General features: G+C 40.3%; 4 protein-coding genes and 2 long non-coding RNA genes across 7 annotated transcripts; 2 read left to right on the forward strand and 4 right to left on the reverse strand.

The window, feature by feature from the left end:
• Positions 1-7,982: 7,982 nt before the first annotated feature.
• Positions 7,983-30,697, reverse strand: LOC103092433 (zinc finger protein 345-like). Of its 2 annotated transcripts, none has more exons than XM_007492620.3 (5): positions 30,630-30,697; positions 29,582-29,648; positions 28,890-29,016; positions 28,517-28,597; positions 7,983-13,896 (listed from the first exon to the last, which is right to left on the reverse strand). In XM_007492620.3, exons 2-5 carry the CDS (start codon positions 29,612-29,614, stop codon positions 11,828-11,830), a joined length of 2,310 nt encoding a protein of 769 aa, XP_007492682.1. In that variant the 5' UTR covers positions 29,615-29,648; positions 30,630-30,697; the 3' UTR covers positions 7,983-11,827. The 2 variants fall into 2 exon arrangements, with proteins under 2 accessions (XP_007492682.1, XP_007492681.1); XM_007492619.3 differs by having other exon boundaries at positions 28,517-28,600; positions 30,630-30,696.
• On the forward strand, positions 29,326-32,321 carry LOC103092855 (uncharacterized). Its single transcript, XR_466721.3, has 2 exons — positions 29,326-29,545; positions 31,912-32,321. It is a non-coding gene; the product is annotated as an uncharacterized LOC103092855 (long non-coding RNA).
• A 2,982-nt stretch (positions 32,322-35,303) lies between these two features.
• Positions 35,304-51,655, reverse strand: LOC100029550 (zinc finger protein 260-like). The gene is made up of 5 exons (XM_007492622.3): positions 51,406-51,655; positions 49,326-49,413; positions 42,926-43,052; positions 42,040-42,135; positions 35,304-37,615 (listed from the first exon to the last, which is right to left on the reverse strand). The coding sequence occupies exons 2-5, from the start codon at positions 49,356-49,358 to the stop codon at positions 35,562-35,564; spliced, it is 2,310 nt and encodes a 769-aa protein (XP_007492684.2). The 5' UTR covers positions 49,359-49,413; positions 51,406-51,655; the 3' UTR covers positions 35,304-35,561.
• On the forward strand, positions 51,561-60,959 carry LOC130454039 (uncharacterized). The gene is made up of 2 exons (XR_008911710.1): positions 51,561-51,660; positions 53,326-60,959. It is a non-coding gene; the product is annotated as an uncharacterized LOC130454039 (long non-coding RNA).
• VN2R614 (vomeronasal 2 receptor 614) lies at positions 54,871-84,545 on the reverse strand. Its single transcript, NM_001099595.1, is given in 6 exon segments — positions 54,871-55,814; positions 58,487-58,610; positions 71,161-71,388; positions 73,615-74,418; positions 77,210-77,501; positions 84,328-84,545. Coding segments are annotated over 6 exon segments (2,610 nt in total).
• A 21,670-nt stretch (positions 84,546-106,215) lies between these two features.
• On the reverse strand, positions 106,216-135,218 carry VN2R613 (vomeronasal 2 receptor 613). Its single transcript, NM_001099594.1, is given in 6 exon segments — positions 106,216-107,159; positions 113,016-113,139; positions 124,798-125,025; positions 126,975-127,778; positions 129,745-130,036; positions 135,013-135,218. Coding segments are annotated over 6 exon segments (2,598 nt in total).
• Between the last annotated feature and the right edge of the window lie 8,961 nt (positions 135,219-144,179).

Below are 144,179 nucleotides of genomic sequence, written 5' to 3' on the forward strand. Positions count from 1 at the left end.
ATTTGAATTCATACTGCATATTTCCCTTGGGCTGGAAGTAATCAGTTTGAATAATGCAAATTCAAATATCAAGGGATTCATTATTTGCACTAATTGGGACCTGGCTGTATAATTCTCTTTCGTTTATACTTCTCTGACTTGGATGTAAGGATAAAGGAGAGAAAATAATGTAGCCAAGTCTCACAAAAGGAGTATGTGAGGGCATCTTCTTTCTCAAATTTGAGAATTTTCTCATTTTTCACCTGGCTGTACTACTTTGAAGCTTCTCTGGCTGATTTCTCTACCATGCCCTAAGGAAGATTGTTATTGGGATCACCTCTTCCTCCAAACATACATACATTTAGATCTTCCTTCATTAGACTATAAACTGGTTGAAGGCACGGACTTTCTTATTCTTATTTCTTTTTCTGCATCTGTATCTCCACCACAGTGTCTGGCAGGTAGTGGATGCTTAAATGAATGTTTATTGACTGTTGACTATTTTTGTAGCACTGGTATTCATTGTTCTTCAAAAGATTCCTAGTTGACTTGTAAATCCGACATCAACTAGACATTTGTTTCTGTAGTTCCCTCAAATTTCATTCTGAGGTAGAGCTGTTTAGGACCTCTTGGATTTTGATCACTTGGTTCTCTTCCATTTTATAGATATTCATCCATTTCCTTTACATGCTATTTCATGGCTATAGGCATCAGCAGTTGGCAAATCACTTTTTCCTTTGTTATAAATTTAGCATCTTCTTCATGCTTAGCAAATCCCAGGGTATTTACTACATGCATTTTCAAAAAACAAACAAAACCCCCTTACTTTCCATCTTAAAATCAATGTTGTGCATTGGTTCTAAGGCAGAAGGGCTGTAAGGGGTGGGCCATGTGGGGTCAAGTGACTTGCCCAGGGTCACCTAGCTACCCTGTATCTGAGGTTGGATTTGATCCCAGGACTTTCTGTCTCTAGGCCTGGCTCTCAATCCCTTGTGCTATCTAGGTGTCCTGAAAGGGAAATTTTTTTAAGGCAGGAGTTGTAACCTTTGTTGTATCAAGGACTCCTCAGAATCACATTTTCAACTGCTGGAGAGCCATAGAATTATGAAGGACACCGATGATGCTGAACTACAGTTTCCTAAAGTTTACAAGTAAGGTTAGACATCTCTGCTTTACTGAAAAGGAAAAAGAACCGGTCTCCTCCTCCTCATCTCTCCCAGTGCCAGAAATAATGACATCAACTTGTTGGTGGCCTCCAGTATTATGTCAAACATGAGATAGGAGAGGCACTGTCAGGACAGTAGTTAGGCGGACAAAAGCCGAGAGGCTGGATACTGGCTGAGAACGGATACGTGTTCCATCTTTCTTTCACTCCTTCTCCCATGGGGCAGAAGCCCCGGGGAAGCCCAATGTCTTATTACTTCCCCACAACTTGGGAGCCGGCCATGGACTGCCCTGAGCCACAGACCTTCTTTATTTGGGGGAATTCTCGTTCCCGGAGACAACAAACTGCGGGGGGTGGGGGGGTTGAGAGGGAGGAGGGGTCCAGAGACTCAAGCCACTCAGGGGAAGTGGCTGGGGTCGGGCTTCTGCCCGGCTCGTGCTTTTCCCTAAATGTCTCCCGGGGAGACGCTGGTTCTGGTCCCTCCTCAAGCTGGGGCTCAAGCTGGCCTGCCCATCGCAGCCCATCGCCTAACCTAGCTCAAAAAACGGAGTTCTGAGGAAAGCCCACATGGGCGGGGGCAGATCGGGGGCGCCGGGCGGGTGAGGGCTCTGGATTGAGGGGGTGGGTAGAGCCCGGGTAAAGCCCGAGTGGGAAGGGAGGGCACGGGAGGTGGGGTGGGCCTTACTGGGGGCGGGGATGCCCGAGGGGAGACATTGTGGAGGCCGGTCGCCTAGGTTCCTGAGGGGAACTGGGGTTGGAGGGTCACGGGACGCCAGAGTCCCTGGGTCTGGGACTCGGGGAGTGAAGGAGGAGGACCAATGGGAGGGTGGGGGAAGGGGGTGGGGCTCACGGCTGCGGCCAGAGAGACTAAAGAGAAAGAGGAAGGAAAGCCATTGCCAAGGCTGCTGGGAAATGTATTCCGAGAAGCAGGAGCGGCTTATGCGCATGCTCAGGAGCTCGTATCTATCGGGACTTTCCCCTTGTCTTTCCTGAACACCCCATAAACCCCTTGATTGATGATTTTCATCAAAGGTAGAGGAGTGAAAAGAACCGCGTCTTCCCCACCCCACCCTCGCTTCTCCCTAAAAGCAACAAACCGATCAGTGGGAACCACGGGAGTCACGCCTGTTCCATGCCGGGACAGAGCTGTGTGTGCTGTAATGTGCCAGAACTAGCAATCCCCGGCAGATTTCGTGGAGTTTGGAGGGTCAGCTTGGGAAAACAGAACCGCTGCAGGAGTCAAGGCTCCGGCCCTGGGGACGCGTCTGAGAGAATCGCCGCCGCCAAAGAATAATAGAACCTGGAGCCTTCCTTATCTGCCTTTTGGGCAATATAGTACTGACTTGGGAAGGAGGCTGTAGCTAGACGCTGGGCTATCCGGCAGTGGCCTCGCGTACAATGGATATAAAACAGATGCGTCCCGCCAAGGGTGGGTCTTCTTGGGAATGGATCTCTGATCCAATGGGGGAAGCTTCTAAGACAAAAAGGATGCTTGAGGATTGGAGGACCCTCACGGATGCTTGGGAAGCCACTGTTCAGTTCAAGACCAAGTCAGTTTAGCACTTTCCCTAAAGGCAAGTTTCCAAGGGCCAGGGGCAAATTTGGGGCTTCCAGAAATACAGTGGACCGAGTAAGAAGGGGTGGTGGTGTGGGAAGGCATTGAGGTGAAACCCCAGGTGTGGAACACGTTACCCTTTGCAAGAATGCAAGACTCCAAAACTTAGTTTGAAAATGAAAGGAAATGTATTAATTTGGAAGTAATGTTGAAAGGCCAGGGGACAATGGGGTTCGGCGATTTTAGGCCCCTTCCACAGCAGCAGGGGTTACAGGAGAAGGAAAAAGGGGTGGGGTGAAGCAGGAATGGGGTAATTTCATTGAAGATCTGTGCAGTTCAAAGGGTGATGCTAATCAGAGCAGAACCAGAAAGTGCATATCTATGATAACTGAAGATCTAGGGGTGTAAAAATGGAGATTTTGAACCCTAGACTTCAATCCCCAGAAGTCTTTGATATTTCCCAGAATTCCCTATAATCTCACCTGAGTCTCCACATAGGTGAGATTACAATTGGTATTTAACTGGCAGTAACACCTCCCACACTCTCTTCTCTTCCGTTGAATTGATGTAGCAATTATAGTGGTAAACTGATTAGCCCATTTAAAATCCCTGCGCTCAGTTTACCACTATGATTGCTAGATGCTTTGTAATTTCACTGAGATTTTCACCTGGGCCTAGAACAAATTATTATTTAAAGAGTCTCCGCCCACAGCTAGGTCTCTTGCTACTTCCATTTCCCAGCAGACCTCTCTCATGATGTAAGTGAAATTGAATAGGCCTCTTGGCCCACCTAGGCAGTGCTTTTCTTACTTGTATTTTCTTAAATTTTTAATCCTTAATAAACCTCATAAAGTATAATACTCCTTGACAGAGAAACCCATTTTTACCTGCCACAGTTTGGCCCAATTTTTAATCTTAACAATGGGCACATGGTTTTTATTTTGTATCCTTGATTTCTAACAATCCTTAATAAACTTCATAAAATATAATATTTTTATTATTAGAGATATAATTTCATTTTTACAGGGGAAAGATCAAAGGGGTGGAGTAGAGGTGGGGGATGCACTTTTCAGGAAGCAGAAAGGAGTTTCTTATGTGCTCCTTGACATAGAACACTTCTGGAATTTGGGGTGTCTAGAGGGAAACCTGTACCCCCAAATCAACAGAAGATAAAGGACCTTAAATTCTGCTGGAGTAGTCAGCCCATAATGGATGGGGAATGCTTAGAAATGAAAGATTCTGAAGACATAAATAGAAACAAAGTTGCCCCATGTTCAAAAAAGGGGAGACAAATCTGCAAGTGAGCTTGATTTCAATTACAGACAAAATCTAGAACTTGTTATTCATCTCACATAGGTTAGTGAGGTTTTCTCTCTGACTGGGTGGTGTGTAGCACAGTCCCATGATCTATTCCACCCCTTTCAGCCCCTGTTGGCCTTCACACAAATACTCTATGTACCAACCATGCTTCTGCCCCCTTGTTTCTGGATTTTCTCTTTTTTTTCACAACCACCTCCTCCCTTTATCTATTTTGTTATTTTAAAATATTTCTATCCAAAGTTATATTAGAATCATAATGTCCATTGTGCCAAGTGTCATGATATTAATCTTTTCCTCCCTTCTTCCTTTCTCTTTCCTTCCTTCCCCTGTGAATTATTGAACATATCCTTACTGCCATTCTTCCTTTTACATTATAGCTATTCTTTGTTATCATCTAGAATGCTGGATAGACATAGGAAGTTTTCTTCCACTGTCTTTCAGCTTAAGATTCTGTTCTACGCAAATGAATTTTTATCAACTTTTTCCCATCGTTAGAAAAGAGCCAATTCCTATATTTCCCTTATTTGTAATTCTTATATGTATAATATTCCTGCATCAAAAACCCTGCTCCTTACATCCAAAATCCATCCTGAATTTAAATCAGCTGCTCACATCTCAAATTTGCCTTATGAAATTCTTATCTTTTGAACAGTAGCAATGATGAAAACAGATGGATCCTTGCCACATTTCCTGGGGAAACAATTCCTGAGAAGAGGCCAGTCATCCCCAGCACTATCATTCACAAGAGAGGCAAAGCAGGATAGCTGAAACACTGAAGAACCAAGGGCTAGGTAAATCAGAACACTGCCACTGTCACTGTGACCATCTCCCCATAAACCCTGATGGAGAAAGCCCAGGATCCTGAGCCCTGGAACCTTCTCAGCCTAAAGCCTGAAGCCATTATCCTAGGAAGCAAGCCACAGAGGTGTAGCCTGGCAGCTTCTCCTATGGCCACTGGCCATAAAGAACCAGAGAAAGAGGTTTTTGCCACCAAAGTTCTTAGTACTGTCAAATGGTTCAATATCACAAACTGACAGAATTTTATCAGTGGAAATGAAAGAAGAGTGGAAAAACCAGAAGAGGCATTTGGGTCTCTTTCATCTGCACCAACTTTCCCTATGCAACCTTTCCCATTAGAATGTGAGCTCCTTAAGAGCAGGGGCTGGCCTACTTTTCTGCTTATAGCCCCAGAGTTTAGCACATAGTAAGTACTTAACAGCTCATTCATTCAAAGAGAAACATTTCTCTCTATGCAAATCAGCAAAAGTAGATCATCATGAAATTTAAAGAAGCCTGGGGGAAGTTCTCTTTCAATCTGGATCAATGTCCTGGGACTAAACCTGACCTTTCTATGGTTAACATCCAGTGGACAGAGCTGTCTCAGGAATTCTCATCAGGAAGTGTCCAAGCATCACACCTCAACCCTTCTTCCCATCATCCTTCCTGGGGTTCTCAGCATAGTCACCTTGGATGTTCTAATTTACATGGCTACATGGATACATACATGTGGCATATATGTATTTTAAAATAGGAATACTTATATATTTACAGTATACAACAAAAAACATGTACATTGCACGTATGTATATGTATATGTTCATTCATTCTCCTAATTCTGTTCTCTTCATGATGCAAGTTGCATTCTTCTCAAAGGGTCGTTTCCTAATCTACAAGAAAGGTCTGTGGATCTAACACTTTGTTCCAAAAGTTCAGAGGTCCTTTACTGTGCCATTCTTCAAACCTGACACAACAGGCATTCCCTCCTGTTACAATTACATCCTTTTCCCTTTGAAGTTCACTTATTTTGAAGAAAAAAAACAAACTACTTCTTTGTCTCCAATAACCTGGTCCAGGGCAGAAGCAGAAGCTCTCTGGCCTTCTCTTTTAGGAAGGAGGTAAGGACCCATTTTAGGTTTTGGAAGAAAGCAAACATCCTGTAGTCGATGCAAACCAATGCCAAATTCTTGTTCTCTACAAATGTTCTTGGGACATTTCTTGGCTCTGATGTTCCCTGACTCTGGGGTGGTTAAGAAGGTCTTTCGGGGGTGTGAGATTCAGATGAGGTACTTTCCCATAAGGTTAGAGTACCTGAATAATGGCCCTCTGGGTGCCCTGAGAACTGTGAATCTTAAAACTGCTCAGACTCTACTTCAGAAGATTTAATTAAGCTATTCCCCATTTTTAACAATGGAGGTACTTGGTCAGGGATGTATTGAGAACTTTTAAAATTACTCCACCCTACTCAGACAGTGCCTTAGAGGAAGATAAAGTTGCAAACTCCTGACTGAACAATGAAAAGTCCCTAACTCATACTTATAGAGAAGCTAAAACCTTAAGCTAGGTCTATTTTTAGATCTAATACAAAAAAGTGCTCAGTACCTATAAAGTTTAAATTAGTACCTAAAAGGTCAAGCAACTTACAAAAGGCAAGCTTAACAAAAGAGGTGTGAAGTACTCAGTAGATTTAATCTAACCAGAGAAGGTGAGAACAAAAGAAGATGAGAACTAAGAATGGGCAGTCCTAGAAAAAAGTGTCTACTGTGATTGGTAGATGTGAATATTTAGAGGAGGTGACAAGAGAAAATTTCTTTAAAAGGAAGGGACTTATTGAGTTGGAGTAAGTTTTTGGATTAGAAGTTAGTTGGAGTTGGAGTTTGGAGGTTTGGAGCTTGCTTGAAGACGATCTTGTGGTGAGTGATAAGGACTGACTCTCTCTCCCTTAGGCTCAGGCCTAGGCCATTTGGCCTAGGTCTTTTCTACTATTTTCTCTCTCTCTCTCTCTCTCTCTCTCTCTTTCTCTCTCTCTCTCTCTCTCTCTCTCTCTCTCTCTCTCTCTCTCTCTCTCTCTCTCTCTCTCTCTCTCTCTCTCTCTCTCTCTCTCTCTCCCCTTCCCTTAATTCCTTCATTTGTATTAATTAAAATCTCCATAAAACCCCAGCTGACTTGGGTATTTTCATATTTGGGAATTTTCCCATGGCGACCACTTAATTTTAGATTTTAAATCAAGACACTAAAAATTATCTTTACAGTTTGGCCGAAACCTTTACAGTTTTGGCAATTGACAGTCTTGGCAAACCACATTTTCATGGTTATAGAACCTATGCACTCTAATCTTGGGATCTCAGTTACATAGAGCAAGCACTCAATCCAGAGTTTTGCAATGGTAATCTCATAATAAATGCTTTTTCATTCATCCATTCATGGCATCACTGGAGCCTAGGGATTAGTTTTTCCAACTTAAACTGGGAAATCCTAGAAATTGTGAGTCTCTTGGTGTCTAAAGCCTAAAGTGACCCAGCATCAGAAAATGAGTAAGGGACTGGGGTGGACTAGAGTGGAAAGTAGGCCCCTTGGCCCTGACATGACTCACAACCTTTTTCTGTTTGCCTTGTGATGGCATTGGGGGAAGAAGGAAGGAATGTTTCTAGGTTTTTAAACTAGTGAAGTCCAAACTCTCTGAGATTCCACAAAGCTGGGAAAACTTTGGTTATACAAGTTCAATGGTATATCATTTGAGGTTCATGCTGGCTAATTCAACTAGCTGCGATAGAGAGGTGGGCCAGTGGATAAAGTCCTGGACCTGGAATCAGGAAGACCTGGTTCAGATTCAGCCTCAGACACTTACTAGCTGTGTAATCCCAGGCAAGACACTTTTGGCCTCACTTTCCTCAACTATGCAGCACTATCTAATTTCTAGAGGTGTCAAATGAGATATTTGGGAAGAACTTAGCACAGTGCCTGGCACGCAGCATACCTCTATAAATGCATATCCCTCCCTCTCCTCCAATGTTTATTAAATACCTACTCTATGCAGGGTATGGTAAAGTAAAGAGGCTCATTACAGAAATCTGGGCAGGAGGCAATTTTTTTTGGCCACAGCAATTCCAGAATTTAATGACGTCAGGGAAGGGGCTGTGATCTGTGAACTGGTGGCAACATGCAGCTTGCTACAACATAGATATATTTTTAAAAGTAGTTTATTTTAAACAACACTCAAGAAATACAAACAAGCAATCAGAATACAGAATTGATCTCAACATGTAATTGTAAAATCCAAACCATTTACATCTTGATTTTAAAAAGCAAAACAATCTATGAACTTTAATAAAATTATTAATGATTTGTTCTTTATGCTCCTGCAATTTCTTTTCAATCTCTGCACACATAGTTTTCTTGTAGTTATTGTTGATTTTTTAAAAATGCAGCCATACAATTTGGAACTATGTCCAAAGGGCTTTAAAAGAATGCATACACTTTGATCCAGACATACTGCTACTAGGTTTATACCCTAGAGATAATAATGAAAAATGTTTGTACAAAAATAATCATAGCTGCTGAGGGAAAGAAAACAAAATGTGTAAACATGGAAAAATATTTTAAAAATGAAAAACTAAATTAAAAAATGCAGCCATAGAACAATAGACCACAGAGTTCCCAAGAGAGAGCTGAGGGCTTCAACTAATATCTAAGACCCTAAAGAAGGCCTTCAGCACATTAGATATACTTCCCACCCCACATCGACACTTTTAGCTTCTGTGAATCCTATATTATTTTAAAAACTGCTGGGGATCCTCTATCATGTTTTATAACTTCTGATGATCTTGCTGATTTTTTTTTTTTTACCTCACGTGAATTCTCTCTTGGCTTTGGAAAATGGAAAGTATGACATGTTCTTTCAAAAAATGAAAAAAATTCACTTATGATGGGTGAGTTCTAGTATCTCTTTATGGGAGAGTTATTTAACAATCTCTTTTCTCCTTCTGTGGCTAACCTACCATTACTCACTTTCTGTGTGACATTGATGGGGTATTTTCCATTTATGTAGATGTTGACGCATCGAAGTTTTCATATTTATTAACAGGAAGATGTCATTCCTTAACTTCTCTTGTATTGTGATCTACTTTTTCTAATTTGTTAATTTGATTTTGATATATTTTAAAATAATTTTCTTGACATCTTTGTTTTTAGGATATCATTTGTTAATATGTGCTTCACACATATGCATGTACCCACATGCACTCTTCATAATAAAAAGAAAAATTCACCAAGTGAAAAAGGCCAATATGGAAACCTTATTTGTCGGTGTATGCCACATTTGGGATCCATGGTTCATTGCCTTGTCCACTAAGTGAAGAGAAGGTTTCATCATCTGAACTCTAGAATTAAAATGAATCCTTTCAGTTCAACAGCCTTTTTGTGTTTTCACTTAAAAGCATGGTAGTCATTACATGCATTTCTACTTGTTCTGCTTTTATTTTATTCATCTTTACAAGCTTCTCTGAATTGCTCATTTGCCATTTTGTATAGGGCAATAATATTTCATTAAATCCATGTCCCCAACTGTTGGATACCCGTTTTGTTTCCAGGTTTAATACCACAAAATGTTGCTTTTGATGTTTTGGTATTTGGGGGACCTTTCTTTACAGCAGTGGATTCTCTGCGATCAAAGGGAATGAGCAATTTAGCAACTTGTCTGGAATTGTTTCAGAACAGTGGGTTCAAGTCTTAGTACCGTTAATAGTGTACTTATTGTGCCTAATTTCCCACAAGGACAATTTTTGTATTGGACAGTTTGCTGGCATGAGGTCAAACTTAAGAGGTTAGCCAATTTGCATTCTTAATTAGTGATAACTTCAGAGAGTATCTTCCCTTTTGGTGATAGTTTTCTCCTTCATTTCAATTCCTTTGCCCACTTATCAACTGGAGAATGGTCCTGTGCTTTATATTTGAGTCAGTTCGCTATATATTTTGGAAATTAAATGATCGAATATTTGAGAAAGATGGGTTTCCATTCTATAGCTTCTCTCAATCTATTTTCATGAAAAAGCTTTAAATTGATCATTGAAATTGTACTTTTATCCCACACTAGGGGTAGGATCTTCTTTTGAGGTTCTGAGTGAAATAATTGGCTTCTTAAATGACATATTATCATTGGTTTGGGATTTCTGGTATTTACTGAACACATATCACAGAGGAGCAGCAGCCTTTCCCTACTCTCATTTGGGGATGAGCACTTTGGGATTCAGAGAATATAAAGATGAAACAAAGACTTGGAAAAGTGTGATTTGTGGCCAAGAATATGGAGAGTCTAGGTTGTACAACAGAGTACATATTGAGTTTGGGGCTTGGCAGTCTTGATCCTCATACACTGAGGGAACTGTTTGAATTTATCGGTTGTTCTAGGATTTGTTTTGTTGGTTGTTTTTTGTAACTAATTGATATGTTAATTTTCATTTCTGGTATATTAAGTTCTTGCAAACTTGTTATATAACAGAACAGGTGAGAAAGAGCGCCAAGAATTCTTCCCACATTGGACTTGGAGAGAATGAAAATCCAAATTTTGGAGGTGATCTGCACGTTGAAGAGGGACTATAATGACAATAATGTCTGGAGATTCTTAAAGATGCAGACACTGGAGATCAGATGACCAAATCAGATAGTTAAAGGATGATTTCAGAGTCGTGACTACAGTAATACACAATTTGGAACATAATGTTTGGGAGACTGCCAATAATGAAGGCTACAATACATAGAACATATAAGTAATGATTTCAACAATAGAACTGCCTGCCAAGTGTGAAATCTTTTTCCCTCTTATATTTCCTCAAGTGTGGGAACACAGTTCTGTGAGGCGGAGTCATGAAGAACATTAGGCAATTTTCTCATGGATGCTATTAATGTTGTTTATATCATGCTTTCCACTTAAAAAAAGACGTTTCCAGAACAGATCTCCCTACTACCTCACAACCATCTTGGGAGACATGGGTGCATCTGGATTTATCAAACCTGATTTGTGGATAAGGAAATTGAGGCCTTGGAAGATTAAGTGGTTTGCTAATGGTACCCCCATTTAGGAAGCATCAGGAGAAGGATATGAACTTAGGTCTTCCTGAATCTAGTCCAGTTCTATACCTACTATGGAGTATTGCCTCTCTCAATATGTCTTCCTATAATTGGATAGTCATGGTAAGAATATCCATAATTTTCTAATAAAGAATCCTTGATCTAGCACAGAGGGCTTCCCACAGTGCCTCCCACCTACCTTTCAAATTTTATGCTCCCCATCACACATTCTCCATCCTGGACAAATTGGTCTACAACATGTTCTCCATGCACTTCTCAGTTTTGATTACATGCTTTTGCATAAGTGGTGTCCTCCATCTAGAAAGCATTCTCTCCTCATTCCCCTCTCTTTTAGAAATCTTAGTTTTTTCTAAAGCATGATTCATGAACCACTTCCCATAAGAAGCCTTTCCAGACTCCCTTCACTATTAGCTTTCTTCCCCTTGAAATTAGTTTGTTTATCTTTGTCTCTTCTCTTATCTGTAAGTAGAGGCCCTACCTAAACAGAAGGTAAACTCCCTAGGAGCAGGAACTGCTAGTTTTCCTTATCATTTCAGCTTCTAGAAGTGTTTGGTGCATAAAAAGTATGCATTGAACAGATGTTCCTTTAATTGAAAATATAGTTTCAAAAGGGGAAAGGCTTTCAACACAAACAGCAAAACTGGGAAACTTCTCTCCTTCTTGGGATGAATTCTTGGATGGTAAACAAGGAAGGAGTACTAATTAATGGAGTTTCATACAGCACTGAACTCTCTTAAGGACAGCAAGATTTGTGCTTTGAGTAAAGCCCTTTCCAAATTCACAACCCTAGATTTTCTACCTCTGTGTCTGGAAGCTCTCCCTCCTCAGTGATCCCTCTGGGAAATCCTAGCTCTCTGGAAAGCTCAGCTCAAGGATCACATCCTGTAGGAAGCCTTTCCTGATCTCTTAGAAGTTTGCTTTTAGCCCCAGAAATCACACTCTATTTAGTTATTTGGGTACATACTGTTCCTCCCAATAGAATGTAAGTTCGCTGAGGTCAGGGATTGCATCATTTCTGTTTTTGGATCCCCATTGTCTAGCATAGTACTTTGCATAAAGTAGGCCAATAAATGTTCATTAAATGGAATTGGGTTGAATTCGTTACATTTATAAGGCTTCTCTCCAGTATGGATTTTCTGATGTCTAATCAGGTCTGTACTCCAGCTGAAAGCCTTCCCACACTGATTACATTTATAAGGCTTCTCTCCAGTGTGAATTTTCTGGTGTCTAATAAGTTCTGTGCTCCTGCTGAAGCCCTTCCCACATTGATTACATTCATAAGGTTTCTCTCCAGTGTGATTTCTCTGATGTACAGTAAGGGAGGAGCTCCGGGTAAAGGCTTTCCCACATTCATTACATTTAAAAGGCTTCTCTCCAGTATGTATATTCTGATGTCTAATAAGGTCTCTACTCCAACTGAAGGCCTGTCCACAGTGACTACATTCATAAGGCTTCTCTCCAGTATGAATTCTCTGATGTACAGAAAGGGAAGAACTCCGGATGAAGGCCTTCCCACATTCATTACATTTATAAGGCTTTTCTCCAGTATGAATCTTTTGATGTCGAATAAGGTCAGTGCTCCGTCGGAAGGCCTTTCCACAATCACTACATTCATAAGATTTCTCTCCAGTATGAATTCTCTGATGGTAAATAAGAGATGAATGTTGGATGAAGGTTTTACCACATTCGTTACATTCATGAGGTTTCTCTCCAGTATGAATTCTTTGATGTACAGTAAGGTTTGCACTCTGCCTGAAGGCCTTCCCACATTGATTGCATTCATAAGATTTCTCTCCAGTATGAATTCTCTGATGGCAAATAAGGGATGAGTGTTCACTGAAAGCCTTGCCACACTCATTACATTTATGAGGTTTTTCTCCAGTATGAATTCTCTGATGTACAGTAAGTGATGAGCTTTGAGTGAAGTCCTTCCCACATATGTTACATTTATAAGGTTTTTCTCCAGTATGAATTTTCTGATGTCTAATCAGGTCTGTGCTGCGCCTGAAGGCCTTCCCACATTGATTACATTCATAAGGTTTCTCTCCAGTGTGAACTCTCTGGTGATAAGTAAGAGATGAGTGATGGATGAAGGCTGTGCCACATTCATTACATTTATGGGGTTTCTCTCCAGTGTGAATCTTCTGATGATAAATAAGTTTTGTATTCTGGATAAAAGCCTTCCCACATTCATTACATTTATAAGGCTTCTCTCCAGTATGAATTCTCTGATGTCTAATAAGATCAGTGCTCCAGCTGAAGGCCTTCCCACACTGATTACATTCATAAGCTTTCTCTCCAGTATGAAATCTCTGATGGTAAGTAAGGGAGGAGTGATGCATGAAGGAGATACCACATTCATTACATTTATGGGGTTTCTCACCAGTATGAATTTTCTGATGGTAAATAAGTTTTGTGCTCTGGCTGAAAGCCTTTCCACATTCATTGCACTTATACGGCTTTTCTCCAATGTGAATCTTCTGGTGTCCAATAAGGTCTGTGTTCCAGGTAATAGCTTTCTCACACTGATTATTTTCATATATTCTCTTTGCAGTAGACTTCTGATGAAAATGAGTAAGGTCTGACTGATAACCAAAGCATTTCCTCCATTTATTATAATTAGAAAGTGCATTATCTGAGTTGATTTCTGTATGTTTAACTAGGTTTGAATATTGCCTAAAGTTTTTTTCATCTGTATGACATTCATGTTGGCTCTCTCTGACAGGACCTTTCTGTTGTAGAGAAATAAATGACTCCAGACTGAAGTTTCCCCCAAATTTATGACATTCATCACTTTGCCCTTCAGGAAGAGTTTTCTGGGAGGTAACTTTCAATGACCTTGAATGATAATCTTGGTTTTTCTGCTTCGTTTCTAACTTGGCATTATATTCCCAGCCTTCTTCCAACTTGAAGTCCCAGTGGCTGTCGCATGAATGACTTTCCTGCAGTGATTCATCCATAGAAATGGCCATCTTTGGAGGAGATTCAATGGTTTCAGGCCTAGCCTCCCAATCTGAAGGAAATAAAAAAATATAAATATATCCTTTTCCTTCTACTGGCAGAAAGAAAACTGCTTTACACTTTGTCTCATTCGTTTCCTTAATCAAGAATAATTTTCAAACTCAACATTAGCTCATATTTGTGGTTATTTACTTTCCACACTTGATCTTAGCCAAAAGGCCAAGAAGCGATAGTTATTTACTCTCCAAAGAACTTTCACATACATTATCATGCCAGACTTTAACAACAAGCCTGGGACCCAAGTAGGGCAGATATTATTACCTTTTAAATATTATAAAACTGAGGCTCAGTGTAGATGACTGTTAAAAATAAGGAAATACGGTTTTCAGACATCATATAAAGGGACCCAAATTAAGTCTGAGTCCATAAGCTCCAGAGTTTTATGTCCTACTAAACTAAAAAGATTGGTGATCAACACAGCAGTTAAGCTTAAAAAAAAAATTAAGTCAAAAACAAAGACATGAAGAATGGAGGACATGTCATAATTTGGAAAGAGAAAATTCTGAAAACCACCCAAAACAGGTTTCAATAGATGGGTGATACATTTCCTAAAATAAGTTAAAAAGCAGATGATTTGCAAAATGCTGAAAAGTAGGAAGGATGGTTAGTAGAGCAGAGAACACAAAATGGAGACCCATTGTCATCTTTAGATATGTGAATTGAGTCCTATGTCCTAAGAAATAGCTTGTATGTGTATTGTGTTGCCTCACACAAAGAGCTTTTATTAACAAACCACCTGCCATGTGCACTATTATGCATCATGACAAAAACAGTCATCTCTGCCCTCAGGGAGCTTCCATTGTTACCCAAAATGATGGCCAACTGGAGAGCACAGGATTTTTGCAATGGAACCATAGTAAGAATGGTGAAGCATCCTTTTTTCTATTGTTTTATATAAAGAGGATTATTTGTGAGACAAAAGTGATCTTGTAAATCCATCCAGATCAGGAGGTTGGTTGGTTGTTGGTTTGATTTCTTCCCCTCCCCCCTCGGGAATTTTGTTATGGCTTACTCAATTTTTATTTCTGAGATCCAATTATTTAGATCTCTATCTGTTTTTGTTATTCCAAGTAATTAATATATTAAATTTCATTTGCTTAACATGTTTTTCTGGAAAAAAATTCTTTGGTCCTCTTTCATCAGTCATGAGAAAACAAGGTGAATGCATTCTTTTTGGTTCAATTTTTGGTCACCCAAAGTGCTAAGACATCAAGTGACTTGCCCTAGGTCACAAAAACATTATGTGCCAGAGGTCTGATGACCTCCAAGGGAACCTAGGTTGCACAGTGGATATAGAACATCTGGCCTGGAGTTAGTAAGAATCATCTCCCTGAGTTCAAATTTGGCCTTAGATACCAGCTGTGTGATGCTGGGCAAGTTACTTAACCCTAGAAAATGGCAAATAGCTCCAGTATCTGTACCAAGATGCCCCAAAATGGAGTCACAAAGAGTCAAACATGACTGGAATGAATGAACAAGTTTCCAAGACCAGATTTAGTGCTATGTATTTCTGAAATATTAGTTGAATGGCTCTGATAATTTATTTCCATTTTAATCACTGTGAATTTTTCAGTTTCAATCTTGCTAATTTGGCTTTCTTCTTTAATTTTTGGACCAAATTATTTAATACTTTGTCAATGGAACTGGTCTTTTAAAAAAATACCTCTATCAACTAGACACTTTTATTTTTAAATTTTTCTTCTGATTTCAAAACTTCTACTTTTTATGCTTATTTGGGATTACTTTTCTTATTTCCCAGTTGAATATTCACCACATAGGTCTCCCCCTACCCCAATATGTTTTTGCATACATTAAGAATAAAATATTTTCTTCTAAGGACTATTTTAGTAGCAACACATACATTCACCTATGTTGTGCCACTGCTATAATTTCCATTAGTATAACTGTTTCCAAAGTCTCTTCTTTGACCCCATAATTTTTAACAAACAAATTTAAACTCCATTAAGTCTGACTCTTCATATATTCCTTTTTGATTATATGGTCTTTAATGGATATGTCTTATAGTTCTTCCATTCAGTGATTTATTTGTAAATCCTTCATGCTCAAACATGATCAATTTTTGCCATGATGCAATGCAATGCTGAAAAATAGGCATACTTCTTAAAATTCTCATTCAATAATAATGCACTGTTATTATATGTAGGTTTCTAGTATTTTATTTAAATATGTACTTTTAAATCTATCAGGCTTATTTTACAGTTAGACACATTTAATAATTTACAATTACTGCCTACTGAAGTCTTCTCAATTAAGTTCACTTTTTCTTTAGATACTTAGGTGTATACTGGTACACATAATAATTTCATTTTTTATGCTTCCTTTAAGTCTATTATAATTTGTTTCTTTTATGACATGATTATCTTGTTTCTTGTTCCCTTGTCTAATATCATAGTTACCATAACTGCTTTTCTTGGATACAATTGAAACATAACAAATTCTAATAGAACCCTCCATTTTACATCTTTATGAATATATTAAAGTTTCTTATATATTCCAAATTGTTGGGTTTTGCTTTCTAATCCATCCTACTGTTAAAGTTTTTATTAATTTCTAATTTTTTATATTTAAGAGGAAAAGGAGCAATAAGTTTTTTTAGTAAGAGACCCCCTGTTGTGCAGGCTGTCAGTTGGAAGGAGGGTGGTGGTGAGGGAGTTGCAGAAGTGGCAGAAGGGCTTTTTGACTCTGGCTCTCCTGGGGAGAGGGTGTGCTGCGGGCACTGTCTCTGGTTAGAGACAGAGAAACAGCCTTATTAATCACTGATACTGTGCATAGACAGGTAGTAGTTATATGATTGGATAGTGGAGGGTAGGAGAGAAGGTGAGGGCTTCGGCCTAGCTGAACAGATAGGATTGGGTTCTTGGGCAAGAGTTATAATCTATGGTAAGACTGCTTTCACTTTCCTCCTTCCTATTTCCTAAAAATAAACGAAGTGTTTTGTGATTGCTCTCTGACTGCTCAAACTCCTGCCCCCAAACTGAACCCTCCACACGAGCATCATTTTGAAATGCGGGAAAGTTCATCCTGTCAACATCAATTTTATGATTTTGAGGAGTCCTATGCTCCTTGCGTGTCCTTGTTGCAGCTGCTCACTTACTGCTTGAACATCCTTTACTTTGCCTTGTCCATTCTAGACAAGGCCGTGGTTCAGGTCACGCTCTTCTCCCAATGGCTAACAATTCACCTCCGACACACATTTTTTTCAGATATATTTTATTCATGCCTTTTTACTTACATCAGTTTCACGATATACTTTCCCAAAGGAACCCTCCCGTGACAACAATTAGGCAAAACCAACCTGCAGAGCCACTGACAGTCTATACAACACCACATTACGAAGCACTCTATTATTCTGCCAAGAGGAGGGAGGAAGTTATTACAATCACCCATGCTCAGCTCAAGCACTGTGACCCTCTAAATTGGTGAGTTTTGGTCTACCTCTTCTTGTAACAGGCTGTCTCTGTTCCAGACATGCCCTCCCCCTCTTCCCAACTTCACTTACTAGCATGCTCTTTCCTAACTGGAAGCTTTCTATCCTATCTCCCAAATTGGAGGAAACAGAAGGAGGAAACCCCTGGGAAACATCTACTGGAAACAGTCACTAACCTTAGCAAATGGCTACCTCTGGTCTATCCCAGAAAATAGTATGTGAGATAGAACCCTAGTGTGACTACCACAACCTGAGGAGGGACTAGAGCTAAGTATGTTCTCTGGATGCCCTGTTGCAGATTCATCATTTTCTTGAACAGTAGGACCTCTTCCTATGCAAACTCTACACACACAAATTCAGGAAAACATGATGGGACAGTTAAAAAAAAAAAAGGCAGGAAAGATATGTAAAATAAAACATTTTAATTACCTGCTAAATCTGCACCACTTTTCCAAGCAGTGTAAAGTCTTACAGAACTTCACACAATCACCCTCAATCTTGCTCTGAAAGTCATCACATTATTTTGTGTGTATGAGTCATCACATTATTTTGCAACTAACATGAGCTCCAACGTCAAGTCTTTTTCTGGAGTTCTCCCTTGTAACAAGTCATGTGCACACCAGAACAGTGCTTTTCTGTTTCATTAACACTATTTCGTTATTAATAATGGCCCCCAAGCACAAGAGTACTGATGCTAAGTTGTAAAATACCTAGATACGTTCATCTAAGAAAAACATTAAACAAAGGGGTTCACTATTATGCTTGATTTTTAACTTACATGAAGGGTCTTGGAGCACATTGGCTCATGTAAAACAAAGTCCTTTTTTCATGTATTTCATGTCATACCTTTTCAGGTTGGGTGTTTTTATATTTTTGGAGAGCACTCCAGTTGCTTCCTTATCTTTTTCTTGGTAACTACAATACTGATAAAACTTTGTCTTACCTTCTTGAGTTCAAATCTCAAATTAAGCTATACTCTCCCCTTGAATAAAGGCAAGGTGCACCAACAGAAAAGCATCTCTTAGTCTTCCTGTCTATTTGTAGGAAATTTTAAAATTTAAAAAACAAAACAAAACAAAACTAGCTTTGGCAGACTCATAACATCTCACCTTGAAGATACAGTCTTAGATACATTCCAAGAAAGATATGCTTTCCCTAAGGTACTTCTTCTTGAGTATCCAATCCCTGAGCTTGGTTCTCTTGGTTCCTTAGGAAAACACTTAAGGAATGTGGGGCCATCAAGACATACTAATCTACCCTCACTGGACACTAGCTGGCTCTTTCAAGCTCAGGAAATGTATTTACTGGCCTTATTTTTTTTCCCCTTAAAACACTTCATATGCATTGCAGAAGTATTCACCCAACTCTGAGTCACTCACTCACTCCCCTTTACTATCAACTTGAGGAAGGGAGGGAGGAAGGGAAGAAAGTTTCATCATTTATTTCTCTGGGAGGGAGATTGGTCATTACAATAACCCAAGTTTGGCTCTCCCTCCCTGCCCTCCAGCCCACATTCTGGCGTGTTCAAGCCTGGAGGATGCTACCTTGTGTTTTCAGTCAGCAGTATTTATTCTTTGGTAGATCGTGTCCCAAACTTATTTTTCTCTTATGACTGTTGTTAAATAATCCTGGGTGATTTCTCCTGGAGTACCTGAAAGCTTTCCTCATAGCTTTGAATCTCAGAAATTTTATTTCTCAGTAGGTGCAACTGGAGCTTCTTCTTTGCAAATATCCTGTGAAGGCCACTGTCCTCTGCCCTCTAGTTCAGATACTTTGGGGCAAGGCATATAGTTCCCTTACATAGGATCTTCAGGCCTTTTCCCAGTTGTGTTTCTTTGAAAGATGAACAATTTGTAGGTAATCTTGTCAAGTTCTTTCTTCGAGGTCAGCTGTCTTGAATTGTTCTCAGTTGTTCTTCCAATTTTGTTATAATTTCTCATCTATCACTAGAATTCTGAAATATTCTCTTTCCCTTTTCTTTTTTCCCCCAGAGCTATCTGAGGTTAGTAAAATTTGCATTTATAGCTTCAATTAAACTCCTTATACTTTCCTTCAATTCCACTAGAGACACTCCATTGTCTCTAGGGTGTTTCTACAGAATTAATTTCTTCTGAAGTTCTCCTCACACTATATTATTCACAATACTTCTAAATTTTATTAGGTACAAGGCTTTGCTTGTTTTGCTCACTTATTACATCTGTTTTGCTTTGGTTTTTTTGGTGAAGATTTTTTTCTTTCTCAACTTTTGAATTGTTCTTAAATTGCATATGGCAGATTTCTACTGTTTTCAGGTAATGAGGGAGACTTGGGCTGTAGACATGATCTCTTGCTCAGTCACATTGTGGAAATCTCAAGATTTGTCTGTTCTTTGCTCCACATTATTTTGATTCCTGTTTCTCCTATTTAAATTATTCCTCCTGGTCCTGAACAAATCTCTTGAGTATCCAGAATTCTACAGAATGAAACAATCGAAACCAAACAAAAAGCTGGCTATTCCCTCATATCACATCTCTTTATATGGATGATTTATTCTCCAATTCAAGGTCCCAAAGTGAAAAACAATGATACAAGGATTGATTTCATTTAGATTTCTGTTGACCTTTCAAGAAAACAATACTGAAATATTTTCCTGTTTTCTAAGAATGTATGTTAATAATAATATTATTTAGCCTGGATCCACTGGCATCTGAGTTCTGCTTTTCTGGCTAATTGCATGATTTTTTCCCTCCCTTAACCTTAAAGGTAATGCTGCTGCAATATTAAGTACTAATATTAAGAAGAATTAATATTACTTAAACTTCTTGACTTTTCATATGTCCAGAAAATCTAGTTTCAAGATGTACATGTCTGGACTGTGGCTTAAACTATAGTAATAATAGGCTCCTGGTCAGGGATGGCAACGAGAAGAAGAGAATATAGTTGCTTTGTGTCTTACAAATCTAATATGTGAAGACTGGATTTGGCTATCTCCTGATTGTAACAATGAAGATACTTAGCTCTTCCTTTATTGTGAAGATTGAACTGTAATCCTCTGTCTGTTTTTAGATTTTAATCCCCAAAATGTTAACTCAGTATTTTAAGTAGATCTACTCATTTTAACTACAAAAGGTGTTAACTAACCACAAAGGTGTTAACTAACCACAAAAAGGTGTTAACTAACTACAGAAGGTGTGACACCCATTTTATACATCGAGTGGGCTGTCCTGGAGGAGCATTTGCTGTGATTGGTAGATATAAAAATTTAGGGGAGGTGACACAAGAGAAAAAGGTCTTTAAATATAGGAAACAGAGGCACAAAAGGATGAATCAAGAGATCTTCAATCACTTGGAGTTGGACTGGATAGAACAGTCACTCGGAGTTGGACTGGAAGAGACACTTGAGGAAAGCCTGGAAGACAGACACTCAGACTTGGAGTGAAGACACTTGGCTGTGAAACTGGACCCCTGGAGGAGTTTGTACAGGAGACCTTAGACTGCTTTCCTTTTAGACGGTTACTATGGTGAGTGTAAAGGGTGATTTAGTTTCCTTGCCTTTCTGGAGGTGTGAATCTCCGAGAAAGGCCCATCGTCTTGAACATCCTTTCTCCTTACTGGTGCCTTAGAATTTCTAACTGGCTCAGAGGAAACCAGAGCTCACTCATTCTCTTTCTCTTTCCCCTTTTCTCTCTTCCTTAAATAAACTACCATAAATTACATTTTACTTTAGTAATTCATTTTGGGATTAAGAAATTAAATCCCTGGCAATCACCAATTAAACATTAAGTACAATAATAAATTGACAAATAAAAAGGAATCTAGACTGAAAAAGATAAAGAAAGTGATCATGGACATCTACCACTAGATAGTATCAACAATAGTTACAATATTTGCTCATAAATTTTTTTTAAGCATTTGTTTGGTTAAATATGTCTGTTGGTGGTGAAGGTTACTAAGTATTTAATAAAAAAGAAAGAAAATTTAACTTTCACAAGCCAATATTAACAGACTCCAGTGTACCCTTGATTGTAGAGTTCTAATGACAGCTTCCTGTCTAATGTAGAAGCATCTAATGTTTGATTCCATTCTATCGTAGGGCAAGAATAGCAGCCAGGTGCTAGGTTTCTAAAAATTAAAGGGAACTGAGTTGTTTAGAAGATCATAGAACTATGAAGGAAGGAAAAAGACTATGACAGTTTTTTCTTGCCTATTAGAGTAATGATCTTTTTACCATACCCCACCTTTCTAAGTCATTAGTGTTGGTTTTGACAGTGTCTTCTTTGCAATCTCCCTTACATTTTCTTTTTTCATTCTGCTGTAATCATTCTAATATCAGTTTTCATTATGCTTACCCCTAGATTACTACACTTGCTACTTAAAAGTATTTATCTCCTTGCCCCTTTAATATATGCTCCCTGCTATAGGGTCTTATTATTCTCTATTTACACCTGCATCTTGTCTAACCTGTCCTTGTTAGCTTGCAAGGCATTCAATCTTTTAGGCCCATTCTACTATAAAAGTTCCCACTTCTCCCCAACATGCACCTTCTGCTCAAATCAGACCATTCTTCTTAATGCCTTTCTAGTACTTGAAGCTCATTTTCTTCTCCCCAACATGATCGATTTTTTTTTTAACTTTGGGAAAAAAAGAGCAATAATGCGTAAAAAATAGTAATTGTGACATACATTCACAAGAGATAAAATCCAAGAAAGGAAGTTTAATAAAACCCAAGGCTAATGACTCCTATACATACATGTACAAAGTATAGGTAATAAATAGGCAAGAACTAGAGAGCCAAACCAAGGAAGCCAAAGTGACTTCTTTGGAATCACAGAAACATAATGAGATCTATGACCAGAAAATAGCCATGAAAGGGTATAATTTACTTAAAAAACAGATAAACAAACAAACAAAAACTAGCAAACTAAGACATTAGAAGGGGATGGGATGAAAACATTTATAATATATTCCAAATGGAAAATCCAAGGATTTATAAGAGAGAAGTATGATAAAGAGCTTTTAGATGAAGAATGATGAAATAAAGAATGAGCAATATTGTCATTAGTGTAGACTACAGAATGGACAGGAAGAGGAAATAAGGTAATTCAGAAAAGAGATACCCAAGACTTGTGTGAAGGCATCATCTGGAATGAACTGGGGTCTTCAGTTGCCTGATTATTTAGGAGAGTTCTCCATCACCTAACTATGTGAGTGACCTGATTTGATGATAAGCACATCCTTCCAAAGCTGGGAGGAAGGACCAAAGGGGAAATTCTCTTCTACGTTTGATTCATACCATTGTGGAAGAAGAGTTTGCTGGAGTGGAAAGAATGGGAACCTTGGGGTTTGTGAAATGACTATTCCATACCAACAGCTATGATAATAAAAGACAGAAAATCTGCCAGAAGTCTGATGTGTACCTTGGCTTTTGAGAATGATTTCCAAGTATTCTGAGAAAGGATACACACAGGACTGTATGCTTAAATTGAAATAGGGAAGTCGGTTCCAGAAAAATAGAAAGATTTCATGAACAAAATCTAAGACACAAAGAGAAACAATTCCATTGAGGACAAGGGAACAATTGTCTAAATAAACCTGATGGGGAGGCACAGAAGCTTAGAGTTCAAGAGGGGCATGCCCAGAGGATGGAAACAAAGTCAAGGAATGGAAGACAAACATCACAATGTGTCATAATCTTGACATATCAGGAGGGCTTCTACTAAGGGGCAGAGAGCTGGTTCAGTAGATAGAACACCAGGCCTGGAGTCAGGAAGATCTGAGTTCAAATTTGAACTCAGATACCAGCAGCGTCATGAGCGTGGGCAAGTTACTTAACCCCAATTTGCCTTAGTTCCTCATCTGAAAAACAGGGAAACCCTGGACAAGGAAATGGCAACTACTCCAGTATCTTTGTAAGAAAATCCCATGTATTTGACACATGGGGCACTGACTAAATGACTGAACAAAAACATCCTATTAGCTAAGGATGGGGTAAGAAGAACAGAGGAAAAAGGGGTCAATTGTATGGAGCAAGAAGAGGATATAGGGCATCACAGCTCAGAATGGATGGGACAGTCAGAACTGACCCCAGAAGGCATTGCTGCTAAATTCTTCAATGTCTTTTTTCCTTGCCACGGACCACCATCTTTGGATTGGAAAAAGAGGAACAAATACAGACTACAAGGAATTGATACCCATGATGATTAAGGAGACAACGAGAGAAACAAATGCCCTTGATGATTTGGCCAACACGAATTATGTATTTGGGTTTTAAAAACTGCAGATATAATTGTGATCTATGCTGTCAATAATTCTTTTTAAAGTTTTCTTTTAATGTTCACATTAGTTATTTTTTAATATGGGCTTCCCCCTCGGTAAGTCTCCCCTTTTTAAGTAAGAAAGCAAAGCTGTTAGTTAATGTTTGATGATCTTTGGAAAAGAATAAATTAATGGAAAAAATACTGGATGACTGGAAAACAAATATCTTAATTTTTTTTAAGAAAAGGAAGAAAATGAAGTCTGAAAATTATAGATTGTTCTTAAATTTGGCAAAATTCTAGAAGAGATCATTAAAAGGATAGTTAACAAAACATGTAGAAAGGAAGAATGCTACCAAGATGTTGGCTACCATGTACTCTCTGCCAAAAAGTCTTACCAAAGTATCTAAGTCTCCTTTTTTGGCAAAGTTTCTAGACTGGTACACCAAGAGAAAGCTTTAGTTTACTTAGATTTTAGCAAAGAATATGAGAAAGAACTTCATTCTATTGTTAGAGAGAAACTGGAGATATAGGCTGGACAGTTTTGATGGACGTTGAACTCAGTGAACAGCTCCACAGGGTACTTCTAAAATGGATCAAGGTCAACTTGTGAGTTCTCCAAGGAATGGTCCTTGTCTGGGTATCATGGAACATTTTTATCAGTGTTTCACAAAAAAAAATCACTGATGGGCTGCTTACCACATTTGCCCTTGATACAAAATGGAGAGAGGATTAGCACATGAAGGCAGATTCCAAAATCCAAGGATAAAATTGAGTAGGACTAAATGTAAAGAGCTGGCTAACATCTTCTCACATTGATTACATTTTGATGATTTCTCTGAAGTATGAACACTTGGGTGATAAAACAAGGAATAATACTGGTTGGAAGCTTATCCATAGTTATTTTACAAAGTTTATTTCAACTCTTCAATTCTCTGATGTACATTAAAGGTCTGTCCTCTGGCTGACCACATTCTCACATTCATCATGGGCCTTCGTCACTCGTGTGAATTTTCTGATGTCTAATAAGTTCTGTACTCCAGCTGAAGGCTTTTCCACACTGAAAACACACATAAGGCTTGTCACCCATATGAATTTTCTGATGTTTGATACGATCTATGCCACACCTGAAAGCTTTTCCACACTGGTTACATTCATACGGTCTCTCTCCAGTATGAATCCTTTGATGCACAGTAAGGGATGAGCTACGAGTGAAGGTCTTTCCACATTCTTCACACTTATAAGGCTTCTCTCCAGTATGAATTTTCTGATGTCTAATAAGGTCTCGATTCCAACCGAAGGCCTGACCACAATGATTACATTCATAGGGTTTTTCTCCAGTATGAATCCTCTTGTGTACAGTAAGGCATGAACTCTGGCTGAAGGCCTTCCCACATTCATTACATCTATAAGGTTTTTCTCCAGTATGAATTTTCTGATGCCTAATGAGGTCTGTGCTCCGGCCAAAAGCCTTCCCACATTGGTTACATTCGTAAGATTTCTCTCCAGTATGAATTCTCTGATGGTAAGTAAGGGATGAATAATGTATGAATGCTTTGCCACATTCATTACATTTATGGGGTTTTTCGCCAGTATGAATTTTCTGATGATAAATAAGCTTTGCATGCTGGCTAAAGGCCTTCCCACATTCGTTACATTCATAAGGCTTCTCTCCAGTGTGACTCCTCTCATGGTAATTGAGTTTTGTCTTCTGGCTAAAGGACCTGCCGCACTCATTACACTTAAAAGGCTTCTCTCCAGTGTGAAGTTTTTTGTGGTAAGTGAGCGATGAGTAATGCATGAAAGCTTTCCCACATTCGTGGCATTCATAAGGCTTTTCTCCAGTGTGACTTCTTTGATGGGCGATAAGTTTGGTGCTCTGGCTGAAGGCCTTCCCACATTCGTTGCACTTATAGGGTTTCTCTCCAGTGTGAATCTTCTGATGTCTGTTGAGATCTGTGTTCCAGTGAAAGGCCTTCCCACAGTTTCTGCATTCGTAGCACTTCTCTCCAGGATGGTTTTTAGGACACTGATCATTTAAGCACTTGTCCTCTTCTTGACACTCACAATACCCCTTCTCAGAGGTACTTTCCCTACCTCTAATGAGATCAGAAGATCTGCTTTCACTTGTATCACATTCATGGGGACTCTGCCCCAAAGGTTCTCTCTGCTGACTCAGGTCTTGTTCTGATCTCGGCTGTTCCCAGCCTCTCTCTTGACTGGGAGCCTTCTTGGAGGTAATCACTAATTGTGTGGAAGGTAGCTTTGGGTTCCCCTGCTTCGTCTCTAACGGGCCATCGACTGCCCAGGCTTCTCCCAATTTGAGGTCCCGGGGCCCGTCGTTCATGAGTTTCTCCCGGGATGGTTCATCCATAGAAATGTCCAGCTTTGGAGGAGACTCTTTGGCTTCAGGCCTAGTCTCCCAATCTGAAGGAAATAAAAAATATAAATATATCTTCTTCCCTCTGGTGGGACAAGAACACTGATTTACATTTAACTTCTGTCTCCTCAAGGAGAATCTTCCAACTTGATAGGGTGGACTTAGTCCTACTAAATACCATTCCCTCACAGTCACAGGGTGAAACACTTTACAAAGCGCTTTCACACCCATTACAACTTTGGATCCTTACCCTGTGCCCAGGGCCCAGCATGCCTGGAAGCACAAGGCCATTTTAGAGGAGGATACGGAGCTGGAGAACTGTGAGGCCAGGCTGCGAGTCACAGGGCACCACCCTGGGCCTAGAACCTGGATCTTGTGACTGCTGTTCTAGGCTCCTCCTCCAGAGTGCCACGGAGAAGGAAGTGAAGCCCGAGGAGCACCTTGTCTGAGGAGGCGTTTATCAACTGCTCAGGAATCAGGGCACGCCAGGGAGGGGTGCCAGGACCAGGCTGGGGATCAAACACTGGATGAGGAATGGACTAGCGGTGTTACTGGGCAACACGTCCTCCCCAAGCCTGACAGTGACATGTGTCCTGCAGAGCCCAAGTCAGAAGCCAGATTCTGCCGATGGCTGTCCCTAGGCTCAGGCTTGTGGCACCTGCCACCCTCGGGCACTGCGCAGAGTCCAGACACACCCCTGCCTCCATGCTGGTCCCTGCTTGGAACAACCCCCCAACTCTGCCTCTAGGAGCCCTGACCCCCCAGGTCGCCTTTCTGGCCATCCCACCCAGCGGAGAGTGCTGGCCCCCTTCCCAGTACTCTGCCCAGATCTGTTGGCAGATCTGGGCAGAAGGTGAGGGGCTCGCGGGGGCAGGGAGAAGCTAGCACAGTGCCCGGCCCTGGATGTGTGCCAGCCAAACGAGCCTCCCGTTTTCATTCCAGCCCTCCTGTGTCCATGTGGCACTCTGGCCAAAGGACCCTTTGGGAGGCTGAGACACAGGGCCCCCGTGAGAGGCCTGGTCACCCGTCACTGGCTCTGGCCAGGCCCAGACTGCAGCCATCGTTGCTCTCTCTAAAGGCTGACCTGCTTCTCCAGAGACAATACTATGTCTGGGCCTGAGGCACAGAGAAGGCCAGGGCTGGGAACTGGGGATAAGTGACCTGCCCAGGGTCCCCCAGCCAGGCCCGAGGCTGGATCTAAACTGGGGCCTTCCTGACTCCAGGCTCCACAGTCTCCCTAAGATCACCCACTCCATACTGCCCGAGGCCCACTCCTAGGCCTCAGCCAGGCCAGGACACTGAGGCTGGGGGCCGATAAGAGCCCAGCAGCTATAGCAGCCTTTGGGGAGACCCTGATCCTCGTGTACCCCAGCTTCGGCACTGCTCCTGGGGGGCTCTGTAGGACAAAGGTCCAGCTCCCTGGGCCCCAAAGCTAAGAAGACAAAAGTGTGTGTGGGGGCACCCAGTGCTTTCCTCTCCCCCCAGGCCTGCACCCAGCCTGCCCTCAGGGCACCCTGCCTGTGGAACCTTGCCCTAGGGTACCATGGAGGTGCCATCTTCCCCCTCAGAGCCTTTTTCCAGTGCTGCCCAGGACCTAGGGCTTCTCCAAATGGATCCTAGCTCTGTCCCCACCCCAAGGCTGGGCCTGCGCTTCCTGTTTCCCCAAAGAGCATGAGCTCGGACAACAGGGATGGAAAGGGGAAATCCCTGCCCGCCCTTCTGGAGGCTCAGGGCCCTGCTGACCAGAGGCACTGCCAGGCATGACTGTACCCAGGCTACAGACCAAGAAACAGAGGCTAAGAATGTATCTTGCTGTAGATGGTGGCCAGACTATTGAACCCTTCCCCTCTCTAAAAGAATGTCAGTGCGGTCACAGGCCCCACACTCCACTATCACGTCCCCACTCCCCCACCTTGGAGGGGCCCCACAGGGAGTCCGAGGCCTGCCTCCTGCTACCTGCTTTCATGTTCCGGCTCTCCAGCCCCCCCCCCCCCCCCCCCCCGTCATCGCCCCTGCTTTCTAATAGTAACAGTGACAATCGATGGCAAAGTGCTTCCCCCATTCTCTCCCCCAACTCTCCCTCACAATAACCCTGGGAGGGAGGCACCATGAGACCTATCCCATTTACACACAAGGAAACTGAGGCAGACGGAGGTGAAGAGACTGGCCTGAGGCCACACGGCAAGGGCCCAAGGCCAGACCCAAACCCGGGTTGTTGACGCCTCTCACCCTTTCCTGCCTGGATGGTGCCTTTCTCGGGGCGATTCTCTGTCACCGCTGCCATTTTATGTATGAAGAAACAGGCAGAGAAAGGCTGCTCTTAGACGCCCACTGGGAAGGCATGGGAACCCTGGAAGAGCCCAGCTAAGAGAGGCCAAAGAGTCTGAGGCCCCCCTTGAACGGGCCGGCACAAGATGAACCTTCCTGAGATGGCGCCAGCCCCGAATCTCCTGGGAGGTACATCCAGAGACCACCCTGTCTGGGGCACAAAGACCAGCAGGGCCTTGTGTGCACCCCCCAGCCTCCCTCCAGTCCCCCGGCCCCCACTCACCGGTGCCTCCTCCAGGCAGCTCCCCCGGGGTCTCCCCTCGCTCCACCTGTGAGATCACATCTGCTCCCGGGCCTGGCAGCCCTGCTGGGGGACAGACATGCTGGGGTCAGCCAGGGCAGGGCCTGCCCCCGGAGGGGAGTGGGGCACCTCGGGGCTAGGGTGCTGAGCAGGGCCAGCCGGTCCTGGGTTCAGATCTAGCCTCAGATGCTTCCTGTGTGACCCTAGGCAAGTCACCAACCCGGCCTCTGTCTCCTCATCCGGCACAGGAGGGGGAGTAAGAGGGCAAAGGCCTCGGGTCTGCTGAGAACCCCCAGATGGGGCCGGGGAGAGGGGGCAGGTTGTACACTCCCTCCATGCAAGGAGGCCCCCTTACCCAGGGACAGCAGGTTCCTGTAGTTGTCCAGTGTCACCTCCCGGTACAGCTGCTTCTGCCAGGGCTCCAGGCAGCCCCACTCCTCCTGGGTGAAGTCCACAGCCACATCCCTGAAGGTCACCACCTCCTAGAAGGCCGCCAGGCATCTCAGGGCACAAGCTGGGATGGGAGGGGCCCAGAGGCCCGCCCCATTTTTACAGACACGCCCTCCCTCTATCCCTTACCCCCAAATCCCCCCTCTGGGGAAACTGAGGCCGAGCCAGGAGGCCGGCTGGACTAGAAGGTATGATGGGTTAGAAGAGGATAAGGGGGGTGGGGTGGGGCTGGACATGACTTGGGGGCCAGGAGCTGGGCCTTGGGAGGAAGGTCGGGCAGCCTTACTGGCCACAAGGGAGAGGCCCAGCAGGAAACTAGGGAAAACAAGGGCCCAGACCAGGCCTGAGGCCGGGGAGCTGAAGAGGAAGCTTGGCCCAGCCCCACCCGCTAAGCCTGCTGGGAGGGGGTGAGCAGGAGGGCGTGGCCAGGCTCGGACAAGCCCGTCCCCAGCTCAGTCCAGCAGGAGGCGCCCCCTCCCAGGCCAGGGGGCTCACCCCAAAGCCCTGGTTCCACAGAGGGGGGCCCGGAAGTGCCCACCCAGTGTGGGAGGTCACTGCCCGGTAAGGGGGTGTGGGGGTGTGGAGGCTCCAACTCACCAGGGAGGCAGTTCCTGAGCCCCCTGCGGCCATTCCGGGTAGGGCCAGGCTAGGCTCAAAGGAAGAGCTGGGGAGAGAAGAGAGCGGTGAGCCCCACGGGACTGCCGAGGCCCATCCCAATGCTGGTCCCAGGCAGTGACTCTGAGCCAGTCGAGCCCCGGAGCCTCAGTTTCCTGCTCCTTAAATGGGGCCCCCGGGGCCCCCCTTGATTCCCAGAAGGCACCCGCCCCTATGTGGGGAGAGCCGGACCTCGACCTCCAAACTCCCCGGAGAGCAGAGGGTGCGGCCACTGTCAGCTAGGATGGAAAAACTAGAGCCGGAGGGGAGAAGCCCTGTGGTCCCCCTGATGCCCAGGCAGCTCCTCTGTCATGGGTGGTCTGGGGACCTGGGCCCAGAGGGGGTGAAGGGGGGGAGGCGGAGGTGCAGGGTCCCCGGGCTCTTCTCCAGGCTCTCCTAGCTCCCCCTCTTCCTAAAGGGCGCTACGCCTCTAGCCCCCAGCCTGGGGCTTCTCCCCCCTGATTCAGGGCCCCAAAGCCCTGATGGGTGCTCCGAGGGGACCTGCGGCCTAGGCGTCCCCAAGCGGCTGCTGTCGCTGTGATGGGATGACAACACTCCCAGGGCTCGGCATACACGAGGCTTAGGGTAACCCTGGGCCGGGGATGAGATTCCCCCAAAGTAGAGGCGTTCGATAGTGGGAGGAGGAGGAGGAGGCCGGAGCCTCGGTCGGGGATGGGGGCGGGGCAGGGGACCGGAATCCTAGTGGGAGGGATGGGCGGGGAGGCTGGGGATGGGATGCGGGCCCCGGGTCCGATAGGCTGGATGGGGCATGGGGCGCCCAGGCCCAGGGCTCTGCAGGGGGCCTGGGACACCTGGGTTCTATCGCTGGGGGTACCCCCCCCCCCCGGTCCGAGGGTGATGGAGAGGAAGAAGCAGGACCACCACTAGATGCCGGGGGCCAATGGCTCCGGGGGTATCACAGGACCACGGGGTTCAAGGACTTGGGGTAGGGTGTCCTGCCCGCTCGGGGGGAACCTTAGGGAAGACTCACCCCGAGCAGCTGCAGCCACGAGGTCACGGGGAGGGGGGGGGGAACTCAGGGGGGGGACGTAGAGGAAAATGAAGGAAACGGAAGTGACGCATGGAGCAGGGATTCTGGGAAATGTGGTTAGGAGTACCAGGGACCTTCGCGACCATGCTCGGGAGGACAGACCATTCCCCCATTCCCTCCGAGGAGTCTGTAGGGAGGGGCGGGGTAGGGCGGGGCATAGTCTCCTCCAGAGGCTGGGGGCGGGAGCAGGGGTAGGCGTGGCCCAACGCCAGCATGGGGCCCGGAGGCGGGGCAGAGCCCTGTCGGGAGGGGCCAAGAAATACTCTTTCCCTCCCTTCAATCTAGCTGTATGATCTCCGCCTTGGATTTTCCTCCCATTCCGTGAAGGACTGCCTGGAAAGCAGTTTAAGGCTGTTTCCTCCCCCCATCTCCCCCCACCACCACCCCCGTCCCCGTGCCTTTGCTCTCCTATTGGCCAGGGCTTCTGCATTTGTCCTCCTCTCAAATACCGCATCCGGGCACCTGTCCACTCATTCATTCATCTATTCTTCCCTGCCTCCCTCCCTCTTTCCTCCTTTGCTCTGGTGGCTCTCAGTCCTTATGCCCCTCTCCTCCTAGAGTTTGGTGCTTTGAACATGTTCCTTCTGTCACCTTCTGTCTCTTCCCCTTGGACCCATGAGTGGCTGGTGCACTTCTAGTCTAGGAGAGAAAAGGAAGGAAGGAAAGAAAGAAGAGAGGGAGGGAGAGAGGAAATAAAGGAGGAGGGAAAGGAGAGGAGAAAGGAAGAAGGAAGGAAGGAAGGATGAAAAGAAGGAAGGAAATATTGCTCTTACCCCTGCCTAGAATCTTGATTCTGCTGCTAGATATTAAAGGAAAATTCTCCATAGGCAGAGTCTTCAGTATGTCCCTGCATGAGGGTAAGCAAGATAATCAGAACTTCAGGGGCTTAAAAAAAAGTTATTTCTTTCTCTCTTTCTCCTCTCTCTCTCTCTCTCTCTCTCTCTCTCTCTCTCTCTCTCTCTCTCTCTCTCTCTCTCTCTCTCTCTCTCTCTCTCTCTCTCTCCTCTGTCTGTCTCTCTCTGTCTGTCTCTTCCTCCATCCTTCCCTCCCTGAAGGAAGAGATTGTATAAAGCAGAAGGAGGAATGGGAAATGCTCACAATGAGATTGGAAGTAGGGAAAGCAAAGGTGAGAAGGTAGAATGGAGCCTCTAGAGGGGAGTCTAAAAATAGGTATGTCAGTTTTTATTGAGTAAAGGGATGATGTGGAAATTCTACACTTCAGGAAAACTACTTTGGAAGCTGAGTGGAAGGATGAATTAGAGTGAAGAGTCCTGATGGTAGAAAACAAATCAGAAGCTATTGCAATAGCCCACGTGATGAGGGACTGTACACAAGAGTGCTGGAATGAAGAGGATGGAGATGAGATATATGATTCCCTTCTCAATTTAAAAAACAAGAAACAAAACTCTTGTTCACCAAGAAATAGCAAGGCATAGTGGATGTCATGATCACTGTGGAGCCAAAAAGTTCTGTTCAAGTCCTACCTCTGACATACGTATAACCCTGAGCAAGTCACTTGTTTGCCCTCCTCTTTGCATCCTCCAGCTTCTCAAAGTCCTTCATTTCTGATTTTGTCATTTGAGTCATCCCCAGGTCCCTTTCTATTAATTAAAGTGCCTCTATTGATGTTTATTAGTGTTATTTAGTTTTTTTGGGGAAAAAAGTCACCTTGTTTCAGTTAACATGCCATTATAGTGCAGACCAGCTTAACATATAAATATTCATATCTGAAATCTTATGGAGAGGGGAATTGGGGCTGGGGCAGGATGGCACAGTGGGAAGAGCACTAATTTGCAACCAAGGTCCTGAATTCAAATTTCCCTTCTGACAATTACTACTTACATGGCCTTGGACAAGTCTCTCCACATCCCTGACCTGTTTCCTCATCTGTAAAACAAGGAGTTTGGACTAGATGCCTTTGAGATTTCTTCCAACTCTAAATCTATGATTCAGTGGAAGATTTAAACTCTCACACTTGGAATCTCACAGTACTGAATGGGTTTAATGAGGAGGTGGAAAAGTTAGCAAGAATACAGATGGAAGGAAAAAACCCATCTGGACTACGTCAAGTATACATAATGAAGGTCTGTGTAGGGAGCAATACAATGGGTGTGCCCCCATGATGAGGAATTAGTTCTCAAGGTTTGGAAGAGAGGAAGATGAGTATGGGGGAAGATCTCAAGGTATCAATAATTACATAATTTGTGCATATTTTCTTACCTAGAAAATGCTTATGAGAGTAAATTGCTAGGTGTTACAGTGAATAGAGGGCATAGGGTCAGGAAGAACAGAATTCAAATCTAGCTTTGGACATGCTAGCTACGTGACCTGGGCAAGTTGCTCAACTCTGCCTGTTTCCTATATGTAAAATGGGCACCACTTACCACCCAGGGCTGTTGTGAGATCAATTGAGATATTTATAAAATGCTTCTCAAACCTTCTCAAATCAAAAAGTGGTAGAGAAATGCAACCTCTGTTACTTACTACCTGTACAAATATGGCCATCAGTTGACCTCGTTAATATAATGACCTCTCAGGTCCCTTCTAATTCTAAATCTAAATCCATGACTCTATTTAGAGAATGAGATTCCATTGGGCTTAATTGTTGATTACAGAATAAAGCCCTTGACTGAATGGAACAAAATGAAACTGTATTAACAGACTTTCTGCCTGATTATTTCTATTACAGGAAAACAATATGCAAAATATACAAAGTAATCCTGGGTAAGTGAAATGACCAACCAGGATTTGAGGAAAGACCTCATTTTAGGAAGTAGTTCTTAAGCCAGGACTTGGAAATCAAAAGTTCAAAGAGGCCCAAGATGAAGGATAAATTCCAGATATAGTAGGCAGCTTATATAATGGGAAAGAGCTGGGAGATGGCAAGTCATGGATAGGAAACAAGTAGATCAGTTTGGTGAAGAAGGGGAGAGAGGAATGTACTATTAATCTGGAAGGGTAAACTGAACTGGGATCATCAAGTGCTTTGAGTGCCTAAAGGCAGTTTGTACTTTATCCTAGAAGCAAGACTTACTGGAACTAGAACCAGGAGAGTGATATGGTCAGACCTAGACTCTGGGAATATTAATTTGGCAGTTTTATGAAGGATGGATCAGAGACAGGATAGACTGGAGGTATCTGTATAATGAGAAGGGCTTTGGATTTAGTACAGGTAACAGATCACCATGATCTGAACTAGGGTGAGAGCCATGTTAATGAAAGAAGAAACGTGTAGGTAGACTCAATGAGATTCTGATTGGATGTGGGGGGTGACAGAAAGGGTAGAGTCAAGAATGATTCTGAGGTTACAAACCTGAGGGAATGAAGGAATGGTGGCAACTAGCAGAAATATCAGCAAATTAGAAGAGAACAGGGTTTAGGGAAGATGAATTGGTTTGAACATGCTGTTTGACATGCCTATGGGACATTCAGCATTAAGCCCAGGCAAGGCATAAAATAATGTAAGCAATACCGAGAACCCAGGTGATTGGGAAATGGACACAATGACCATCTGTTACTTGTTTCTTCGCACAGAAAGGCAAGGATGCAAAGTGTCTTCTTTTTTTGTTGTTGTTTTGCTAGCCTTGTTTTAGTTGTAATATTTATTATGTATAGAGCTAGAAATAGCTTTATATATGAGTGATCTGTAACTATATACATTCTTTTGTTATTTGTTCTCCCACTTTAAAGTGGTGTAGAATCATAGTTTCTATGTGAAGGAATAGACCTCCATCCCACCACAACCCAACTGTGGGTATTAGAATGTAATATCCATGAGCTGGTATCCCCTGGTGTCAGCATTCAATGTTGCCACAGAGGAGCTGGGGGGGGGGGGCGGGTTAAAATGTGGAGCACTGGAAGGAGAGCCTCTCTTTTACTGCTGGGTTTGAACAGACTGGTTCCCTGGCTCATGCTTGGCAAGGGGCAACATGGAGGAGACCAGGCTGGGCTGAAATATGGGACCAGAACTAAATTAGTACAGCTGAAATCTACCTATCACTCTCTCTCTCACACATTCTATTAATAAATGCTTATAACTCTGGCCAGTCCATCCTTTTTATTTGAAACATCTCTGTAACCCCAATGTATTTTTTTCACTTCCACCCAGACTTGATACCCATTTATTAAGCTCCTACTATGTGCTCATAGATGCAAGGACTGTGCTGGGCACTGAGAATCCAGAAAAAAAAGGGGGTGGGGTGGGAATCCTTGCTCTCAAAGGGCTTAGGGTTCACAATATTTATACAAATTAAGTGAAAAGTAATTTGAAGAGAAGAACACAACTAGAAGGTTTAGGAAAAGTATCCCAAAGTGGGTAGCATTTGAATTGACATTATGAGAGTTAAAAGATTATAAAGAATTGGAGGGTATTAAAAGGCAGGGTAGTAGGAGTATATATTCCAAGCAAGAAGGATAACATGTTCCAAGGCAGAGGGAGGAATGGAATACCTGATTTAGGAAATGGCAAATACGCCAGTTTAGCAGCAATGTAGAATGCATAAAGGAAGGCAATGTGAAATTCCTATGGAATGGTAAACAGGAGGCAAACTATGTGAATGGCTTGAAATACCCAGTTTCCATTTTATTCTAGAGATAATGTGGAGTCACTAAAACTGGTCTTCCAATAATAGTCATCACGTTTATTATGAACTTTTTGATGGTTAGAAATCTACCCAGGTCAAAAGACTTCCCATGATTACATTGCAAGTTTCTCTACAAGATAGGTCTCAGGTGGTAAATGAGGAATGAATGTTGGTTGAAAGCTTTCCCATTTTTAAATCATTTATAGGGAGGGCTTTCAGCTGAGCTATGATGCCCAATAAAGTTAGTGTCCTGGCTAAGGGCCTTTCCACATTTATTTACAAGGGTCCCTCAGTTATGAATTTTCTGGTGTCTAATAAGGTGTGTGCTTCTGCTGAAGGCCTTACCACATTTCTCACATTCATAAGGTTTCTCTCCAGTATGGATTCTTTGATGGTAGGTAAGTAGTGTATTGCGACTAAAGGCCTTGCCACATTCATTACATTTATAAGGTTTCTCTCCAGTGTGAATTTTCTGGTGTCTGACAAGGTCTGGTGTACGGTTGAAGGCCTTTCCACATTGACTGCATTCATAAGGTTTTTCTCCACTATGAATTCTCCGATGTACAGTGAGGGAGGAGCTGTCATTGAAGCCCTTGCCACATTCTTGACATTTATGGGGTTTCTCTCCAGTGTGAATTCTCTGATGACAAATAAGCTTTGCATTCTGGCTGTAAGCCTTCCCACATTCATCACATTTATAAGGCTTTTCTCCAGTATGCGTTTTCTGGTGTTTAATAAGATCTGTGCTTCGATAGAAGGCCTTCCCACATTGACCACATGCATAAGGTTTCTCTCCAGTATGAATTCTCTGATGATAAGTAAGGGATGAGCTATCAATGAAGGCTTTCCCACATTCATTACATTTATGAGGCTTTTCACCAGTGTGAATTCTCTGATGGTAAGTAAGGGATGAATGTTGGTTGAAGGCTTTCCCACATTCATTACACTTATGGGGTTTATCTCTATTGTGAATTCTCTGATGTACAGTAAGGTTTGTGCTCTGGCTGAAAGCTTTCCCACATTCATTACATTCATAAGGCTTCTCCCCAGTATGAATTTTCTGATGTCTAATAAGGTCTGTGCTTCGGCTGAAGGCCTTCCCACACTGGTTACATTCAAATGGCTTTACTCCAGTATGAATTCTCTGATGCATATTAAGGGATGAACCGTCAATAAAGGCTTTCCCACATTCATTACAGGCATGGGGTTTCTCTCCAGTATGAACTCGTTGATGGTAAAGAAGCCTTGTGTTTTGACTATAGGCCTTTCCACACTCATTACACTTATAAGGCTTTTCTCCAGTATGGATTTTCTGGTGCTTAATAAGATCTGTGCTACGGCTGAAAGCCTTTCCACAATGATTACATACATAAGGTTTCTCGCCGGTGTGAATTCTCTGATGGTAATTAAGGGATGATTGTTGGTTGAAGGCTTTTCCACATTCATTACATTTGTGGGGTTTATCTCCATTATGAATTCTCTGATGTACAGTCAGATATGTGCTTTGGCTAAAGGCCTTCCCACATTCATTACATTTAAAAGGCTTCTCTCCAGTATGAATTTTTCGGTGTCTAATAAGGTCTGGTGTCCGACTGAAATGTTTTCCACATTCAGCACACTCATATGGTTTTTCCCCTGTGTGTATTCTCTGATGATAACTAAGGGATGAATGCTGTTTGAAGGCTTTACCACATTCATTACATTTATAGGGTTTTTCTGCAGTATGAATTTTCTGATGATAAACAAACTTTGTGCTCTGGGTGAAGGTCTTCCCACATTTATCACCTTTATACTGGTTCTTTCTAGAATGACTTTTCTGATGTCTAATGAGGTTTGCGCTTAGGTTGAAGGCCGTTTCACATTCATTACACTCATAACAGTTCTCTTCAGAAGTCTTAGTATGACATTGAATGAGGTCTGTCTGATAACTGAAGTGCTCCCCACATTCATTATGCTTAGACTGTACCTTTCCTGAGGCAAATTTCTCAATTACACTTGAATGCTGTTTTAAACTTTTCCCAAATATATTCCATTTATTTTGACTCTTTGCTCTAAGAATTCTCCGTTGTCTTTCAGAAAGGACTAGACTTAGACTGATGCTTTCTCCAAATTTATTACATTCAAAGCCTCTGACATCCCTGGCAATTTCCCTGGAATGAAACGATAATTCCCTGGAATGATTCTCCTGGTTGCTCTTCTTTTCTAATTGGCTATCACTTTTCCAGTTTTCTTCCACTTTGAAGTCCCTGATCCTGTTGCTTGTGAATGTCTCCTGGGATGATTCTTGCATGGTAATGCCCAGCTTTACAGTAAATTCTTTGGTTTCAGGCTCAGATTCCCAATCTGAAAGAAAGTTAAAAAAAAAAAAGTAAATCCTCTCCTTCTACTGTTTACATGTAACCCATCCCTTCAGACAAAGTAGTCTATCTACACACATAAAAGGGTAGAAATCAACAATAATAAAACACCATGGCTTTGATTTCACAGAGTGAGTTACTCTGCAAAGAGTTTTTAATATGATCAACATGTTGGATGCTCCCATTGCCTTGTGTAATGGGCAGGATTATTATTCCATTTCCAATTATTATTCCATTTCACTGAAGAAACTGTGGCTCAGGATAATGACTTGACCAAACTGACATGCTCTTAAGGGCAACTTTGAAAGGAGTTCATCATGTTGACTGCTGATCCAATGATCCTTCCACAGCCCCTCAGTGTGCCTCTTTAAATGTCTTTATAAGTATAAAATAGGGGGCAGCTAGGTAGCTGAGTGGACTGAGAGGCAGGTCTAGAGGCAGGATGTCCTGGGTTCAAATCTAACCTCTGATACTTCCTAACTGTGTGACCCTGGGCAAGTCACTTAACCCCAACTGCCTAGCCCTTACCACTCTACCACTGTGGAACCAATATACAGTACTGATTTTAGGATGGAAGGTAAGAGTTAAAAAAAAAAGAGGTATAAACTGAATGATGTCTTTAGGAATAGAACAATGACATCCAAAGGTAGTAAAAGGGCATGTAGCCATAAATGTGTGTAGGAAACCCTGGGTGGTGGGAGGAGAATGTTTTGCATGGCCTAGGCTGATTTCTCTCTAAGTGGATGGAGCACAAGATCATGAGCTGTCCTCAAGGTTGGATGCTACGGTACAAACCAGCAGGGTAGTTTCCCATGTTCCTGAGTTATAAAAAGCCAAATCTAAAAGTAGCTAAGGCCTCTCAGGCTTGATGAAATTCCCAAGACATCTCCCTACCCAAATACTGTTATACTGGTGAATGGGGAGGGAAGCACCCTCCATTTGAATCTGACTGTATTACTTGAAAAATCTCATATTCTTTAGTAAATTTGTTTGACTTCTATGTAGTTCATGAATATTTCATTGGGTTATGGTCCCAAACTTAATCATGGACTTGGTCTCAGTAAAATCTGGCTGAAAATACCTATTAATCTCAGAAATTCTGGAGAACATGAATGTTGCCCAAAAAAGTGTGTGAGACTTCAGATTTGGGGATGGAAAATTCAAGGAGATACAACAAATAGATGGGTGCAACAAAAATGTCTGATGGTGTCAAAACAGATGATTTGTGCAAAATTGAAGAGTAAACAAAAGTCAAGTTAAACCAAGTTCATTTTCTTTATTTATAAGGCCTTTTGCCTGATAGATCAGAAAACTAAAGAACTCAACATTTCTCTTCTGTGACACATTTATAAGAATCTTTCAAGACATACTAGTGGACAAAATGGTGAAACAGACTAAACTAAGATGCATCCAAAGTGGACTGATTCATAGACTGAAGAAGGGCTCTATTTCTGTAAGACAGGGCCATGTACGTAGCTTTCTCCTAATCAATATTTAAATGACTTCACTCTGTCATGTGGTACAGGCCCATATCACTTCAAGCCTGGAATACTGCAACAGCTGCTGGGGGGTTGCCTGCCTCCAATCTCTCTCACCTCAAAGCCATCCTCTCTTTAGTCAATCAAGTGAATTTTCCTACCATACAAGTCCGACCACATCATGCCCTCTACTTGATAAACTCCAGTGACTGTCATCTCTAGGATCCAAAACAAAATCCTGTGTTTGGTGTCCAAAGCCTTCTCCAGTCTTCACACATCTTATTTCTTTCCATGTGCTTCATGAGAAGATTTTGGCCTTCTTACTGATCTGTCTATGGTCCATGCTTGGGATGCTCATCATCTTCATTTCCATCTCATAGCTTCAAGAATCAGCTAAAATTTCACCTTCTTCAAGAGGCCCTTCAAAGTCCTCCCTCTCCGTGGTCTCTTTTCCACCACAGTTATAGGTAGATCATGTCAGAGGAGATAAACTCCAGGTTATCTTCTGGTTCTTATAGGTACATAGTTGTTTATATGTTGTTTCCTCCATCATACTGAGAGCTCTGGAGGGTAGGGCCATGTTTTTGCCTTTTCTTGTATGCCTAGCACTTAGTGTCTGGCACATAGTAGGTACTTACTAAATGCTCAACTGGCTGAATAGGAAGAGAAGATATTCTTCTCATATTGGCAGATGATGCAAAAGTTGGAAAATAATACACTGGATGACAACAAGTTTCAAATAGTCCCTGAGGTAGGAGGAATTAAGTAAGAAGCAAAAAAGAGGAAGTATTTTTAGGGGTAAATATTGAGTCCTACACAAAGCCTCAAAAAAAATCACATGCAGAAACACAGCATGGGACAGAACTAGTCTGACAGAGTAAAGCAAAAACATGGTGGCCATTGTGAAGGTAATGTGACACACTGGAAGGAGCAGTGGCTTTATGTCAGAGACCCTGGGTTCAAATGCAAGCCTCCTGACCTCTAGGCCTGTTTCCCCACTTGGAGAATGGGAGGGAGGGATAAAATGGTGAACTTGGGAAGACCCATCTAGCTCCAAAGCTTTGATAATCCAATTGGGGAAGTGACAGTCACATAGTGTGATTCTGTCTTGGTCTAGAAGCATCTGGAGCAGTGCCTTCTAACTGGGAAACTCAAGGCTCTCTTGTTCACTGTGGAGTCACTGCTAAGGTGGAGGCCAAATGGGAACAACCATGTCCTTTTCTCTGCCCGGGGCTCCCTCTCCTACCTTCTGGCCACACTCAAGACTATCTAAGGGATATAGGCTGCTGCCATACTCTCTGGGGAGCATGTCAGCCCATTGGTGGAGAAAGGTAACATTCTTTAAGAGGATGTTTTGTAGGCTTGGTTATTTCCATATGAAACAAGGCATGCTTGAAAGAGGCTATGGCTTTCTACCAAAAGGGTGAGGAAATGGAAGTACAGAGAAGGGAGTAAATCCCTGGAGGGACAACAGATGAATAACTACCCAGTTGTGTGCTCCTCTGGGATCCACCAAGTATTAGAAGCCAGAAGATTCTCTTGGTGTTCAGGTCAGTTGTAGTGGATTGGGAAAAGATTAGAACATTGCCTTCCCCGCAATCACCCACATCTGAAAAGATGAAAAGGAACTTGGTGGCCTTCTTGTCCAACCTGGACCTGAATTTTCCTACCCTGTGGAACATCAATGCTAAGGGTTGCTGTAGCCTTTGTTTAAAGAACCTACACTTCTAGGATGCCAGGGGACCTTCTCATTTAAGGATTTTTCCTCGAGTTCAAACCTTTCCTAATTGTTGACACAGGCAACACTTCCCCAAGGAAGCTACTTCTGTCATCAGGGTTAAGCGGTCAGGACACATTTGTGAAGCCATTCCTTTAGACATCTGAATGTCAAACTTCTGTCTCCTCCAAGTCTTCTCCAGCCCCAGGTCACTCAGCTGGTCCTCACACAACACAATCTCTGATCCCCTCAGAGCCCTGCTCATCCTCTGAAGGACATACTCCCTTATGTCCATGCTTCCACCCTGACTTTGGTAACTTAATGGCAGCAGCATCAACAAGGGAGTTCTGACCCTCCTTCCAAAGGGGCAGATCAAAACTCCTTCATCGCAAGGTTTTGCCCATGTTTGCTGATAGTTTTCCTAAAACTGCACAGTGCTCTACAGGTGGCCAGAGCAGTGAAAAGGTTGTACTACAATCCTCACAGCCCTAGTTCATGCAACTGTCAGCCATGCTACCCAGCTGACTGTGACAGAATGCTCATAAAGCGCCCATCATGCCCAGGTCCTTTTCCAAATAAATCTTTGTGAAGTCTCACTCCCTGATGAGAGGCAGCTTGCTCCCAGGCCGAGGGGGGGCTTCACCTAGATCAGATACATCCTGGAGGTCTCACCTGTTGTCCCCTTCAATATGGTCTTGTAGTGTTTACTATCTGTACTCATCATGGTAGCAGTGGTTGTTTCTTGCTATTTCTATCATTATCTTATCATTTCGACTCTATTCTAAAAGTAGAGGGCACAGGGAGCACCCTCTCTTTTTCTTATATCATTCTCAGGGCTAGGATGGCATTTTATCCGCACCAGAAAACTAATGATGTGTTCATGGAGGAGGGAGTTAATTGAAGAATGACTTCTTGGTGAACCTCCAAGACACTGATGGAGAATGAGTTATCCCATTCTGGGAACAATTCTTTCTAAGAATAAAGGCAAAGAGAAATTAATTTAGATTAGGAAAGCAACTTGTTCAGATAAAGGGTTTCTATGAAAGAACTCCGATCAGAAAGCCTCACCTTTCCCCACAGTACTTGGGGCTCTGAGGCAGCCCTTGTACAGTACTTCAAAATCTATTCAACATTTATAAACAATGACTGATTCTTTTTCTAAACAGAAAATGTTTTTGCGATAATAGCACCAAGTGCCTGGCTCCAGTCACTCACCTTGATAGGAGCCTCTCGGGCCATCTTTCTCCAGCATCCATGGGGTTTCCCCTTGTTCCAACTGGGAGATCACATCCATTTTGGGAACTGGGAGCCCTGGTCATCAAAGATAGAGATGTGCTGAAGAGAGAGAGAATCTTAGAATTCAGTTCTCTTCAGGAAATGAGGACCTGATGGAGGTTCAGAAGACTGTCCAAAGAAGCTCTGGAGAAAGCTCCATGTGGTATTTCCAGGGGGGGGAGAGAGTGTGAGGTAGGGGCACCAAGCTGACTTGGAACTGGGAAGAAACTTAGTTCATTGTGTTCATTCCCTGACCTCTACCTACCCCATTCTCACCTTGCAGGATCTGCTCTGGTATTGGGAGAAATTATCAAGAAGGAACTTTCTCTGTCTCCCCCAGATGGTAGAGATAAGGAGCACTAGGCAAAAGTTGCTGGGACAAATTTAGGCCACTGGAGAGAACAAACTCCTAACAATGAGCTCCAACCACAAATGATTTGGGTTGACTTGCAAAGAGGCTTCAAATGGAGGCTTGGGGATCACAAAGAGAGAAGGCCTTAGGGGTCAGTCTTCTTCAAGACCTAAAGGCATATGGCCTTTGAGGCCAATCCAGTCCTTCACTTCTGTGATACTGATTGTATCTTTAGACCCAATAGCAAGGGAAGGCATCAGAGGCAGCTTGGGGCAGCTTAATGGAGCTCTTGGTTTCCAGTTACATTGTGCAGAGACCTTTGGGGTGAGAAGAGGAAACCAATGTACCTTGACTCTTAGTGTTGAGAAACTCTGGTCTCTAGGAATTGCCAATCCCTTAAAATGCCATCAACTACTGGGCAAGAGAAGAAGCCAAGGGAACTCACTGGCAAGGGCACAGGGAATCCATCCTCACCTAGGAAGACAAGGTTCCTATAGTTCTCCAGCATCACTTCCTTGTAGAGTTCCTTCTGAGAAGGATCCAGGTGTCTCCATTCCTCCCCAGAGAAGTCCACAGTCACATCCTTGAAGGTTACTGACTCCTGAAAGACCAAAGAACAAAAGATTTAGAGCTGGAAGAGACTTTCTACATCCTTCAATCGGGGAGGTTCAGTCACTTCGGCATAGGTCCCCAGAATGGTCTGAGCAAGCCTAAGTATTCTAGTTCTAAATGTGCTCTTTCCACATCTGGGCCCTTTACCCTTTCAAATTCTCCTTAAGAGAATGCCAAGTGAGCCCCTTATGCCGGCAGATCTCCCAATCCACAGAGCTTAGTTAGTCGTCTTACTGCCTCAAATTCCACAATCACACTGACATAGAATGATTATAATTTCACTAAGACACCTGGTACAGCACTATGTACAAGAAGCAATAGACGTGGAAAGGCCTGGAGCTATCTCTATCTATTTCCATCACAACCCCAAAGAAGAAACAGGAGAGAGGAGAAATCCTTAGGACAAAGTTACGGTAAATCAGAAGAAGGGATGGTCAGGAATAAATCCAGATCTCCTAATTGTAGCTTAATACCCTTCCCAGTGCACAAACGTGAGCTATTTTCCTTTGGGTTAAGTGGGAAGGGAGGTAAGAGGATGGAAGGGCAAGAAGGGGAGAAGATGGGGGACAACAAAAATGTCTCCAAGGAAGGAAACAAACCCGACCCCTTGAGCCAACATCATGCAATGACGGACAATCATAAAACCTGAGAGTTGGAAGAGCACTCAGAGGGCACGCAGATCAAAAAGGCATCTGTACAGGAATTCTCAAAATCCCCAGAAAATTTCTACCCTCATTCGTCTGAAGACCCATTCCAATAAAAGAGAACCCATTCCCTCTCAACACATCCCATTTAGCTCATTTTGCTTCTGTATGCCTGTATTCTGAAGAAGTCTAATTTCTGATATCTGGCTCAAATCCAGATTTTAGGAACTTCTACCAATGCCTCCTACTTCTGCCTCTAGAGCCAAGCAGAACAACATTTGCCTTCTTTTGTATCACAAATCTGCAAGTACGTGCCTCTAGCTGTTGAGGTAGCTAGGGAATTCAGTGTATCGTCCAACAGCTGGGCACATTCATGAATTCAGGAAGACCTGAGTTCAAATCTGGCCTCAGATACAACCTAGCCCCATAACCTTGCGCAAGTTACTTAACCTCTGTGTGTCTGTTTCCTCGATTGAAAAATGGAGAAAATAAAAGCACCTGCCTCTCAGGACTATATCAGATGGGGGACAGCTGGGTAGCTCAGTGGATTAAGAGCCAGGCCTAAAGATGGGAGTTCCTAGGTTCAAATCTGGCCTAGACACTTCCCAGCTGTGTGACCCTGGGCAAGTCACTTCACCCCGCACTTCCTAGCCCTTACCACTCTTCTGCCTTGGAACCAATACACAGTATTGATTCCAAGAGGTAAGGTAAGGGTTAAAAAAAAAAAAAAGAACCATATCAGATGAAATAAAGAAAGTACTTATCACAGTGCTTGGCACTGAGTAGGGCTTAATAAATGCTTGTTTCTTGACTTCCTGTTGTGATAGATCTGCAATAATGAAAAACTGAGGCACAAAATGTGTCTGAATGTGATCTAATTATTGGCAAGGCTAGCAGTTGCCAATAATAGAGGCCAATGGTCCCCGGGTGACCAGAGACACATGCTACAATCAAAGAGCTTTCTATATAGTTTGGCAGCCACATAAAGTCAATAATCAGTAATCAATTGCACCCTGCCTCCCAGATTAAAAATCTCTAGTTCTTTTAACCATTTCTCAAAGAGACAGCTTGGGCCACTGAACAGAGGGATGACCTTGGAATTAGTGAGAACTAAGGTCATATTTTCGCTCTGGTACAGTAGTTTTGGTCCCATAGATGATCTTTCTGATTCTTCATTTTCTCCTCTGTAAAACGTGGAAGATAATTCTGGTACCACTGACCATGCAGTCGTTGTGAAGTTCAAGTGAGAAAAAATGATTCCCATGCAGATGACAGCTATGACTATTACTTTCTTAGCATCAGTATTATTTTTCCCTATAGTCTCTGAACTGCCACATCCTGTAGTCTTTCTTCAACCCTTATTCCTTCTGACCTCTCTGCTATACAGTCATACTACTGTCTCCTGGACCTCCTCTGAACCCATAGGCCCCATCTCTTCTGTTGGCTCAGCATCATGCTCCCTAACCACAGGTACCTTCAAGACTGTCACGAGCCCTCTTCTCTTGACCACCTCTATTTTCTCTTGGTGACCGCATGAGCTTCTCTGAGCTTAAACCTGGCTTTGCGTCCAGTTCTCCTCTGAGCCAGGCTCAACCTCACTGGGAGTTTCCATGAAGTTTTGGTTTTTTCTTTCCTCTTTTTACCTAATCAATACATTCTAGAACTTTCTTCCTTAGAAGCCTAAATCTAAGCTCGGCCTACAGAGGAGAAAAAAAGACTTCTACACAGTAGAAAAACAAAACCAACCTCCGGGGACCAAGATGAACCATAAAAAATCTTCCTCCTCTGAATTATATAAAACTTAATGACCACGTTAACATATTTTAAAACGTAATACAAAGAGGAAACAAAATTATCCTTTTACTTAGAAAACAAACTGTAACAGTTAAAATTAGTTTCTCTGCTAAAAGTATTATATTTTTATGAGGTTTATTAAAGATTAAGAAATAAAGAAAATACAAAATAAGAAAGCACATGCCTAGGCACAACCACTCACTCTACATCTTGCCTGCTAGGTAGAGAGCCACATGTGCTTGAAAGTGGAAGCAGGGAGAGAGGCCAAGTAGGCGATACAATCAGTTTAAATACCCATTTTTGTTCTCAGCCCAGGTGGGAATTCAGGTGATATTATAAGGAATTCTGGGAACTGCCAAGGACTTCTGGGAATTGAAGTCTGGGGTTCAAATCTCCATTTTTACAAAAGGCAACAAAAAAATTAAGTGAAAACTTTCAATAAAGTTATACGATATAAAATAAGTCCACACAGTTGGTATTTCTATATATTATGAATAAAACCTAGCAGGAAGAGAGACAGAGAAATTCTATTCAAAATAACTTTAGAAGGTATAAAATATTTGAGTTTGCCCAGGGACTATGCAACTCCAACTACAAAACACTTTGAAAAAACAAAGAGTTAAATAATTGGAGAAATATTGATAACATAAGTCAATACATAAAAATGAGAATACTCTTTAAATTCACTTGTTCAGTGCTATTCCTGTCAATTCCAATAATCAAAGGATTATTTTATGGAATCAGAAAAAAATTATTACAAAATTCAAATGAAGGAACAAAAGACTGACAACGTAAAGGGTAATAATAACAAAGGAGCATCTAGGTGGTGCCATAGTACACAGAGGGCTGGGCCTGGAGCCATGAAAATTCATCTTCTTAAGTTCAAATCCAGTCTTAGACACTTATTATGTGATCCCAGGCAAGTCCTTTAATCCTGTTTGTCTCAGTTTCATCATCTGTCAAAATGAACTGGAGAAGGAAATGTCAAACCACTCCAGTATCTTTACCAAGAAAATCTCAAGTGGGATTATGAAGAGTCAGAAACAACTGAAAAAATGACTGAACAACAACAAAATAATAACAAAATGAGAAAGAGGGCCTAGCAGTACATGATCTTAAACCACAAAAGCATTAGAATTATTTGGTATTGGTTGATTTAAAAAAAAAAAAGACAGGTTGATCAGAGGAACAGAACATGTCCACAACAACAATCCATGGAAGGAAACAGACATATCTGCCTAGTGTTCAATAAACTCAAGATTCCAGTCACTGAGAGAAGGACTTACTATTTGAGAAAAATGGAAAACAGATTGGCAATTTCTCCTACTGTATACCAAAATAAATTCCAAATGAGTATGGGACATAGATAAAATGTCATCTGCAAATTAGGGGAGCAAGAAAATTAACCATCAGATCAATGGATAAGGGAAGGGTTCATGATGAAATATAGAGTCACAAAAGATCAAATGGATGATTTTGATGAAATAAAATTTAAAATGTTTTGCTCAAGGATCTTGTAGTTAAAATCAGAAGGGAAATATCAGTTTGGAGAATATTTTTTAAAATGTTTCTCAGATGAAGGTTTCATATCCAACATACATAAGGTATTGAGTCAAATTTCAAGATGAAGAGATATTTGTTAATAGACAAATGATTCCAGGACATGGACAGAAGTTTTCAAAAGAAGAAATCAAAAATATTAATAATTGAGTGAAGAATGCTCCAAATAACTAATGATAGTCAAAGTGAAAATTAAAGCAACTCTGAAGTTCTACTTCACACTCATTAGCCTGGTAAAGATGACAACAGAAGAAAATGACAAATGCTGGAGAGGTGTTATAAAAATCAAAGATTTTGATTCTGTTCGAGAAAAGATCTTCAAGAAAAAAGCTTGAAATTTTTATATCCAGAGAATGAACTGTTGCAGAAAGATGCCGAAAACCTACACTTCATCAAGAAGATCAAGAATGAACTTTGGATGTGATTGATTGGACTGAACTTTTGATTGAACATTTATTGTAACTGTACACATTTATGCCAAAAGGGACTGCCCCTAATTTGGCTTTCTGTCAATGCGCCTTTTCTATTTCCTCTCTCACTATTCTAATTTCTCTTAGAAAATTGAATATTGTGTATATCTTTAGTTAGAAGTGAATTTAGAACTACAAAATGATTATGTTAAATGATCAATGGGGAGACTAGTCTCCCAATGATCATCAGGGGGATTGTAAACCTTAAAATTTCTTAGACTTATAAATGTTGGAAATTTCACCATTGGGAAATTTCATACTTGGAAAATTTCCTATTGAGAGTGGGAACTCTATTGGAATGTGAACCCCATTGGCATGGGAGGTTCCTCCTCCTCCCTTCTTAAGATTACTTTAGGACAGAAACCTTTTGCTGAACAATGGAAAGGGCTTTGACCTATGCTTAAGCATAGAACAGGAATTTCTTTGAGTCATGATTGATTTTAGAATTGATACAATGGAGATACTTGGAATGACAGAACCAGGTCTTGGAAACTGCAATCTCCACCCTACTCAGTCCTAACAGGATTGAGGAAGGGCTGCAGCATAGATCAAAATTTAATTATTCCAATCTCTACCCTACTCAGGGTAACAGGATTTAGGAAGGGCTGTAGCAAAAGATCAAGATTTAATTATTTGAGAATATGACCTTCAACAGACATGTGCAAAGCCACAGACCTCTGGGCAGTCCTGGGTTAAGCTAGAGCCACCATTGGCACAGGGAAAATGATGGACAGTGATTGGTAGATGTGAGAATTGAGGGGAGGGAACTTGGATGGTTTCCTTAAAGATAGAGGGGTCTGAGGACGGTTGGGGTTGGTTGGAGAGTTTTTTGGCTCTGAGAGGTTGTGCTGCTCTGAAGGAAGCTGGAGGTGGAGGCCGCTGAGGCTGTTTCTCCATTTTGGTCACGTGAGTAATAGGGACTGATCTCCTTTCTTTGCCTCAGCTATCTAAGGGCTTGGGCCTTTTGGCCCAGCCTAAACAGAAGGGGTATTTAAGCCCTATTTCCTTCTCTCCCCTTTCTCTCTCCCTCTCTCTCTATATCTCTAATTCCTTTCTTCCTCCTGTTTGTAATTAAACTCTATAAAAGGTTGATGGCTGACTTGAGTTTTCATTTAGGAATTACATAGCTGAATTCCTTGGCGACCTTAAATTAATATATATCAGTCTTTTAAAGTGATTTCCTTGTCACAGAGGTTGAGGAAAAACAAACACATTGATGCCTGTTTTGTGTAGCTAGGAATTGGTTCCACCATTTGGGAAAACAATTTGGATGTATGCCCTCAAAGTCACTAGGCTAGGCATACCCTTTGACTCAGTGAAGGCCTGTAGGCCTGTACCTCCAAAGAGATCAAAGAAAAAGGAAAAGGACTCACATGTACAAATTTATTTATGGCAGCTCTTAAGAAACTTAGGGAGTGACTGACTGTTGGGGAATAACTAAACAGTGGTATATGAATGTAATGTAATATTGCTGAGCTATTAGAAATGATGGAGTTGGGGAGCTAGGTGGCTCAGTGGAGGGAAAGCGAGCCATGGAGAGGGGAGGTCCTGGGTTAAAATCTGGCCTCAAATAATACCTAGTTGTGTGACCTGGGCAAGTTATTTAACCCTCACTGCCTAGCCTTTACTGCTTTTCTGTCTTGGAACTAATCCACAGTACTGAATCTTAAGATGGAAGGTAAGGGTTAAAAAAAAATGTGCTGGGTATGTGAAAGAAGAAATTCTCCTTCGGCTATACATGAACTAGAATCCCCTTTCTCGAATATTGTGATTCTAAAATCCCATCCCACTTACCTGAGCCATGGTTCTCAGGAACCCGAGGCCCATATCCTCCTCTCAAAGCTGAGTTTGCTGGGAAGGACCAAATCCTCTGCAGGCTGAGCTGGGGAAGGAAGAGGAAACATGAGGGAGAGTAGCTTTCATAATGCTGCTTAAAAATGAGATAGCCACCTGGGTCCTGGGCGTTTTTGAATGGGGCTCTCACACTGCCTCCAGAGAAGGCTTAGGGTCACCAGATGCTACTCTTAAGGAATATAAGGTTGGCCAACATATTGCAAGGGAACCTGACAATGTGGACTTTAATGGCAGGTCACATATGCTAGCTGTGACTGTTCTCCAAAACATATTCCATGCGCAGAATACCATCTGTCCTCACTTCTTCTTGGAACCCCTTAAGAATCAGCTTAGGTATGACATCTGCACAAATGTCTTTCTGATCCCTACAGTTTCTAATTCTCCCCTGACAAATCTCCGTGTATCTATCTGTATATACCTCCATGTCCCTGATAGAATGGAAGCTTTAGGGAAGTTTCTTCTTTTTTTTTTAACCCTCATGTTCTGTCTTATAATTAATACTGTGTATTGGATCTAAGGCAGAAGAGCAGTGAGGGCCAGGCAATGGGGGTTAAGTGACTTGCCCAGGGTCACACAGCTAGGAAGTGTCTGAGGCCAGATTTGAAACTAGGACTTCCCATCTCTAGGCCTGGCTCTCAATCTACTGAGTCACACCTAGCTGCCCCCTCTTTTTAAAAATAATATTTTATTTTTTCCACTTACATGTAAAAACAATTTTAACATGTTTTAAAAATATGTCAAGTTCCTGATTCTTTCTCTCTGTCCTCCCTGAGATAGCAGACCATTTGATATAGGTTATAACTGTGCAATTACACAAAACATTTCCATTTTAGTCATGTTGTGACAGAAAATAGAGAAAAACTATGAAAAAAGATAAGGTGAAAAATAAGTCTGTTTTGACCTGCATTAATCCTTCAGATCTTTCTGAGTAGATGGATAATTTTTCAACCCGAGTCCTTGGGAAAGACTAGAAGCTTTCCGAGTGTAAGGACTCCTTTGCTCTTATCTCTATATCCCTAGTACCTATTCTGGAGCCTGAGCCATAGAAACTGCTTAATCAAAGTCTATTGGTTGATGACTGAAATGCCAAACCCTCAACTGGAAAATGATCATATGTGGCTAATAATTCCAGGTTCACTCAATCCACAAGACTGTGATGAGAATGCATGAACCAGTTAGGTGCTGCTATGCTATACATTTAAAGAAAAGGAGGCAGACAGTGACTTGCCTAAGGTCTTGCAGCCAATAAGTGTCTAAGGTTGCACTGATTTCAGGTCTTCTTTGACTCCAGGCCTGGTGATCTGTTACACCACATAGCTGTCTCTTAAAAAAAGAAAGTCTGCCTAGGGGTAGGATATTTCAATTCAATTGAACAAACATTTTTTAAGCACCTACTATGTGCCAGGCACTGTGCTAAGCGCTTGGGCTACAGAGATGGTGCTCACTCTCAAGAAGCCTACAATGTAAGAGAAGACAGTAGAAGGGTGTGTGTGTGTGTGTGTGTGTGTGTGTGTGTGTGTGAATGGGACCCAGGGGGGTTATGGGGATGATGCTAAGGTTGCCTGAGTCCAGAAGGGTGACAGGCCAAGGGCTGGATTTGGGGGCTTAGGGTTGGGAGGCTGCCTCCGTGCCAGCTCTGCCCCAACTCTCACTGGAGCCTTGGGCCGATGGAGGTCTGGGTGCCTGATCCTCCCGGGGAGCTAAGTTTAGTACGCTCTTTTAGAGGGGGTGGTGGTGGTGCAACAAAGCCCTGGGTTCCTTGAGAGGAGGGGCTGAAGCTCAGGACATTCGGGTTCCTTTAGGAGGAGACAGGAGTTCGGGCAGTCTGGGGCCTCTTGCGGGGGGTCAGGGGACTACAGACGCTGGGGTCCCTTGGAGAGAATCAATGTGCTCAGGGCATTTGAGTCTTTTTTGGGGGGTCGGGGAGCCCAAGGCGTTTGAGCCCTGATGGGACCGGTGGGGGGGGGGGGTCGGGACATCTGGGTACGGCCCGCTCTAGGAAACCCTCCGGGAGACTCACCATAGGAGCAATGTGGGCACAGGTCACGTGGAAGGAAGGGGAGGGAGCGGAAACGGGCGTATGGCGCAGCGCCGAGCCTCTTGGGAGACGTAGTCCTGGATGGTCTCGGCGCGACGCCTCCTGGGAGATGTATTCCGGGATTCTTCTCTGGAAGCCCGGGAGAAGGTAGGGTTCCGGGAGCTAGGAGCTGGGAGGGCTCCTGGGGATGACGTACATCTGGGGCCTCCCCAAAGCCGGTCCGGTTGGGGGCGGTAGGTGTGTACCAAGGATAGTCCCGGTGAGGGTGAAGTTATGGTAGGACTCCGAGCGAATATGGAGATGAGGGGGAGGGACGGAATGTAACCATGTGACTGTGGTCGATCTAGGGAGCAAATCCGGAGCAAGAACGGGCCCATGATGCTTGGCCACTGGGCGCCTGTGGGGAGGCTGCCCCACTGGCTTCCCTGGTTTCAACCTGCTTAGGGCAAGAGTCCCCGCAGCGCTGCCCCCGTGGCCCGTGTGTGGTAGGCATGGAGACCAGCTCTCGCAATAGAAATTCCCAGTTGGAGGTTATGAGCCAGAGGACAGAGTTTTTATTTCTTTCGCCTGAAAAGGGCACCTCCCTCTTGTCATGCATAGGCCTCTCATGGCAGAACCCAGCTTTTTAGAGCCCCTTTACCACAAACCTGCCTTTTCCGGGCTCCCCTCCAGAAGCTGGTGTGCCAAAACGGAAAATGTAAAGGTTTTACCCCTCAGAAAAGAGGACAGCCTCAGCTCCGAACACCTGCAGCCTAACTGGGCCTACTCGGGCACAGCCCGGCAAAAGCATGGGGCCTTCGTGGCTAGGGATTCCTGGGTGACCCACTTGTCAGCGTTCTTGGAAATAGCACATTGCCCAGCCAGAGGGCTTTGAGAAACGTATTCTGCTCACAGGCGAGCCCCCTCCCTCCCCTCTTGTGACTGGGCCGGGCTCCACCTGCAAGGAAGAGCTTTATTCCACCTGGAGCCTGGCCCAGCCTTGGCATGAGGAGCTGGGCGTTTGTGTGCTCCTCAGGGACGCTTCACCCTGGGCTGAGCCGCTTCAGTAACAGATTGAGAATGGCAGAGCTCATTCAGAGTATGTAGCCACCCAGGACTGCTGAGATGCCAAGCTCCCAGCTTGTCTTGATTGGGCGGCATGTGCCCAGCTGCTGGACCTAGGGAATACAACAGCTCAGGGAAAAGAGGCCTTGGTGAGGGGCCACTGACATTCCAGGCAATACAAATCCCATAATTGTAACTGGTTTTGTCCCAAGTTGAAGAATTCCTAGTAATAACTTGGGTGTCAAGTTTAACTTGAATCCTAGTTTTGGCCTCAAGGATCAGAGCTCCGAATGCTGCAACCAGCTTGGATTTTTTCATTGTTGTTGAAAATAGAATGAAGGGGCCGTGGCATGAGAGGAGGAGAATTTCCACTAAGACTTTGTCTCGTGCCTCATTATGGGAGCTGGCATTTCTGATTCCTGTGTGTTCCCCACCAGGAAGGAGAGAATGCTTGTGGACTATATGAGATATGAGAGCTGTGAGGGCATCTTGGGCTTCACATCATGCTCGTTTTGAGAAGTAAGATGGAGAGGTGATAGAATAGCTCAGTGTCACTTGAGGCCCCAAATACCAGTCATTTTTCATTTCCCATTATAGTCCTGGGAATATGTAGTCATAGGATGAACATGAAGAAATATGTTAGGTAGAAGAGAAGTGGTACAATGAAAAGAGTGGGAGGACCTGGATTCAAATCCTGGCTCTACCTCTTTGTAGCCATTTGACCTTAGGCAAATAGGTCACCCCTCTAGCACTCACATGGCCTTTTCAGTTCTAAAATTCCATAAGAGAAATCATACAAATTCTTATTCATTCATGAGATATTCACTAAGTATCCACTGTATGCATGCTTTGTGCTAGGTATTGGAGATACAAGGAGAAAGAATGAAGGAGGTCTTGTCTTCAAGCAGCTTACACCATAAAAGATAAGTGCATCTTTAAGTCTGGTACAAAGCAGAGTGTGGGAAGCCTCTTGTTTCAGAGAAGGGCCTTTCCCTAATACTTGTTCTATAAGGAGTGACACTGGCCATCTGTCTTAGGTTGGGATGCCTGGGCTACTAAAGGGATGAGGAGAAGTGGCATCTGAAGTAGGGGAACAGTAGAAAAACAACTTGTAGATGGGATTGAGCCCTTAAAATCGGGGCAGAGGCTGGAGCAGGGGAGTCTCAATAGGTCAGGAGTTCAGGCAAGAGGTATGAAGAGGGGGGCAGCTAGACAGCTCAGTGGGAATTATCCTCATCCTCCTCTCTACTCCTTTCTGCCAGCCACCTCCTTGCCAGCTGTCCAGTCAGAGTCCTGGGCTTCCCGCTGCGTTATCAAGGTATTCTGTGGAGGTTGCAGCCTTGGCTTTGGGATCTTAGTCAGCAAGATTCTTACCATGGCTCTCAGCTCAGTCCATGGAGGAGGGGTGTTGGAGATTGAGCTTCCTTGCCCTCTGAAGGCTTCATATCTGTCCTATTGATAGACTAGATTAAGCCAGGCAGAGCTGATCTATAGAGCTGGATGTGCCCTGAGGCCAAAACCTCAAGAAGTGGAGGCCCCAAATGAAGTGGCTGCGACCAGGCTGCCCTATTCTCCATGCTCTCCTTCAGCCACCTCCCCATGGGCTGTGGTCAGAGTCCTGAGACTATCACAGCTATGGCAGCAAGACACTCCCTCCAACCTGAAATTCCAGCCACTGCCAGAGTCTCAGCACAGTAGGTAGGGGAGGGGTCTTGGGACCTTTTCCTTTTCCTTAAACCTGAGAATTTAGGCTTCTTTGCATACCTTTTAAATTGAGCCGAGTAGGAGGGTCCCCTAGCTCTATCCTGTTGTTAGATTTGGTTTTCTACCCCCTGGAAGCACTTTGATTTTCATCTGTGTGGAAAGGTTTTTGAAGAGGACTCAATTTTAGCTGCTTCTAAGTGGCCATCTTGACTCTTCCTTCCCCCCTCCCCCCCACCTCCTCCCCACCTTGGCTCAGTGGTTTGAGAGCCAGGCCTAGGGATGGGAGGTTCAAATCTGGCCTTGGACACTTCGTAGCTGTGTGACCCTGGGCACTTAACTCCCATTGCCTTACCCATACCACTTTTCTGACTTGGAACCAATGTTCAGTCTTGACTCTAAGACAGAAGGTAAAGGTTTAAAAAAAATAAAAGGTAATGAAGAAATGAAACAAGGTGAGTTTAATAAACACTAAGCCCTGGAAGACCCCAAGGATGGGAAGAACCTAAGGAACAAAGGGAACACAACCCTTGCTTATTACACTTTCAATTATAAGGGCAGGTTCTAAGGTTGATATTGTTTTGAGATGTGGGGAAAGTCAGAAGGAGAACTTAACCTGTGAAAGGGGGTAAGGAGCAGGAATCACCAAGATGTTAAATTACTTCTGTCTTCAGCTAATATAGATGTTTTATCCAGTATTTCTTATGCTCTTGAAAGAGCCCCTGAGGCAAAGTTCCTGACTCTGGAATCTGCTTTATTTCTTAACCATTCTGAGGTGTTCCTATCCGGCCTTAGGAGGATCACATAGCACTTGGGAATAAAGATGCAGACCAGTAATCCTATACTGGAGGCTAAGATGGCAAAGACCTCCATGGCCACCATGGCTTTTCCCTTGGAACTCTGGTATGTGGGAAGGAAGCAGACCCACACACTGCAGAAGACCAGCATGCTAAAGGTGATGAACTTGGCTTCATTGAAAGTGTCAGGGAGGTTCCTGGCCAGGAAAGCCACCATGAAGCTACCCAACGCCAGGATGCCCATGTAGCTCAGGACACAGTAGAAGGCAATTACAGAACCCTCCTTACACTCAATGATGATGTGGCCAGGCTCTGAGTGAGTGTCTGTACCTAAGAAGGGAGGTGAGGTCCCCAGCCAGATCCCACAGAGAATGACTTGGATCATAGAGCATATGAGGACAAGAAAATTATACACCTGAGGTTGTACCCACATCCTGATCTTGCTCCCTGGTCTTGTGGCCTTGAAGGCCAGAACCACCATGATGGTTTTGGCCAAAACAGAGGAAACTGCCATTGTGAACACAACTCCAAATGTTGTTTGCCGAAGAAGACAGGTTACTGTGGTAGGACGGCCAATGAAAAGCAAAGAACAAAGGAAACAAAAGATGAGAGAGATGAGAAGAGTATAGCTGAGAATCCTGTTGTTGGCTTTGACAATAGGAGTATCTTGATGCTTGACAAAGAGGATGAGGATCAGAAGTGTGAGGAGAGAGAAGGAAAGAGCCATGCAGGTCAGAATCAATCCCAAAGGTTCTTCAGTGTTGAGGAAGGTCACAACCTTTGGGAGGCACCGATCTTTCTCTCTGTTTGGATATTGATCTTCTGGGCACTTCATACAATTGTCCATATCTGCAATTTAGTAAGCAATTATTAAGAATCCACTACTTCCAAAGTTCTGTACTAGGCAATGGAGAAATACAATAAAACAAAACAAAATGGTCCCTGTCCTCAGGCATCTTGTGTTGACTTTACTAGTGAGATGTAACATATACTCAAATGAATCAACTCAGGGTGATTTGATCAATGCAAGAAAAAAACTGGGAAAGGTTTAGTAAAAAAGAGATTATATGAAACTTAAAGAAGATAAGGATATCAGGAGAGGGCAATGGGAAATGTTCCAGGAATGAGGCGGAGCCTGTACAAAATCAGGAGGCAAGGGATGAAGTGTAAAATTTGAGATATAGTCTGTAGTCCAGTTTGGAAGGGCAAGAGAACCCATGAAGTAAGTGGGTTTAAAGACTGGAAGATCAGGTTGGATATGAATTGTAAGAGAACTTTGAACACTAAGCTAAAGGGTTTAAAAGGTTTTATCCTAGACATAATACATCAAATGTTTATCAGTAAAGACATGATTTGATGATACCTATGACTTGCAAAGGTTAGTTTAGCAGCTTGGGACAGGGTGAACTTAAAAGGAAGAAGAGTAAAACTGGTTTAGACCCATTACCAAGTCCAGGTAAGAGGTAAGGAAATCCTGAGCTAGCATCAGAGCCATACCCATGAGAAAAGGGTATGTATGAGAGAAGATTATCAACAACAGAGAAGCCATTAAGAGGTTTTACTTTCTAAAAATGAACAAGGAAACAGGTAAATGAGGAAATCAAATTGAATTTCCCTCACCAAATCACTGGGTTTGCTCATTTTTGTATATGTTGCATCTCACAAGTAGAACAAATATAAATCTTCACTCATGCTAAAAAAGCCTACAAAGTACAGGCAGAGAGGGACCTTTTATTAAAATAAAAAAATGTATGTCTGCAATCAAAAGCAAGCATCACATGCAATGGAGATATGTTAGAACCTTTGCCAAAAAACGTAGGACTAAAGCATGGATGATGCTGACTTTCTCCATTGTTTGACCTAGTTCTTAGCAATTCTAGTAATAGCAATATGACAAAGAAAGAATTAAAGGGAAAAAGAGAAAGTAAAGCTATCCCTATTTGCTAATGACACACTGACTTATTTAGAAAATTCTAAAGAATTATCAAGGATACTATCGGAGGCAATGAATAGCTTCAGTAAAGATGCAGGTTTCCAAATCCTCAAAAATCATCAGCTTTTCTCTAATGCATAAAATATTCAGGGATTAGTCTACCAAATAACATAAAAGACTCAATTATAATATATACACACATTCAATTATAAAGTCCTCTTTAAAGAAAAACAAAAATTTAAATAGCTACAGAAATATTTATTGCTCATGGCTGGGCTATGTCATGATAATGAAAATGACAACAAAGTTAATTTAGAATTTTAATATTATACCAATGAAATTATCAAAGGAATATTTATAAAACTCAATAAAGTAAAAAGATGGGGAAATTAAAAATCTAAAATATCAAGGGAAATAATGGAAGGATTTGGGGATAATGGTATAGAAGGAATAAGCAAGTTAACTGTATGCACAGCTCTAGCGTAAGCCTCCATTTTGTGGGACCAACTAGTTGTTATATAAGCTGCTTTTCTGTAATAAGGATGGTGGTGTTCTCAGCACGAAAAGGAAAGTTTGGACAAGTGGCAGAGTAGGGATAGTAAGATTCATTTTGATCATGCTAACTTTGCACTGTTGAAAGGCTATTCTGTAAGAGATGTTCTAGAGAAAAGTGGCAATGCAGGTGAGAATTCAGAGGAATAGTTAGAGATGAATAAAGGGACTGGAAATCTGAATCATGATTGTTCCTGAGCTTTTGTGAGTTGATGAGAGCCCCAAGAGAGGGTATGGAGAGAGGAGATGGGCCAGAAGAGAACCTTTAGGTATCCTCTACTGATGGGATTGGAGATGGACTATAAACCATCAGGAACCTGAGGTCAGTAACTATTCTCTGGTTCCTAGCACAGTCCCTAGCATATTTTAGGTACTTAATAAGTGCTGGTTGAACTGAATTGAACTCATCAAAAGAGTTTGAAAAGGAGTAGTTGGATAAGAGGTGAACTAGGAGAAAGCAGTGTCACAGAAGACAAGGGAGATTTTAATTTTCTAGCAGGATCAGGAGTGGTCAACTGTCAAAAGCTGCAGAAATGTCCAGAAGAATTAGAAATGAGAAAAGGCCATTGGAAGTAGCAGGTGAATCCATTGCTGATGTTGGAGAAAACAGTTTCAATAGTATAAAGGGATCAGAAGCCTGATGGTAGTTAGAGAAATTAGAAGCAGCAGCTTGTCACTGAAAAGGAAGAGATCACTTGAGAGGGTGGCGGGTGAAGCTGTGTTTTTTTAAAAGAGTGAATTAGGAATGTATGTTAGCCACAGGAAAGGAGCCGGTAGAAAATGGTTACCTCTCTCCAGTGGATCAGTGGTTAAAGGATATGAACAGTTAGTTCACAGAGGAAGAAATCAAAACTATCAACAGATGAGGGGAAATGCTCCACATCACTAATAATAAGTGGAGTGTATATTAGAGCAACCCTGAAGTTCCCCCTCACATCAAAATCTGCGAATCTCATTATCTTCCCTATTTATTTTAAGGAAATCATTCTTCCAGTCTCCCAGGCCAGCACCCTCGGGGTTATGCTCAAACACTTACTTCTCTGGTTGGAAATCTCTCCCTCTGGGCACTGGGCACAGTCAAAGCAGCAGATGGGTTCACCCTCCTGGGCAATTTTCCTGAGTCCAAAGCCACAGTGCTCAGTGCACACAGCCTGAAGGGTCTAGGCAATAACAGTGAAGAGAGTGCATCAAAGTCCTACTTGTGTCCTGCAGAGCAGAGGTTTGCCTTTTTTTTGTGAGAGCTAATGATACTGATTTAGAATTGGAAAAGATAATCCTGTTATGATTCTTATAGAAAGGTATCCCAATGTGTATTCACTTGGTACCTGACTTTGATGGCAAAGATGCTTTTTGTTTTTGCATCTTTGGTAACTAGCACAGGGACATAGTATCCAATGAACAAACATTTATTGAGGAGCCAAGATGGCAAAGTCCTGGGAGAGACTCAGTTGAACTCTCCCAACATTTGCCTCAGAACAACTTTAGATTACATTCTTAGCAGAGCCAACAAAAAGTGAGATGTTTATCCAGCCCAAGATAACTTGGGACACCTGGGTGGTGGTAAACATGGCGTGCAGCAAATGCTGTGGCCATAATAGCAGTGGGTCTTGGAAGTAGGTACAGCAGCAGGAGCAGCTTCAGGAGCTCTCAGCCTACAGATAAGGGGATCAGAAAGAGATGAAAGGGGATCCTGTGCTGGTATTGGGTGTCATTCTGATTCAAGGTTCCAGGGTGAAGAGGAACATTAGAACTAATGACCACAGAGGAGCAGAGGCCCTGGCCATGGTTCTGTTGGTGGATAAGAGTGCTTGGGATTGCTCATGAGAAAGCAGTGTCTCTGCTCTCAGTTCCAAGGTAGCAAGCACCAAGTTTTGATTTTGGAAGGAATAGAAAATGGTTCCTTTCTACCCTTTTGGATTTTGGATTTATACTAGATGGGGGAGGGGTAGGGAGGAGGATACGTTATTTATTAGTAAGGGGAGGAACAAATGTGAAAGGCTGGTAGAAGGATTAAGTACGGTGTCCAGCTTATAGAGGGGCACAGTAACAACAGAGCATAAACCAGAACAATGATTCGCAGACAACCAAGGATTGCTCTTCTTCAGTCTGATGATGTCTGTTATCTGATACAAGTAGGAGGCCAGACTAGAACAGGAATTGAACTCCTCAGTTAAGTTTTAGTAATTGATTTAAATGCTAACTAAAAAAAATTAAATATTCCTTAAAAAAAAAACCCCAAAACTAGCAGCCTTTCAATTGAAAGGTAATCAGGTCTCTTCCTGGTGAACGACCAGAGCACAGGCCAGGAGAGCAATGACTACAACTTTCCTATCTTGGAAACATCAAAAATTTGAGGATCTTGAGAATTAGTTCTGAAAATAGCATCATGAAAAAGCCTGAAATTGGGACAGTGTCTCCTACCCCCAGGTAAGTACAACCTAACTTTAACATAAAAGTTCAAAGTAAAGAAAAAGGATGGAAACAACAACAGCAACAAAAGAACCTAACTGTCAAAAATTGCTAGGATAATAGGGAAATTTAAGGCACAAACTTAGAAGAAGATATAAGGTTGTCAAAATAACTATAAGCAATTTTTCAAAGAAAAAAATGGGAATTAGACATGAGGCTGAGTGGGACAGGGGTCTCGAACAACATACCCTCTCTTTCTACCAATAATTTCTGGATTCTGGTACTGAAGTAAAAGCAGGTTTATTGTAGCTTCTTCAAGGGGACATCCCCTGGCTGCAGATGCCCTAACAGCAAATGTGGTGGCAAAAAAATGCCCTAATGGCAAGTGCAAGCATCTATGTGTAAAACATACTTTTTATAATAATACTGATGCAAGATTACCCCCCGCCCCTTCCCCCATCCAATCTTTTGTTGGGTTGGGAGCTGTGATGTGAGCACCTGTACAGAAGCATTACAAACCTCCAACAAGATTTTCATCCCTCCACACTTCCCTGCTACCTTATCAAACTCACAATTTTCCATAACAAGGCTTGGGCCAGGGAGATAAGTTCAGGTGATACATTTGCAAAGAAACATGGTATCTTCAAGAAAGTTACTGGGGGGCCTCCTGTCCTAGTTATATTTGTCCCTTCCTCCTGGCTTCTCTGGGACTCTCCCTGGACTCATTCCCAGAGTGAAGCTTTTAGATAAAAATTAACAAAAGCAACAAAACTAACTCCTGCATTTCTTTCCCTAGTCAGAGAAAAACTGTGCTTTAAACTGTGTGTGTGTGTTTTTTTACCCCCTGAGAATATTGGAGTACAAATCAGGGGACTAATAATACCTTACTGAGAAAGACATAAGACCAACAAAAATTTCTGATAGAGCTCAAAAATGATTTTTAAAAATCACATACAATAGAGGAAAAATTAGGAAAAGTAATGATAGTGAGCCAAAATTCTGAAAAAGGAATCAATGATTTGGTAAATGAGACACAAAAAACACTTTAGAAAGTAACACCTTAAAAAATAAAATTGGGCAAATAATAAGACTTACAAAAATCCACCAAAGAGAACTCCTGCTAAACCAGAATTGCTCAAATGGAAAAAAGAGGTACAAAAATTCACCCAAGACAAGAACTTCTTAAAAAGTAGAATTAGCTAAATGAAAAAGGAAGTACAAAGTTCTCTGAAGAAAATAATTACTTAAAATTATATTTGGTAAGTGGAAGCTTTTGATTCCACAAGACAACAAGAAATAATAAAACAAAGTCAATAGAATGAAAAAAAGTGTTAAATATCTCATTACAAAAATTAACTGGGAAAATAGATTCAGGAGAGATAATTTTAGAATTATTGGACTACCTAAAAGTCATGATCAAGAAAAGACTTTAGAGGGGGCAGCTGGATAGCTCAGTGGATTGAGAGACAGACAGAGATGGGAAGTCCTGGGTTCAAATCTGACCTCAGACTGCCTAGCTGTGTGGGAGAGTTACTTAACCCCCATTGCCTAGCCCTTACCACTCTTCTGCCTTGGAACTAATACACAGTATTGATTCTAAGAAGGAAGGTAAGGGTTTAAAAAAAAAAGACTTTAGAGATCATATTTCAAGAAGTTATTAAGAAAAACAGCACTGATATCCTAGAACCACAGTGTAAAATAGCAATGGAAAGACTCCACCAATAACATACTGAAAGAGATACTAATATGAAAACTCCAAGGAATAATATAGGTAAATTTTACCATGGACAAATATTATAAGCAGCCAGAAAGAAAGAATTAAAATATTCTGGAGATGAGTCAGAGTAAGATTTAGGAGCTTTCAGTTTATAGGAGCAGAGGGATTAGAATAAAATATTCCAGAAGGCAAAGGAGTTAAGATTACAACCAAGAATAATCTATTCAGCAAAACAGAGTATAATCCTTCAGGAGAAAAAAATGAATATTTAATGAAGTAGAGGAGTTAAAGATCAGAACTGAATAGGAAACTTAACATTCAAATACCAGACTCAAGAGAAGCATATAAAGAGGTAATCATGAAAGAGAAATCATAAGGGAATCAAAGTTAAAATGGTTACATCCCTATATGGGAAGATGATAGTTATGTCTTCTAAGAACTTTATCATTATTTGAGCAGTTAGAAATAGCATACACAGATAAAAACTACAAGTATGAGTTGATTTTGAGATGATCAATTTTAAAAAATGAAGGTGTGAGAAATAGGGATGCCCTGAGAGAAGAAGGAAGAGTAAGAATGGGGTAACTTATCTCACATACAAGGCATGCAAGGAAGAGCTTTTACAGTGGAGGTGAAAATGGGGGGAGGGTAGGCAAGACTTGAACACACTCTGATTGGAATTGACTCAAAGAGGTAATAACATACAGTTTGGTTATAGAGATATATCTTACTTAGAAAGTAGGTGAGAAAGAGGATAAGGTGAGTTGACAAAAGAGAGGTCATAGTAAGAGTCAGTTGGCAGAAGCTAAACAGACTTGAGGAAGGACAGGGTAAAAAGAGAATTGTTGTTCAGTCATGTCTGACTCATTGTGGCCTCATGTGAGGTTTTGCTGTCATATACTAGACTGGTTTGTTTTTTCCCTCACAAGCTCATTTTACAGAGCATCTATTATATTCCAGTCAATGTGTTGTTACTGAGAATAAAAAAAAACAAGGTATCCTTAAGGAACATTCATTCTAGAAGGGTGACAGCGTGTACAAAATAAATACAAGGAAATTTGGGTGTGAAAGAGTCAACTGGGGAGTACAGGGAAGGCTTCATGGAGAAGGTAGAACTTTATCTGAGCCTTTAACAAAGTACTGTAGTAGAGAGAGAATTCCAGTGATGAAGGCTTTATGCAAAGGTGTGGATATAAACGATGGGTTGTCTGAAGAACTGCAAAAAAAAAAAATCCAGTTTGGCTGAACCATACTCTGTGTGGAGGGGCATTATGACTCAAAGCTAGGAAGGCAGGATGGGGCATAATTGTAAAGGCTCTTTATAAACAAGCTCAAGAGTTTCTATTTTATCACTGAGGTTTGGGGACTCATTGGGATTTACTGAAGGACATGATCAGATTGAGGCCTTAGCAAAATCACCTTGTCATTTGGGTAGAGGTTGCATAGGAAAGACAAGAGAATGAAGGCAGGGGAAGCAAAGAGGTTGTTCTGTTGTAAGCTTGTTGAGTTGTATCGGACTCAAGAATCATTCCTCCATCCCTTCTCTGACCTGGGCACTTCAGATATGCTAGAAATCCAGCAGGTCACATCTGCCTCTTTCTTTGGGTGGGAAAAAAGTCATGCTTCACTCTAGGGCTCAGCTAGGAGGTGAAATAGGTCTATATTCTTGATGGTTGATGTTCTTAATGATGAGACACCAAGGTTTAGTTGGTACCTAAGTAACCCACAGTGAAGGGCCTGTGGGCCTCCTCACAGGCCCAGTGCACTGCCCAGACTCCCAGACAGATTTTATAAAACTATAAAGGGATTTGTTTATTGAAACATGGTAAGATGGAGGGGAGGATTAAAGGTAATAGGTTTCCCTACTTCTAAGGGGTCTAGCTAAAGTCCCACCTTCTACCACCTCTGCATGGAGATTTCTTCAGTTTCTTCCAAGCTCCCTAATTCCTACTCGGACTGTCTAAATTTTCCCCAGCTCTCTGGCTACCTGACCCTCTTAATCCTCCAAGATAACTTTTGTAGGATAAACTGGTCTTCAAAGTAGCTTCAGGGTGACCCCTTTATGTTAGGGTTCACCCAAGTAGGGTCAGGCCTAAGTTGGCTTTAAGCCTTCCCACCACCAACAGTTATATAGGCTTGTTGGTCACAGATCTCCAGAGCAATCAGGAACACTTTCAGGATGCAGGAATCACTGTTGAATCTTAAGTAATGAAGGGTTTTCAGGCAAGAACACCAGAGTTGTTCAGGCCATAGGAAACCAAAACCTCAGCTTCATAGAGATAGAGAGGAAGTTCCAGCTCCAGCCAGTCCAAGACACAGGAAGTCTAAGACCCTGAATAACTGCCAGTATCCTGCTTTATCCTTTCTCCGTGTTCCAGAATTCAGTATCATCCGTTCTACAGCATGCAGTCAGGTCCAGCACATCTCTCATTGCAAAATTTCTCTCTTTTACCTGTTTGCACCCCATTTCTCTTTTCCCTCCTTACCGAGGGAAATTCAAAGATCTGAAGAGATTTGTATATTGTAGCAGTTAGTAAGAGATTATAGAAACACCTTGAACATGGTAGTTGTTAAAAGTTTTTAAATCAATTAAATTATTTTAAAACTAAGGCTATGACATTTTTCTTTAAAAATTATTGCTTTTCTTCAAACAACTATCATTTAAAAAGAATAACAGTAGATTTCAGACATCCAGAGAGAAAAATCTCTAAAAAGAGATCCAGGAAGAAAATCCTTGGTCTCTGAAAATCTATTTAGAAAGACAAAAAGGTTACATATTTTAAAAAGGTATAAAGGAATTCTAAATAAATTTGATCTAATGATTTGTATCACTGAGGCATGATGGGGTAGGGACACAGAACTAAAATATGTCTTTGTAAGGATAAACCTAAGTCAAAAGTAACAGGATAGGTAAAATGGTGGTGGGGCATCACTATATGTTTGTAATATAGCTTCATGTGAGAAAATCCAGGAATAAAATGGAAGAATTGTGGAGAGCATTAGGAAAGGGATTAGTGGAGTGAGAAAGAATTGTTCTAGTAATCGAAGTATACAAAAGACTATCTAGACAAAAGGAGAATCTATTTGTGGGAAGTATATCATAAACCTGGGGAAATAGTACAATATAATAAACTTGTAGAATTCGAGTATCAAAAATTTTGTTCTAGCTCACTTTCTGCTAACTCAATCAGCAGTCATATAAAAATTAGGTACTGGGGATACCAGTATAAAAAAGTGAAATAATCCCTACTTCTAAAGAAAAGCAGTTATTACTAGTTCTTGACTTGTCTAAATGGAAAGGGAAATTTTTATTCTAGAAGTGATTCTTTTTTTTAAACCCTTACCATTTATCTTGCAATGAATATTGTGAATTGGATCCAAGGCAGAAGAATGGTAAGGGGTAAGAAGCTAGGGTTAAATGACTTGTGTAGGGTCACACTGCTATAAAGGGTCTGAGGCCAGATTTGAAGCCAGGACCTCCGTCTCTAGATCTAGAGCTTTATCTACTGAGTCACCTAGCTGACCCTCTAGATGTGATTCTGATCAAGAAGGATTTGGTTATACAATTAGAAATGATGGGAATTTTGGTGAAAAGAGTCAAATCCATTTGATATCAATAAGATTTGTTGCTGAAATGCTAAACAAAAGCCAGTAGTTTTGTTGACTGTTAAACACAAGAATATAGACAGGATCTAAGGCAGAGGCATACCAGTCCTGCTAGCTTTGCCCAGCTCCTTGTTTCTTGACTCCAGGTCAATGTAGGTGGTAAATATGGGCATGAGAGAGGGGCTGAGGCAAACACTGCTGCCCCATCCCCTCATAATCCCTTTGCATTTCTGTTGAAAGGGATCCCTGAAATGGTTGAAGAAGATAGAGGTTGACTATCAGGGATTTGGTAGGGAATAAATGGAATTTTCTGAATCCAGATTAGATAATTGCCTGAGGCCAGGAACTTTAAACTCAACAAAGTAGTCAAAAGGACAGATTTAATCCTTGATTGAAAGCTTCTATTGGCTCCTGCATGAAGATGGTAGCCAGAGACTAGTGGAAGTGCTTCACAGAGAAGAAGCATCCAACAGAAATATGAGACCAAACAAGCAAGGTGGGCCACCTGGTAAGGAACAAAGGATGATGTTACCCAAGCATATATATAGGTGGCTCTGAGGTGTCAGAGGAGTGAGTTATCCCAGGCATGCGCTCTGGCCACACCTGACCCCATTTAGGTGCTCTCCATGAAAGGAGTCCAGGCCACATGTGTTTTCCTCATCTGCATCCATTTGTGGAAATTCCCATCATCCATTTCTCCTCCATGTCTGCTCTGATCATAAAGCTTTTTCTCTACTTGCCCTTGTTAAAAGAAATCTTGGCCACGGCCTCACTCTGGTTAATGAAGCAAACTCAGGAAAAGGATGGAAAAAGTACTTTATTAGCACATCAGGGCAGCAACTTGTGTGGCCAGCCTTGATTCAAACTGCAGTGCTTGCTAGAGATAGGAGTAAACAACTTCCATATCAGGGCCAAAGTAGGTTGATTGGTACCCAGAATGAATGTGGAGATGGGATTAGTGTCCCTCCAGCTTCTTGTCATTTGGGGGTAGCCTTGAAACTCAATTCCTTACATCAGGGGCGGTACCCTAAACACTCACAGCAAACAATCCCTTGGAGGAAGGCAGAAAGAAGCCTATAAACAAATACTTTGGCCATGAAAAATTGAGCTGGAAGGAGGTTTTACTCTCTGCCTCAATTTCCATCAAGCTGGAGGGAGGTTTTGCTCTGAGAGATTTTCCCTAGTCAAAATTTGGTGGAGAAATTATTAACTTCTTGGCAGAGAATTTACTTTGGAGGAAACCATTTTCCCTAAGTACAGAGAGCATCTGCCAGTGGTCCATCTACCAGACATCCTCTTGGGCTAAGGTAATCCAAAGATTTTCATCTGGAATTTGGGTTACTTAGTGTAGCCAAACCCAGGCTTTTCTGTTTCCTTTTTTGTTAATCACTAGTGGGCAGTAGAGTTGGATAGCATGTTGGGTTTTTTGTTTTTGTTTTTAAATGGAGCAAGGAGCTATAGGTAGGGGCCAGAGAAGAAATAGAAAGCTCTCCTTTCACAGGAGACTGAGAATTGGGTGGAGCTTAGTTTTTAAGAGTGTTAGGGTCTTACCTACCAATTTCTCTTACTCCCTCTATAAAATAAACTTTGTTTTTATAAGACAAGGGGTTTTTGTGTTTTACTGACCTGAGTTCCTAGGTGGGTTGTATCATCTCCCGTCCTTCTAGGACAGTCCCCCATTACAAATGTTCCTAAAGATTGCTAGTGATAACAATATAATTTTAATAAAATGTGACAAAATCTAATCAGAATGGCTTTCTAATAATAGTTTATGTGGTAAAAGTCAGGACAGATCTTATAGATCTAATCCTATTAACAACAGAGCTCTAAGAACGCCAAATTAAGAACCCATAATTGACCTGAAACTTCAGAGAATTTCAGTATTTACATAGTACTCATTTTTTCTGTCTTTACCAAAAATCTACATCTGATATGGATGATGCCATTAATAGATTAAAGGATCCACAAGGCCCTGACTTGGAAAATTAGCCCTTCTGTCCCATAATATTATCAGACATTTCAAAATGGGGAAAAGAATTTTAAAATATCTTTATAAATATTATAAATATTCACATACTCTTATATGTAAAATCCTTAATGCAATAAAAAACTGATGACTAAAACACATACATAAAGCTTGTATTTCCCTTTAGAAACATTTGGAAGTCAATCATTTACATACATCCCAATCCTTAGATTTCTAGCAGTCTAATCTTGTTTCTTTCTCAAAGTTTACTATTCCATTAAATTAAAAAGACATCTTTTAACAAGTTTCTTCTATCCCTTTTTTTGAGTACATATGGTTATAGAAATTTGTTATGAAAGGGAAAGGGAGGGATATGGCTATGAGAATATCTAGGATGTCCTTTCAAGATACTGACTAAGGCCATAACAGGGGAAAAACTTACTTAGTTCTACTTTATTCCAAATAAGAGCCACAGTTTATATAGTCAGACATGCAGCAGAGTTCCACATGATTCATATGGCATTAGAACCAATCATGTCGGAAAGTTTTTCTGTTTAGAAAGAAATAAGCACTGTAAGGAAGCTGAGTCAAGGGGATCCAATCTTTTTCTATTCAAAATCATCCCCTGAACTTTCCCAGGCACAGAAATCCACCTGTAGCCATTTCCAGATCATACCTTCTTTGGGGAGGACATACCATTCTTTTGAATGGTGAAGTAGACAATTCAGATAATCATGACTAAAATCAAAACTCAGAATGTCAAATCATACATAGCCTCAGGAGATTTTACCTCAAATAGCAAAAATGGCACTAATTATAGCTTAGTTATAGCAAGGATGTTATTATTACCTTTCTCATGTTGCAATAAGAGTTAACAATGAGCATATACAAGGACATCTCGCTTGTCCTTTAATGAATCAAGAATAATTATAATCTGGAGTTTCACATATACACTGATAGTCCGCTCAAAACCCCAGAAACCCTCTAACTACAGTAAGCCTTTTATCTGTATTGCCAATCAACCCCAAAGGCAAAAATGAATCTTTGAATCTAAGGTGTATTATTCCTGAGTTGGCGCAAAGACAGAACTTCAATTCAGAATGTTCATTAACTGGATAATTTCAGTTTTCATAAGTGATGGTCAAATATTCTCAGACAAAACTCACTCTTTACTATACACAAACTTCTAAGTCCCCCCACTTTGACTGGAAGTAGTCCTAGTTTCTCAAAATTTCATTATCTTAGCATTTTACAACATGCTGTCAGAAAGATAGATAAGGTCTTATGACCCTGCCTGAATGGGAAGTCCTAAACCCTTCATAGATACGGACTATATAAGAGGTCTTAGTTACTCACCCACCTAAACAGTAAGTTATTATTATTAACCATTTTAATGGAAAATATTAAAGCAATTAAATTAAATTAAAAAGCAATGAAAAGTTTTCAAACATTTTGACCATATTGTTCCATAGCTCAGTTTATAATCTAACAGCATCTAGATTAGAAGAGAAGTTACTTTTCTGGCGATATAATGATAATGTTTTCTGGGTATTGTTTTCCAGTTAACAGCATTTCTGTTATATAGTTGCTTCTCAGAATTCACAATACAAGACAAATTTTAGAAATAAAACAATAAACTATATTATGTACTTAGAATCTGAAACAAAACTTCTTGCCAGTCAGATAACAACAAAGCAGTTGAATGCATCTCCAACCTTATTTAGAAATCATTCATGTGGGGGCAGCTGGTTAGCTCAGTGGATTGAGAGCCAGGCCTACAGATGGGAGGTTCAAATGTGGCCTCAGACACTTCCCAGCTGTGTGACTCTGGACAAGTCACTTAACCCCCATTGCCTAACCCTTACCACTCTTCTGCCTTAGAACCAATAAGTACTGATTCCAAGATGGAAGGTGAGGGTTTTTAATAAGAATAATAAAAAAGAAATGATACAGATACAAATGAAAGTTTTGGGGGGAAGCTGGGTAGCTCAGTGGATTGAGAGCCAGGCCTAGAGACGGGAGGTCCTAGGTTCAAATCTGGCCTCAGCCACTTCCCCACTGTGTGACCCTGGGCAAGTCATTTGACCCCCATTGCCTAGCCCATACCAATACACAGTATTGACTCCAAGACGGAAGGTAAGGGTTAAAAAAAAAAAAAGAAATCATTCATGTGATCACTTTTGATATTCTACACTGATTGAATTCAAGATCTAAATTTTGAGTCTCTAACAAAACTTAGTTTTACAGTTTCTAATTGACTTAATTCCAAATACTTGGTGTCTTTTCCATTAAGGTCTGATTTCCTCAAATAATTCCACACTGCAAAAAATATTTAGACTGGCCACCAACAGCTGAGACTCTCAAAGCAGGGACAAAGGGTGGCAATAGGAGAGGGGCCAAAGGTGATGGTGGAATTGGCAGCCCACATGGCAGCTGGTTCTTCATGGGGACCCACTGTTGAAAATCAGGAGGATGTTTATCCTTAGCCTCTTCCCACTCAAATTTCCATCAGGATCTCTTAAAGTGCCTCTTCCTTTTCCAATAAAAGCACACTGGGACATTCAGCCAATTTAATGAAACGAATCAATTAAATCAATGATTTAATTCTATATTGATGACTTTATCCTCAGGTTTTCTCTCTGTGATTAACTCCATTTTTTCCTGTGTATATCTTCTATGTACATGATTGTTTGCATGTTGTCTCCCTAATGTGCTTGAGGTTGAATATCAATCCTCTTCTTCCTTTTTAGCGAGGAAATGCTGATCTTCCTATTCCTGGCTTGAGATCATAGGTTTTGTATAGCATTATTATTGTACAAATTGAGGAGGGGGGAATAGGGCTAATCACATGTCTGTGATTTTATTACTATAGGGAATCCTAATAAATTTAGAATTCCCGCTGCCTCTACAGCTTGGCCCTAGCTCAGCAATCTCCAGAGTTGTCTGAAGCACTGAGAGATGAGATGTCCTTGAATGTGTTCATTGCCAAATACTCCTCATATTTACAAATCTACTTGTTTTACTTTTATTTAAAATAATAATGGTTATAATTATTATTTCCTGCTGGGGGCCATCAGTCCACGACGCCTTGACAGAATCACGCGTGGTAGCTGGGGAGACCACAGAGTGGTCCTTGGCGAGATGTGACTGCCCACTCTATCACCCTTGCATGACTTCTTTCATCAATGCCCCTTACCTATGAATTGACATGATTATTATCCCCCCTAGTCTCAAAAGAAATAATGCAAGAGCAAAGCACCTGTACCCTAATTCTCCTAAACATCACCAAAAGAGCAGACCCTCAAACCCAATCTCAAAAAGACTATCATGGGTTAACTTTTATTTAGGTGCATAATTCCCAGTGAAACCGCAGCTACAGGCCAAGCCCGAAACTTTCTCATGAAGTCAGCACACAAATCAATCATAGAGCCCCATACAATATGTACAGGTACAGTACAGGTCCACTAAGCTTCAATATGCCTCAGCGACTCAGTTACATAAATCAGTAACTCAAACTCCCTAGTAAGCCACCTGTGACAAAATCATTTATCTTGTGCGCAACCTTTATTCTGTCTGTAATCACAATACAAAAATATAGAATGTTAATCAAGTGATTTGTTAAAAGTTAATGTATCACTTTTCCAGTTATCTCTCTTTGATTTTGTGTATTCCTGCATGCCAAGAATATGGATATAAAATAAATCCCAAGCCTGGGAATGTCGGAGCAGCTGTCAGATGCAAAGCAGTCCCATGGCCGTAATGATTAAGCTGTCTTCCGTTTGTTATTTTTGTTGACTGATCATTCGCCACCAGTCAGGAACCTTGGAGTCGAGAGTGGGGCTGGACCAGGGCAATTTCCCTTGCTATTATTTTAATTGTTCCTTTGTCTTCCCAGCATTTCCAATGAAGACAAAGAGATAAATAGCTGGAGGTGGGGTAGAGTGAATGAATGATGGCCTAATTGGAGTTAAGTGGTTGGAAACATAAAATTATATTTAGTTTTCATACTGACCTTCAGATCAATCCAGTTGCTAGATATATCCTTGTTACAAATGGTGAAATCTTGACCAAGTGGAGCCTGAGGGACAAATTGCCCCACTTTTACCAGAGCTTCTTCATAATTAGGCATCATCACAAAGTTCATGATATCATATTTAGCCACAGGATTCTTTTTCTCATCCAAAACTACATGGGCCCCAGCAGTATTGTTAAAGTCAAGGTTCCTCAGAGAGGAGTGAAGCTAGATGGGAAGAGAGATTAGTCACTCCCTCTTGTCCACACACAGGGGGCAACAGGACCAAAGCTAGGCAGGAAATGTAGTAACATGCTTGCTCAACATTCGCTCATTCATTCATGCAACAAATATGTTCTAAGCACATCCTTTAGACCTTGAAACACTGTAGATGTGGAAGTTTCAAGATCTGGCCATTGTGTTATCATTACAGAATCAATCATTTTAAAAGTTCTGCTTTCTTCTAGGATTCATATAAGAAGGAAAACTCAAAGACTGGTGGAGAAGGTAGAATGCATCCCTCTCCTGCCTCCTTGAACACGCTAAATTCTCACTAGGGAGTTCTATGAGATAACCTGTGTAAAGGACTTTGCAATCTTTAAATTTCCATATAAATGTGAGCAATGATGACGACTACTGCTATTATTATTATTTTTAAAAGGAAAACAAATTAAACAAAATCACATCCCAGCAGGAATCATTCAATCATTCATCCATTTGGTGATAGTGATGGGGTCCGGGTGAATGAGCAACAGGGAACTTGTTTGAGGGTTTCTCATTCCAAGTCCCTGATTATCCCTCTTCTCCAGTGCTCATTTCTACACCAATTAGTGCCAAGCAATCTTAGCTCTCACCCTTGTGAGTAATGTGTGTCTCTGAGCTCATTTGATCTATGATGTGGATGCCACACAAGAAACCAACAATTCTGTATATTGGTGCTTCTGAGGTGTGTGTGTGTGTGTGTGTGTGTGTGTGTGTGTGTGTGGTGTTCACCCAGTAGCCCAAGACGACTTTTTTCTGGACCAGACCTAGGGTTTCAGAGTTCCATTTATGATGGTGATAACTACCAGACTCCTCTGGGCAGAGTGGTGATAGGGTGAAATGAGACATACCTTGTCAGTTGAGGTCAATGCGTCAATGTGTTTTGATTAACCATTATTTTTTTTTCCTAAGAAGATAATATTGTATTAGGAAAGGGTCATTAGGGTGTGATTTTCATTTTTTTTTAAACCCTTACCTTCTATCCTGGAATCAATACTATGTATTGGTTCTAAGGCAGAAGAGTGGTAAGGGCTAGGAAGTGGGGGTGAAGTGACTTGCCCAGGGCCACACAGCTAGGAAGTGTCTGAGGTCAGATTTGAACCCAGGACCTCCTGTCTCTGGGCCTGGCTCTCAATCCACTGAGCCACCCAGCTGCCCTCTGATGTTTATTTTTTTTTTTAAAGAGTGTCATTAAAAAAAAAAAAAGGACAGGAAAGTATTAAAGAACAAGTTAGAGTCCTATCAAACTCCAGTGGATCTACAGATTAGAACTGGGGAAGGGAATGGGATTATTCTAAAACACAATTTCTTTATCTTTTTTGTATCATGATCTGCTTTGCAGAATGGATAAGCCTATGGATACCTTCTAAGAAGCATGTTTGTTTTAAATTTACAATCAAAAGAAAATATACATTTCAGTCAGAAGTTAGTGAAAATGAACACATGTAATTTTTTCCATCCAGATCCATACATCCCTTGAAATCTATGTCTGGGCCTTTTGAGGGAGGGTGCTCTGCATCAGTGGACCCCAAGTAAAAAGCTCAAACCCTAAAACAATGACTCATAAGGATGAATAATTTTGAGGGCTCCTACATTTCATGTCCATCATGAGTTGGCACTGAGAAACATTTCTATATAAGGCCGCATCCTAAAGGGCAGTGAATGAGAAAAAGGGAGAATTATTTTGAGACCATGGTACTGGTGCTTTATAAAAGGGTAGTTAGGTTTTATCATGTTCCTGTATCTAACAAGTTGATCACTTTTTAAATTTGATTTTTAATCAAATTTTTAATTTAATTTGATTTAATTTAATTTTAATTTGAAATGAATTCTACATTCAGAGCACCCTCCTAGGCACTAGACTTAAGGGAATCTTTCTTTTAGCTCTGAGAGGAAGACTCAGCCCTTCAGGAAGAAAGAGTCTAATACAACACAGTGCAGTTACAAATAAGTCTTCAGTCTACAGTGATGTATCTCTCCATAACGCCATTAGTGAAAAAACTCTTAAAGCTTCCAAAAGGAAGGCAAAATGAGATAATCAAGGAAATTAAGAAATGGCCATCGGTGAGCCTTGGAGATGCCAAGGAAAGTAAGGGAAATATTAATGTCGAAGAAAGTCAGGAAATTAAGGATTGTCCACTAGTGAGCTTGGGGATGACAATGGACATTCACCACAGGAGAAGAGATCATTACCTGCCAGGGTTGAGGCACCAGGAACTCTTCATCTCTCACAGATCTCGTTTCTGATCTGGTCTGGAACATTTCATGAAGAGCCCAGGCCACAGCATACACAGCATTGTAGACCAAGTAACTAAGGCTAGACATGGTCATGTCAAAATAATGCAAAGGCAGAATGTCCAAGGAAGCATTCAAGGAACAGTCTTCTCGCTCCATTTTTGCTGGTTCATCTGGATACTCATATGCTGAGATCCAGAAACTCTTAAGGAAAATGTCCCCTGGGTATTTGGCTGGGGTAACTGTCCTAAGAAATGCTCTGAAACCAGGAATTTCACTTGTCTGATGTGAAAATATGAGAGAACCATAAAAAGTATCACCAGCATGATTGTAGGGTCTTATGGTGACATCCCAGTGTGAGGTAATAATCCAAACTTTCCAAATTGAAAATATTTGTGGCTGAGAATATCTCAGGATCATCAGTGAGTCTGTATCACCATGGACAATGATCACCTTGGCTGAAGATGCAATGATCCTGGGCATAAAACCCACCTGAGATTCAGCATGGCGTCTCTCACTGACGGGGATCTTCTCTGTGAAGGCCATACAAGCTTTGCTCTTTCTCATCTCTTCCCCTATGTCCCCAAGGAACTTCTCACCTCTCATGTCATCTGTGACCACCAGCCCCACCCAGGTCCAGTCAAAATGCATCAGCATCTGGATAATTCCTAGATGCAGGGAAGAATCCTGAGGGGCCATCTGGTAAAGGGAAGGAAACTGGACCTTATCACTCAGGGCAGGATCAAATGGGCCATAGGTCATCTGGATGGGAAAGGAATATAGGTCTTAGTAGGGTATATGAAAAGGACACTGGTGCACACCAACAAATCTTAGTATATTAACCTATCTCTGTAGCTTCATGAAGGGAAAAATAGAGTGGGCTACTGTGGGTGAAATTCTTATTCAAGATTAGGTCACCTGAAAGATAATGGCTAGATGATAGAATGCTCTGATGTAAATAGTTTTAAGATCTTCACTTCTCTAAATCTTCCATGAACTTTTCCCCAAATAGTTCAGGATTTCTCTTTACTTAATGTCCTTATTTGTGACCCCTAATTAATTTTTTTTAGTAAAATTGACATTATTACTGAGGATTAGAGATGGTGGTAGTTAAGAAGTGATTCTTTCTTCTACAATGGGGTATTCCTCAAGAATGGTGTTGATAAGACCAGTGTGCCTGGTGAATAGAGAGATGCTCACATATATGAGGCAGCAAGATATGGTAGTGCATAGAACACAAAGCCTGGAGGCAGGAAGATCTAAGTTCAAATCCAGCCTCAGACACTTAGTAGCTATTTGTCCCCAGGCAAGGCACTTACCTATTGACTTTGTATTAAAAAAAAAAACAAACCACCTATTTATTTCTTTTAAACCCTTGCCATCTGTCTTGGAATCAACACTGGGTATTGGTTCCAAGGCAGAAGAGTGGAAAAGGCTAGGCAATAGGAGTTAAGTGACTTGCCCAGGGTCACACAGCTGGGAAGTGTCTGAGGCCAGATTTGAACCCTGGGCCTCCCATCTCTTGGCCTGGCTCCCAAACCACTGAGCCACCTAGCTGCCCCAAGCTGCCCTTGCTACTAACTTTTTAAATGGAAAAATAGAGATAATAATATCACCCAATACCCAAATTTCTGTATAGATCAAATAAGGTAATACTTCCAAATTGCTTTGTAAAATTTGAAGCACTATATAAGTGGTAGCTGTTATTTTAAAATAATAATTGAAATACTTATTTCACTTATGTTTGTGAGATTAATGACTCATTTGGAAATAACACAATTTCTAGACCAGAACTATTTAATCATTGGAGTAAAGAAATTCCTTCTATCAATGAAGGTCAGTATCTTCTCTGTAATACCTACGTTGACTATTATTTAGAGGAAGGACAGTAAGGGATTTACCCAAAGATATGCAGCCAATGCTGCCCAGGCCCAGGCTTACTCTTCTAACCCCATTCCTAAACCCAGGCTAGGTTCACAGAGGACAGCTACCTGTATGTATACTTCTCCCCTCAGGCCTCTGAGAGTTTGGGCATGTCTTTATAATGCTGTTGCTCATTATTACCTCTCATGAGTCTTCCCATCCTAGATTGTCAGTTGATATTGTTATAAGGAAAAGATGAGTTAAGTTTTCAGAACACAGTGGCCTGAGACTAGCAGAAGAGAGAATTCTGGAATCCTGGAAGGAGGGGTTAATCTGGGAAAAAAAACCTCAGGGACTGTTAGTCTGTTTGTCTGTCTGTCTCTGGATTTGATCCTGGAGGGTGTGACTGCCAAGTCCTGGAGGATTGACCCAATCCTGTGTTACTTCTGTGTTGCTGGTTGTGTGCTGTGTGTCCTGAAGAAGATCTGAGGAAGCTGTCTCTGTCCTGTGTCATCTGAAGCTGGTTGTAAGCTGAGGTCCAAGTCCATCTGGACTCAAGATCTTCCCCTGGATCCCTGCCTGATCTGGAATTTGCTAGTATCTCCCTTAACACCAAGAAGGTTAGGGCATAATAGGTGTACAGGGATTGGGTTTACAGCTTAGCATATCAGGGAGATAGTGTAGGACTTAACTCTAAGAAGATCCTTCATGCTTTAGATTAGAAGGCATTAGATTTTGGGTTACTTTAGTTAGTAATCTCAGTGACAATTCCCTTTACCCTCTCAACCTTTCCCTTATTTAATAAAATACACTCCCAGTTACTGTGGTTTGTTGTCTGTGTATTGGTCTCAGTCCAGGCTGGACTTCCCAAACCACAGTTATTAATCTGATATTGGCCCAAATCTATTATAATATCAATGAGTCAACTAGAGCTTGTTAGCTTTTAGAAATAATTATTTAGTAAGATAGTAATAAGAATAGTTGGTGCAAATATTCTTCCCAAGAGGTGGTAAAGAGCAATCAATAACCCAATCTCTACTACTAAGGGTACAAGGTCATTAAAATGATCCGAATTCTCCCTATTTTTTATTGTTTTTTAAACTAGAAAATAAGGTTACACATTTGTGTAGACTCTTCTAGGCCTAACAAGTGAATGAGGAGTCAGGAAAACTTGATTTCAAATCTATTCTCAGTCAATTATTAGCTGTGTGAAGGGGCAGCTGGGTGGCTCAGTGGATTGAGAGTCAGGCTCAGAGATGGGAGGTCCTGAGTTCAAATCTGACCTCAGGCCACTTCCCAGCTGTGTGACCCTGGGCAAGTCACTTAACCCCGATTGCTTAGCCCTTACCACTCTTCTGCCTTGGAGCCAATACACAGTATTGAGTCCAAGATGGAAGGTAAGCGTTTTTTTTTTTTTTAATCATTAGCTGTGTGACCCTAGGCAAGTTACTTAACTTATGTCTGTCTCAATTTTCTCCAGTGTAAAATAGGGATTAATATTAACAGCATATAATTCAAGGATGATTGTAAAGGGTAAATAATACATTGCTAAAACACTTAACACACCGAGTGGCACATAATAGGCATTTGATATTTGGGTTTTTCTTCTCCCTTCCATCTTGTATGACCATGTACAAGTCACTTCACTTCAAAGAAAGGGGCAAGAGATGGCTGGTCCAGGGCTCCCTACCTGCGGGAATCTGTAGAGCTCCAGAAGGGTCCCCATCTGGACAGAAAGAGCAGAGGTGGCTCCTCCAATAATAGCCAGGGACTTGTCTTGCCTCTCACAACTATAATTTGGGATGGTCTGGCCCTGTCCTGAGAGCCACCTTAGGGAGCTCTCCAAGGTCCTGGCGTCACTGTGGTAGTTATTGTAGATGTGAAATCCCAGGGTAGTATTAGGGAGGAGGCTGGGGTCTCTGTTGATTTCCTCCACAGCAAACATCAGGGCCAGAACCTGTTGGTAATTTTTGTGCAGCCACCTGCAGGGAGTGGGGATAAGATGAGAAAATAGAACCAAATCCTAGAGAACTCAAACTTCAAAGAGATGCTCTCAGCCAGCCACACCAAGGTGAGATCCCAGGCCTAAGACTGAGGCAGCCTGGTCTATAGATCACAGTTTCTCTTTTTCACATGACCTGCATCCCTGCATTGCTGACCCTCCTGATCTTTAAGGGGTGGGTAAAGGAGGGGGAATTTCTCCAGAATCCCTTCTGAGTCTGAGTACCAGGAATGCTCTCCCTGCTCACTGCTCTTTGCCTTCCTTCATGACTTGGCCCACATCCCCTCTTTCTTCAAGAGGTCTTGCCAACCTTCTCATGGCTATTGCCTTTCCTTTGAGATTTTCTCCCATTACCTGTATGTATCTTCTATCTACATAAGTTTTTGCTTATTATCTCCCCCATTAAAATGCCAGCTCCTTAAGTGCACGGATTGTATGTTTTTGCCTTTCTTTTTGTATCTCCATCACTTAGCATAATGTCTGTCATGTACTAAGCCTTTAATAAATGTAGGTTGACTGACTGCTTGATGTGAGGCATTTAATAATTTCATTCAACAAATGTGTACTGATCAGTTAATTTGTGCAATGCATTGCACCAATAAGTGTGGATCCCTTGTCTAAGTCTCACAATCTCATCTAGAAGGTATACACCTCAATGACCATACTTTCAGACAGACCATGGTAAACGCCCCCTTCATAGTACCACACAAACTAGAAGTTTCAGGAAAGGAGAGGCACTTTCTGATTCAGTGTGTTCTGTCATCAGTTAAGTTTTGTCCCTTGTAATATTTAAAATTATGAGACTATTTGTAGCTTAATAACTTTATTAAATCAAAAGCAGCAGCAGTAGCAATAGCAGCAGCAGCAGTAGCAGGAGGAGGAGGAGGAAGAAGAAGAGAGAGGTAGGATATACCTAACTTTTCTAATTTGTAGGTGCCATAATGGGCATCTAGATACAACCCAGCAAGAGTCTCTTCTGCTCCTCCACATGCATGTCAAAGACTTCAACTTCCTATCAGTCTCCACTTATAAGCTTTTTTCTCCACCCTCTAACTCTCACATGTCACATCTCAGGAACCAATCATAGTTTCTTCATTTACCTGAGCTGCCCAGAATTGGGGAGGAGAAGTGGCAATGCCTATGGAATCAGTTTCCTGTATCGTTAGTTCATTGGTTCTTTAACTTCCTTTATCTGAGCCCTGTCAATACCTCAGTTTACTCAGTGGTATTTGACCTTGTAGAGAATTATTTATTAATTAAGCATTATTTATTAAGAGTTCATTAGGAAAAAGCGTTAAGTAGCCACAAAGTTATTGATAGACATATATGAGATTTATAAGGTAGGTTTCTTTAAAATCTGAATGGAATCTCAAATGGACTTATGGGTAAGAGAGAATTTTCCCAGAGTGATTTGAGAGACAGTTACCAAACTGACTTTTAACTCTTTGGGACTGATCATGATCTGAAAGGAGGTCCTTTGAGCTCTGTGAGATTTGGAAAACTCAGTGTTTTCATGGCTAATATTCATCTAAAAGACATGACAAGTGAAGGAGGTTGTTGGCGAAACATTGGTACAAGCCCCAATAGGTTTGCTGGGCAAGTGGAGAAGGCTATGGAGATTCAAAGCTGTTTATTCATCTATACAGCAAGGAAGAGAGAGATCTAACTTGTTTCTTTTGTGTATAATTTAGATAGGATAGATAGATTAAGGTTTGGGGGGATTTAGATAGAATAGGAAGAGAGACTCTGTTGGGGAAGAAGGAGATCCATGAAGATCAGATTGGGGTGGTTGGAATAAGAAATTTTAGCTTAGGGACTTATATATCATAAGAATTTCTTTTCCACTTGTTTCCTTTTACTATCCCTTTCTTTAGCTTTTTTTTTTACCTATAATAAAATATATATATTTTTTATACAACTGACTAAACTAGAATTCTTAGGCTGCTCTGAGAGCCATTTTCTCAAACAGTCAGATCCAACAGCCTGTCCACACAGAACATAATTATTGGTAATGTCATCATATACCAATAATCAATAAGGGTTAGGAAACCCTTATAACAACCTCCAGGTCACTGGGAGATGACATTAAGAATGGTGACACTGGAGAGAGAGAAATTTGCTTCTGACATCCTTGAGCGAAATCCTCACCTGGGGAAACTGAAACTTTGGCAGTGGACCTCTTCTGAACTCATAGCAAACTGGCTCATCCTATAAAATGTCTGACAATTTTATCCTTTGAAGAAATAATAGGGGGAGAACATGGAAGGAGTCAAGGACTCTTGTACCAACCTCTTGGCACCCACTGGCAGCCCAGTGCTCACTTTTTTCCTGGATGCTAGTCATGGTTCCTGCCTCTAACTAGTGCTAGATGTTATGAGACTGAGTCTTTGGTTGAACCAAACTAGTTACTTCTGGCCCTTCATAACAGAGATTCTCTTGGCCACTGGCTCACTGAGACCCAGCTAGTATTTACTATGTCATTTACAAAAGAGAAACATTGGCCTGAGTCTTCATTTCTTTCTCTTCCTCTCAACCCCTTATCTTCTCTTTTCTGGTCCAGGAAGGAGCCAGAGAAATGTCTCATGCATTAAAAAAACTTTACCTTCTGTCTTAGAATCAGTAATGTGTATTGGTTCTAAGGCAAAAGAGCAGTAAGGTCTAGGCAATAGGGGTTAAGTGACTTGGCCAGGGTCACATAGCTAGGAAATGTCTGAGGCCAGATTTGAACCTAGGACCTCTTGTCTCTATGCCTTGCTTTCAATTCACCGAGCCACCCAGCTGCTCCATCATCCCATGTATTTTAACTGAGTCTAGAGATAGGGGCATGTAGAGGGCTAATTTTGTGCAATAATGAGATATAGCTTTCTAGTTACCAATGGCTAACAGGACATCAATGTGGAAAGGCACTAACCTTATCCCCCACTTCCAGCCCTCAATAGACACGAGAGATACCAAGATTTTCTGTATAGGACAGACCAAATCAGAATTCTATTAAGCAAGCACTTGCTAGGTTTTATAGTTCGTTGGAAAAAGCCCATGGGATAGAGTTTGTCTGGATCTGCACTCCCTTCCCACCTTGACTTTTCAACTCCATACAGACTTTTTGCCTTAATTGATCATTCTGATCTATTCTGGCTCCAGAGATTTCCCAGGTTGTCACATCAGCATCCTGGCCACTGCCTTAAGTACCACTGCTTCAACTCATATATTAAACAAGTTTCCTCTATGACATATCCAGTGAGTGACTCTCTAGGATTTGCACAAAGACCTCCAATTAAGGGGAATACCTCAACTTCTGAGATAGTATGGACATGTTTAATAGTTAGGGAGTTTTTCCTTATACCAGGCCTCAACTTACCTTTTTTGCATATTCCACTGATTGTCTGTAGATATGCTCTTTGGAACCAAGGGGAAGAAGTGAAATCCTTCATCTCTTTAAGAATATTTCAGATACTTTTATGGAGTGGCCTAGAGATCCTTTATCATCCCAATTGTTCTCTTCTAGAAGCTTTCCAGCAGATCAATGACCTCCTTAAATTGCAGTATTGAGACCCAAACATTGTATTAAAAATGCAGTATGACCAGGTCACAATTCATTCAGACTTTTACCTTCCTTCTCTTGGACACCATAACTGTCTTAATGTGGTCCAAGATTGTATTGCCATCATTGACTACTTTATCACACTCTGATGTGCCATCTTATTCCCATCAAATTGGCAAAAAAAGCCAAGGAAGATCAATGCTGGAACAGTTGTGGAATAACAGATATATTTGTTTATTGCCAGAAAATTTTCACACCAAAAGAATTTTTGGGAAAGTAATGCTATAAGCATATAATTAAAAAAAAAACCCTCACCTTCCATCTTAGAGTCAATACTGTGTATTGGTTCCAAGGCAGAAGAATGGCAAGGGCTAGGCAATGGGGGTTAAGTGACTTGCCCAGGGCCACACAGCTAGGAAATATCTGAGGTCATATATGAACTTAGGACCCCCTGTCTCTGAGCCTGATTCTCAATCCACAAGCCAGTAGCTGCCCCCATAAGCATATAACTTTTTTGCCTCTTGGAATGCCTACATCCTTTGAAAGCTCTCTTCCAAGCCACCTCCTATAAGAGTCCTTTGTTAATGACTCCATTTCTCATAACCCTTGTTCTACCTCCCCTTTTTAATTGATATAGCACATATCTATACTGATCTCTGATTGGATAGGTGCCAACCCCAAGGTATTTGAATGAAAGGATTAGCTTCCTTGTTTCCCATGTACCCAAGTGGGTAGAACATAGTTATAATAATGATAAATAAAACTTATATGGCACTGCACCATGCTCAGCACTTTTTACAATTATCTCATTTTATTTTCAACAATGCTGGGGAATAGGTGCCATTATTATCTATATTTTATAGATGAGGAAACTGAGGCAGGCAGAAGTTAAGTGACTTGCCCAGGATCACCACCTAGTATGTGCCTGGTTTGAACCCTGGTCTTCTTGATTAGAGGTCCAGTTTTCTGTATACTGCTGCTATTAATAATTGCTTGTTTGGATTGGAACACATATTTCCAGAATCACAGGGAACTTGCTAATTTTAGAGAAGTTGCTGCTTGGCATCACTAAAAGAGGTTTTCCCAGTAGGAGTTCCTCATTTCATTGAAACCACAAGACAGACTGATGACTTGCCATTTCTCAGTGAAGTCTGATTCCTCTCAACACACACACACACACACACACACACCCACACCCAGAGGCACAGGCACACACACAGACAAATGCACACAACTGGAACCCAAAGTCATATCCTGGTACCACTAGTCTTCGGGGACCTGACAGTGCAACTAGCAAGGCAGAGTTACTCCAGAAAGGAAGCCACCGCTTTCTTTACTCAGGCTCCTCTTTCTGAGAGAGTGCCTAGTGATTGATCATTAAAACTTATCTTAATGGAAGTTTGGTTCCTGCTGTATCATCCTGCATTTTCCCACCAGGGACAGAGAACACAGGTGCTTCCCTTCTCCAAAACAAAGCATCAAGCCAGTGCCCAGACCATTAACACAAAGTATGTATGATCCAAAGAAAATGTTAGGGACTGACAAGCAGCCCAGCTTTAGGCAGGTAAGATAGATGCGATTCCCATTTTACAGCAGGGGAACCTGAGACTGAAAAAAATCTTAGTGACATGTTCAGGGTAACAACTCTTTAGCATTCAAAGCAGGATTTGACTTTGGGTTTTCTTGACTCAAAGTCCAGCATTCTATCTACTCAGGCTTCTTCCTATTTGATGAAGAAACTGAGGTCCAGCAAGATTAAATGACCTGCTCAAAATCAGCCAGGTAATAAGTATCAGAGGCAGGATTTGATTGCTGGGTCTCTGATTTCTGAGCCAATATGCTTCCCCAAGCTGCCTCCTCAGAATAGAGTTTGTTTATCCATCCCTCATGCTCTTATTTGCTCTGATCCAGGGAGGACCCTTGGGTATAAAACTATCTGAAGGACTCTTTTAGAGAACACAAATGACAAGACGTCTAGTTGCAGGTCCCTGGTTCCCTTGGTTGTATCTCTTCAGCTCTCCATCTAGTCTCATAAGTGCCATTAGTTACAAAGCAGAATCTGATGGGCCAATCAGTTCCCTCTTACTAGTAGAGGAAGCTGCACACTGCATCCTCTGGTGATTTGGGAGGGAAACCTCCTTCATTTCATCTCCTTAAATGAAGGCAAGTACATGACTCCACTATAGCTCATTCTCGCCTATTCAAAGCATCTATCCTTTTCGTATTTGTTAAGCAGCACAGTATGCTAGAAAGGGCCCTAGACTCAGTATCAGAAGACTTATCTGGCCAGGCTCTCTTGGAGCCTCAGTTTCCTCACCTGCAAAATATGTATAATAAGCAGACTCTCTGCCCAACAGGGAAGGCTTAGCACATGCAGGATGTGCATGCACTCACCCACACATGCACACACAGGCACACACACACACACACACACACATGCACACATACACAAACGGGAGCAATTCTGGACTGTCCACTTTTCTAGGGAGATTCATTGTAGATGATAACAGTAAAATAGAGGTTCTTCAACTTGGCAACATCTAATAATGTGGTACAAGTGTTGATTCCCTGGCATGGATGCCCATGCCAAATATTTCCTTCACAGGAAATTTAAACTGGAAATTTATGTACTTTTCATGTGAAACTAGTTGATACAGCAGGGATTTAGACTTACCAAAAAAGCTCTCTATATCATGCCTTTTGATGATCACAATCTCGTAAGAAATAGATACTATTATTATTATTTTCATTTTCACAGGAGGAAATAGGTTCAGTAAGATTAGGAGAATATCAAGCACCCTGTAAATGTTTAAGTGTTATATGAAAGCTATGCTTATCATCATCATTATTATTACTATTACTCTGTATTTGAATCCAGGTCTTTACTCTAAGTCCAGCACTCATGAAAATGCTGTTGCTGCTTCTAGTGCCAGCTAGTTTCTTGCTTGGGTTCCTTTCCTTTATTTTTTTTCAGCACTTACAGCATGGCAGTCAGAGCAGGGAAGACAGAAGGACCTTGTCCATGATAATGGGATAAAGGACAGAGTCTTCCTATTTCTTGGACTTGAGTGTCCATAGGGAAGATTCAAATGGTAACAACATGGCCACGACTAGGTCCTAAATTAGAGAAATCTTTTTTTTTTGTCCACAGATTTTAAGAGTAGACTAAGGGATGAGAAAGATACAAGATGAACCATAGACAAGAGGATACTCGGGCTTGTTCATCTATTTCCTTAGGTGAAAGCCCAGGCGCCTGTCTACTTACTGATGTGGATTGCAGGCCTTGTGTGGATGCTCAGCTCCTGTAAAATTCTTCACTGCCATTAAGTACAAAGGGAAGAACCCACCAATGACCAGGTCTCCATCTTGGTGGACTCGTGGGTTTATTTGTTCAAAGCAGGGGAAATGTTCTTTCCTGACTAAAGAAGAAGGGATGTTCAGGAGCAAGAAGAGGGCCAGAAGAAGGACCGATGGGACCTGCATCCTGAGGAATTCCTCCAATTCTGAAACTATGAGCAGGCAAGACTTCCACAGCCACTGCTTGAAACCCACTTTGATGAGAAAATTGGTCTTTCTCTGATAGTTGCCTTCTCTAGACAGAGGGCCAGACACTGGCCTGTTCCTGACACCAGAGCAAACACAGCAGGCATCTAGCTCCTGTCCAGAGGCCAATCTGCAGAAACCAGGTACTATTTATAATCCTGTGAACGTTGGGAGGTAGCATGGTCCCTAGTTGGTAAAGGTGCATTGTTTAGGAGGGGCTCTTAGGAGAATCTCTGCCTGGGGTTCTGCACCTGCATCTCAGCCTCTAAAGTAAAACCCAAAGGAAAATACGTTTGAATTTCTTCCTCCCTCTTCCAACTAAACTCCTATGGGAGCTGCCTCAAGGACTTGTTGAGCCTTAGAAAATTGTGTGCAGCTGCCACAGCAAAACTTCTAGGACTCAAAGTGGGTTTTGGATCAGCTATTATCAGCTCAGATTCATAGAGAAAGTGTGAGAATGAGCTGATAGCAGCAGGGATGGCAACCTCCTGGACTTGCCCTAACCTTATATGAATTGGGCAGCAATTTCCTTCCAATCTCAGGGGCTGGAGAAACCCCTCTCCAAAACCAGTATATGAATAGGTTACTCACATAGGGTCCAAGTTCTCCCACCTTGATGCTTGGATAGCACAGTGAACTAAGTAAGGTGTGCTCCAGTTTGGCCATCCTGACCAGATCTGGGCATCAATGTTGTTTTTCCAGATAGTGTGGAAGATCCTTGAGGGCAGAGACTTTCATTTTGGTCTTTTTATCTCTAGTACCTAGAGTACTACTTGGCCATAGCTGAGTCTTTTGTATATGCTTATTAATTGATCTGATCTAGGTGGTCTTTCCTAATCCCCACTCCCACAGTCCTTCTGCTAGTTTCTTCCTCTTTCATTGTCCCTTTTATCTACTCTATAGAAGTTCTATCACCCAGTTGTTCATGTGTCTTCTCTATTAGACATTTTAAAGAGCTCTCTAAAGGAAAGAATTGCATTTTTGCTTTTATTTCTATACCATGAGCTTGAAACAGTGTCTAGAACACAGTAAGTTTATACTTCTTGGCTGTTTCATTTCTGCCCTTGTATCTCCAGCTCCTAGCTCAGTGCCTGGCAGATTGAATGATTGTTAAGTTGGACTCTGTCCACCAAATTACCTTTCAGTTCTACAATTTCTAGGAATCGCAGTGTAGGAAGGATAGTGATGAGTTGGAGTGCCTAGATCATAGCCAGAATGTTCAAGTATGTGGAGTTCTTTCCTCATGAGGACCAACTGTTCAATCTTGGGATGCTGAACCTGGAGAGGAGTTGAATGGACATTGCTGCTCAATACAAGTATTTGAAGGGCAGTCACATGAAAGAGGATTTCAGTTTAGTCTTCTTGGCCACAAAGTTGAACTAGGACAAATGGATAGAAGTTATCAAGAAACCCATTTAAACTTCATGTAGGGGATAAAAACCCTTTGTAGTTGCTGTACTTATCCAAAATTGTTGTGGTCTGCTTCATGTGGTGGTGACTTACTCCTCTTTGGAGGTATCCATACAGATGCTGGCTGATCATTATTGGGGAGAGCATAGAGGAAATTCTTGTCACAATATAAGTTGGACTTGATGGCCCCAAGGTGTCCTAACAGAGACTCTGTGAAAGCTGAGTTTCCAGTAGGATAATTAGAAGTAGTAGATCTAGTGGATATGCCAAGGATGGATTTAAAAGACACTCCAATTGAAAATCCAGATTTGGTTTTATTCACAGATGGATATTCATATTTGTGTAATGGAATTAGATGTACAGGTGCTGCAGTTGTCACAGAATTTGAGACACTGTGGTATGGATTGTTACCTAGTAACCTTAGCACTCAAACCCCAGAGTTAATCATTTTAAAACAAGCATTTCTTCTGGCAGCTGGTAAAAATGCAAACATTTACACAGACTCTCAGTATACTTTTTATGTTTGTCATGCTACAGGAAAGATCTGGAAACAATGAGGTTTTATTACTGCATCAGGAAAAAAACCAATTGCTCATACAGAAATAATAACTGAGTTGTTGGATGCTATCCAGAAACCTAAACAGCTAGCAGTAATCCATTGTAGAAGTCATACTAATAGAAGAGATTCAGTTGCTAAAGGAAATCATAGAGCTGACATAATGGCAAAATTTGCAGCCAGAAATGCTCCAGTGTATATTATGAACTTATCAACTATCGAATCTGATGATCTAGAAAAAGCTTATGTAGACTCAGAAATACAAAAATGGAAAGAGAAGTTTGGAGCAAGAAAAGAACATGGTATATGGTTAACAGATACAGGAAAGCCACTGTTACCAAAAGACCTGTATACCTATTTGTGTCAAGCCATTCACACAAAAGGTCATGTTGGTAGTCAAACTGTAACTGACACCATAAAGAGGCAATAGGTTGCTCCTGGAATAATACTGTAGCAAATAAGATATGCTCAAGCTGTTCTGTTTGCCAAAAATTCAATCAAGGAGCATTCAGACAGAAAGGTTTAGGTGGTAGACCTTTAGCATATTGCCCACTTGAGAGTTTGCAAATTGATTATATCAGCATGCCAAAAGCTGGAAGGTACAAGTGTTTGTTTGGTGATGGTTGATAGATTAACCAAATGGCCTGAAGTTTTTCCATCAAATACAACTACAGTTAGCTTTGTGGTGAAAGTGTTGATTAGGAAATTATACCTAGATTTGGAGTACCATTAATAATAGACTCTGACAAAGGATTGCATTTCACTCAAGACATCCTGAAAAGAGTCTATGAAAATCTAGGAATAACACCAAAATATCATGTGCCTTATCATCCCCAAGATTCAGGCCAAGTTGAGCACATGGATAAGGAAATAAAGACTATGGTAGGGAAGCTCTGTGCTGAAACTTATCTCAAATGGTCAGAGATTCTTCCCATAGCTTTGTTTTACTTACGTACAAGGCCAAGAGCAGATTTGCATATATCATCCTATGAAATGCTCTTTGGACATGCTCCACTACAAGCAAAAACTTGTAAGACAGTCTATACATTGCTCTTAGGAGGAGATTATCAATTTGCTTCTTACTTAAGTGCTTTACAACAAAGACTAAAAGAATTACATGAAATGGGAGTATTCATTCAAACTGGTCCTTTGGATTATTCTCTTCATAATTATGAACCAGGAGATAAGGTATATGTAAAAAATTTTGCTAAAACATCAGTAACACAGGAAAGTTGGTTAGGTCCTTACACCATTGTGTTGATTTCTCCATCTTCAATAAAAGTTTTGGGTAGAGATTCTTGGTATCATTGTTCAAATATAAAATTAGCACATGGTATAGATAATGAAAATGTACAAATCATTTAAGAAGAAGGAAATGAAGAGATCGTAGAAAGATAGAATCATCAGTCAAATTGAGTCTACAGTCAAAAATATCAGTAAGGAGAGGACCGTTCCTATGGAAGAGGATAGAAGAGGACAATGCAGATGAAGAGGAGAATTCAGGAATTAATGGACATTGATGAAAGACAGAACTTAAAAATTTTAAATTCTTTGTGAAATTTGCAATTGTAGCATTCCAAGCATATTCACATCTATGAAATATAAAGGATTGTACGATTACTGTGTCTTCAGACACAAGGTTATACTCGGATGTTTGTGTATGAAATCTTGACCTGGCCATGCGGCCCTTGCCTAGGGCAAACTCATTAACATGATTGGACTCACAATTCCCTGGAAAAGCGTGGTTTGCAATCTACACACCCAAAGGTGTTTCCTCTACCTTGCCGCCCAATCTTAATTGTCTATGCTCTGTGATGTGATTGCTACGTAATTGGAAACACCTCCTTGCTTCCTCATCAATAAAAGCAAAGGCAACCTTATGATAGATCCTTTTGAACTTCCTCTTGGATCTTCAATCTGCCCTAGCAATGTCTCTGTCTCTCTCCCTCTCTAAACCTTTTCCTTCCCCTAGGCTGTAGTTCCTCTCGGCTTGCACTTTCTACCTTAATTTCCTCATCCACCTCATGTTCCTTAAAACTCCTATTTTCCTTCCAAGGAGAATATCATAGGGTTTGCCTGCCCTGTTTAAACTCTGATTTGTCTGTGTCTGTCATTCTTCACCCTGGTTCTCGGATTCCCTATCTCTCCTCTGGTCCCATCACAAAGGTGAGCCTCTTCCCTTGTGGGACCCTGCTGGTCAGGGAAGTCCATGAGTGGCACCCCACAGCAATGAAGAGGATTACAGGATAAATGGACTAATGATTTTATACTTTGGGTAATTATTATAGCATATAATAACATAGCATTTATTCACATACAAACAGAAATATATTTACTAATATGGAATTGCAGAAGAATATTCAAGAGGAAGGAAGTAGGGGTAAGTATGTTGCATACAACAGTAACATAACATATAACAGTAACACTGACATTTAAATAGCAAAACTACATGACATAACAAAAGTGACAATATAATAAAACATAAACATGGTTAGGTTACATTGAATCACTACTTAAATGAGTGAAATTATATATAGTTAGGGTACTAACAGTGTTATGATTAGCTATAGATATGTTATTTACTAACAAAATGTAGTTATATACTTAGATTTAGTTTAGGTATAGGAATTTAGTTAGGAGAAGTATTTTGAAGTTAGGTAAAATTAAGTAAGATAAAGTAAGAAAATTAGATACTGACTTGTACTGCATCATACATTATACAACACAAACAACATATGACATCACATATCAAACAAAATTATAGATACATATGTAAATATATGTAAATAGGGTATATAATAGGATTGTAAATTAATTGTATTATTATAGTGTATGTAAATATGTAAACAATGTAAATATGAAGTGTACATTAATATATATGTGCATATGTATAGCATACATGTATATATTGTATGTATGTACTATATGTATATATGTAAATTATGTACATAGCTCACTGTTACATGTATTTGTATAAGTGAGTTTATTGTTTGGTTTAATTTTCATTGTAAAACTTATGCAATGTTGTGTTTATTGTAATTAAAAATTTTTTTTCTCTAAATTTAATGTTAATGTATTGTAATACTAGTACATTGTTCTCTTTTAGCTAATAAGAATGTTTTAAGTTTGATATTTGCATGGAAGTTATGTTCATCTGTTTGATGTTATTTGCTGTTCGGGTTTGGCTTCTGTTTGACTTTTGTACTTGTTAATTATTTACTTTGTTTTCCTTTTCCTTTTTCCCTTGTTATAATTCCATAGAATAGGTTAGTGTAAGTTAGAGTAACATAGTTGAATGTAGGTTGTTTGTTATTTGGGGTAGATTTCTTAGTTTAGGTAACTTGTAAGTATTTTAGATTGTGCACAAATTCAAAAATAGTCTTTCCAACACGATTTTTGATTCGTGAAATGGGGGGAATTGTGATGAAGGATGGAAAGGTTTGCAATGTGCAAAACTGTGCAAAAACTGAAAAGTGCAAACCTAGGTATGATTGACAGGGCATGTGACCAATGGTCACATGGGAGCTTGAGCTGGAGGTTTGGGGAAGACTCCATCCTGCCCCAATGGACTTTTTTCTTTTGGGCCCCTGAGGAAGTCAAGAGGAAGGTCTGAAGAGGATTTTCCCTGTGTTGAACTGAGGAAGGGCTCCTGTATCTAGCTGCTGGCAGCATTCAGTCTCACTTGGACATCAGGACTTGCTGGGACATCTAACAACAACAAATCCTGGCTCTAACCGTTTTTTTTTTGGACCCCTGCTGAGTAAGATTTGGGAACTTGGTTAAGTTTTAGTTTAGTAACCTAGTTAGCATAGTTTTTAAAATACGAATAAGCATAAGTAAATCCCTAAGCCCTTATTCCTTTCCCTTCCAAAACAATAAAGTAGATTTTTATATGTTTTTTCCTCTCGTGATTCCCTTATTCAAAATCTTATCCTAACATTACTATCTCAGCAGCCAGGACTACAGTAAATTGCCACAGTATGAAAAATAGAAAAGGGACTCGATTTTCAAAGCAAATGGGAAATATCATTCTCTAGTCTGATCTTTCCTCATCTCTCAGGGATAGGGGAACTAGAATAGCCAATGTTAGGTACTCAATAGAAAGTATTTTACAAGGAGTCTTGTGTCTTAATATATGTAAAGTTCTTCAACCTCGAGTCTCACACAAGGTTCAAGTCCTTTCATATTGGCACAGAATCTAATCAGTCCTATCAGGATTGGTTTCTTTTTGACCTGTGTCCTCTCAAATTTGGTCCATGTACCTGGCCTGTTGGAGTAATCTCTCATTTCCTTTAGCAATGCCTCTCTGTCACAGCATAGCTGCAAATATTCTCCTTCCTCATTAACATCCCATTTCAGGTCTCTCTCTGGCCAACGAGCCCCATTCCTTCCTAGGGATTTATTAAGAATAGAAATAATTCTGCTTTCCTCCCATTCAGTCAAAAAGCAAGTTTTGTAAAGTGTGGTATGCAGGATCATATGTACAGAATATATTGTCCAGGATCTGAATGATGACAATAGGCTCATCCTCAAAAGAAGGGATATTTTGTTTAAATTTCTTGATATCCTGGGGATTAAAAGGAGTGTGGTGCCTTAAGGTATCACATTCCCATTCGTCCTTAAGGTTGGCACTTCCCTTAAGGGGAAAAGAAATTCATATGAATCGGTCATGGCTCTAGTCTTTTTAGTGGATGTTTATGTCAACACCGAGAAAGTAAGGGGAGGATTCAGGGGAAGGGAGGAGTTGGGTTGTGGAATGGGCAGGACTGGAAGCTGGGACAAGGGACAGGAGAGGGTGGGGCACTGGAAGAAGGGACAGGGGAGGACAGAGTGTCCAGGAGTTATACAATACAAGAGAGGATAAATTCCAAATGAGGTATAGGTGGAGAGGGATCCTCCCTTTGCATATGGAGACCAGGCAAGGATCTCATTAAAGCATCCATTTGGGTCTGCATTTGAATCTGCATTTTAAGCAAGCTGGCCATTTGATGTTTATTGTTGAGGTTTATAAAAAGAAAACCTCCTAAGATCAGTAAAAGAAAATTCAGTCTGAACCCCTAAGGCTTTCAAAAAGCCCTGGGGACAAAATGCTGTCCATCAAGGTTAAAAATATATTTTGCAACATTGTATTACTGCTAAATGACAGGAAAAAAAAAACAAAAACAGGAAACCCCCTGTGCCTGGTAAGTTAACATGTCTAGGTGCAAATCACCCCCAGGCAGGAGACTAAGTATGGGGTTGGGCAGGAAACTGGAGGTTTGAATGGCATGTGGGGGTGAGGAAGTTTTGAAAAATCCACATGGGTGGGGGGTTGGGTTGGCTATGGCCAGAAACAGGGGCTCTAGCAATGGCCACTCAGCTAGGCGATGGGGGAAAGGAGTTATACTTTACTTTAGGCTGGTGCAGGCAGGGGAAGCTTGGGAACTGGGTCTGGAGATGGCTTGGCAGCTCCCACAGCAGGCAATGAGTCTTTTTTCATTAATTGCTTATAATATTTTTCCCTTTAACTGGAAGCTCTTGTATTTTAGTATAAAGTTTTGTGAAGATTGAATTTAGCTATCTCCTGATTATAACAATGAAGGTACTTAGCTCTTCCTTTATTGTGAAGATTGAATTGTAATCCCCTGTCTATTTTTAGATTTTAATCCCCAAAGTGTTAACTCAGTATTTAAAGTAGATCTGTCCATTTTAACTACAAAAATTTAACTAACCAAAAAAGGTATAACTAACTACAAAAGGTGTGAACATCCATTTCATACATTGAGTAGGAACTCCTGGAGAGGAACGTCTGCTGTGATTGGTAGGTGTAAAATTTAGGGGAGGTGACACAAGAGAAAAATGTATTTAAATAGAGGAAACAGAGACACACAAGAATAATCAAGATCATTTAGTCACTCATAGTTGGACTGGAAGAGATTCAGTCACTTGAACTTGGAGTGAAGAAGAGTCACTAGGAGGAGAGACTGGAAGACAGACACTCAGACTTGGCGTGAAGACACTTGGCTGTAGAACTGGACCCCTGAAGGAGCTTGTGCAGGAGACCTCAGACTGCTTTCCTTTTAGACAGTCACCATGGTGTGTGAAAGACTGATTTAGTTTCTTTGCCTTTCTGGAGGTGTGAACCTCTGAGAAAGGCCCATCATCTTGAGACTCCTTTCCCCTGGCTGGGGTTCAGAATTTCTACCTGGCTCTGAGGAAGCCAGAGCTCTCTCTCCCTTTCTCTTTCCACATTTCTCTCATTCCTTAATATCTTCCTCTATTGTAAAAATAAACTACCATAAATTCCATTTACTTTAGTAATTCATTTTGGGATTTAGAAATTAAATCCCTGGTGACCACCACTTAAATATTAAGTCCAACCATATAAAATTAAACATATGACAGACCCTTCCTTCCAACCCTTTAAATTGGGAGGAAAAATTGTCCACCCCTTACTTTTGTGGTTTTTGGTGCCATAGGATTTATTTTAAGGCATATTTTAAATTAGTTTGTAGGGGAAATTGGAGGAGCTCCAGAAAACCACTATCCTTTCTCCACTACTTTGGCTCTGCCTCCTCCATTTTTCTCTCTCTCTTTTTTTTAAATTTCATAATTTCTCATGAAATCATTAGCTCCTACTTGACCAATTCTAATTTGTTAAGGAATTATTTTCTTCAGTAAACTTTTGTATCTCTTCTGCCATTTGGTCAATTCTGATTTTTAGTAAGTCATTTTCTTCAGTATCTCTGTGTTTTTTCATCAAGCTGTCAATTCTCATATATATATATATATATGTATATATATATATATATATATATAGTTTTTTGCATTGCTCTCATTTTCCTCAAATTTTCTCTAATATTTAAATTTGATTATTATATTTATTTTGCTCTTTTAAAATCTTTAATATTTCTAGGAATTACAGTAGTGTTTTTATTTAAGAAGAAATATGGTATGTTATACATGTGCTATCATTGCAACATATATTTCCAAATTTCTTATGTTGTGAATGAAGTCACATTGCTCATAGAAGAACAAACTCATGAAGGAAATAAAGTGAAGAATGGTATCCATTGGTCCACATTCATACTCCATCATTTCCTTCTATGGTAATGGGTAGCATTTTTCATCATGAATCTCTTGGTGTTGTCTTGGATCCTTGCATTGCTGATAATAGTTGTCATTCACAGTAGATCATGTTCTGTTTCTGCTCACTTTGCATCATTTCATAGAAATCTTTCCAGTTTTTTCTGAAATCATCCTGTTCATTATTTCTTAAGGAACAATAATATTTCAAAACAATCATATATCACAACATGTTTAGCCATTCCCCAATTGATGGACATCCCCTCAGTTTCCAGTTCTTTGCCACCCCAAAAAAGAGCTGCTATAAATATTTTATAAAAATAGGTCATTTTCCTTTTTCTTTCTTTTGATCTCTTCATTATATAGAACTAGTAACGACATTGCTGGGGGTATCCAGTTTTATGTCCCTTTGGGTATTGTTCCAGATTGCTCTCCAGAATGATTGAGTCAGGTCACCATTCCACAATAACATACTAATGTTCCAGTTTTCTCACATCTCTTCCAATATTTATGATTTCCTTTTTTGTCATATTAACCAATATGATAGGTGTGAGGTGGTATTTTTCTAATCCATAGTAATTTGAAGCATTTTCTCAGGTAACTATAGATAGTTTTAGTTTTTTCATCTGACAACTGCATGTTCATATCCTTTGACCATTTGTCAGTTGAGGAATGATTGACATTCTTGTAAATTTGCCTCAGTTCTTTATATATTTGAGAAATGAAGACTTTATTAGAAACACATATGATAAAAATTTCCCACATTTTTATTTCCCCTTTAATTTTGGTTGCATTGGTTTTGTTTGGCCAAAACATTTTAAATTTAATGTAATCAAAATTATTCATTTTACATCTCATAATGTACTTTGTGTCTTATTTGGTGATAAATAATTTCCTTATCCATATGTCTGGAGGGAAACTATTCTGTGCTCTCAGAATTTATTTTTTATTGTATAAATCTTTATTTCTCAATGATGTGTCCATATCCCTAGTTTCTGCCATAGCGATTTCCAGTTTTGCCATCAGTTTTTGTCAAATAATGAATTCTCCCAGAAGTTTGGATCTTTGGGTTTATAAAATATTAATTTCCTATGGTTATTTACTATTGTGTATTGAGTACCTAATCTATTCCATTGATCTACTACTCTATTTTGTAGTGAATACTGTATTGTTTTGATGAGTACCACTTTATAATCCAGTTTGAGATCTGGTAGGGGTAGGTAGGCCACTATGAAGATTGGATTTAGCTCTCCCCTGATTGTAACAATGAAGGTACTTAGCTCTTCCTTTATTGGGAAGTTTGAATTTTAATCCCCTATCTATTTTTATATTTTAATCCCCAAAGTGTTAACTCAGTATTTAAAGTAGATCTACCCATTTTAACTACAAAAGGTGTGAACTAACTACAAAAAAGTGTGAACTAACAACAAAAGGTGTGAACACCCATTTCATACATTAAGTGGGAGGTCTGTGACCCAAGTGTGAAAGAATGGGCAGTCCTGGAGAAAAGCATCAGCTGTGATTAGTAGAGGTAAAATTTAGAGGAGGTGACACAAGAGAAAAAGGTCTTTAAATAAAGGAAACAGGCAGACAGGGATATACATCTTCAGTTAGAATGAAGAGGAGTCACTCGGAGGAGAGACTGGAAGAATCATCAGACATTTGAGGAGAGATGGGGAGACAGACACTCAGACTTGGAGAGAAGAAACTTGGCTGTGGAACTGGACCACTGGAGGAGCTCAAGCAGGAGACCTCAGACTGCTTTCCTCGTAGATAGTCACTGTGGTAAGTGAAAGGCTGACTTAGTTCCTTGCCCTTTCTGGAGGTTTGAACCTCCAAGAAAGGCCTATCATCTTGAGACTCCTTTCCCTTGATTGGTGCCTTAGAATTTCTACCTGGCTCAGAGGAAGCCAGAGCTCTCTCTCTCTCTCTCTCTCTCTCTCTCTCTCTCTCTCTCTCTCTCTCTCTCTCTCTCTCTCTCCCCCACCCCCCATTTATCTCTTCCTTAATATCTTCTCTCTATAGCAAAATAAACTACAATAAATTCCATTCTACTTTAGTAATTCATTTTGGGATTTTGAAATTAAAATCCCTGGAGACCACCAATTTAATATTCAGTCCAACCATAACACTACCATCCTTTTTTTGTCATTATTTCCCTGGAAAATATTGACATTTTGTTTTTCCAGATGAATTTTATTATTATTTTTTCTATCTCTATGAACTTAATTTTTGGCAGTTTGATTGGCTTAGCACTGAATAAAAAATTAATTGAAGTAGACTTTTCATTTTTATTATGTATGTTGGCTTGGCCTACTTATGAGTAATTAATAATTTTACAATTGTTTAGATCTAACTTTATGTGAAAAGTGCTCTATAAATGTGTTTGTATAGTTCCTTGGTTTGTCTTGGTAGATAGACCCCCAGATATTTTATATTGTATACAATTATTATTATTTTGTAAAATCTTCATCTTCTATCTTACAATTGATATTAAATATTGGTTCCAAGGCCAAAGGTAAAGGCTACCAAGGCCAAAGGTAAGGGCTAGCCAATGGGGTTAGGTGATGTAGCATATCAGGCATGTTAACTTCTTGGAAGTATGATTGGTGTATTGATATCATATCCTATATATTCATTTACTAGATACATGGTCAGATCACTTAATGTTCATTGTATGGAAAGGGACAGTCCAAAGGACTAGCAAAGGGCTAGCAAATTCCTGGGCTGGGGGTTGACAGCCACAGTGTCCTGGCTCAGACTACATTCCTTTACAAAGCGTGGGTTGGATTAATCTCCTCCTCTTTGATTCCATCATTGTCAATGTTACCAATGTGAAAAACCTATATCATGTCATGTATTCATTAATCATCTCCCACTTGAAATTCCTAGGGTTCCCAATAAAGGCTGGGGAACATGTGCGAGCCTCCTCTCCTCTCCTCTCCTCTCCTCTCCTCTCCTCTCCTCTCCTCTCCTCTCCTCTCCTCTCCTCTCCTCTCCTCTCCTCTCCTCTCCTCTCCTCTCCTCTCCTCTCCTCTCCTCTCCTCTCCTCTCCTCTCCTCTCTCTCCTCTCCTTTCCTCTCCTCTCCTCTCCTCTTCCACCTCTTGCTCTCACAGCCTTTGCTCTTGCTCTTGCTCTTGCACCTCTTAATCTTGCTATGCCCTATAATGGCCTCCTCATGTCTGACTGATGTACGCAGCGCAGCTGCCCTGCACATCTCCCATTAATATCTTGGCCGTGTGGCCCAAGGGGGATGTCCCAGAGTTCTCAGCTCCACTCATGTTCTCATGATTCTCATACTTATAATTTCTCCACTTGTTATCTTATTATAGAGAGGTAATTACGGAACTTGCAACTCCCCAGGTGTTTTAACTTGTGGTCTCTGAATCTTTATTCCTGCATCTCTTCCTCTGACTGCCTTACCTATCTCACATCTATATTCCTCTAGCCTCCATTCTCCTTCTCAGGGCACACCCACAGATAAATTATATAGGAACGGCTGGAGGATCCTATAGGTGACTTGCCCAAGTTCACTCAGCAAGGAAGTGTCTGAGGTCACATTTGAACCTCAGATCCCTCATTTCTAGCTTAGGCTCTCCATCTACATTCTGTATCTATTTTGAGGTTGTAAGGGCCAAAATGTAAGGGGTTAAAATTAAAGGGTTGGATAAGATATTAAAGAGTATAGTCTCCAGGAATTATCACTCAATTTCAAATTATTTTTATGGTAATTTATTTACAAAAGGAGAAATAGTGAAAGTAAAAAAATCAGAGAGAGTAGATATTTACTCTGGCCCAGTCTGAACCAGGCAGGGCTTCAGAGGTCCAGCAAAGGGGACCCAGAGGCAAAACAAGTAAGGGTTTTTAGCCACAAGTCCTCCTTCAAGATGAGGGGCCTTTCTGGAGGCTAGTACCCTCAGAACAAACCAGGGAAAGGAGTCAGCCTTTTTCACTCACCCATGTGGTAGTCCTAATAGAAAATAGAAAGCAGTCCTCAGCTGGAGCTCCTCCAGGGTCCTTCAAGTCAAGTTCCAAATCCAAACACCTCATCACTTTTAAAGTGATATTCTTGTCACTTTTAAAGAACATTCCATTTGTCACTTCCTGTGACTTCCTTCCATAAATTATAGCTTTTAGCTTTGCTTAGGAATGCCCAGGGGGCAGTCACTGAGTTCTGATTTGTCACCCACTTTCACACAAGTTGGTCACAGACCTCCTCTACTTAAGGATAAGTGGGATATATATGCTTCTGGTGATTAAGTGTAAAAATGGGCAGGGAAAAGTTAATCCCATCTTCACAAAGTTATCATGGTATATTGTAACATGTTGGTCTATGTCTAATTTCTACTGAATTATATATATATATATATATATATGTGTGTGTATATATATATATATATATATGTATAAACCCTTATCTTCTGTTTTAGAGTCAATACTGTGTATTGGCACCAAGGCAGAAGAGTGGTAAGGGCTAGGCAATGGGGGTCAAGTGACTTGCCCAGGGTCACACAGCTGAGAAGTGTCTGAGCTCAAATTTGAACCTAGGACCTCCCATCTCTAGGCCTGACTCTCAATCCAGTGAGCTACCCAGCTGCCTCCCTGAGTTATATTTTTTTGTCAGTTTTTTCAAAGAGTAAGTCCTTCCCTCAATATCTGAGTTCTTTGGATTTATTAAACATCAGAGCATTGTGCTTGCTGATTGGCTTTGCATATTGAACACTTAATCCAGTCCTTTTTTAACCTCTCTATTTCTTATTCAGTACCAAATTTGTTTTGATGAGTACCACTTTTTAAGTTTGAGATATGCTATTGCTCAGCTCCCTCCCTTCACATCTTAAAAGACTGATTTTGGGGGCAGCTGGGTAGCTCAGTGGATTGAGAGCCAGTCCTAGAGACGGGAGGTCCTAGGTTCAAATCTGGCCTCAGCCACTTCCTAGCTGTGTGACCCTGGGCAAGTCACTTGACCCCCATTGCCTAGCCCTTACCACTCTTCTGCCTTGGAGCCAATACACAGTATTGACTCCAAGACAGAAGGTGAGGGTTTAAAAAAAAAAAAAGACCAATTTCCTTGATAGTCTTTATCTTTTCTTCCTCCAGATAAGCATACCAACAGTAGGTTGTTTATAAGAGACACATTTGAAACCAAAAGACAAACACTGAGTTAATATAAGGAGTGGGAGCTAAATTCATTATGTTCCAACTGAAGTTCAAAAAATGTAGGGGGCAGCAATTTTTATTCCACACAAAGAAAAAGCAAAAATTGGCTTATATTGTTGAATTCTGGTTTCTAATTTATTCTGTTGTGTTTCTGTTTTAGGGGCAAGTTCATCCTATTTTTTTCTATTATCCTCTTTTTTACTTTGTTTCTTCCTCAAAAAATTGTTTAGCTTTTGATCAATGCCTCCCTTAATCTATCCATTCTCTTACTACTCCTTTCCCTTGTTACCTTTTCTTCCTAATTCTCTTTTGAACAAAATGGATTTCTATACCCAACTGTTTGAGAACACACTGTAAATACATATCCACATATATGTGTATATATTCTTTCTTTTCTAAGTTCAGATCAATTTAAGATTAAGATTCAAGCATTGCCCACCTCCACCATTTTCCCATTTATTATAAAACTCTTCCTTTTGTGCTTCTTTTAGGTAAGTGAATTTGTCCCATTCCATCTTTTCTTTCTACCTTTTCCTAGCACAGCTTTCTTTCTGTAATGGAAGATGGTTTGGGGATGGGATTAGATGCTTAATTATAGGCCAGTATCAGAAGGATTCCTGTTTTGGGAAGGCCAACTGTGGACTGACAGGCTAACAGGTCCAGTCCAGGCATAGCCTGTCGTGAGGTAACAAATACAGACCACTATATAATAGGGACAGATGTTGGATTTATTAAACCAGGGAAGGTGAAAATGGGATTTGGATAATTCTAAGCTAATGTCAACTACCTAAACCCCCTAGATCTAAATGTCTTGTCACCAGGAGTCTTCACAGATTTAAACTACACTGTTCCTTACCTATATGTCTAAAGACCCCAGACCCTAATATGAATAAACTCAGACTAACCCAATCCCATCCTTTTGATACATAAGGCGTAAATTTTGGTTTGGACTGAATATATATTTTAGTTGGTTGCCAGGGATTTAAATTCTAAATCCCAATAAAATACTCAAGTCAGAATGGAATTTTATGGTGGCTTATTTACAATAGAAGGAAGAAGGAGTGAGAGAAAAGGGAAAAGATCTGCTTTGGCCTGGTCTGAGTCAGGCAGGAGTTCAGAGGCCTGGACGAAGGGACCTCTCCAGAAAGCCAAAGAAAAGGGGAGTCAGCCTTATAACTCACCATGTGACTGTCTAAAAAGAAAGCAGTCTGAGGTCTCCCTCATGAGCTCATCCAGGGTCGATTTCCACAGCCAAGTCCCTCTCATAGGAAGTGATGTGAAATATAAAGGTAGTTATTTACACCACTTCCTGTGTCTTACATGTACCAATGGTGGCTTAAACTTGGATTTGGTTGGCCCAGGGAGTCAGCCAGTTGTTTCTGGTTTGTCACTTGCTAGCACTTGTGGCTCATAGACTTTTCCTCCCCCACACTTAATCCTTAAGTGGGGGTGTATACATTCCTGGTTGCTAGAATTCTAAAGACTAAGCAAAGTGGAGTAAAACAAAAATTCACAGATGGTAATAAAGGTAGTGGTTTTTGCAGGAAGAAATCCTGGATCCATGTGGACCTCAGGCCTAATATTACAGATATATAGTACAGGATCACACCAGGAAACTCTGTAGATATCAACTAGCCAGCAGGGAAGCAGTTAGGATGGAAAAGATAAGGTAGAAACAGCCACCAAAGGTATAAAAAGCCACCAGTCCCTCCTGGTCAAACCAGAGAAAGACTCAGCTCCAACCCCAGTTATGTAACCATGAAAAATGGTTTGCCAAGACTGTGAACTGCCAAAACTGTAAAGGTTTCGGCCAAACTGTAAAGATAATTTTTAGTGTCTTGATTTAAAATCTAAAATTAAGTGGTCGTCATGGGAAAATTCTCAAATATGAAAATACCCAAATCAGCTGGGTTTTTATGGAGATTTTAATTAATACAAATGAAGGAATTAAGGGAAGGAGAGAGAGAGAGAAAGAGAAAATAGTAGAAAGGGCCTAGGCCCAGGCCTGAGCCTAAGGGAGAGCGAGTGAGTCTTTATCACTCACCACAAGATTGTCTCAAGCAAACTCCAGTCCTCCACTGAACTCCTGACCTCCTCAAATGAGTTCAATCCTTCTCCTTTTAAAGAAATTTTCTCTTATGTCACCTCCCCTAAATTTTCACATCTATCAATCACAGTAGATGCTTTTCCCCCAGGACTTCCCATTCCTAGTTCTTATCTTCTTTTGTTCTCACCTTCTCTGGTTAGATAAAATTCTCTGAGTACTTCATGCCTCTTTTGTTAAACTTGTCTTCTGTAAGTTGCTTTACCTTTTAGGTACTAATTTAACCTTTATAGGTACTTAGTATCCTTTTGTATTAGATCTAAAAATAGACCTAGCTTAAGGTTCTAGTTTTATTATAAGTATGAGTTAGGGACTTTTCATTGTTCAGTCAGGAGTTTGCAACTTTATCTTCCCCTAAGGCACTGTCTGAGTAGGGTGGAGTAATTTTAGAAGTTCTCAATACATTCCTGATCAAGTACCTCCATTGTTAAAAATGGGGAATAGCTTAATCAAATCTTCTGAAGTAGAGTCTGAGTCATTTTAAGATTCACAGTTAACTGTCTCACACTTCCTCCCTCCCCCCACATTCTAGATTTTTTCTGCATCCACATCTCCCTGTAGACTCACTTCATCTGCTCTCTTACTTATAACATTTTTCACAGTTTCATTCTTTTATTTTTGAGACTATTCTGTCATAATAGACTCACACTGATGTCCTGTAAATGAGGAAATTAAAATTATTCTTTATTATTTAATAATTAATTGTATTTTATAATTGACTCTATTCTTTATTACTACCCCATTTTGAATACTTGCTTAAGTCAACTTGCTCCATTCCTAAATTAGGATAAGGGATGCAGCTCTACCTCTGAATTAGTTTAAAAGATAGGTTAATGGTTGTCATCCCCAAAGAATATACTATCCATCCTTAATTATCCTTGAGTCTTGTTTTCATAACAAATTCTTCTTTGTTCCAAAGTGTTTGTTTACTCAGCTCTTCAAGAAGCTAAAATCAGTCCCATAAGAGCATTGAACATTTCTCAATTGTCAGAGAAAGGTAGGTTAATGGCTTCATATAGGTGTGTTAGCCCACTTTTTTACAATAAACAATTATATGTTCCCAATCCTTAGAATGCTGTTCACCCTAAAACCAATAAAAAATTTTATCCCTACCTACCCAACTCTGTACTCCTCAAAACTATATTGAGGCTGGTGAGCCTAACTTAGAGTGTTTGGTCATTGAGAGGGGCCATTGATCTAAGTTATTGATTACTGTTGAACTAATAAATTGATCATGCTCAGATCCATGTCTTTAAGTTTACCTCAATTTTCAAATATAACATAAGTAAACTCCTTCTAACTGCCCTAATAAGGATAAGTTTTAAGGAATTACATATATCCTCAAACCTAATATTTTTATGAGTATAAAATCATTTTTTCTCTTTAAAAATCTTTTTCTTTAGCTATTCAAGGAATTTTTGTGATCCCAGCCTCTTATGTCCTTATGAATATGGTTATTAGAAGAACTGATTACTTGTTGGGATTCATCCATCCACAGACCTCCAGAATAACAATTTGGGGATTCCTTAACAGATACTTAGACCTTTTGATCCTCATTCTGGTAGCAGTAACCAATGAGGCTATTTCAATGGATCCTGTGGCAAATGAAGGGACAAACCATGGCTAGAGGTGTGAGTGGAGAGGTACTATGGTATGACAATGGGTAGATATGGAAATAAGTGCTAGGTAGATGACTGGCCACCATGTTTAGTAACTATGTATGTGACTACAATTATGGCCTAGAAGTATTAGGTTCAGAATACAGGAGCCTCAGAAAGAAAACACTGAGAAGGGCCCATAACTAGCATGAGATAGATGAGATTTTGCCCTCATAAACCATCATAGGATGGAGGATGTACTTATTCTGGAGGGAAAGGGTGGAAAGGATGCTTTTTTCTCTGGTATATTGCTCTCTCCATGTCTCAGGTCCAGTAATCCTCAGAGTCCTGTTTTGGCAATTCCATCCCAGGCAGTGTTTTTACTCATTCTCCAAATATAACTTAATTTGTGTTCAGATGAACCTGCTTGAGTGTGACCACTGTACCCTCCCCAATCATAGCTGTTTTTGCCCCAGTTTTAAAATTTTCTGCTAATGACATTGGCACAAAATTTAACTTGAACTCTGGTTTCGGACTCTAGCTTCAAGCCTCTAGCCTTCTGTAAACCTTAAAATTTCTTAGACTTATGAATGTTGGAAATTTCACCATTGGGAAATTTCATACTTGGAAAAAATTTCCTACTGATAGTAAGAACTCTATTGGAATGTGAAACCCCTTGGCATGGGAGGATCCTTCTCCTCCCTACTTAAGACTACTTTAGGACAGAAACCTTTTGCTAAACAATGGAAAGGGCTTTGACCTATGCTTAAGCATAGAACAGGAAGTTCTTTGAGTCATGATTGATTTTAGAATTGATACAATAGAGATACTTGGAATGACAGAACCAGGTCTTGGAAAATACAATCTCCACCCTACTTAGAGTAGCAGGATTTAGGAAGGGCTGCAGCAAAGATCAAGATTTAATTATTTGAGAATATGACCTTCAACAGACATGTGCAAAGGGGCAGACCTCTGGGCGGTCCTGGGTTAAACTAGAGCCACCATTGGCACAGGGGAGACATTGACAGTGATTGGTAGATGTGAGAACTGAGGGGAGGGAACTTGGATGGTTTCCTTAAAGATAGCGGGGTCTGAGGACAGAGGGAGTGAGTTCCAGAGTTTTTTGCTCTGAGAGGTTTTGCTCTGTAGGAGTCTGAGAGGAGAGAGGTCCTGGAGGGAGAGCTCTGAGTGAGGTGGCTCTGAAGGAGGCTGTGGAAGGAGAACTCAGGAGGAGTCAGGAGGAGAATTCTCTGGAACATTTCTTGAAAGGAGACTCTCTTGAAGGTGGAGCCTGAGGTTGGCATGAGAAGCCTTACCTAGAGAGATCTTGGGTGAGTGATAAAACCAACTGACTGATTTATTCATTCTTATTCCTTTCTTACTTTCTCTCTTTTTCTATTGATTAATCAGTGTATTATAAATTAAATTTCTCTATAAAACCCAGTTGGCTTGGGCATATTCATAAATTGGGAATATATTCCCTGGCGACCATCTTATATTTATATAAAACCAAGACACAGTAGAAAACACATTTCAGCGGTCATAATTGTTATATATTTCCCTTGCTCCCAAAACATTTTAATTATCACAGTTTATGGCTCCCACTCTCTTATCTACAACTATTTAACACTCAAAACTATTTTAAATCTAACACTTCCTATTTGCTCTTGATAACTACTAAATATAGACTGAATGACATATGAAGAAAATGATCTCCAGTAAAATTTTTGCCTCATTTTAGGAACTGATGCTCATGTTTTCTCCCACCAGGGATGAAAGAATACTTAAGGAGAAACCACAAACTTAGAACTTATGGGGTATGTGATATTGAATGATGAGATTATCTGTGTCTTTAGAAAGTCCCATTTTGGGAAATGAAGTAGTTGACAAAGCAGTTAAGTGACAAGGGTCTTCCCTCCATTCTCTTTAGAAAACTGCAATTATGTATTCTAAAATGATAATTTTTAACAAGAGCTAATATTGATTTTTTTAATGATCTATTCCATTTTGTAAGTAAGAGCTTGTACTAGCTGATAGCCAGGCATAATAGATGAACTAAGCCAACACAGGTATTTTTAGACTATTACCTATAGAATCATTAGCTAATTTGTCATTTAGTTACAGAAATCTTTAAAACAAAGAATATATTTAATAGAAATAAGAAGAGCTTTTGATTAAGTTGTAGATCATAAGTTTTAATTTCCATTTCTCACATCTGGCTGTAAAAAGGGAGACTTCCTTGCATAAGGGCTTCAGCAATCACAAACCACAAATGGTTTGATGCAGCTTCTAAAACCACAGCTTTCTGCTTTTCCAGAAAGGCAATCAACACTTAACTCTCAAAAACATCTTATATATTGATAAATATTAAGTTCTAATTCAATAAAATATTAAAATCCTATGTACTCATTGTTATTCCCTAATTACACCTAGCCATCAAATATTACAAATCATCTATTTCTCTTTCTTATCAAAACATCATAGGTTCTTGTTTGTGTGTATCTTTAATATGAAAAAAAAAAAAACCATACCTAGTAATCCCTCTTTTTTCATATCATAGCCCTCCTTACACTCAATAATGATGTGGCCAGGTTCTGAGTGAGTGTCTGTACCTAAAATTGCATCCTGTAAATCATTTGTTTCTGATAATTGGGAGGCAGCAGACTTGATATATGGAAGTCAATATCATAGCAATAAACCAATATACTCTGAATCTTGGCCCAGACTTTTCCCCCCATAAAAATTATTCATCAATTCATAGGATCAACATGCAGAAAAAAGTTAGAGATAACACAGTACAATGAAAAGTGATGACTTTGTATTGGGAGGACCTGGATTCAAATCCAGATTCTGTCTCTTAGTAGCTATGTAACCTTAGGAAAAACTCTTCTCTTCTTTTAAACTCATTGTCCTTATTGGTAAAATGAAAATGTTGAATTAGATGACACTCCTAGCCTGTTCCAGCTTTATGATCTTATGAGACAAATCAATCAAATTCAGATCAATTCATAAAGTATTTATTAAGTGTTCATTTGGGAAAAGGTGCTCTGGTAGGTGTTGGAGATACAAAGACAAAGAATAAAGTAGGTCTTGTCCTCAAAGAGCTTGAACCATAACAGGACACACAAGATAAGTGCATTAATAAGTCTGATACAAAGTAGAATAGAGGAAGTCTTTTGTTTCAGGGTGGGGCCCTTCCCTGATGCGGGCTCCTTAACAATAGACACTTTCCATCTGTCTTAGGTGCAGTTGCCTGACCTACTCGTGGGATGATGACAGTGAGGAAGTACAGTGGAAGATGAGAGAGATGAGCAGGGGAACAGAATAGAAAAATTAAGTATGCATGGAATTAAGTCCTTAAAAAGTGGACAGAGGCAGGAGGAAATGTGGGCAGAGGCAGGAGGGAGGGAGTTTCTATAGGACAGCAACTCAGGAAAGAGGGGATGAAGGAATGTAGCAAGGCAGGTTTAGATAGCAAGCACTAAGCCCAGGAAGATCCCAAGGATGACCAGAACCCAAGGAAGGTAAGAAACAAAAATCTTGCTTATTTGTGCCTTTGAGGATAAGGGCTAGATCTGAAGGTCTCTATTCCATTGAGAAAAGTGGGGAACGTCAAAAGGAGGACTTAATTTGTGGAGCAGGGCAAGAGGTAGATATTACCAAGCTATTAAATTACTACCATTTGCAACTAATGTAGATGTTTTATTCAGCAATTCTCATGGCCTTGGAACAGTCTCTGGGGAAAAGTTGTTGGCCCTGAAATCTGCTTTATTCCTTAACCCTTCTAGGATGTTCCTATCTGGCCTTAGGAGGATCACATAGCACTTGGGAATAAAGATGCAGACCAGTAATCCTATACTGGAGGCTAAGATGGCAAAGACCTCCATGGCCACCATGGCTTTCCCCTTGGAACTCTGGTATGTGGGAAGGAAGCAGATCCACACACTGCAGAAGACCAGCATGCTAAAGGTGATGAACTTGGCTTCATTGAAAGTGTCAGGGAGGTTCCTGGCCAGGAAAGCCACCATGAAACTACCCAACGCCAGGATGCCCATGTAGCTCAGGACACAGTAGAAGGCAATTACAGAGCCCTCCTTACACTCAATGATGATGTGGCCAGGTTCTGAGTGAGTGTCTGTACCTAAGAAGGGAGGTGAGGTCCCCAGCCAGATCCCACAGAGGATCACTTGGATCATAGAGCAGATGAGGACAAGAAAATTGTACACCCTAGGTTTCAGCCATATCCTGCTCCTGCTCCCTGGTCTTGTGGCCTTGAAAGCCAGAACCACCATGATGGTTTTGGCCAAAATAGAGGAAACTGCCACTGTGAAAATGATTCCAAATGTTGTTTGCCGAAGAAGACAGGTTACTGTGGTAGGACGGCCAATGAAAAGCAAAGAACAGAGGAAGCAAAAGATGAGAGAGATGAGGAGAGTGTAGCTGAGAACCCTGTTGTTGGCTTTGACAATGGGAGTGTCTTTATGCTTGATAAAGAGGATGAGGATCAGAAGTGTGAGGAGAGAGAAGGAAAGAGCCATGCAGGTCAGAATCCATCCCAAAGGTTCTTCAGTGTTGAGGAAGGTCACAACCTTTGGGAGGCACCGATCTTTCTCTCTGTTTGGATACTGATCTTCTGGGCACTTCATACAGTTGTCCATATCTGCAATTTAGTAACCAATCAAGCAATTATTAAGAATCTATTACATCTAACAACCTGCACCAGGTAGCAGGGAAATAAAACAAAACCCCACAAAATCCTCCCCTCAAAGATCTTGTGCTCATTTATTGGTGAGATGCAATATATAGTCTATGAGTCAGCTCAAGGTGACTTGATGAGGATAAGAAAATCAACTGTTTAATGTTTAGTGCCAGCAAGATTAAATGAACTTTCAGGGTAGATAAAGAGGACAGTAGAGAAAAAAAATGAGAGGCATTGTGTTCCATGTATGACACACAAATTGTACAAAGTCACAACAGCAAGGAATAGATTGTGAAATTTAAATAGTCCTGTATGGATGAAAAAGTGATCTCAAGAAAGGGACTAATAGAAGATAAAGATTAGTTTTAATGTGAATTATAAAACTGAACACTAAGTTGTCAACATGGAATCTAGAAATCCCTAAATCTGTAACCTAGTGAGATCTGATGATTCCCCCCCCCCCCAACACCCCCCAGTCTAGTTAGCTTGGAAGTAAAGACCTCACATTTGACCTTGTCACATGAGTTTCTCCCTGAGAGAAAGCCCAACTTCACTGAGTTTTAGTTTAACAATAGACTTTAAATTAGTTTAGGAGAAACTAGCTAATCCCATCAGGTGTTAAGTACCCTTTTTGTCCCAGTGGTTTCTCCCCTTAGGCCAAAATCCTTCACCAAATTAGCTCAGCCCTTTGTATCAGTTTCCCCCTGATAATCCTGTCTAGGACTCCTTGTTTTCTGTATAGCTATTGTAAAGCCAATCAACTATACTCTCCCATCCTCAGTCCCCAGTTCTCCTAAAAGGGTATATTAGCTTCCCAATTTTCATGGCTCTTTGGAATTGTCCAATCTAGTGCAGTTGGTGTACCTAGGGGTCAGTGGCCAGAGCAACCAGAGTCTAGGGACTCTGTACACATATCAAATTTGGAGAGACACATATCAAATTTAATAAGCATTTATTAAGCAACTACTATGTTCCAGGCACTGTGGTAAGTGCTAGGCATACAATTATAAAAAGAAAGTCATTAGTAACTATTTACCAGATTGGGGGACATGCACATATATCATTGCCAAAGTATACCATTTAGGTACTTCTCTTATTATTGATAGTCAGCTTGCCTAACAACTACTTGTTCAGAAAATGGTGACTTAAAACAAGGAAGAGCTGATCATTACTCTCAGTTTACTCCTTCATCCCTATCTCTTGTCATTCTGGATATTCTAGACCTCTAATTTTTCCATTTTGTTATTTAATTACATGAAATAATCTATATATTTAATTATGTGACATATAAAATACTTGATTGAGAATGTATTACAATTGTAAATTAACTCTGATTATCATATTCGTTATCATGGCATGACCTAGTCATGAGCACTGAATATTCCTCTGACTATTTAAATTATTCTTTACTTCTTTAAAAAGCACTTTATAATTGAACCACTAGCAATATTTTGGGTCCTTTGGAAGACTAATCTCCAGATATTTTCTGTGTTAGAAATATGCTGTTGATTTTTGAGAGTTTATTTTGGTGCCTGAAACTTTAATGCTTCGATTAATATCCTTGATGATTACCTATGATTTTCTAAGCAAATCATCATGTCATTAACAAACAAGGATAGCTTTATTTTCTCTTTCCTCCTATAATTTCTTTCTCTTGTTATGTTGGTATTATAAGGATTGCTAAAATTTTATCCAAAAATGGAAGAGAGAGTGAGTATCCTTGCTTTAATTCCACACTTATTGGCAAAGGTTCTGGTATATTCCCATTGCAAATCATGCTTGCCTTTTGGTTTTAGATATACATTAAAAATTATTGATTAGGGGGCAGCTGGGTAGCACAGTGGATTGAGAGTCAGGCCTAGAGATGGGAGGTCCTAGGTTCAAATCTGGCCTCAGACACTTCCCAGCTGTGTGACCCTGGGCAAGTCACTTGACTCCCATTGCCTAGCCCTTACCACTCTTCTGCCTTGGAGCCAATACTCAGTATTGACTCCAAGACGGAAGGTAAGGGTTTAAAAAAAAATTATTGATTAAAGATCCTGCTATGTCTCTACATCATAAAGGGTTTTTTAGCATAAATGAAGTTCTTATATTCATCCTACTCATGAGAAGCAACTTATATAATGAGCAACTCCAAAGTGATTTGAAAAGAGAACCAACATCCATTTGATTTCTTCATTCAGACTTTTCTCCTTGCGAATTCTTAGATAGAAAACTTTTAGTAGTCTCTCTGTTGTTCTTCTCTTATCCATCACCTTCTCTCCATGGACCCAAATACAAGTCTAGATCAGGTTTTGCTTATCTCTTATCTGCTCTTGGTAATATGTCCTAATAGGTCTTCCTGTACTCTCTGTCAAGTTTGGCCTCTCCAAAATTACAGGTTTTCTCATGTCATTCTTTTACTGACAAATATTTGATGTATTGTCTCTGAAATAAACTCTTTAACTTTGTTAAACTGGAAAAAACCAACATAGAACTATTAAATAGTCAGAAAAACCATATTTTAATTAATGAGAGGGGTTCAGTGCTTTCCTCTCAAGGCTCCACACAGAGCTTGATGCCACACACCTACACAGAGTCTGTACACATCTATGTATACTTATATAAGTATGAATGCATATGTGCATATATCTGTATTTATGTGTATTTATACATACAAAATATACTCTGTCTCTCTCTCTTTCTTTCTCACACACACACATGCACATCAAAAAACCATTCCTTGGTAGATGTGTGAATGACTATGAACAAACCAGTTCTTGAAAGAATAAACAATAACCTCATGCAAGAATGCTTCAAATCACTAATAACAAGGAAATTGCAAATCAAATTATTCTGAGATTCAATTTATCCTTGTAAATTGGCATTGGTGATAAAAGATAAAAATACAGTAAGTTGGAGAGGTTTGCAAAAATAGGCACACTAGTGCATTGTTGGTGAAGCTGTGAATAAGTACAATCAATTTGGAAAATAATTTAGAATTATGCAAGCAAAGTAACTAAAATATCAATACCCTATGACTCAGAGATCCCATTACCAGGCTTATATACTAAAGGAGGCCATTGATAAGAAGTCCTCATATACCCCAAAAGATTTATAGCAGCATTACTTTTTGTGGTAGCAAAGGATTAGTAACAAAGCAGATAGAATCCCATTGGCTGAGAAATAGCTGAACACATTTTGTCACTTTAATGTAATGAAATATTACATTACTATAAATGTTGAATAATTCTGACTCCAGGAGAAGAGCAGGGTCACAATCACAGATTCTAGCAAAGTCTGAAGCCTGTAGAGGAATAACCAGGGCAACAACCCTAAACCAGACAGGCACTTGTAGTTCTGTCATGCAGAATCAGCAGAGCTTTCCAACAGGGTGATTGTGGTTATGTTAAACTTGCTCAGAGTCAAACCTACATCAGGGACTTTTAGAACCCTGACCAGGGATATAGCAATCAGCTTTGGATAAGATCCCTTTGAGAGCATTGAAATTTTGTGGGTGCCCTGCCTGAGCTCTTGATTGTGATTCTAAAATAATATACCACTTAATACCTGAGGAAAGCAGCAATAGGACTAACTTAGATCTCTACAGAAATTTTAAGATCCCAGCCCTAAAAATCAAGTCCAAAGTCAGAAGGTAGACTAGAAGAATGATTTAAAAAACCAATTGCACTATGAAAAGTTATTATAGTAACAGGAAAACAACACACAATTTCACAGAAGAGAATGACACCAAATATCTACAAGCAAAGCCTTAAAGAAAAATCCCAGAATTTACCAATAAATTGTTATAGGTGATTTTAAAATGGGAATAATCAAAATTGTCAATTATGGAGAGGTTGGGAATAATTTTAACTAGAATTCCTGGAAGAAACTAAGGAACATTAATTTTAAAAAGAGCTAAATTTTTTTTTGTCAATGAAATAGGAAGTGCTAGAGGTAAAAAATTGGAAAAGATATATCTATGGAAGAAAGAATTGGAAAGGGAATTAACATCTTGTTGTTATAAGAAGCATGAAACATTGCCCTAGCAACAATATTTCTGAAAATTAGAATAAACTGAATAGAAGCCAATGATTCCATGAGACTAGAGGAAATCTTAAAACACAAATGACTGAAAAAAATAGAGGAAAATATTTTGTCTCATAGCAAAAACAATTGACCTAGAAAACATTTAAGAATTATTGGAGTATCTGAATGCCATAATTATAGACAGCATATATGACATACAAAAAGAAAGAAAAAATGCCCCTATTCCCACCACCAATTTGCACATGTGAAAGGTCCACAAGCAACATACATTCCACATGTTTTCAGACTTTTTCAATGTATTGATCAGTTATGCTTATTTTTTCCCCTTTCTTTTAAAAAATACTATTTGTTATATAAGACGACCCTCTGGGAAAAGGATACTAGGGGCACTAGAGAATGCTTTAAGTCCTTGCTAAAGAAAAATAAATGAATAAAACTTATTTTTTAAATATGTAGGTGTGATGTAAAAAGTTAACTGTGAGGTTGTGAACTTGGTTGGCTCAGAGGATGGTGGTGCCCTCAACAGGAAAATGGAAGTTTGGACAAGTGGCAGATTAGAGGCAAGGTAGTATGATCCATTTTTAAAAAATCCTTACCTTCCATCTTAGAATCAGTACTGTGTATTGGTTCCAAGGAAGAAGGGCAGTAAGGAGTAGGAATGGGGATTAAGTGACTTGCCCAGGGTCACACAACTAGGAAGTGTCTGAGGTCAGATTTGAACCAAGAACCTCCTGGCCTGACTCTTAATCTACTGGGTCACCCAGCTGCCCCTATAGGATAAGATCCATTTTGAATATGCTAACTGAGATGTTGAAGGTCCATTTTGGAAGAGATGTCCTACAGACAACTGGCAATGCAGAACTAGAGTTCAGAGGAATAATAAAGGATAGGTAAGGAGATCTGAGAATCATTTGTATAGAAATTGTCCATGAGCCAATGGGAGCTACGTACCCCCAAGGGACAGAGTATGGACAGAAGAGAAGGGCCAGAAGAGAACCTTTAGGAACCTCTACACTAATGGAATTGAATATTGATTGTAAATCATCAGGCCCTTAAATCCAGTGACTATTTCCCCCAGTGCTTAGCACAATCCCTAAGATAACTTGAGTACTAAATAAAAGTGAGTTGAATTGACTTGCACTCAACAAAAAGTGAAATGGAATAGTTAGACAGATAAGCAATGAATTAGGAGAAAGCAGTGTCACAGAAGAAGACAAGGGAGTTGATAATTTTTAAGCAGGATTAAAGAAACAGTTGAGCATCAAAAGCTACAGAAATATTAAGAAGAATTCAGATTGAAAAAAGACCCTTAGAAATGGCATGGGAAGCCACTGAGGATCTTTGAGAAAGTAGTGCAGTGGGATCTGAAGGCTGATGGTAATTAGAGAAATTAGAGAGAGCAATTTTTCAAAGAAAAAGAAGAGAGACATGGAACGATAGCTTGAGAGGGTGGAAAGGCCATGTGAAATTATAGTTTTTAGGAATCAGTTAGAATAAGCCATGTCTGTCAGCCACAGGAGCTGGTAGAAAAGGGAGACCTCTCCCCAGTGGATCAGTGGTTAAAGGATATGAGCAACCAGTTTGCAGAGGAATAAATCAAAGGCATCAATAGAGAGGGAAAATGCTCCACATCACTAATAACAAGAGAAGTGTAAATCAGAGCAACCTTAAGGTCCTACTTCACACAAAAATCCACTACTTGCATGACCTTCCCTTTTTCTATTGAGGACATCTGAATTCTTCCAATCCCCCAGGTTGTTAATTTCAATTTTAGGCTCAATCACTTACCCCTATAGTTAGAAATCTCTCCCTCTGGGCATGGGATACAGTCAAAGCAGCAGACAGGCTCTCCGTCCTGGGCAATTTTCCTGAATCCAGAGCCACAATGCTCAGTACACACGGCCTGGAGGGTCTAGGCAGTAACAAGTGAAGAAAGTTCATCAGGCCCTGGTTATAGAGTAGGAGTTTTGCTGCTATATAAAAGTTAAAAATATTGACTTAGTATTGGAAATATTCCTGATATACTCCTCATAGAAATGTGTCACAATTTTTTATTCATCACTTGGTCCCTGAGTTTGATGCTTTTTGAAAAGATGTGTCCTTAACATCCAGCACAGGCACATACCCACAATACTCAATCAACAAACATTTTTTCAGGAGTCAAGATGGCTATAGATAGTGATTGATATAAATTCTCCCAATACTTTCTTCCAAACAACTTTCAAATAATGCCTCAAATAAAATTCTGGAGTGACAGAGCCAACAGAATGTTCAGGTGAGGCTTTTCATTTTTCTAGTCCAAAAAACTTAGGAGAAGACTGTGATACTTATAAGTGGTGGTGGTCAGCATATTGTAAAGTGCCTGTTGTGGTATCAGCAGTGGTGGCCCTTGGAAGCAGGTACAACAGCAGCTTCAGGGTATTTCAGCCCACAAATGTAAAAGAGGTCAGAAAGAGATTACAAGGTATCCTTTGCTGGCATGGGTACCAAACCCTGTTGCAATGCCCTTAACCAGTTCTGATTTGAGGTTCCAGTTTGAAGAGGAGCACTATTGCTTGTTGCCAAAGGGGAGCAGTGTCCCTGGTCACAGTTCCAGTGTAGAGAAAAGGCTTGTGATTACTTATGAGGAAGCAGTGACCAGGTTTCAGTTCCAAAGCAGAAAGGAGTGCTAGCACTTGTGTCTTCAGAGGCACAAGTTTCCTTCCTGGGTAAAATGAGCAGAGCATAGGCCATCAGAGCAGTGACCACACCACTCATTAGATCATATCACCTTGGAAGCAGCAAAAATTTGCAGACCCCAAGAACTAGCTCTGAAGATAGCAGCATGAAAATGTCTAAAGCTTTGGACAGTGTCTTCCAGCTCCCAAGTGAGCAGAGTCCAACTTTAACATAAAATTCAAAGTCAAAGAATAGACTGGAAAAAATGAGCAAACAATAAATGAATATGACTATAAAAACCTCCTATGGGGCCAGGGAAGATCAAGACACAGACTCAGAAGAAGACAATGGTGTCAAAATAAGTACAAGATAAGCCTCAAAGAAAAAAATTGCTAATTGAAACACAAGGCCAACAAAAATTCATGGCAGAGTTAAAAATATTTTTAAAATCACATTAAAAAGATAAAGAAAAACAATAGAGAAAAAATTGTGAAAAGAAATTAGAGTGATGCAAGAAAATTATGAAAAGAATCATTAACACAGTAAAATAGACACACAGATGTTCATTATAACAGCTTTTAAAAAATCTGGAATTTTCCCAATGGCAAAAGAGGCACAAAAGTCTACTGAAGAGAACTTAAAAGCCAGAATTGACCAAATGGAAAAAGAGATTCAAAAATTTACTGAAGGGAAGCACTTAAAAGTTCTTAAGAGAAGAAAAAAGGACTTAAAAGGCCAAATGGAAAGGGAAGTACAAAATCTCACAGTAGAAAATAATTATTTAAAAATTGAATTCACATAAATAGAAGCTAATAAATCTATGAGACATCAACAAAACAAAAAGTCAAAAGAATGAAAAAGGAAAATAATGAAACATGCCATTGGAAAAACAATTGACCTGGGAAATAGATCAAGAAGAGATTATGTAGGATTTTTTGGACTACTTGAAAGCCAACATAAAAAAAGGAGGAAAGCACTAGAAGATGGAAGAAGGAAGAGGTAGAATTCAGGGAGTAAAATGGGGGTGGGTCAGGCAACATTTGAACCTTACTCTCATCAGAATTAACTCAAAGAAAGAATAACACATACACTTGTTTATAGAAATATATCTTATCCAACAGGAATGTCGGAAGGAAAAGGGATGGGATGGGGGCTGATAGAAGGGAGAATAGTTTAAGGGAGTCAGTGGTCAGAAGCAAAATGGACTTTTGAGGAGGAAAAGTGTTATTGTTCACTCATATCTGATTCATAATTCCATGTGAAGTTTTCTTGGAAAAGATACTAGAGTGATTTGCTATTTCATTCTCCAACTAATTTTACAGATGAACAATTAAGGCAAACAGCATTAAGTGACTTGCCCAGGATTGCACAACTATTATGTGTTAGAGCCTTGATTGATTTCATAGCATATTCCTATCTCTTTTGATCCCATTATTGGATTTCTGGGCTGACTTTTATGGGAATGAATGTTGTTGAAGTTGTTGGGAACCCAGATACAGCACTCCTGACCCATCAGGCCCATACCTCTCCTCTCTCTGGTAGAAAGAAGTCTAAATCTTGCCTATTTTATAAGGTCATAGCCCTGAATGTGTGAACCTCAGTACCAACCACCTCCACAGAACCTAGGGCCTCATTGACTAAGATTTATAAAAATAATTCATGATGTTCAAGTAGGTTATTCATTGTGTGGCCTCACACATGATTAGTGAGGAACCTAAGATGGTCTCTGATACTTAAATGGCTATCTATTTGCTATGTGTATGCTTTTAGGTTGGGCATGGAGGCCAAAAAGAATCCTGCTCACCCCATAGCATCCATGATAATTTTATATAAATAAAAAATATATAAAAATATAAAATAAATAAATATATAAAATATAATATAAAATATATTAAAATAAATATATAAAACTATATAAATAAATATGTGCATTATAATTATCAATATAATTAATTTGGTATGATTAATTATGTTATAATTAATATAATATATAAATAAAATGTTTATAAAAATAAAAATAAAAGCAACAATATGCTTTGTTATTGCATAAAAATAAAATCCCAGAGGGACTATCAAAAATGCTTGTCAGTGTATACCTGGCCTGCAGAAAGTAAACATTCTCTACATACCCCTGGTCCTCATCATAGTTACATTCTTATGCAGGGATGTGGTAGAGTTACATCTCGTCTTTCATCCCATTACTTGGCCATTTCTCCCATTCTTTTCATAACACAGTAGGGATGGCCTTACAATATAGTGCAGCAGAAGTGGGGTGAAAGCTGGGAGATGTTACTCATTTTCATCTGGTCAAATGTAAGGAATGCTAAGGAATTCTCCTTCTACCTCTATGGCAAAGGAATGAGCTTTGTTCTTATGGTTTCCTCCAGTGATTGAAAATTGTCCTATAAGTCCTTCACATTCTGTCCCACTCCCTCCAGGGTATCTCTTCTCCAAGGATGAAGGGATATGGATCCATATCCAACATTAGTCCAATTCAAGGTATGGCACCATTTTGTATGACGTGCACATAAACATTAGATTTCTCTAATCCCCCAACAGGAAATGCACAAAAAATGTAGAAAGCTTGGGGGAAAATGCAAAATACATTGCAATACAATATGTTGACGGATAAGTTTTGAGTTTCCAGGGACAAGACAACAGGCAGCCAATGACCAGGATCTAGAATTGGCATCTCTTTTTAGCCTAAGTGGGTCTAAAGACTGATCAAGGTTGTGCTCTCTACTGGGCTGATGTCAATCATGGAAGACTTACATGGGGGTAATGTTTCCTTGTCATCTGAATGATAGTATTGGTGTCAGTATGACTGATCATCATGATCTGGAAAAGCCTCTACCTATTCACTCAACTGCACACTAAACCATATTTCTAGTCCATAGACTTTGACAATTCAATAAAGTCACTTTTCAGGTGTTCAAATGGTAGGGTCACTCACTTTCTCTCCTCTTTTGTCACTTTGATTCCATGAGAATTTAAACTGTTCATGAGGAAGGTAGCTACAATCCATATCATAGGCTGCTGCATAGACATTGTGAGATTCTCTAGCTAATGTTTCTAAATATTGCTATTGATAAGACAATATAATTTTAGTAAAATATGGCAAAATCTAGTAAGAATGGCCTTCCAAAAATTATTTTATATGGTGAAAACAAATTCTGACCTTATGTATCTAATCCTATGAATAACAGAGCTCTAAGAACATCAAATTAGGAACCTATGATTCTCCTGGAACTTCAGAGAATGTCAGTTTTATACAGCACCTGTTCTTTCTATCTTTACTCAAATCTTATATCTGATATGGATACTGTCATCAATAAGTTGAAGGAGGAATCTTCAAAGAATCCATAAGACCCTGACAGAATGAGCTCTTCTGTCCTTTAATATTTTCAGAGACTTCAAAATAGGAAAAGGATTTCTTTATAAATATTAATGCAATTTTATATGTAAAATTCTTATTCTAATTTTTTAAATGTATTACTAAATTATACTTGCAACCTGTATTTCCCATTAGAAACATTTGGAAGCTAAGAATTTGTATATACCCTAGCCCTTATAATTCTAATATTCTAATATTTTAAAAAGAATACTTTACTTTCCCCCCAATTACATGTAAAAACAACTTAGCATTTACTTTCTAAAATTTTGAGTTCCAAATTTTATTTCTGATTCCAGTCTTCCATCTCTCACTCCCTTTTACTCCACCCCTCTCCCTGAAATGGGAAGGGATCTTAAGTAGTTATTATATGTGCAATCATATAAAATGGTTTTTTTTCATATTAGTCATTTTTAAAAGAGATCTGAAACAAAAAAAGAACAAAAAGAAAGTGAAATAGAATATGTATTGGTCTACATTCAGACTTCATGTTTTCTTTCTATGAAGGCACATGGTATTTTTCATTATGCATCTTTAGGATTGTTTTGGATCACTGCATTGCTGAAAATAATTAAGTCATTCACAGTTGTTGATTAAAAAATATCACTGTCACTATGTACAATGTCCTTCTGGTTCTGCTCACTTCATGTTGCATAAGTTCATGTAAATCTTTCCATATTTTTATGAAATCATCCTGTTCATCATTTCTTATAGCACAATAGTATTCCATAACTATTCACATACCACAACTTGTTCAGCCATGCCTCAATTGATGGACATCCCCATAAAATCCAATTCTGAGCTACCACAAAATGATATGCTAGAAATATTTTAGTTCAAATGGGTCCTATGTCATTTTTTATCTCTTTGGGATACAGACCTGCTACTGGTATTGCTAGATCAGTATATAATTTTAGAGTTCTTTGGACATAATTCTAAATTGCTCTCCAGAATGGTTGGATGAGATTACAACTCCACCATTAGTGGCCCAATTTCCTCATCGCCCATCATTCGTCATTTTCTTTTTCTGACAGATTGGCCTATCTGATAGATGTGAGATAGTACCTCATGGTTGTTTTAATTCACATTTCTCTAGTCAAGAGTGATTTAGAGCATTTTTTCATATGACCATAGATGGCTTTGATTTTTTTCATCAGAAAACCACCTATTTATATCCTTTGATCATTTATCAATTGGAGAATAACTTATATTTTTATAAATTTGACTTAATCCTCTATATATATTTGAGGAATAAGACCTTTATCAGATATACTTTCTGTAAAAAATTTTCCCCAGCTTTCTTTCTAACCTTGGTTGCATTGCTTTTGTTTGTACAAAACCTTTCACATTTAATATGTACAAAACCTTTCACATTTAATATGATCACAATTATCCATTTTACATTCTGTGTCTCTTATTCTTCCCTTATCCATAGATACAACAGATAAACCACTCCATGCTGCCCTAATTTACCTATGGTGTGATCTCTTATTTTTACATCATGTTTCCATGTTGGCCTTATCTTGGTATATGGTATAAGATGCTGGTCTATTTCCAATCTCTGCCATACCATTTTAAAATTTTCCCAACAGGTTATTTTTTTTTTTGGTCAAATATCAAGTCTTTGTCCCTCAAATTTGGATCTTTTGATTTATCAAGCGCTAAATAACTACATTTATTTATTACTAGGTATCACATACCAAATCTATTCCACTGCTCTACCATTTTATTTCTTAGCTGGTACCAAAATGTTTTGATGATTACAGCTTTGTAATACAATTTGAGATCTGACACTGCTGGGCCCATATCCTTCACATTTGCATTCATTGATTCCATTGATATTCTTGACCTTTTGTTCTTCCAGAAGAATTTAGTAATTATTTTTCTAGCTCTTCAAAGTAATTTTTAGGCAGTTTGATTGGTATGCCACTGAATAAGTAAATTAATTTTAGCAAAATAGTCAATTTATTATATTGTCTCAGTTTACCAATAAGCAATTGATTCTTTTACAATTATTTAGAGCTGATTTTATTTGTGAAAAAAAGTGTTTTGTAATTGAATTAATATAGTTTCTGGGTTTGTCTTGGCAGATAGAGAAGTTATTTTTCTAATGATATAATTATATCACTGTCTAGATATAATTTTTCAAGGTAGCAGCATTTTAATATAGTTTTTCATAAAAATTTACAATATAAGAATTTTAGATATGCAAGAATAACCTATTCAATATGAAATAAAATTTATTATCAGTCAAATGACACTAATTTAAACACATTTCCAGCCTTACATAGATGTCATTCATTTGATTACTTTTGATATTCTATACTGATTTCATTAAAGACCAAATTTTGATTCAATTATACCTGTAACAATACTTACCGTTTCAGTTTCTAAATGTATTGCCACAATGCCAAATACAAAGACTTCTTTTCATTAAGGCCTGATTTCTTCTTATGGTTTCATAATGCAAATATATTTAGAATGACAAAAAGCAACTTTGGCTCATTCAGTGGGAACAAAAGGTGGCAGCAGCAGGTTGGGCTGCAGGTAATGGTAAGAGTGGTGGTCGACTTGGCAGCCAGTTCTTCATGGGGGACTCTTGTTATTAATCTGGAGGCATTTACCCTCCTTCTCATATTTCCTCTTAAAACTCTCTTAAAGCACCCCTCTCTAATATAGCAAAAGTACACTTAACCCCCTGGTACTCTAAATATCCCTTTCCCACCAATTGCCTCTTTTCTTCTGTCTGTCAGTGTTGTAGCCTTGATAGTGGATCCACCAGTGTTTTTCTCCTGAGCATCGTTTTATTTCTTTTTTGTAATTTCCTTCTCCTCTTATTATTTTCTATAAAAGTAAGGTCTCTGGTTTTGAGAAATTTGGATTGTATGAACGTGGCAGTATCTGGTATTCAGTTTGAAAGTATTACTCAATGTCACCAATAAACTATTTTGCCAAGACTCTAGATATTTAACTCTGTCTGTTAGCAAGTGCAAGGGATGGTATTCAAACATCTGGTATTCATCTGGCCATATTTGTTTTTCCAAATTATCCCTGTACTAAGTCAGGCCCTTCTGAGCTCTACCACTTCAGCTTTGGGCATTCCCAGTTGAACCGGCAGTTTTCCCTGAGTTCCAAGCAGTAGAAATTTGCTTAAGTGGGAATCAGCAGGAGCCTTATTCTCTCCTCATCCCATAATGACACCAATATCCTTTGATTGTTCCTTCTCTTGGTAACATAGCATTAGATAAAACCCCTACTCACCACTATCTTTTTCTTCCTTTAGGCAGCTTCCATTTTTCTTTGTGCACAAATAAGAGAGAATAAATTTTGGACCCAGGACCTATTTCTCCCTATCATTCCTGATTTGGGGGATTTTGATCCTCCAACCACTACACAGCTGACTAATCACTGAGACAGTCTATTCTGACTCATGATCAGATAAAAATCCAAGGGCCAGTTGTGGAGTTGCATAGTAGGTTCATCCAGTGAAAGTCATATAAGATAACAGTTCCAGTGAAGTTGCCAGATTTTAAAAAGCAGTCTTGGTCAAGTCTCACCCTAATCAAAGAAGAAAATTTAGGAAAAGAAAGGTAAAGGTATTTTATTAGCACACCAAGTTAAAAAAAAACTTGGGTGAAACTGGCATGGATTTCAAACTACACTGCTTTTTATAGGCAGGACTAGACAACTTTTGGATAAGGGCTAAAATAGGTTAATTGGTATACTGGACTTAGAGTCAGGAAGACTTGAATTCAAATTCAGTCTCAGAGAATTTCTATCTGTGTGACCCTGGGCAAATCTCTTAACCTCTGTATGCCAAGGAAGCAGCAAGATGGCTCAGTCGATAAAGTGATGGGCCAGGAGTAAGAAAAACCCGAGTTCAAATCCAACCTCGGATACCTCATAGTTACGAAACTCTTAATAAATCAGTTAATCTCTGATTACCTAACCAAAGGACCCATTGGATCCACTGGAGAGGAAAATGTTAAACTACTCCATTATCCTCATCTAGACAACCCCTTGGGTAACTATTATTAAAGAGGTTACAAAAAGTCAGATCCCATGAGAAAATAAACAACAATACATACTATGGGGGCAGCTATGTGGTACAGTGGATAGAACAAAGGGTTTGGGATCAGAAAACATCATCTTCATAAGTTCAAATTTAGCCCCTAACATATATTAATTTACCTGAGGTCAAGTCATTCAACACAGTTTGCCTCAGTTCTTCCTTTGTAAAATAAGCTGGTAAGGAAATGGCAAACCACTTAAGTATTTCTTCCAAGAAAACCATAAAATGGAGTCATGAAAGATTTGGACATGAGTGAAATGACCTAACAATAAAAACAACAAAACATCTCATGAAGGGATGACATTAATGCCACCCCAGTTCCTCCATCATCACAGTATTAAAGGGAAATGGAATTAGTGCATAGGCAAGGTTATTTCTGGACCACCATCTTCTGTAGGCTGGCTGCAAATGTATACAAGTTTTTTTTGAGAAGGAATTTTTCAGTTGTGCCCAACTCTTTGTGACTGAATTTTTGATTTTCTTCTCAAAGATACATTTTAGGGTTGTAAAAATTAAAAATGGTTTGACTAAATATAAGAGTTAAAAAATTTAAGATTGTGGTTGCCATGTATAAAATTAGCTCTTAAGTCACGAGTCTGTTAGCCACTTTTGACAATTTAGTTTAATAGAGATATAGTAAAAGAGAGAAATGTAGGAAGAAAGTAGAAAGTATTGCCTAGCTAGATACCCCATAATTTCTGTCTGAAGAAGTCCAGCTCACCACCCTGAAAGGGTTCCCTCAAGTCCCCATTTCCACATGGAGTTGTGGTTGTCTCTTAAGCCAGGAGTCCCTGTGGTGTCTTTAGCAAGGGTTCCACCTTCTCTTCCTTTGGCTCCATCAAGCCTCTAGAGCAGAACCATGCAGAATCATCCTCCAGGTGAGTCTCCTCACCAAAGAGTCAAGGAATGAAAAATATCTTCTTTTCATTCTCACCTTTTATAATCCTTTTTCTACGTCACTTCCTGTCACTCCCCCACTTCATGGGAACCAATCACAGTTTCCAAATTTGCCTAGCACTCCTGTAGGAGGGGTAGTGCTTGGGGCCTTTGGAGGTGTGATATAGTAAGTGACTTGTGAACTCTCTTACTTAGTAACTTACTAAATGTTAAGTAGGGATACTTTAAGTTCTTGATTGATTAATTCAAAATAGTGTGGAGGAGGCATGCATGCAAGACAAGAAACTGGAGATGGATCAGCTGTCAATCAAATGAAGATTCCATTTGGAATGTTACTGGAAAAAGCAGTTGGAGCCAAGCCAACTGCTGGACTGGGCTGAGGGTCTTTGGCTTCTGGCTGATGTGAAGGAAAAAGCTGGTTTTTATCTCTGGGACTTGAGATAATCAAGTTGGATTGGCTGATTGGAAGGAAGAAGAAGGACCATAGTCCTTATAGCTCTCTGACTGGCTCTATTTCATGCTTGTGATGGAATTGCCATTTCCCTCAATATCCTTCAATCTAATACTCACTATAGAGAATAGGGATATCCCACTCCTCTTACTTCCATTCTCCATCCTTGTCCTGTCTTCCCCAAATAAACCCCTTGTTTGACAAAGAAGAGAAAAGAGTATTTAATTGAACCCTCACAGATCACACTGAGGGACCTGAAGGAGACTGAAGAAGGGGAGAGGGGAGGCTGAAAGGCTTCTGAAGAGGGAGGAAAATGGGAGGTATAGGGGGGAGGGTAGGCAAAGAAGATAACTACCTGATCCATTAGTTATCTAGTATACCATCAAACATATACCCTCAAAATATCATCTATTACAATAGACAAAGGTAATAAAGAATTTTCTTTCACAGGGTTTTGAAATTACTTTGAGATGTGAGTGCTGTGTCAATGTTGTCATTCAGTATAAAATCATGGTGATTGAGTATGGTGCCTTGGGTCTGAAGAAAAGAATCTCCAGTTTTACAAAGGAAAACAAATGTAGTCTCTAAAATACATGCTAGTGAGATTAATTTAGATTCACTGCAAAATTCCAAAAATATTACTAAGAGATTGTGTTGGTCACTAAAAAGTGTCTTGGCTTCATCAAGAAGAGATCATGATGGCTTCTTATAGCCTATATAATAGCACAATTAGATTCTAAACTGGTTTAATGATTGGACCCAAAGAGCCATCATTAATTGGTCAGTGCCAAATTGGAGGAAGCAAGAACTGACCTTAGTCTTGTGCTGTCTAATGTTTTTATTGATTTAAATGATGATTTAGTTGGAATACATAATACATAGTTTTTTAAAATCTGAGAATAGCTACCATATTTTATGACCAAGAATTCTAAAAGATCTAAAAACCTAAAAAATTTGGCCTAAATCCAGTAATATGAAATTGAATAAGGCCGATGTAAAGTGTTATATTGGGATTTAAAAAATCATCTCTGCGAGGGTGAGTTGGGGAGACATACTAACATCTATCACAGACATTGACGTAAAAAATATTGAAATTCAGCATGGTATAGAGATAGAGCAAGCATTGGATTTAGTTAGGATATCTAAGTTCAGATCCTGCCTTATATTTACTAGCTCTGTGATAAGGATCAAATCCCTTTGGTCAATTCTCAGTCTCAGTTTCCTCATCTATAATATGTACTATCTACTTTAAAGGGTTATTGTGGAGGTAAAAAGCTTCCAAATCTTAAAACATCATAGAAGTAGAAAAGTTGCTATCATTTTAATGAACTACAAACTTAATAACTCAGGCATATGATAAGGCAGCCAAAATGTCCTACTGAGTGTGATCCTAGACTAGATTGAGAGAGGATCAGAGTGTGCCTAGAAGGCTTCCAAAGGATCAAAAAAATGGCTGGATTCATTGTTCAATGTAGTGAAAATAACCAATTTTTTAACTTAATGTACAATGTGTTTTCTTTTTAATGAGGAAGCGCCAATCTTTCTATACCTGGCTTAGAGTCATAAGTCTTGTAGAGCTTTACTGTTGTCCAAGTTTAGGAGGATAAGAAGGAGAGGCCAAATATGTGAAATAAGAAAGCCTAATGAAGAAATTCTGTCTGCCTATATAAAGTGGTACCAGCTCATCAACCTTAAACAGTTGTTTATAGCACTGAGAAATTTAGTGACTTGTCACTAAATAGCAGTCTATTTTAGAGGCAGAAATTGAACTCATGTCTTTCTAATGCTTATGCCAGTTCTCTTTCTTCTCCATCATGACTGCCTATTGTTGTCATTGTGCCCTTGGGACTAATGTTGGTTGCCAACTTTTCTATATATTAAAAAATCTACTTGGTTTACTTTTATTTAAAACAACAATGATGGTAATGATAATACTTGTTATTACCATCATTGTTATTTTAATTGTTCTTATTTCTTTCCAGAATTTGTGTGAAGTCAAAGAGAGGAGGCTGGCAGTGGAGCAGCATGAGGTAAATGCTTGATAGACTAAATGGGGTTAAAGTGTTTGGATCATAAAATGGCATTTAGTTTTTGTACTGACCTTCAAATCAAACCAGTCGTGCTGTATCTCCTCCTCACAAATGGTGAAATCTTGACCAAGTGGAGAATGGGAGACAAATTGCCCCACTTTCACTAGAACTTCCTTATAATTAGACTTCATTGCAAAGTTCATGATATCATATTTAGCCACAGGATTCATTTCCTCATTCAAAACCACCTGGTCCCCAGCAGTGTTTTTAAAGTCAATGTTCCTCAGGGATGAGTGAAGCTAGATGGTAAGAGAATTTAGTCACTCCATCCTGTCCACAGGGAGGGGGCACCAGGACCAAGGCCAATGGGCAAGGCAGGAAACAGTAATGACGGTGATATATTCTCTCATCTATTCACTCTTTTATTCATTCATTCAAGCAATATTTTAAAGCACTTCCTTCAGATAATGAAGAACAGTAGCTATGGATGTCTTAAGACCTGAGGGTTGTTATTGTTACAGGATTAATAATAAAAAGTCTTCCTTTTTGCTAGGACTCTCATAAGAAGGAAATTCAAAGAGTGGCAGAGAATGGTGTTACAATGCCTATTGTGTCTATTGTGCTCATTAGGGAGTTCTGTGAGATAACATATAAAGTACTTTGCAAAGCATAAATTTCCATGTAAACGTTTGCTATGATGACGATTGTTTTTTAAGAAGAGAATTCAATTAAATAAAATCACATCCTAGCAGGAATCATTCAACATCCCAGCCATTTTGGTGATAGTGATGGGGCCCAGGTAAATGGGTCAAGGGGAATCTGGTTGAATTTTTCTCATTCTATGTCCCTGATCAGCTGTATTCAACAGTGAACACTCCTACTTTTAGTGCCAAACAGTCTTGTCTCTCACTCCTGTGAGCAGGGTGTGCCTCTGAGCTCATTTGACACAGTTTGGATGAAGCACAGAGAAGCAACAGTTCGGTCTATAGCCACTTGTACGGGGTTGGTATATATGAAAAAAAGTGTTCCTTCAGTGGTTGGGGGGGTATTTTTTTCCTAGAACAGAGACCTGGGGCTCTTGAAATCCATTTGTGATGGTGAAAACTTCTCAGAGTGGTGTTGGACTAAGGGGATGAAATGAGAACTACATTGTCAGTTTGTTTTTATTAACTGATTTTTTTCTAACAAGATAATATTCATTTATGGAAGAGTCAGTAGGACATGATGTTGATACTTTAAAAGTATAATACATTTTTAAAAATAATGAGTGTAAAGAACTAAAAAAAAGTAAGAATCACACCAAACACCAATAGCTCTTCAGATTAGGATGGGGGGAAGTGAATGGGATTCTTCTCTAACACAGTTTCCTAATTGTTTTGTATCATGGTCCTTTTTTTACATAAAGGGGTAGTCTATAGATCCCTTCTCAGAAGCATGTTTATTTGTTTTCATTTACAAATGCCATTCTGACTATTAACTAGAAGTTACTGAAAATCAATATATAAGTTGTTTCATCCAAGTCCACAATCCTCTAAAATCTATCTCTGGGCACCTTGGATCCATATCTATTAATGGATACAATGTTAGCAGCCTAATCTCTAAAATAAAGTCCCTAATTCTCCATGTAATTTTAGTTGAGGCTGCCATTACTTCTCCCAAAGGTAAGTAATTCTGTGGAAGCCTGTATTTGAAGTCCATTATGGGTTGGTCCTGAGAATGATTTTTGTACTGGGTTCTATCCTAAAGCACACAGAATGAGAAAAGGAAGAATTACTCGAGAGTGGAACTACTTTGTTAAAACAAGAGCAGTTATGCTTCATTGTGTTTCCACAACTAACAATTCAGTCACTGTTTTTTAACAACCAAATTGACATGCATTTACATTGGATTCAGAGGACCCTCTTGGGCACCAGGTTTGAGAAAATATTTCTCATTGCTCTAGAGGAAGACTCAGACCATTAAGGCAGGAAGGGTCTAGTACAATGCTTTGCAGTTACAGATAAGTTCCTAGTAGGATGATGTATCTATAAGGCCATTCGTGTACAAACTCTTAAGACTTCCAAAGAAGACCAAACTAAGAAAACAAAGGAATGTCCATTAATGAGACTGGGGATGCCAAGGAGATGGAAGGGAAATGTCAATGCTAAGGAAAAGTATCAAAGCAAGGAATGTTCATCTATAAGCCTAGGGATGCCAGTGGACATGTGAGGTGAAGTGAGGTGAAGATCTCAGGAGGAGGGTTCATTACCTGCCAGGGTTGAGGCACCAGGCATCCTTCATTTCTCACAGATCTCATTTCTGCTCTGGTTTGGAACATTTCATGAAGAGCCCAGGCCACAGCATACACAGCATTGTAGACCAAGTAACTGAGGCCAGACATGGTCATGTCAAAATAGTGCAAAGGCAACATCTCCAAGGAAGCGTTCAAGAAACAGTCCTCTCTTTCTAGTTTTGCTGGATCATCTGGACACTCAAATGCTGAGGCCCAGAAACTCTTGAGGAAAATGTCCCCTGGATATTTGGCTGGGGTGACTGTCCTGAGAAATGCTCTGAAACCAGGAATCTCACTTGTCTGATGTGAAAATATGAGAGAACCATGAAAAGTTTCACCATCACGACTGTAGGGTCTTATGGTGACATCCCAGTGTGAGGTAATAACCCAAACTTTCCAAATTGGAATTGTATGTAGCTGAGAATATCTCAGGATCATCAGTGAGTCTGTATCACCATGGACAATGATCACCTTGGCTGATGACGCAATGATCCTGGGCATGAAAGCCACTTGGGATTCTTCATGGCATCTTTCACTGACGGGGATTTTCTCTGTGAAAGCCACACAGACTTTGTTCCTTCTCATCTCTTCTCCCATGAGCCAAAAGAACTGTTCACCTCTCATGTCATCTGTGACCACCAGCCCCACCCAGGTCCAGTCAAAATGCAATAGTAACTGGACAATGCCCAGATGCAGGGAGGAGTCCTGAGGGGCCATCTGGTAAAGGGAAGGAAACTGGACCTTGTTACTCAGGGCAGGATCAAATGGGCCATAGCTTACCTGGATGGGAAAGAAATTTGTATCTCTCTGGGATTTATAAAAGTGGCACTGGAGAATACTAATAAACCTCAATGTATTACCCAAACTACCTAGTTTAATTAAGGAAAAGAAATAGAATAAAAATAGGAAATAGTCATTGACTCAATGACAGAATACTCTGGTGCTGCTGGTTTTAAGTCCTTCACTTCCCTGAATCCTCCATGACTTCTTTCCCAAATGGTTCTGAATTTCTCTTGTTTGTGGCTCCAAATAAATTTCCTGCTCAAACTGACACGACTGTGTTTTGGGGATGGTGTTGGTTGGAGTAATTCTTTCTTACTTGAATCAAAGTGATTTCCTCAGGAATGGTATTAAAATCAAAGTGCCTAGCGAATTGATATGGGAACACATATAGCTATCCAGTGGATATAACAATAAGTCTGGAGTCAGGAAGATCCAAGTTCAAATCTAGCATGAGACACTTAGTAGCTCTGTGCCCCCAGGTAAGTCACTTAAACACTGCTTCAACTGAAAAATGGATATAATAATAGCACTCAATTCCCAAAGTTGTTATAAGGATCAAATAACATAATATTTCTAAACTGCTTTGCAAAACTTAAAGTGCTATCTAACTGCTAGTTATTATTAGTTTTAAATAATAATTGAGATAATTATTTCACTTATATTTACAAGACTGATGACTCATTTGGAAATAATGCACTTTCTAGGGATAGGGACCAGACCTGTTTAATCACAGGGATAAAGAAATTCCTAACAATGCAGGCCAGCACCTGCTCTGCAACACCTAGGCTCAGAATTACCTCAAAAAGGTAATTGTCCAAAGTCATACATCCAGGATTTCTCGGGCCTTGGGCTCACTCTCCCAACCCCCTTTCACAATGGGAGGCCAGGTTCCCAGAGGACAACTGGTTATACCTCTCCTCCAGCTTCAATGGGTAGCCCATCACTGTTGGGTTTGTCTTTCTAATCCTTTTGCTTGTTATTCTCTATAGTGAGTCTCCTCCCTATAGATTATCAGTTGGTAGCAATAACTCAGCTAGAGTTGGTTTTGAGAAATAATCATTAGTAAGGCTATATAAAAAGAAGAGGTGGTGCAAACATACCTTCCAAGAGTCAGTAAAGAACAATGAATAACCCAAGTTTTTGCACTAAAGGTAAGAGTTCATACAAATCATTTAAAGGCTCTGAATGCCCATTTTTGTTGTATTTAAAATTAGAAAATCTTACGTTATTTCTGAAGACTTTTCCAGGTCTAATAAGCAAATGGCTATAACATAGCCTACAAAAAGACGACAGCCTTTTCTCCATGCCTCCAGATGAGTATAGTGAGGGGGTGATCAAGGACATGCCAGCCGATTTCAAGTGCAGAGACAGATCTGGCAAGAAGTCTGGCTGAGTCAAAACATGTATCACTAGAAACCTGACTGGCTACCTCCTGAGCATGAGTGACACTAAGATCTGGGGTAAAAGTCGGGGTGGAGCACTGCCTATCATGCCAATAATATACCAGCTCTATTTACATATTAATTCTATTCTGGCTGCTCTGGGTCAGGTAGAGTATTGGACTTTGAATCAGAAAGTACTCAGTTCAAATTCTGCCTCAACACTTAATAGCCTTGTTTCATTTGGGTGGAACCGTAGAGTGTGTACCGAGCCTTGAGTCAGGAAGTCTTGAGTTCAAATCTAGCCTCAGTCAGGTACTAGCTGTGTGATCATGGGTAAGTCAGTTAATTTGTATTTACCTGAATTTTTTTCCATTGTAAAATGGGGATTAACAATAGCACCTAGCTCCCATGCTGATTGTTAAGGATCAAATGACATCATTTTGCAAAGGCACTTAGCACAGTGAATGCCACATAGCAGGCACTTAACAAATATTTGTTTTATTTCTCTCTTCCATCCTGTGTGATCAAATCACTTCACTTCAAAAAAAGGGGCAAGAGATGACAGGTCCAGGGTTCCCTACCTGTGGGAATCTGTAGAGCTCCAGAAGGGTTCCCATCTGGACAGAAAGAGCAGAGGTGGCTCCTCCAATAACAGCCAGGGACTTGTCTTGCCTCTCACAACTATAATTTGGGATGGTCTGGCCCTGTCCTGAGAGCCATCTCAGGGAGCTCTCCAAGGTCCTGGCATCACTGTGGTAGCTGTTGTAGATGTGAAATCCCAGGGTAGTATTAGGGAGGAGGCTGGGGTCTCTGTTGATCTCCTCCACCGCAAACATCAGGGCCAGAACCTGCTGGTAATTTTTGTGCAGCCACCTGCAGGGAGTGGGGAGAAGATCAGAGGCTAGTAACAAATCCTGGAGAGGACACAGGCTTCAAGGAAACCCATCTAGCCATGCCCAAGTCACATCACAAGGCTCATGGCCGAGGCAAGCTTGGTCTGTGGATCACAATACCTGTTTTTCACAGAACTGTACCCCTGTTCTGTTGACTCTCCTGAAATTTAGGATGTTGGTTGTGGAAGGAGAATTTCTTCAGAATTCCCAATGAGGCTGAGTACCTGGAGGCCTCTCCCTGGTCACCTCTACCTCCTGGCTCCTCTCTCTTCCTTTATGACTCAGTTCATATCTGTCCTTCTGTAAGACGTCTTGCCACTCTCCTCATGGTGCTCTTCCTCTGAGATTATCTCCCATTACACCCTATGTGTCTTATACCTATGAAAGTGTTTGAATGCTAATTCCCCCAATAAAATACTAGTTCCTTAAGGCCATCGATCATGTTTTTGCCTTTATTTTTTGGGTCCCCAACACTTAGCATAGTATAAGCACTTAACAAATGTTGGTTGACCTGAAGCACTCAGTCATTTCATCAACAAAAGTATAGTGATCAGTTAATATGTGCGACACAGAGTACAGGTAAGAATAACTTCCTGGTCTCTCTCTGTCTCACAATCTCATGTAGAAGGTCTACACATCAGTAACCACATTCTCAGGCAGTCTATACACATAGGCCACATTCATAGTACTGCACAACCTTGCAGTTCAGGGAAGGGAGCTATAGCCTTGGACTTGATGTCTTCTGTCATAGTTTTACTCCTTGAAGGAAATCCCCCAAAGAGAAGCTGAGTCAATTGATCATGTCCTCTTCCCAACTGAGGGCAACTTGGTTCATTCTACAAAATATTTTTGGCAGTTTTAATCCTTGAAGGAAGCTCTAACAGGGGCTAAGTCTGGAAGCCCCAATTGGAGAGAGCATGGTAAGTCCAGAAAGCCTTGGACCTCTTGGTGTGCTCTTCAGTCTATCTGGAGTCTCAGTTTCTTGGGTTCTTGTTTAACATAGGATCACTTTGTTTTATATTATTCTTCTGGAGTCCATTCCAAGCCCAAATCCCATTTATCCTGGATATCAGCCCTGGGTTCTAGCTGTGGCTACTATTTACTCTATATTCTGTACTTGTGTTAGATGCCATGACCATTGGCCTCTGGATTGAACAGGCCCTTCATAACAAAGGCTACCATTGCTACTGTCTTATTCAGATTAAATCAATCTTTACTAGGATTTCAATCTTTTATATGAAAGTCTATAAAACTAGAGCCTTTCCAAAGAGAACTCCTGACCTCAGTCCATACCACTTTCTCTTCAGCTTAACTCCTCTCCATGCCTTCTCTGGCCTAGAGAGGGCCAGAGAAAAGCCAAGCCTCTGCATTGTTAACTGAAGCTAGAGACAGGGGAACATAGAGAAGTATTTTTGTGCAGTGGTGAGACTCAGAGTTTCAGTTAGCCACTGAGGGAAAGGGTGGGGATGCTGCTGGAAATGCTGACATGTGAGATATTTAATGGAAAAGAAGACTACAACATGGGAAGGCATTGACTTTTCTTACTTGTCTCTAGTCCAGAAGCACTTAGAGAGATAGCAAGTTTCTGGTTTTAAGGCAATCCAACCCAGAATTCTATGAATCAAGGACTTGACAGGTTTTATAGTACCTTGGAGAGAGCCAAAGGGAGGCAATTCATCCTCCACTACCTGCTCCCTCCCCAATTGACTTTTTAATGTAGACACATTTGCTGTGGCAAGTCATTCTAGCCCATACTTGATGCTCCAGAGCCTTCCCAGAATGTCTCATTGGCACAATGGCTACTGATTTAAGCACCACTGCAGGTGTCATACCCACCTAGTCTCTGACAAATATGATTCTAATAGATTCATCCTAGTCCAAAGACAAGGCATAGTGCTAAGAACTCAAAATAGATGTTCTCTCTGTAGAATGCTTCAGAAACATGAGGATTGTCTGTACCATAAATGGGGCAATCAAAGAAGCCCTCCATGATCCACTGGTCTGGGCCACTTCCCCAGAGCTGACCAGTAATACTGGCCTTCCAAGGGAGCAGCTGTCTGAACATCCCTCCTCTCCCCAACCACTTTTTAAAATTTATTTATCCTAAATTTTGTATTTACTTATCTATGAATGCATTGTATCCTTCTCATCCCCCATTCGCCATATCCTTCAATAAAGGAATTATCATGTTTGTTTTCTGTATATCTTCATTGCCTGTCAGTGTCTGATACATAGTAGTAATAATATCAATAATAATAGCTATCCTTTACAAAGTACTTACTCTGAGTCAGCCCTGTGCTAAGCATTTCTAATTTACAATTATTATCTCATTTGGCAATTCTGAGGGAGAGGTTTATTGTTATTCCCATTTTACAGATGAGGAAATGGAGGCAAAGAGAGATGAAGTGCAAGTGACTTGCCCAGGGTCACTAGCTAGTATGAGGCTGAGGCCAGATTTGAAATCTGTTTTTCCTGACTGGAGTCCCAAAGTTCTAACACTGTGCTACCTACCTGCTGTTGCTTCTTGAGTTCAGAGCCCCTGGAAACTTGATAGTGACTGAGGAATTTCTGTTTGGTATTAGTGGAGGATATTTCTCTATGAGGGGTCCCTTATTTCATAGAAATTACATGCCAGATTGATGACTTGTCATTTCCCAATGAGGCCTGATTCCTCTCAACACGCACGCACACACACACACACACACACACGCACGCACGCACACACACACACACGCACACACACACCAAAGTATCATTAGTCTTCTCTGACCTTGTAATAATCTTGGCAGATGAAGAATTGCCCACTGAAGGGATCCATGCCATTCTCAACTCAGACTCCTCTTTTGGAGAGAGTATCTAGTGACAGATCACTAAAATGTGTCTTGATAGAAGTTCAGTCCCTACCATATCATTCTGCATTTTCCCATCAGAAACAGAGCCGATTAGTGTTGCTCTCTCTAAACACAAAGCTTCAAGCCAGTGCCCAGACCACCAACATAAAATATTACAAGATCTGGAGGAAAAGGCAGGCATCTGACAATCAGCCCAGCTGAAGGCAGATAAAGAGGGTTCTAGACCAACTTGCAAGTTCATAAAAGGAAAAAGCAAAAGCTTTTGAATCCTCTGAAAAAAATCAAGAATGTATTTTAGAACCAAGGTCATGAAGCCAAAACTAGAAATGACTGAAGAGGTCACCTAGTCTAATGCTAGAATATTGGTGATTCTTTCAGCATTTTGCACAGAATTTCTCATTTTATCCCCTCAACATCCCTGGGAGTTAGGCACTAGTTTAATCCCCATTTTACAGATGAGGAAACTGAGACTGGAGACAGTCTTAATAACCTGCCAAGGGTAATGATACTCATAAATATCTAAAGCAGAATTTGAAGTCAGGTCTTCCTGGCTTGCTCTAAATCACCTGAACAATGCAGATTAGAGGCAAGACTTAAGCCAAGGTCCCTGGATTTATGAGTCAGAATGCATCCCCACACTGCCTTCTCAGCATAGAATCTGTTCCTCCATTGCTGATGTTCCTATTTGCTGTGACTCAGGGGGGACCATTGGGTATAACACTTTCAGGGAGCTCATTTGAAAAGCACTATTTACAAGAAGACTAGTGGCAGGTCCCCAGTTTTCTTGGTTGTGTCACCTTGGTATACATGGACCCAGTTCATGTCCTTTAAGTGCCATAGGTCACAAAGAAGAATCTGCTGAGCCAAATGATGTACCCTCTTGAATGGAGGAATCTGCACACTCCGTTCTCTGGTGATTTGGGAGTGAAGCCTCCCTCATCTTGTCTTTCTAAATGAAGGCAGGCACATGACTCCACTCTAGCTCACAATCATCTGTCTATTCAGTATTTGTTGAGCAGCATAATATGTTAGAAAGGATATTGGTCTCAGTATCAGAAGACCTATCTTATCAGACCTTCTTGGAGCCTCAGTTTCCTCATCTATAAAATGTATATAATTATAAGAAGTCTCCTTGCCTCACAGGGAATAATTCATAGCACAGATCTCCCCACCTTACACACACACACACACACACACACACACACACACACACACACACACACACATACACACAGAGGGAGCAATTTTGGGCTGCCCATTTTGGGGGGAGGTTCATTACAGGATAACAGATACTAAGAGGAAAACAAAGGATTCCTTCAGTTTGGGTCCATCCAGTGATGTGACAAAAGTGCTCATTCCCTGGGATGGAAATCTATACCAAGTATTCCTTTTCATGGAATACAAAGATGTTTTTAAAATTGACATTTACATGACACTTAAGGATTACCAAAAAAAAAACCCAAACATTATATGTATCATGCAATTTTGTGGTCACAATCTCTTAAGTGATAGGTGCTATTATTATTCCCATTTTCACATGAGCAAACTGAGACCCAACAAAGTTAAGGTATTATAAAGCACATTGTAAAACTTGAAGTGCTATATAAAAGCCATCTTCATCATCATTATCATTATTACTACTACTCTGAATCACATATAATTATTGCCTGAAGCTGGATTTGAACTTAGATCTTCTTTACTCTAAGACTAGCACTCAAGAATGTGATGCTTCCAGTGCTAGCTAGCCTCCTGCTTGGGTTTCCAGTGTCTAGGAATGTTCAGCACTGACAGCATCACAGTCAAGGTAGGGATGACAGAAGAACCGTGTCCCAGATGATGGGATAAATGTCAGGGTCTTCCTGCTTCTTGGATGTGAGCAACTACAGGGAAGATTCAAATGGCAGTAAGATGGCCCCCACCTAGATCCTAAATGAAAGAAAGGATATTTCTTGACTACAGATTTTAAGGATAGACTAAGAGATGAGAAAGATACTAGAAGCATCACTGACAAGAGGACGATGAACGTCTCCAGGGGCTGGAGGCTGCATTCTCGGGCTTGCTCATCGATTTCTTAAGATAAAAGCTCAGGTGCCTATTTACTTACTGATGTGGGTTGCAGGCCTTTTGTGGATGCTCCGCTCCTGTGAAACTCTTCACTGTCATTAAGTACAAGGGGAAAAACCCCCCAATGACCAGGTCTCCATCTCTGTATACTTGTGGGTTGATTTGTTCAAAGCAGGGGAAATTTTCTTTCATGACTAAGGAAGAAGGTATATTCAGGATCAAGAAGAGGGCCAGCAGAAGGATCATTGAGCCCTGTGTCCTAAGCAAATCCCCAAATTCTGAGCATGTGAGCACCCAAAAGGTCCTTAGCTGCTGCTTGATTTACACTTCAAAGGGAAGATTGTTCTTTATTTTTGGAGAGGTGACCAACTGCTGGTCTGCTTTGGATACTTCAGCAAGCACAGCAGGTGTCCAACTCTTCCAGGAGCCAAGCTGCAGGAAGGAGGTACTATTTGTGATCCTAGGAAAGATGGGTGAGAGGATGGTCCCTAGTTGGTAAATGTACATGTGTCAAGGAAGAACTCTAGGGAGCATCCCTGCCCAAGGTTCTGCACCTGCATCTCAGCCTCCAAGGGAAAACCCAGAGAAAAAAACAATTGTTTGGTTGACTTCTTCCCCTTTTCCAGTAACCCCCAGTGGGAAACAAGCAATTTGTTACCTCAAAGACACTTGCTGAACCCTGGAAATTATTGTGAAGTTGCACAGCAAAACTTCCAGGATTCAGAGTGGGTCATGGGTTGGGTCTGGTATGATCAGCCCAGATTTACAGAGTAGGTGGGAGAATATCAGTTGGGCTTCCATCCAGCTGGACACAGTCCCTGACCTTCTATGTGTTGGACAGAACATTCCTTCCAATCTCAGGGCTGAGAACCCCCCCCCCCGCCAAGGCTCATACATGATTAAGGGACTCACACTGGGACCAAGCTCTCCTGCTCCAAAGCCTGGACTGCACCGTGACCTAAGGAATGTGTACTTTAGTTTGACCATCCTGACAGAACCTGAGTTCATTGGCACTTTCCCTGATAGAGTGGAAGATCCTTGAGGACAGAGACTTTCAATCTAGTCTTTTTCTCCCTAGCTTCCAGCTGGCACTGCCTGCCCATAGTAAACCCTTGCTTACTGCTTCTTGATTGGCCTCCTCTAGGTGCCCTTTTCTGGCCCCCACTCCCAACATCCCTGCTGCTAGGGTTTTCCTCTCTCAAAGTCCCTTCTATCTACTCCATCTACTGTGTATAGACCTTGTATTGACCTAGTTATTTACACTTCTCTCCTATTAGAATGTGAGATTCTTAAAGGAAGTCTTGTGTTTTTGCTTTTCTCTTTATGCCTTGGGCTTGACCCAGTGGCTGACACCTATTAAACTTGTTCTTGTTTATTGTTTCATTTCTGCCTCTGTATCTCCAGGACCCAGGCCAGTGCCTGGCAGTTTGAATGAGTGTTGTGTTGGACTCAATGGCTGCTGAGTTGCCTTTCATCTCAAAAATTCTGTGATTCTCTGATTGCTTGGAGTCACAGTGTAGGAAGGACAGTGATAACCTAGAATATCCAGAGGGTGATTGGGATCCTCAAGGATCTCAAATTTTGTCCTCATAAGTATCTACTATCAAAATTGGAGATGCTGAGCCTGGGGAGGAGTTGGTAGACATAGCTGCTCAATAAAATATTTGAAGGCCAATCACATGAATGTGGGATTCCATTTAGTCTTCTTGATCACGAACAATTAAAATAAGTAAAATGGGTACAAGTTATAAAGAAGTTAAGTTAAGCTTGATGTAAAGGGGAAAATACTTTGTAAGCAGCATAATTATCCAAAATTGTTATGGCCTGCTTCAGATAGCAGTGAGTTCCTTATCCTTAGAGGTTTCCAAGCAAATGATGGATGACCATTATTGGGAAGAGGATAGAAAGAATTCTTGTCCCAATCTAAGTTGGAGTAGATAACCCCAACTGCCCTAGCTCTGAGAGGTCTTTGGAAATTGAGTCCTCAGTAAAATAATTGTCTCTAGACCTAGGGAAGAATTTGCAAAAGACTGTCACTTAAACACCCTTTTCAAGTAATTCCCATTCCCCTTTTCTCCTCACAATAAATCTTACCATGACCAGAAAATTCTGAGTGTGGCAAAGATTCATAGACAATGAGACTACGCAAGGGAACAATTTAGCTTTGACCAAGCAGAGCACACCCCTTTGAATATAAAAAACAATCTTTAACAGAAAGACACTGCAAAGGACTCCAAAGAGTAAAAATGTAAAGATATAAAGTAACAGCATCTCTTATCTAATAATTTATCAAAATTATAATACAGAATTAAGCAAAACAATAACATAAAACAATATCATGAACATAGATCCCAAACAAATCCTTTTGCTTATCAAATGATTACCAATCTTGTAGTGTTGGACCAAAAATATACGAGCTACAACAATGGACAAATGAGACAGAGCTCTGAGTATGATCATTCATTTAATAGGAATTCTGATGGTCTCAGCTCAGTTGACTTCAGTGCCAAAGAACTCTCTGAGGGAAAAAAAAATTCTTGAGGGGGTACCAAAAATGGAATGAAGTGGCACAATTCCATGATTGGTCATCTTCAGAATCATGGGAGATTCTATGATTGGCTAATGGATATGTGCATTAATCATAACCACTTTGTGAGCAAGTCTTTTCAGGTCACCAATTATTTGTATCTTATCATAAGATGTTCCATAAGTCCTGAGACCATGACAGCAAAGTCTTTGGCCTTCTGATGGCCTCTTTACCAGTTCAGTAGTGTTGTGGTCAACAATATCTCAGTCCCTATTTGGTGCCATACCAGTCAAAAATTGTTTCATAGAACTAGGAAAAATAATTAATTTGGAAGAACAAAAGACCCAAACTTTCAATGGAATAAGTGAAAAAAATATGGAAGGAGATATATAGTGGTACTAGATTTCAAATTATACTATAAAGTGGCAATCATCAAAACAATCTGGTACTGGCTAAGAAATAGAGTAGTGGATCAATGGAATAAGTTAGGTAATTAACACATAGTAATTCATGTCCCTAAGAACTTAATGTTCAATAAGTCCAATAATCCAAACTTTTTGGAAAAGTACTTACTATTTGACAAAAACTGCCAGAAAACAGGAAAACAGTGTGACAGAAACTAGGCATAGACTAAAATCTCACTCTGTACACTAAGAAAAATTCAAAATAGATATTTGATTTAGAAATAAAGAGTGATAACATAAACCAAGTTAGGGAACATGGAAAAATTTACCTTTCAGACTTTTGGATAAGGGAAGAATTTATGACCAAACATGACACAGAGGACATTATGAAAAATGAAATGGATACTTTTGAATTTCATTAACTCAAAAAGGTTTTGTTGAAACAAAACCAATGCAACCAATGTAGAAGGAAACAACAATTTTGGAAAAATAATTTATAGCAAGTATCTCTGACAAAGGCCACATTTCTCAAACATATAGAAAACTGAAACAAATTTATAACAATACAAAGAATTCTCCAATTGGAAAATGGTCAAAGGGTATTAAAACTATATCTTTGGGAGCCATCCAGCAGTCTCCCTCAGGGTGAGAGCTTGCTCTGTCTAGATGTGACCATCTGGTCGACTAATGGAGATGAGAGACACTGTGTGCTTAGGCCCATGTGTTTAGGCATCACAGAGTGTTCTGCCATAGCACAGAGGTTCGTTTATTGTATAGGCTGGTGATTACATACTTCTTTGGTACACAATCAATTTTCTATATATATGTTTCCATGGAACTTAACAAGACACGTAGCCTAAGGAGATAGTCAATGAAACATTGTTACTATAGATGTATGACATAAACAGGGTGATCTAGAGATTAGTTCTCCCTGACCTAGGAGAATCATTGTCACTTTTGGTCAGCTTTCACAGTCAATCACAATTATTTAAAAGATAGGTAACAAAACATTTTGTAGCTAGGTACAAGGTTATAGGGCAACTTAATGACAGACTAGATTTGGGGTTTTCCTCAATTTACAAGTTCTATTTTTCTTGTGTTACTTTAAAGCACCTGGAAGTGTTGCCTGGTTTCTGTCCATCAACAAATTCATTGGAATGTGATAACTATAATGAAAGATTTATTATAGTGCTCAAGCACTTGGCCAGTGTTTATTGTGGGGCCTTGAAGTATATCTGTGCTTGTATGAGAGAAAGGAGGGGTAATGGGCAATACTATTTGGGCTTTAATTCTGTAAATGCAATCTTTTTTGGGGGCAATAATCTAGGGGGATTAAAGTGGGATATATATGTATTGATCCTATAAGTATTTGCTCTCATATTATTTCTCCTGTATTGGGGAGGAAACAATAATCATAACAAGTCCATTAGTAGGGAAAGTTGGAGAGAGAGAAGTCACAGAAGGTGGTCAATGGAGGGGGCTGGTTCTTGAGGGGCTACCCTGCAGTTCCCATCTCCCAAACTGTGACCTTGTCAGTCAGTGGGGGGTCTGTTGGCTCCCCGTACTATATTATTCCTAAAACTAATTTTCAAAACTATATTATTCCTCCTCTTAGGGATATATAGTTGTATCATAGACTTAAACCAAACTATGAAGTTCCAAATACAATAATTGTATCAAACATACTTAAAAATCTTCCTTTAGATTCAAGCTTCTTTCAAACTTTCTTTTTTATCTCTTCCTCATCTCATTTGATTAACAAAAAAGCACTTTCAAACTAATTTTGCTTATTCTACACTTTTCTTACCTTCTATTTGCTTAGTCCCTCTAGTCTTTATTTCCAATAGTATTTCAGGTTATCTACATGTACACCCAAACAAATTTCAGCATTAAGGTTTTTTTTTATCTTAAGAAGAACTTCCTTCCTCTAGTTAATTTATCAAGAATTACTAAACAATATTACAAATATGCAATTTATAGCAAATTTATAAAATCAATTTGTATAACAAGCAATTTATAAAACTCATATAAAACTCAAACAAAATATACATGAGAGGATGACCATCATATACAACCCTTTTAACACATATTAATAAGTCATACATTCTAGACATTCTAATGTTATATTAAAAGCTACTAAAGTGATCTCAGAAGCCACCTGTCTTAATGTGACTGCAAATGCCTGCATAATAACCCCTGGTAGGAACTGCCAGGTGGGCTTGGAGATAACAATTGTAGAAGGAAAACGCTTGCCTTTCCAGACCCCTGAAATCTGGTTTGCATTTTACTGTGGTGTCTTTGTCTTCTTTCTCTTCATCGATGTCTCCATGAGTGATGACTGGCCATATGCCTTTTCTGCCTCCTGCCTCAGTGTCCCTCGCAGCACATTCAGCAGCTTTCTTCTGCTGCAAGCTGAACCTGTTCTCATTCTTGGTGGAAAGCTGTCTGGGCACTTAGATCAGGCATAAGAGAGGCTGGACAACAAAGACCACAGCAGTTCCTGCACCTCTTCCCCTCTTTTTAATCAGGATTGTGAGAGGATACATTTGTGAGGTTTTGTCAGTTCAATCAAGTCTTTTCCCCAAATAAAGATTTAAGGAAGTCTCCATGTGGTGGCTACTGGGCATTGGGGCAACCCTCGGCAGGAGCCGTCATGAGTGCTTTCATAAGAGAAGTCTTAGTGGGCCCAGTGAAGTGGCTTCACAGCCTCTCCAAAGCTTGGAACCATGACTGATGGCCAGCTGTCCCCAGTATGGTACATACCTGTTTCCGGGTTCTGGGTACCAACAGGTCCTGCAATGGCTTACATTTCCTTTTGGAGAAAAGCCCTTTTCTGGTTTTGGATATCTTTTGTCCCCACTGAGAGAGTTCTTGAATCAAGTAGAGTGTCTAGGGGAGGTCTAGATCAAGGCAGAAACTTTGAAGATGATAGTAAGTCCTTTTAGAGAGCTTTATCTTGTGGAGAGTTTATGATACGGGTGGTTTTGTCAGGTAAATGCAAACATATTGGGATTGGCTTAAGATAGGATGGAAGGCAGCACACAAATTAATAAAAAATAATTGGCATCACAAGAAATAGCAGTCATAACAGTGATTAGATAATCACAAATGGGCTTACTGCTGGGACAAATAGATATTGAGATATAGATGATGGTTTTCCTCCTTTGGTGACATTAGCTTGCCCAAACCTCATTAGGTAAGAAATCAGGTATTGAGAGATTTTTATCCTGGGTTTCTTATTCATTCTTAGAAGACATTTTAATTTGTCTAGAAGACAAAGACCAAAAGTTCTAAATTTAGTTCAAAAGTTCCTTAGAGTCTTACCCCAATTAGCTTTGTTTCTCTTCTTCCAATGGAGAGTCCCCAACCTATGCCTAGGGGAAAACCTGAAGAAAGGAGAGCCTGTCTGGACCTGACGAGGTACTCAGGTCAGACTACAACTATTCTCTTATTTTTGGGGACCAACTTAGCCAGGTTATTCAAGCTAGATCAATGCTCTTCCACACTACTTTGGCTAGGATCACTAACTGACCCAAAAGACTTCCTCCTAAAAATAAATAAATTTAGTTTCTTTTTAGAAAATACCCAGTTCTTGCTCAGTTTCAAAGATAAACTTCACTGCAGGAAAAAACAGAAGGAAATCTTATTGAAGCATGCTCCAAATAAAGACTCAAGAACTATGGCATATGTCAAATTAACAGCTAATCTTGCTTAAAATCAGGAAAGAAAGAAGAGTTTGAATGGTTTTTCAACCTGCAGTTGGAAAACCACTCGGGAATACTTACCAGCTTGGAGTTCCAATCAAATCCCCAAGGAATCTTTACTTATGGATCTCTCCTCCAAGAAGGGGCTGAGAAAGAAAACCCTTCTTGGGGGAAGGATCCCTGAGGCACAGGATTTCCTGTGGATCACTTTGGGGTCACCAAAATGTAGCAAAAATTTATCACAACAATACAGAACTCCAAGCTAAATAATAGGTTTATTGAGAGGAGGCCCACCTCACAAGAAAACTGGACCCTAGACCCATCAGAACCAGAGACCCTGAGCCTTAAAAGATGGCCTTTTTTTTATAGAGAGAAATCTTATGATATGGTGACACTGATAAAAAAAAGATGCTCATATCTTTCACATAGGTGGTTCTTAATTAGTGACACAGGTGCTGATTGAGCAAGTGAATGCCAAAGAAGGTCACTTTGGGTGATAAATTAAGTCTGTTATTCTTGCTGACGTTTCAAAGGCCTTTGCACTCTTGGTGTCTTTTACTGACAATATTAAGAGTCAGCAGTTTGTAGAAACAAGAGTGGCCCTCCTCCTGTGTGACTGTCCTGAGGTTTGTGATAAAGAATGAAAAGGCTTGCAAGTTGCAAAACTGTGCAAAAACTGAAGAATAAAACGTAGGAATGATTGACAGTGGCATGTAGGTCACATGGGAGCCTGAGCCTGAAGGATCTAGGTGAGGATTCTATCTATCCAACTGACTTGCTTCTCTCCTGAAGAAATTGAGATGAAGGCTTGAAGAGATTTTCCCTGTGATCAAACTGAGGAAGGACTTTTCCCTGTATCTGGCTGCTGGCAGCATCAGTCTTACTTGGACATCAGGACTTACTTGGATGTCTAACAACAAAAGATCCTGGCTCTATTTGATTATGAACTCCTGCTGTGACATTGGGATATTTGGATACGTTTTTAGTTTAGTAACATAGTTAATATAGTTTAGTTAGTTTTAAGAATAAGTATATCCCTAAACCCTTATTCCTTTCCCTTCTCAAACAATAAAAAAGATTTATTTATATGTTTTCCTCTTGTGTTTCCCTTACCCAAATCCTACCCTAACAGTTTGGCTGAGCCAGCTAGGTTGAAGAGTCTATTTATGTGATTGTTTTTTTAATTATAAGTCAATATTCTACTGTGTAGCTAGCTAGAAGCTTATGGGGTTACATAGAATTCTAAGGGTTGATTTGCTGAAGGGGTTATTGAAGCTGCACCACAGACCCAGCAGCCAACTTGGAGTAGCCATCTCGAGGGAGAAACTGTTTTGAATTTTTGAAATCTATTTTTGTTTGTTTTGGTATATGTACAAGTTACATTGTAATAATAATATTACAATGGATGCTAGCATGTCAGTAGACCTGTTTACCAATGGGCTGTTAATGTTCTTCTATTATTTACTGTATATTCCACATTTCATTTTGTAGCATTTCCTAGATACTGTCCTTATGGCTTTATAATGGATTGTTTGAAACCAGTAATGGATTTAAAGCTCTGTGACATTATGGCATATGTACCCCTGGATGTAATCTGTGGCTGTATTGTTTATAAGTCTTGTGCCTCTGTGTGCATTTGTATTAAGCATCTAAAATATCTGGTGATCTGGTTCTGAAGGGATGACATGAAGATGATGGTTATACAAATGAAAACTCAACCTGATACACTCGAGCACTTTATAAACATGAATATGAATCAAGGTTTTGCACAAGATAACAACAGATTAAACACTAATGGGAAAGACTTAAATAAACTAGAAAAAGAGGAAGCAGCAGGAATAATTTCTTTATGCCCACTTAGAGATATGCCTGTGGTAAAACAAAATGAAGCCTATAAAGTAAAGATGCATAAGAGATTTTCCCCAGAAGACCTTGAGTCCATCAAGAAGAGGACCCCTATTTTTAATGATGAACCTAATAGGGTAATTAAAGAGATGCCTAGGACAAATGATTTGTATGATCCTGACTTTAATGATTTTGTCCTACTGATGAATGAGGTCTTGAAAAAGAGAGAAAGAACCAAATTTATACAGGAGACAAGAACAGATCCTTTATTGCAGTCTAGGCCAGAGGACTTAAAGTTAGACACATCTGATGAGGGGGTTTATGATACATTTAGTAGAAGAAAGAGAGGTAATCCTGGAGGTAATGGGGAGGTATACCAAAAGGTCCAATTCACAGTCAAAATTTGAGGCTATCAAACAGAAGGTCTCTGAAGCTCCTTTGGTTTTCCTGGAAAGGATAACCGAGGCAGTTGAAACTTTACTGGTGATGGATGCACTGGAAGAAAACTCAATTGCACATATTAAGAGGGTCTTTGTAAAAAATGCTATCCCAAAGATCAGGCAATTTTTAAAACAAATTACCATGACTGGGAAGAGTTAGACCTCGATGATTTATGGAGAAAGGCCACATATTTGATTACTAATTTGGAGGATAAAAATGATGAGAGAGATACTGTTGTTGAGGACTTAAAATGGAAATTGCAGGAAGCTGAAAGGAAGGCTAGGGA

The sequence above is a fragment of the Monodelphis domestica genome, chromosome 4, assembly GCF_027887165.1.
Source record: "Monodelphis domestica isolate mMonDom1 chromosome 4, mMonDom1.pri, whole genome shotgun sequence".
NCBI lineage: Eukaryota > Metazoa > Chordata > Mammalia > Didelphimorphia > Didelphidae > Monodelphis > Monodelphis domestica.

Excerpts from the sequence above, each read along its gene's own strand:
- LOC103092433 (XM_007492619.3), bottom strand. The coding sequence starts at position 29,614 with ATGGCCGCAGGGGGCTCAGGAACTGCCTCCCTG. Across the intron at positions 29,017-29,581 it reads GCTCAGGAACTGCCTCCCTG|GAGGTGGTGACCTTCAGGGA; the intron begins GTGAGTTGGAGC and ends GCGGCCTTCTAG. Across the intron at positions 13,897-28,516 it reads GCTGCCTGGAGGAGGCACCG|ATTGGGAGGCTAGGCCTGAA; the intron begins GTGAGTGGGGGC and ends TATTTCCTTCAG.
- LOC100029550 (XM_007492622.3), bottom strand. The coding sequence starts at position 49,358 with ATGGGCCTCGGGTTCCTGAGAACCATGGCTCAG. Across the intron at positions 43,053-49,325 it reads TCCTGAGAACCATGGCTCAG|GAGTCAGTAACCTTCAAGGA; the intron begins GTAAGTGGGATG and ends TTGGTCTTTCAG. Across the intron at positions 42,136-42,925 it reads TAGGAACCTTGTCTTCCTAG|GGCTCCCAGTTCCCAAAATG; the intron begins GTGAGGATGGAT and ends TTTGATGACCAG.